At 43.1% G+C, this 139,528-nt stretch overlaps 12 protein-coding genes across 30 annotated transcripts in view; 7 read left to right on the top strand and 5 right to left on the bottom strand.

Moving 5' to 3' along the window:
- The window catches only part of LOC114447051 (poly(rC)-binding protein 3), a 10,632-nt gene extending 3,384 nt beyond the window's left edge, over positions 1–7,248 (top strand). For 2 of the 3 annotated variants that reach the window (XM_028423035.1, XM_028423034.1), the window contains 9 exons: positions 1–100; positions 224–355; positions 743–871; positions 2,440–2,520; positions 3,134–3,175; positions 3,625–3,700; positions 4,627–4,679; positions 5,549–5,718; positions 6,041–6,778. The exon at positions 1–100 is cut by the window's left edge and continues 17 nt beyond it. In XM_028423035.1, coding sequence (XP_028278836.1) covers positions 1–100; positions 224–355; positions 743–871; positions 2,440–2,520; positions 3,134–3,175; positions 3,625–3,700; positions 4,627–4,679; positions 5,549–5,718; positions 6,041–6,398 — 1,141 coding nt within the window. In that variant the 3' untranslated portion in view covers positions 6,399–6,778. Of the gene's footprint in view, positions 101–223; positions 356–742; positions 872–2,439; positions 2,521–3,133; positions 3,176–3,624; positions 3,701–4,626; positions 4,680–5,548; positions 5,719–6,040; positions 6,779–6,913 lie in introns of those variants that run through there. The other variant, XM_028423036.1, reaches the window with a different exon arrangement.
- An 11,505-nt stretch (positions 7,249–18,753) lies between these two features.
- Positions 18,754–35,206, top strand: vwc2 (von Willebrand factor C domain containing 2). Its single transcript, XM_028423794.1, has 3 exons — positions 18,754–19,404; positions 20,605–20,734; positions 35,055–35,206. The coding sequence occupies exons 1-3, from the start codon at positions 18,754–18,756 to the stop codon at positions 35,204–35,206; spliced, it is 933 nt and encodes a 310-aa protein (XP_028279595.1).
- Positions 35,207–48,500: 13,294 nt separating this feature from the next.
- On the top strand, positions 48,501–58,431 carry spmip7 (sperm microtubule inner protein 7). Its single transcript, XM_028424052.1, has 9 exons — positions 48,501–48,897; positions 49,970–50,055; positions 50,820–50,887; positions 51,320–51,458; positions 56,060–56,127; positions 56,211–56,252; positions 56,630–56,737; positions 56,822–56,905; positions 58,290–58,431. Exons 1-9 carry the CDS (start codon positions 48,501–48,503, stop codon positions 58,429–58,431), a joined length of 1,134 nt encoding a protein of 377 aa, XP_028279853.1.
- Positions 58,432–61,992: 3,561 nt separating this feature from the next.
- ikzf1 (IKAROS family zinc finger 1 (Ikaros)) lies at positions 61,993–76,050 on the top strand. Of its 6 annotated transcripts, none has more exons than XM_028423696.1 (8): positions 62,139–62,281; positions 66,353–66,406; positions 66,570–66,683; positions 71,113–71,385; positions 72,792–72,959; positions 73,751–73,876; positions 74,230–74,361; positions 74,712–76,050. In XM_028423696.1, exons 2-8 carry the CDS (start codon positions 66,367–66,369, stop codon positions 75,413–75,415), a joined length of 1,557 nt encoding a protein of 518 aa, XP_028279497.1. In that variant the 5' UTR covers positions 62,139–62,281; positions 66,353–66,366; the 3' UTR covers positions 75,416–76,050. The 6 variants fall into 6 exon arrangements, with proteins under 6 accessions (XP_028279501.1, XP_028279497.1, XP_028279496.1 ...); XM_028423695.1 differs by having other exon boundaries at positions 74,227–74,361; XM_028423697.1 differs by lacking the exon at positions 74,230–74,361.
- A 2,278-nt stretch (positions 76,051–78,328) lies between these two features.
- fignl1 (fidgetin-like 1) lies at positions 78,329–81,186 on the bottom strand. The gene is made up of 2 exons (XM_028423393.1): positions 80,999–81,186; positions 78,329–80,581 (listed from the first exon to the last, which is right to left on the bottom strand). Exon 2 carries the CDS (start codon positions 80,562–80,564, stop codon positions 78,669–78,671), a length of 1,896 nt encoding a protein of 631 aa, XP_028279194.1. The 5' UTR covers positions 80,565–80,581; positions 80,999–81,186; the 3' UTR covers positions 78,329–78,668.
- A 594-nt stretch (positions 81,187–81,780) lies between these two features.
- Positions 81,781–85,985, top strand: ttl (tubulin tyrosine ligase). Its single transcript, XM_028424228.1, has 7 exons — positions 81,781–82,522; positions 82,719–82,797; positions 82,925–83,157; positions 83,283–83,418; positions 83,514–83,783; positions 83,869–84,012; positions 84,127–85,985. Exons 1-7 carry the CDS (start codon positions 82,354–82,356, stop codon positions 84,323–84,325), a joined length of 1,230 nt encoding a protein of 409 aa, XP_028280029.1. The 5' UTR covers positions 81,781–82,353; the 3' UTR covers positions 84,326–85,985.
- Positions 85,986–87,179: 1,194 nt separating this feature from the next.
- On the top strand, positions 87,180–88,751 carry cox5b2 (cytochrome c oxidase subunit 5B2). Its single transcript, XM_028423339.1, has 5 exons — positions 87,180–87,312; positions 87,408–87,688; positions 88,211–88,281; positions 88,358–88,457; positions 88,544–88,751. Exons 2-5 carry the CDS (start codon positions 87,586–87,588, stop codon positions 88,654–88,656), a joined length of 387 nt encoding a protein of 128 aa, XP_028279140.1. The 5' UTR covers positions 87,180–87,312; positions 87,408–87,585; the 3' UTR covers positions 88,657–88,751.
- A 1,168-nt stretch (positions 88,752–89,919) lies between these two features.
- Positions 89,920–98,349, bottom strand: herc4 (HECT and RLD domain containing E3 ubiquitin protein ligase 4). Its single transcript, XM_028423437.1, has 24 exons — positions 98,142–98,349; positions 96,996–97,263; positions 96,079–96,238; positions 95,917–95,993; positions 95,600–95,821; positions 95,431–95,522; positions 95,066–95,196; positions 94,821–94,975; positions 94,600–94,670; positions 94,031–94,155; positions 93,854–93,913; positions 93,660–93,771; positions 93,203–93,392; positions 92,932–93,104; positions 92,726–92,845; positions 92,542–92,640; positions 92,296–92,463; positions 92,072–92,215; positions 91,817–91,983; positions 91,679–91,745; positions 91,511–91,593; positions 91,055–91,238; positions 90,863–90,965; positions 89,920–90,773 (listed from the first exon to the last, which is right to left on the bottom strand). Exons 2-24 carry the CDS (start codon positions 97,219–97,221, stop codon positions 90,565–90,567), a joined length of 3,138 nt encoding a protein of 1,045 aa, XP_028279238.1. The 5' UTR covers positions 97,222–97,263; positions 98,142–98,349; the 3' UTR covers positions 89,920–90,564.
- Positions 98,350–100,580: 2,231 nt separating this feature from the next.
- LOC114447004 (androgen-dependent TFPI-regulating protein) lies at positions 100,581–102,344 on the bottom strand. The gene is made up of 6 exons (XM_028422957.1): positions 102,135–102,344; positions 101,932–102,057; positions 101,756–101,857; positions 101,556–101,671; positions 100,804–100,955; positions 100,581–100,718 (listed from the first exon to the last, which is right to left on the bottom strand). Exons 1-6 carry the CDS (start codon positions 102,285–102,287, stop codon positions 100,699–100,701), a joined length of 669 nt encoding a protein of 222 aa, XP_028278758.1. The 5' UTR covers positions 102,288–102,344; the 3' UTR covers positions 100,581–100,698.
- Positions 102,345–103,573: 1,229 nt separating this feature from the next.
- fam83ha (family with sequence similarity 83 member Ha) lies at positions 103,574–110,210 on the bottom strand. Its single transcript, XM_028422956.1, has 6 exons — positions 109,828–110,210; positions 108,176–108,631; positions 107,931–108,095; positions 107,302–107,426; positions 103,707–107,217; positions 103,574–103,610 (listed from the first exon to the last, which is right to left on the bottom strand). The coding sequence occupies exons 2-6, from the start codon at positions 108,620–108,622 to the stop codon at positions 103,599–103,601; spliced, it is 4,260 nt and encodes a 1,419-aa protein (XP_028278757.1). The 5' UTR covers positions 108,623–108,631; positions 109,828–110,210; the 3' UTR covers positions 103,574–103,598.
- Positions 110,211–116,618: 6,408 nt separating this feature from the next.
- mlh1 (mutL homolog 1, colon cancer, nonpolyposis type 2 (E. coli)) lies at positions 116,619–121,853 on the top strand. 3 transcript variants are annotated; one of them, XM_028423922.1, is made up of 19 exons: positions 116,619–117,072; positions 117,236–117,326; positions 117,702–117,800; positions 117,880–117,953; positions 118,030–118,102; positions 118,177–118,268; positions 118,346–118,388; positions 118,457–118,545; positions 118,632–118,744; positions 118,836–118,929; positions 119,007–119,160; positions 119,237–119,577; positions 120,254–120,405; positions 120,700–120,808; positions 120,888–120,951; positions 121,026–121,190; positions 121,267–121,359; positions 121,431–121,541; positions 121,615–121,853. In XM_028423922.1, exons 1-19 carry the CDS (start codon positions 116,966–116,968, stop codon positions 121,768–121,770), a joined length of 2,220 nt encoding a protein of 739 aa, XP_028279723.1. In that variant the 5' UTR covers positions 116,619–116,965; the 3' UTR covers positions 121,771–121,853. The 3 variants fall into 3 exon arrangements, with proteins under 3 accessions (XP_028279723.1, XP_028279724.1, XP_028279725.1); XM_028423923.1 differs by having other exon boundaries at positions 116,624–117,072; positions 120,257–120,405; XM_028423924.1 differs by having other exon boundaries at positions 117,023–117,326.
- A 992-nt stretch (positions 121,854–122,845) lies between these two features.
- On the bottom strand, positions 122,846–138,817 carry lrrfip2 (leucine rich repeat (in FLII) interacting protein 2). 10 transcript variants are annotated; one of them, XM_028423022.1, is made up of 27 exons: positions 138,547–138,815; positions 137,199–137,363; positions 132,626–132,712; positions 132,163–132,222; positions 131,529–131,588; positions 131,347–131,385; positions 131,114–131,185; positions 130,630–130,677; positions 130,454–130,519; positions 130,123–130,227; positions 129,689–129,745; positions 129,268–129,321; positions 129,095–129,151; positions 128,557–128,628; positions 128,293–128,406; positions 127,897–127,938; positions 127,509–127,640; positions 127,066–127,137; positions 126,162–126,332; positions 125,984–126,076; positions 125,620–125,712; positions 124,997–125,098; positions 124,258–124,390; positions 123,930–124,100; positions 123,760–123,839; positions 123,563–123,667; positions 122,846–123,474 (listed from the first exon to the last, which is right to left on the bottom strand). In XM_028423022.1, the coding sequence occupies exons 2-27, from the start codon at positions 137,286–137,288 to the stop codon at positions 123,364–123,366; spliced, it is 2,286 nt and encodes a 761-aa protein (XP_028278823.1). In that variant the 5' UTR covers positions 137,289–137,363; positions 138,547–138,815; the 3' UTR covers positions 122,846–123,363. The 10 variants fall into 10 exon arrangements, with proteins under 10 accessions (XP_028278823.1, XP_028278825.1, XP_028278824.1 ...); XM_028423024.1 differs by having other exon boundaries at positions 130,135–130,227; positions 138,547–138,814; XM_028423023.1 differs by lacking the exon at positions 138,547–138,815 and adding an exon at positions 138,298–138,482.
- Between the last annotated feature and the right edge of the window lie 711 nt (positions 138,818–139,528).

Genomic DNA, 139,528 nt, shown 5'->3' with positions numbered 1-139,528 from the left:
TATATCAGAGGGATCGTCTCCTGAGAGAATAGTTACCATCACAGGACCCACAGAGGGCATCTTTAGAGCGTTCTCCATGATTGCACAGAAGTTTGAGGAGGTATACGTTTCCCCCACCTGTTGTTTTACGCACCTGGACTGTGCCTTCAGACTTGTTGAATGGATGTTTGGTACAGTCAACACTGAAAAATATGCCAACATATTTTTGAATCCTTCCCTTAAGGATATTACAGCAGCGATGACAAACAGCAACGTGACAAGCAAGCCACCTGTGACACTTCGCCTGGTCTTCCCAGGGAGCCAGTGTGGCTCGCTGATTGGCAAAGGAGGCTCAAAGATCAAAGAGATCAGAGAGGTAAGAGTCCTCTTTTTCAAGCAGGAAATTGTTGTTCTCCACCCAAACAGGGACACAAAAACCTCCTCGTTGGCACCCTGACACCCCCACTATCAGTTTTTCCTGCCTTAAAGTGTTTTTTTTTTGCTCATGAAAATCCTGCTGGTTATGTCTGTAAAGATCAGCAGAGGCTGCATACTCACTCTGAATGGACAATATTGGTGTGTGCCTCTTCAAATATTGGAGCACACATTGCTATTTGGCTTGCAGCTGCTCTCTGCATGTCAAAATGTGTTCAGTGTAATTTACGGGTGCTTGAAACAGCATTTCAATCTGGGTGATGGTGCACTCTTTTCTTCCAACAATAAATAGCTTTTTTGTTTTCTTGTGTTGCATGGTGATGTTAAGACCACGGGCGCTCAGGTTCAGGTGGCAGGAGACATGCTGCCGGACTCTACAGAGAGGGCTGTCACCATCTCCGGCACTCCACAGGCCATCACTCAGTGTGTAAGACACATCTGCTCTGTGATGCTGGAGGTAAGCTCTGTCAGACAGCAGATGATCTTCACGTTCAGCTGCTTTATTTAGGTGGCAAGTATGTCACATTTATTTAACGTGTGTTGGAAGGTACTGAGGAACATACACTCAGGGCCAAAGTTTGGTCGTTTTTCTTGTTTTGTCTGGCAACAAATATCTAAAATTGACGATTTAGCTTGCCAACAAGTTCGCATACAGTTGTACATGCAATAGCTACATTTGATGGCAGCGCACAACTGTACAGGATATGTAAATCAAGCAGCAACGTCTCAGCCTGAATATATATATGAAGGCAACAACATGCAGTTCCCAACATGGCCTCTAGGGGGCTGGCTCAATACCCCGTTCACACTGGGGAAATCAATCCGGCTAGAGTGGGATATATCCTAATAATTTTTTTCTGAGTGTGAACACCGCGAATCTGGCTATATCCAGCTTGATTTCAATCCACCTCTCGGATGTGGATCTAGCCAGATTGGCTCAAATGTGGCTCAGGTCTGAACGCAAATGCAGCTAGCGAATCCGGCTAGCGACGTGATACTTCTGGTTAGCGACGTGATACTGTCCGGGTCGCGTACAAAAGCCGTATGTAAACAACCGTCAAACTATGACAGCTTTGCCCCAAGTTTATTTTCCACAGGGCTACAAAGGAATAAACTGCTTTTTAAACCAAAATAAAACGAAAAAAAGAGCGACACAGGACAAAAAAAACGCCTGAATGGACTCTGTATATTACGAGGCGCCACCTAGTGGCTTAGAAGACCAAACAAGCCGCATTAAGCTGGATTGAGTGCGGACACGCGTGTGTGATAGCCAGATTTGAAAATAGGTCTGAAAGTATCCAGACTATCCAGATACAATCCTACTCTAGCAGGATTAACTTTCTCCAGTGTGAACAGCGCCTAAAGGTGATGTTCTTTGTGTTCTGTTGAGCCTCAGGTGGCCATTTGAGGAACTGCAGCGTGTTAGTACCTCCATGTGTTTTGCTTTATTGTTCTAGAAGCTGATATTAAAAGGTTGATTTCCACATTTTCAAAGTTTAGTTTAAGCTTGCTGTTAACTTTCTTTTTGTGCTGCTGTTTTCAAACATCTCTCTGTTGAATAAAACTTGTCTAAAGTGAGAAAGAACATGCTGTCAGAAAAAAAAAACGACAAAGTTCTGCGGCTGGCAGGGACATATAAAGTCACACATACACTGAAACGTTGAGCTATTATATTTGCTGCTCTGCACAAATGTAGTTCCTGCACATTTTTCACATAACACCAGCACAGACTGAATGTTTGCCTGCAGCAGAGCTTTGAGTCTGGATTTAGGTTAAACATCAAATTGACCTCTTTTGTGATCAAAAACTCCGACCGATTCCCTACTTTCAGCTCCGCTCGCTGCTGTATTACAGGTTTCTTTGGTCCAAGGTTTCGTGCAACTTTCATAAATAAATAGAGAACAAAAAAGATTCAGACATGGCTGGAATAAAAAAGATATAAAACGCACCAATGCCAGCTGGACTTCTTTTGTGAGCTTATAGCCATGTATAATTTTTTTCCACCCTTTTTTTTTGGTTTGCTAGTCTCCACCGAAAGGAGCAACCATTCCTTACCGTCCCAAGGTCATACCTGCAGGAGCCCAAGCAGTATTAGCACCACAGCAAGTGAGTAGTCATATGGGAGTTTTTTTTTTAAATATGATATTAGATGATTTGAAAGATAAAACAGTTGAATAATCCTTAATTTCCACCACTAGATGGACACATATGTGTAATTCTACAGCAATAAGCTCCTGAGTTTGTGATGCTGTAAGCAGGAAGATGAGATAATGGTCATATTTAGCAGGATTCAGATGAATGTGACTGTGTCACAGACATGAATAAGCAGCGTTTACATTCATAATTCCCCTGCAGTGTGAAACCTGAAAGATGTCGTGACTAAAGCTGCATGTTTTCAATGAGCTGGCTAGCTGCTGTCCTGAATTTGGCACAGTCTGCTCTGACCCATCAGACATCTGTTTAGGTTATTGGATTTCCAGCCATGGTCAAAGAGGGGTGGGAGAGAGAAAAAAAACAGCAGATGACATTTAGATGAAATTCCATCAGATCTATACCCATTAGAGCTATGGAAAAGAGGAAGGGAATGGATCTTTCACTGAACTGAGTTTTCTGTTTAGTCTGTGTCACAAATTCATTTTTCAACTGACATGTTGCAACATGTCTGCACCCTGACAGTTATATAACCACCATGTCTCACCCCCCCACCCTTCCCTTCCAGGCCTTTGCTATTCCAGGACAGTATGCATTTGCACATCAAGATGTAAGTATAATTATTAACTGACACCCGCCCTAATGTCCCACTCCTGCCCACTCCTTCCAAGCACACCAACACCAACAACACCCTCTTATATGTAACCCTACTGTCAAAGATGACACTTAACCCGGATCTGTTGACATCACTAACACTGTAACTCACATTAGCAGCATGCATTGATTGAAATGGAAATTGATCTTTTAAGAGTTCATGATCAGTTGTAGATTTGTAGCCAGAGATGTGTCTGTATTTTTGCTTTTTTTGTTTTGTTTTTTTAGATGACTCACTGCTATGAGAAGCAAGCATGCTTTAAAAAAAATCAGGAAATGAATTTCTTCACACTGACACCATCTGTGATGTTTGTGAACTTCAGATTGGCTCTGTATTGTAGTTGTCAGCGCCTCTGAAATAATCCAGTTTGATTGGTTAGCTCTAACTTCCTTCCTACCCTGCAGTTGACCAAGCTTCACCAGTTGGCTATGCAGCATATCCCCCTCCCTTCCCTTGGGCAGAGCAACCCTACCTTCCCTGGTACGTACCCACGGCTCCCCGGGGAAGTCCATCTATCCCTCTGTCTTCACTCCTCTTCGAATCACACCATCAAAACACCCCTGTCACTTCAGCGAGGATCAAGGATGTCTCCATTCTCTCAGAGTTTGCAGACTCTCTCAGGTTTTTTTTTTTTAGTAGACGGTGGCAGTACAACAAAAATGACCTGTTATGTTTCTCATTTGCATCTATTTGTACCTGAAAATAAGATGAAAAACAAAAAAAAAGGAAAGGGATACTTTAAGGTTAAGCCACCAAAAATATTTAAATATCAGAAACCCTTAAAGTTAGTCACTGAAATATTAATAATCCAGAGGAATATATGACAGGCAGAAGCAGACAGAAACAACATAATACGTGAAGAAACAGCAGCAGCTTCCTCTGAGAGGGAAATGTGAAAAATGACAGAAATATTTACTTTTAAGTAAATATTTATTCATTTCTCACTATTTCTCACATCCCCCCCCCCCTCACCTCAAATTTTCAGCTCCATTTGCCCAATTTCCCTCTCTGCAAAAAACAAATCCTGATCTCTCAATCCCATCCTCCACCTCTGCAACATTTCTCCTCCAAATCTAACATTGTCTTGGCCAGACCATCCCTGACCTCAACCAACCCCACGTACTCATATATTCTGCCACCACTAACACAACACACAACACATGATGATTACACAGTCAGGACTGGAGTGAGGATGAAACATGTTCTCTCAGCTCCTACAGCAATATCAAATATGTACATTTCTCTGTCTGTCTGTCTGCAAAGATTCTTTGCCATATGCTATTTTCATGTTCTTAATTTAGCAGAGTAACAGTAATAAACAGACAAAGTAGGCCAACTTGTCATGCCATGAAAGTAGAAGCCATTAGCGCCATACTGTTGTTAGCGTTCCTTGTCCTACTTTGCAGGGTTGGATGCATCTGCCCCCACAAGTTCACAAGAGCTGGCAATACCTAATGATGTAAGTGCCACATTGTTTGTCTTCTTCCAGCGCTAAAACCTGTACCACTGACTTCATTAAAATAAAACTTCCAGGAGGACAGCTATAATGAGGATTAAAACATATTCTTAGCTGCAATTTGTTGGATGGTTGCAGGAAACATCAGTGTTGTGCAGCGTTATTGAAATATATATACACACACACACACGCACACAAAAGAAGCACCAACATTAGCAGTGCTGCTTTTAGAGTATAGTGAATCATTTCAGAATTACATGGGAGGGAGATTTCCTGGAGGAAATGTGTCATATATTTCTAGAGAATTACACACAGCGCCACAGAATCACTGCCATGAATTTAGCCAGGAATAATATTTGGAAAATACTTATTCTGACTCATATGAATCCAACTAATGCTGCTCTCATCTCTGCAGGAAGGTACAGGCTAACAGCTTAGCTTAGCATAAGGAAAACAGTCCAAATCCAAAGCTTCTAAACTTTGGGGGTAGAGTTCTTTTACACAGGTGCAGAGTCTTCCTGGAGTCTGGCTGTTACCAGGCAACCAGCAGGCACTCCAGGAAGTCACTGTGCTAAATCATTAACAAGCCACATATAACATGTTAAGTAGCGAGCATTAGAGGCTCATGGTAGGTGGATTTTGTCAGAGTGAGCATGGTTACTAATGTCCCTCATTACCATTGCAATAACCTCATTTAACTACTTCACAAAATGTCAGCTCAGCATCATCTGTTTTATTTAATGAGTATATGGTTAAACAGGAATGTGTCTTTCCAACACAACACTGAGCTGCGGAAGTCTAATTCCTGAAAAGCACTGACATGTCGAGCTGTTTTGTTATTTACATGTTTTCATCCCCCCCTCCCCTTTTAGTTTATTGGCTGCATAATTGGAAGACAAGGCAGCAAGATCAATGAGATTCGCCAGGTCTCTGGAGCTCACATCAAAATTGCCAGCGCCACTGATGGCTCAGCCATGCGCCAAGTCACGATCACTGGCTCGCCGGCCAGCATCAGCGTGGCCCAGTACCTCATCAACGCCAGGTAAGACATTACGCAGGGCAGCCACGTCCGTCAGGGCTTCACATCGTACTCAGATGATAAGACAGCCAAACACCATGCTATTGTGTGAGGGCAGAGTTACTGTGTTCAGGGTGAGGCTGGATTTGTTCCACCTCACTGCTCCGTTCTCTTGACTGCATTCAAATCCTTAATGTCTGCTTTTTAACACATTCCTTCTTTGATTTTTATGTTTTCTCCTCTCTCACCTCCCTTCTCCTTTGTCTCACCCATCCCCCCCACCCCCAATCATTTTTCCATTGTCTTCTCTTTAACCCTTCACCATCTCAACCGTCACGACCTGCAGCTTAGAGATGGCTAAATACACCATGCAGGCCGCTTCCTCTGCGACCCCAGTTGACCTCAACATGAGCTTCTCTCAGTCTGCTCCCACTGCCTCCACTGCTGCTACCTCTATGGCCGTCCTGGCTGCCACCACCCCAGCCCCCACCATTAACGTCCACTCTCCTTCCACCTTACCAGCCATCCAAAACCCACACTACGCCGTCCCCGTTTCCAGCCTGCTTGGCATGAAAACTCTCCCTGTGCTGGCTGTCCACCCAGCAGCTGCATCCAGCCTAACGCAGGGTTTATCCCCTTACACCGCAAAAATGCCAACCTCCGGCGTCAAAAAATCTGAGCGGCAGAAGTTTGCTCCTTATTGACGGCTGTGTGTCAGTGTAGCTGACTGATAAGATGTTAAAAAGGACGGCAGATAATTAAATATTAAGCATATAGGCTCAGAAATAGCTTACACCAGAGTGTAAGTGTTGTTTTCAGGAAGGATATTAGACACAGAGCAGTGTCAAAACATGTCCTCATTAATTACAGGAGGCAGCAGAGATGCATATTAAGTCAGTATTATCTTATGGACAGGCATAATTAATAGTGGTAACTCAGGCTTGTATGAAGGAAAAGATATTTTTCAAACGGATTAACTTTCCAGAGCTTTATACGAAGATTCTGTTTGTTTTCAATGATGCGAATATTAATTTAGTTTTCTATCTGTGAAGCTAGTCTTTCTTAGGAAATCCTTGCTAGTGTAATAAGACGTGGTGCTCCACTGGCAGCAGGCTGTTAAGAAGTTTGTTCTGTACAACATAGAAGTGTGTTGAGTATTTTATTTTTTATTTTATTTTTTTGCTGTCATATTTCCTCTTTCCTCTTTCTTTCACTATAGGCTCTCATCAGTGCTAACAGGCTTGGGTGTTCTGTAGTAGCGTTGCACTGTTGCAGTTCTGATGGGATTATCTTAAAGCCACATTGGATTCTAGTGGATTTCTCTCTACACGGTAATCCTGTAGAGCGGGACTCTGGCCTAACTAACTCATTTACTGGCTCTGTATGTTACTTTCTTGTTTATTATTCTCCAACCTAAAAAAAAAAAAAAAGAAAAAAAAAACAAGTGAAATGCTTCAACTTTCAGCATCTGAAATGGGCGCTCATCAATTATTTTAAATAAATGTTTTATTCATGTGTTCCTGCTGGTGGGTTTAACCCCCCCCCTTCCCCCCAGTTCCCCTCCCAAACAATGCAGATGTGTAAAATGTGTTGATGAAATGGCTTTGAAATAAATGTGACTTTTTATGAATGAAAATTGGGTGTTTGCTTGTCATTTTGTTGTCACATTTCTAACTGACTCCCATTGACTTCCTTGTTTACTCCGGGCTTTAATTTTATACAGCGCCACATTGACATTCAGCTGAAATGATGGTCCGTAACTGGGAATATTGAGTCCATTTTACAAAAATAAATTATGGCGTAACCAAAACACATTCATGTTTTTTTTACTCCTGTAAACAAAAATATTGAATTTGTTACACATGCAGTGAATAAGGCATTAGGGAATATGGTGCAATGTTTGTCCAGTTTTCACATTTTATTGATTCAAGTGTCACAAACATGCATAAATGTGCATGAGAGCAGCAAACAGACACTTGAGTCCTCGTGTTTCTCTGCATCCACAGCCTGAAACATTAACAGCAGCAATGCTGAAATACAGCAAACAACAGAGATCATTAACACTGCGCTATAAGGACTGTGCAGCACACCGTTATGGATGCAGTTTGTATGTTGGGCAGAGGGCACCGAGCTGCTGCCTAAACAAACGTTTCAGAGAACCTGGATAAGCTCACAGTAAATATTCAACACACGCTGAGGCGAAATTCTCACAGGTCTCAAAAAAAGAACAACTTAACCTCCAGTTGTCCACTCAAGCATGCTGCTAATGGGCAGGTGGGGGTACGGTGCAGTCATGTTTCCTTCTCTGCCACCTTGTTTCTCTGTAAGTCTGACTTCACCCAGTTTTCAGTGTTAAAAAAACAACCAAGAGGTGGGCACTGATGTTCTGCCTGAGCTCCGGAGTATGAGCAGCCATGCAGGCCCCTTTTTTCCACAGCAGGGTTTAAAATGCTGAAGTGGAAATAATCAATAGTTAATGGGGGCAGAAATGTAATGACAGTGAAGTATGACATTTCAACCTCGGGGAAGGTGTGGCTGCAGAGAACAGTGCTGCACGTATATATGCTGATGTGTGCCAAGGGCAGTTATGAGTTCACAGCCTGCTTCTAATGCTATATTAATGATTTCCTTTTTTTTTATTCTTCAATCTGACACAGGCAGGAGTGCAGGGCCCCATATTTGGAGGCTGCTGTCGTAGCCTTTTAAAGGTAACTAAGTAAATAAATGATTTTTCTTTCAACCACTTAAAAGTTTGTGGTAAATTGGCAGGCAGAACTGTCACTCAGCCTCTGATGAAAAATCACTGCAATACCTTTGCAGACTTGCATGCCGGCGGTGCCTAATTGTGTTCTTTTAGCTCCTGTTATAGGTGTTTTATCATTCAGACTTATATTTATAACTTGAAATCTGCGATATTTCAGATGGATGTCTGCCAATTTCCTGCAGCATCACCTTTATCATTTATTATCTCTCATAATCTCAGTTTTACACCATTGGAGAAATTTTCATAATATTTTATTTGCTCACTGTAAATTCTTTTTTTTAGACTGATAGAACTGCAGGAATGATTCCAACACATCATCATGGAAAAACGCTCAGTCATACATCCACCAGATACGACACATGGCGGCTACATTTATGCGGAACATATGGACGTATTTAATGATATAACAGAACTTATGGAGGTATTGCCTGATATAAGAAATAATGTCACATTTAACAGCTGCAAAAGTCCAGGGAAAATAGTGGGGAGGCAGGTTAGGGATAGCCCAACCCAGTGCACTTTAACTGAGGAGTCTGAGGTTCAAGCCCCATGCCACCACTAACAGTTCTGTTTTCACCTGAGGTTAAGGTACCTTTTGAATTGCAGTTGGACTCAGCATAAAGTACTTGTTAAGGTTAGGCATTAAAACATGAGGTAATTCATTTACAAGGATAACACCTCTAGTGGACAGTGGAGGAACTGCATCTTTAGACACCTCATTTACTGTTAGATCTTACCTAATTGTTCACCATGCACACTTGTCTTCCAGCTTGTGGAACACTTTATTTTATACAAACAATCATCTGCTTGTTTTTTGCCCTCCACTTGTGCAAATGAAATTTTAGACAGAATGCTTATAGAGGATTTAGCTTTTACTGTATTATTACAAATTCCCAAGTGTAAGTTACTTTGTGCACATAAGTGTCTATGGGTACAGAGGTGTGTTTCTGTGAAACTTTATCTGAGTGAAGTCGGTGAATGTTCTCATCTGTGTTCTGTTGGCCGTCCTTCCGCTCACACCAGCTGTACATGGAGACATAATGTTATTTGTTCAGCTCAGAACAGCTCATTTAGATGAAAATTAGGTTGTAACTGATTGTTTACTTTATTGTGGTTGGAGTGATGTGTTGGTTGTGATTTAACAAGGTTTCTCTTATGAGTTATTGATCTGGGAAGTTTGTTAATATTTCCAGCAGGTGCAGTGCACTATGCAGGATGCAGGGAGAATAAAGGCTGCATGTTTGTTGTGCTGACTCAAAATTATGGGACGTTGTATCTATGTCTTATCTATCTATCTGAATGCAAATGTTTCGGAAAGATAGAATTAAATGTCTATCTATCTGAATCTATCAGAAAATTGTGAAAATTAGGCCGTACAATGGACATATAAAATTGTTTTTTATCATATAAGCTACTACATGTTAGCATGGCGATGTGCTATAGCTGTTAGCCGTGGCTAAGAATTGATCTACCTGGAAAGTAATTAGAAGGCTAAATACACAGACTGTAGTAATAAAGTTAAAACAGTGGAGTTATAAACACATGTACCCCTTTTAATGGAGATGCAAACAGTCTTTGTTCCAGGCTGTAAACATGTTTTTTTCTAAAAAACATTTTCATGCCGGTCTGTGGGGATGGTTCCACTTTTGGAGGCAGCCCCCAGAGGCCGGAGAGTGGGCTACCTCCAATTTGTTCTCAGAGTGTTGGCACATGTAGGGAAGCCTTCTTTATACCGCTGCATTTATAACACAAGCTGATTTTAGATGCAGTTTAAATTGAACTCAGTGTGTGTCTCTCTCTCTCTGTGTGTGTGTGTGTCTCTCTCTCTGTGTGTGTGTGTGTCTCTGTGTGTGTGTGTGTGTGTCTCTGTGTGTGTGTGTGTCTCGCTCTCTCTCTCTCTGTGTGTGTCTCTCTCTGTGTGTGTGTATCTCTCTCTCTCTGTGTGTGTGTCTCTCTCTCTGTGTGTGTGTGTCTCTCTCTCTGTGTGTGTGTGTCTCTCTCTCTGTGTGTGTGTGTGTCTCTCTCTCTGTGTGTGTGTGTCTCTCTCTCTGTGTGTGTGTGTGTCTCTCTCTCTCTCTGTGTGTGTTTGTGTCTCTCTCTCTCTGTGTGGGTGTGCCTCTCTCTGTGTGTGTGTCTCTCTCTCTCTGTGTGTGTGTGTCTCTCTCTCTCTGTGTGGGTGTGTGTCTCTCTCTGTGTGTGTGTCTCTCTCTCTCTGTGTGGGTGTGTGTCTCTCTGTGTGTGTGTGTGTGTCTCTCTCTCTCTGTGTGTGTCTCTCTCTGTGTGTGTGTCTCTCTCTCTCTGTGTGTGTGTGTCTCTCTCTGTGTGTGTGTGCAGAAGGATTTTACAGCTTGTTGGTAAATTTTGTGTGCTAATTGAATGAATAAAAGCAGATATTACAGGTGTGTGTCTGTGTGTGTATTGTGGGGCTCCTGTGGCCCTGCTGAGTCTTAATGCATATTACAGTAACAATTGTGGACATTTTTAATTCCCTCTGTGTAAAAAAGGTACTTTAGTATTTTCTCATTCGGCAGCAAATTACCCAGTGACCAACCGGAGCCACGGAAACGACTCTCTAATTCGAGATAATTAAGTAAAGTCGTTAATCACAGCAGCGTGTGAACCTCATGAACCGACCCGTGAAACATGCATTGAGCTCTCTAATTGACTGCCTGTTTGTCTCATTTAACTGCGCCATCTAGCGGCCGAAAGTCACCACGCGAGCGTCGCTGCCTCTTTTCTTCTTCTAGCGTTTATTTATTTATTTATTTTGTGTGTGTGTGTGTTTGTGTGTGTGTCAGCGTGAGAACTAAAGTGCCAGTGTGGAGCAGAGGAGAGAGAGAGAGAGAGAGAGACAGAGAGGGAGAGAGACGCGGGGACATCAGCGGCTCTTTCGATCGCCGGAGACGGAGCGCTTTCACTCACTGTGGCGATTAAAGTTGAGCGCGACACGCTGATGACCTGCGAGCATCCTCCGGGGGGAAACTGTGCATTTGGCGGTCTTAACGAGCGTCAGTTTCCATCTCTTCACCGCAGATCATTTGTTGCTGTCTCCGCTCCTCTGTCCAACAGTCCGAGGGCTGCGTTTTAACCCGGCGCACTGACGGATACGCACAAGACTCCGAGGATCACAGGTGAAATACATCTGCTGTGAGAGCTTTATCATCATTATTATCATCATTATTTATGCATGCTGATAGATGGATCTTTAACTTAGTTTTCCTGCATTGGGCTGTCCGGTGTTTTCAGTTTGTCAGTGTTACAGTAAAGTCTCCATGCCAACCTCAGACTGCATCTATTACCCCATGCAAATGAGCAAACTAATGTAGATTGTTGAGAGGCTGCTGCTGCTGCTGATGCTGCTGATGCTGCACCTGTAGAGGCTACATGGTTATTAGTGTAAGTGAACCTGTGCTGCTATTTTAATGCAAATAAGGACTGAGGATTTTCAGAGAGATTTCTGCACAAAGACTCTGTCTGCTGCTGCTGCTGCTCACACACTCACACACACTTCAGAATCCAGACAGCACAGCCTCTACAAAGCCAAGCAGGCAATACAAAACCCCCACAACACAATGCATGTGTCATTTAAAACAAACTGGGTGGTGTATGAGGATGAGGATGATGATGATGATGATGATGATGACAGGGAGTATTTCTGTGGCTGAGCGAAGATGCTTTTATTCATATCTTTATTTAAATGTCACTCCAGCTCTGGGTATGATGCAGAAGAATATAAAACAGGCTGGTTGTCCATCATTGTCACATCTTCATCACTATCATCTCTCTGTCTTGTTCTCCTCTTCAATGCACTTCCTGCCTCAGACCTTCCCTCACCTTGTTCCACTGCACATTATCTTAAGATTATATGACAGTTTTGCGAGGCTGTTTTTTTTTTCTTTTTTCTTTTCATGGCATGTTTAAGCAAAGTTTCCTCTGATTTGGGTCACTCCTTAGATTTACAGTCAGAGGATAAAATTCAATTAGACAGCCCTGCAGCCATTCTTTACTCACTGGCAGATGGCTTAACACTCTCCGATCCTGCCTTAGTGTCCTCTAATTGGATTTCATCATTTCACACTGTTTGTCTGTATATAAAAAAAACAAGTTTTTAAACATGACATCATTAATTCAATATTTCCTCAGCTCTGTCAGCTCCAAGCCCACTAGCCACCACTGTCTAAACATCTCACGTCTCGTCCCCCATGATCTGCTTTGCCATAAATTGAAGTAGACCTCAAAGTAAATTGTTGCGTTCTTCCGTGTGCTGTTGATGGCAGCATGCAGGGATGCTGGAGCATAATCTGTAATGTGTAATAAATGAAGTGCACACAGCGGTGAGGGCATATTTGTCTGTCTGACTTAATTTAAGCCCTAAGGAGATGGTTTTCCTCTCAATGACATCCACTTTGTTTTTTTTTAGAGGGACGTTCGCAGGAGTTTTATTTTCCAAGACAATGTGAATGTGATGCAGGCTCGTGTTCTGACAAACACATGAAGGATGCTCTGAGTCTCACACGTCTGCTGCATCATTATCGTTTTAAGTTTTTCAGTCGGATCAAATTTGCACAATTGGAGCCTAATTATTTCCCAAAATATGACTCCTTTTATAAGAGCAATTACAAATAAACAGACAGGGTGTGTAGAATTCCTGAAGATGAGAGCTCAGCCTGGGTACATATCAGCCTATTTATAGCATTATTGTGCGAGTGAAACAGCTACCAACCTCCCTGGAAGAGAAAGCTCTCTGAGTGACATCAAAGCAGCGAGGTCAGCAGCCATTACTTAACTTAACCAGCATGCTTTGTGTTACTGAAGCCGTGCCAGTTCCGTTTACATGAATAATGTTGCCACATGAGTCAAGGCAGAGTTAAAATTAAACTCAGACGTGAGGTTGTTGTGTCAAGATTGGTCATCCATATAGTCACTCTGCTGTGTAATGAAAGCGACAATAATCTATGAGTCATAAATCAATGCGATGGTGAGCATCATTGAAGGGTGAACTAACAGCCAGGTTGAAGCTCTGCGTGATTAATCGGTGCTGCTGCACCTCAGCGGTCAAACAGGCTACATGGGGTATGGGATGTAAACAGAACTTTGGCCTTTTGGCAAAAGGGATTTATAGTGACGTTAATGACTGAACTGCGCCTGCTGCCAGACACTGAGGTGAACAAAACAAACAAATAAACAACAACAACAACCGCAGCACAACACCTAAATGTCAGCGGAAACATCGTCCAAGCTAACAGCGTGGGGACCGGCAACATTTACATTTGCATAGTTAATGGTGGTGCAGAACAACAAAACGCAGCTTTACCACCGAGACGTTATTATCATTTCCTGCAGCTGCAATTCCAAGCAACATCTACTGTATGTGAGATAATTGATACAAAGGGTGTGCAGAGAATTTCTAATCTACAGCAGATTAGACCTGATAAAGCTGCTGTGCTCCTCTGAAATTGGAAATTCGGTCTACCTTTCAATACCTATAAATTTGACCTCATTTATCCCTAAAAAAAATCAAATTATTGAATGTTTTCCCACAAAATATGCTTAAAAAGTTGAGAATATAAGCAGGTGTTACACTTTGCTGTGGAAATAATCTGATGTTTACACAGTTAAAGTCCCCCTGAAAGTGTAAACTCATAATAATTCCTGTAGACTCTAGTTTCTTATAAACTCATTTAAAAAACAATATGTAGAGAAGCATTAGAGAGAAAACTCATCCCTTTGTTGCAAACTAAAGGTGACAAAATGCTGAAATGACAATAGGAAGGAAATAATACATATCATGCAGTATAAATAATTAATGTTACACAAGGTAAGCCACTGACAAACACTACATAAGGTTGTATGTTTAATGTTTGCTTATAATAGCCCACAGATATTATTGGATTGTTTGGATTGATGCATATTTTCATGATAGATATAAGAAAATGCACATTTCGAGTCCAAACATAGGACGAGTATCAGGTCTGTTTTGTGATTCTTGGAGATGTGTTTGATGGAAATCTGTTTCCCCTGCTGCTGAGTCTCCAGCAGAGGCCTTCCTGCTGCGTGACCCGTCAGGTCTGAGGTTTGAACTGACATCTTTCACGTCTCTGCTCTGAGTGCCTGCTGACCGAAAGCCGGCCGACTCAGAGGTGGAAGAATAACAAAATGGAAATAAATAAAATAAACTGAGTTCATTTACGCTGCAGCGCAGGTCAGCCATTAAACATTCATGATGTGATCAGAGGCGTTTTAGTAATATGTACCTTCTCAGAGCTTCTGTGCGCATTGTTATTTAGTTTAGTTTCATTAAAAATTAATTTCAAAACATCATTAAATTACAACTTGTGAATGGAGGCTTAGGGTTTCTCTCTTTCCAGTACGATGCTATCTGCATATCATAACTTGAACCGTGCAGTTGGAACCATGCACGTCCCATCAGCTGCCAAACCAAAGTGGAAAAAGGGAAACATTAAAAAAATATGTTGCTCTTCAAGGAAAAATATATATTTATAGTTTTTCCTGTGTTAATAAGTGTTTGTTTTGCTGTGATAATTATTCGGAGCTGACAAGTGTTAATTGTAGAGTTGTTTTTTCCACTTACAGTGCTGTGTTTTTATTTTTTTTTTCTCTGAAGTGGGTGTTGAAATGTGTCACAAGTGTGAATGAACTCACTGACGCTGGCTTATATAAACTATGCAGCTGATTGATGGCTTTAGCCTGTATGGAGCCTTTCAGGCCAGACTTTCTGACTGACTTCTGCATCACTTTTTGCTCCGCCTGTGCTGAGCATCAGTGTACCAAGTTTCCTTTTTTTATCTGAAAGAAGCTACAGAACCACAGTTGCAGTTAATCACACATTATGCGCCCATTACACTCAAATTAATACCCAGAATTTGCTTGTGTAACCGTCCATAACACCAGCTACTGCACCGCTCTGCAGGGACAGACACTGTACTCCATTGTTGTGTAACACCAAATGATTTATGTGCAACAAGAAAGTTTCATCATCACACGAGGAGGTTAAAGACAAATCTCAGAAACGTCTCTCAGTACAAAGGACATAAATTATATGTATTTAAAGCTGAGATGTTGTGACTTATGGCACACACAATGCTGTATGACAATCGACTGAATGATGGCTTTAGGATGTTCCCATCAGTCTAATTTGCAAAGAGTTTTTATAGTATAACAAAGGAAATGTTCAAAGAGGCGGGTCAATATTTTTCTTTTTGCCAACAAATGCTGTGAAGAGATCAAAAGCATCAACGTATAAGTCCGTCTCTGAGAACTGATCCCATTGATCCCAGATGAAGACTTACATCTTTTCATACAGCTCAGACTACTTTACTTTTTATAAAAGTGAGCTGTAAAAAATGTGCGGGAGGCTAAGACCACCACCGTGTTGGCAATGTCTTGAGTCTGCCTAAACCTAGTTAATCCAAATACAGGTACTGAATAACACAACCTTAATTTAACATATAAATATTCAGAGCCCATTGATAAAATGTCTTCACCTTACAGTTGACTTATCAAAAGAACCAGGCTGTAAACCTGTTTGTTTCTGCTCTACAGTTTACTAATTGACTCACTTTTAGAGCCAAGCCCCTAGAGGCTATGAGGGGAACTGCAGTTCTTTCACCTTATTCGGTGCTGCAGTGAGTCTTGCAGGGATTTTTTTGCAGAAGAAGAACAGACATACTCACTTAATGCTATGATTGGCTGGCTACAATCCAAGATGGTTAAGGAATTAGAGCAGCCATTTCCTGCATCTGTCACATGGTCTTTTTCATTGCCTAACCCCTTTAATTAATGAGACCAGCAGTGGATTCAGAGCCCATTGATTACAAGAGGAGAAGTAAGCAAGATGTTAATCTCTGAGTCAGTTCTTTCACCCCGTAATTACTTAGTAAGCAGGAGTTATGTACCATTTTATCTCATCAGTGTAAATATGTTATGCCTTAGCTTTTATTAAATGAAGTATCTTTGGAACACTCGGTTAGCTAGTAAAACTGAGCCAACACTCATGGTTATGGTGAGATGTTGATAAACAGGTTTAGGTTTGGTTGGTGTGAAACATGCACAAATAATGACTCCCACCCCCACTGACGCATAAAACATGAGCTATTTAGAGGTGGTTTCCAAGCCCTGAAAATATCAACCAGTTTTACGGTTTCCTGGTGATGACGGGATGATCATTCAGACATGACTTTAATTTTCCTCATGGCTTCAGTCAGATGTGTCACTCAGACGGCCAGACGAAGAGAGTCATAAGACCAGACATGGATGTGGCCACCATGGACTAGAGTCCGTGTTCCCTCCTGGATGCCAACAGTCTCTCTTTCTTTTAAAAGCCTCCATGGCCAAAAGTCTGACGACCTTCCGGGTTACAGTCTGTGACCGCAGTCTGATCAGACTCAGATTTTTTACTCAGTCTGGCCTGGAAAGTTTGTCAGAGAAGCAACCAGGCAGCTCATTCAGACATGACGCTCAGATCAGATTAATGAAAAGCGATGCAGAAGTTACACAGCCAGCAACTGAGAGAGAGGCGGCCTGTGAAACAGATGCTCACCACTCAGTGTAGCAAGTTGAATCACACACTGAACAAGCCTGGTTACATTTGGAATTAACCCAGAATAACAGGTTGTTGGGTTTTTTATGAGATTTGTTCACAGTGAGGGAAATTATAGATCTCCTGGCTTTGGCTTGTCAACCAGCTGACGGACCACCCAGAGTTCAGTCAGAGTCCACCAGCAGCATCAGCAACAGTATTATGGTGACAGTGAGTAACAGCTGTTAAAGTGGAGAGGTGAGCCTGAAAAAGCTCCAAATGAGGTCCTTTTACTAATGAGGCCTGGGCTCCCCTCTCTTTCTCTCTGTCTCAGCTGCAGCGGCATTATCGGTATGCACCTCGTTCTGCTTCCTCTCCGCTCCACGGTGGCTCCAAGGATTCTGCCTCAAACGTAGCAATTCTGCTAAAACGCTACATAAATACCACTGGTGTTCCAACAGACAATTTCAGAATCTATTTTCCTCAGAATGGAACAGAACTCATGAATGTCTCCATGATACTGACTCACAGAGACACTTTGGTGTCCTCACAGTCAAATTAATGCAAAACATAATCTCTGTTTACTCCACGTATTAGCATGTACCTAAGCTTACTGTTTACTTAATGCTTACTTGCTCTTTACCTGCAGATTAAGGCCCCTAATCACTCAGCGGGAAATTAGCTGCGCTCATCGACATTGACAAATGAATCAATACAGTGAACTATTCCTAAACAAGCACAGACAGGACTTTACAGTTAATTGTCAGGCCAATCGATACAGAGTAATCTTTTTTTTCCCCCAAATAAGCCGTGAATGTCAACACGGCTGCAGCCCGTTAAACAGAGCTTAGTGATGACAGCGAGCATGCGGTGCAAGGAAAATGAATGGAAGTAGGCCATCGAACGCAGCAAAGCATCATAGCAGGCATTTGAATTTCAAGACGGTGCAGTAAATCAAGTTAAGCAGGAAACAAAAACACAAACATTGACTACAGCTTTTTAAAAATGTGCAGCCTCTGCAGTCAATCCCTGGATTCTGCTCGACTCGAGCTGTCGTATGTCGACTCCTCGCAATGCTGAAAACTGTGAAAGTGATGCACTTTTACTTTTAAATTAAAATGGAATCATGAGATATTCAGCGGGCGTCTTTTTGAGGAAGTTTTAATGCACAAAAACTGGAGCAGATTTATTTTTTGAAATTGACACGGCTACTTCTGTCTACTGTGGTAAATTCATCTTCCCAGACTGGCATTATGTCTATTTTCAGATCAATTTCTCCTTTTGTGCAGGTGTGATTTATTAAAAAAAAAAAAAGCAGTCATTGATCCGGATTCGTTGCTTCAGCAGTGTTAGATTTAGGTTCTACTTTGGCCATTTTCTTTTTACTCCATCCCTGCTGAGACCAATTGGTGCAGGAAAGCGTTACAGTATGAAGCAGTATCAATATCCTCACACACCACTGTGACTGCTCCCTGTCCTGATGATCCAGTTCACCGATCCCACAGGCTGGCATCACACTCAGTGGGTTGTTTGCTTGACATGATGAAGCAGCAGCACTCTGAAGTCACCTGAAATTTCTTGCACTGTTCTAGAGGCTAACTGAGACAAATCCCACACCTGGGATAACAAGTGACAAAATACCGAGCACATAACCCCAGTTTAATTTTCTCTTTCCAGATGGACTGGCTCACACCTGAGATGTGAAGTGTGTTATGTGAGCCAAGGTGTTTTCCCACCTCACTGGTGGTGGGGAGAGATGCTGCACTCCGTTGCCATGACAGCAGAAGTTCTCTTTGTTCTTGGGTTCCTGATGAGTGGCGCTCAGTGTAATCCTATAGCGACCTTACCAGTGAGCCGAGAACGACTCGAAAGGGTGTTGACCCAAGCCAGGGAGGACAAACACCAGGACAAGCAGACCGCACAGGAGCCAGCGGGATATGGCGCTCAGCAGCGGCCAGAGGAAATCAATGTTCTGGGCCCCAACAGGACTGCTGTGAACCGTGCCAGGCCAAACCTCACTTCTCAGACACGAGGGTCTAAAGGTGGGAAGTCCCAGGAGCTGTGGAGTGAACAGGACACACTGAACCAAATAGACGAGGGCCCCACCAGTGATGTCACACTCTCCCTGGATGCCATCGACGAGTACGCCTACCCAGACTACAGGGGGAAAGGCTGCATGGATGAGAGCGGCTTTGTGTTCGCCATCGGCGAGCAGTTCACTCCAGGTCCTTCAACGTGCCCTTGCCTCTGCACAGACGAGGGCCCTCTGTGCAGCAAGCCAGAATGTCCCAAGGTTCACCCTCGCTGCATTAAAGTGGACACTAGCCAGTGCTGTCCGCAGTGCAAAGAGAAAAAGAACTACTGCGAGTTTCGGGGCAAGATCTACGCCTCGCTCGAAGAGTTTAAGGTGAGCCCATTTACCGTGTTCACTCATTTTTGACATGCATAAACTTGAAAGGAGTGCTGACAGAACACTCTGCACCATCAATAGAGTTTATCACAGAAACTAGTTACCTTGCCTTGCAGCATGCAAGCGAGCACGCAGGCAGATTTATAATGGCAAAGGTCAGCACTTGTCTTTTTTTGAGAGTATTACCTGAGGCTGAATTTACCAACGCAGCTCCAGCAAAGTGTTTCCATATTCAGTCACAGTTGTAGTAATGTTACAACTCTGCAGAGCTGCATGTGGGTGTTTGAGAGAGAAGAAACAAAGACAGTGAGATTTCTAATGTTTCATCTTCTTATACCTCTTTGAAAAAGACGTGCACCGCAGGCTCGGCATTACGAGGTGATGCATTTACCCGCCTCTAATGGTAATCTTTGTGTTGGCAAGTGTCTCACCAGGCGGTTAAGGTTAATAAGGGATTTCTTTCTTTAACTCGCAGTATTACGGACAGCTCATTGTCAAGTCCCTGCTAAGGGAAATGTGCAGAAAGCTCCAGCATACGTCAGCCTTTTGTGCTATATGCGCTTTGAAACTAAGCAACAGGCAGGTTTTCATGCTTGATTGCTACATTCTGGGGCATTGTGCTAAGTGCTACCTTACTCCATTTTTCACAGTGGAGTACCATGCGGAGGCGCAGACCTCTGCAATCTACAGCAACGCTTGCAGAATTAACCTTTGCTCTCTTGTTAAGACTAAAGGTGTACGACTTTATATAGGTGCTAATCAGTCCAATCCTTTGTCCCACTTTTTTTTCTGTTTGAAGATGCAGGAATGCATGCATAGTGATTTCTAACTCTGTGCATGCACCACGGAAATCGGAAGCATCTTTCTTTTGTTTCCCATTGCTATTGATTCTGCATAGTGTGGGTCAGTTCTCTGCACAGCTCTCTCTAAAATGAGGCATTCATTGGCAATGAATTTGAGAAAGATGGGACTGCCCTACAAATGTAGCTTTGCAACAATGAATGCACACAGTCTTAAACAAGTCAGACGGGCAGGGGTGTCTCATGTCCATTTGGTCGAGAGATAAAAACACAGAGCAGTGGCAGAAGAAGACAAAGAGCCAGAGGGAAAGATGGGAAGAAATTAATTAAGAGGACCTTTGTTGTGTGTATCTGTGTGTGTATGGGTGTTAATTGCTTTTTCTTCTCTGCTATGCAGGTGTCTCCGTGTGAGAAGTGCCGGTGTGAGCCGAGTGGTGAGGTGTTGTGTTCTGTGGCAGCCTGCCCACAGACGGAGTGTGTGGACCCGGAGTATGAGCCGGATCAGTGCTGCCCCATCTGCAAGGGCGGTGAGTGGGGAAGGGGGGGGGTTTGTCTTTCTCCACAGAACAAGCAGTGTAGTTGGAGGCTGCTGGGTGTAGCTAACACAAGCCAGTTTGCTCCAGGGCACATCAACAGGAGTTACAGTATGAGGGCAAGGTAGTGCAACATCTATTTCGCTGACACAAAGCACGCAGCGTGCTGCACTGCAGTGTGTGCAGTATCCTGCCACATCAGATTAGATCTATTTAAGCAAAGTCACGCCAAAAATATGGTTAATGAGTTCTGAGCCGTGGCCTGTTTTTGTGTAAATCATTTGCTCCTGTCTTAATTTCATATAATGACTCAGTTCATTTGATGGAAGCTGTAGCGTATGTTCCCAATCCGCCTGGTACGGAGATGAGAGGTACGACTGTATTTTGTGCTGCCGGGGGGTTTTTTTGAGTTTGTGATCCCGTTGTGTTTGAGAGCTTGGGCCTGTCTGAGAAGAAGGAATTCTACTGCTCAGAGTCAATTATCTGAAGTTGTTTTGGATGATTCCAGACAGCATGTCCTAGATTATGTCCCCTTGTTTTCTTGGTGTGACTCTAATGCAACATGGCAATGTCAGCAACATTGCTTCCTTCAGCAAAAAGAATGATGACTTGCGATATGTATCTCTGACTTGGAATCTTAAAGTGGCACAGGCTGGCTGCTATAAAAATGAGAGCAAACAATCTACATGAAGAAAAAAAAAAAAAAACATCCCGCTCTTCGTCCGCAGTCAGCACTGCTAATTTTTTTTCTTTTAGTAAAAGTGCAAGCGAGATATTTTTCATGCTGCTTGTTGAAACTTCTGCACGTTAAATAATGAACACAAGAGTCTGAAGACAAAAACAATATATCATCACTGCATTAAATAAACAACATGTATTTGATTCATCCTTCACTCCGTTGACTGTAATTACTCCCAGCATATCACATTAGGATCATTCATTTTAAACTTAATGATTGATATTAGCATGAATGCTTGTGACTAGTTATCAATCAAAGATTTGTCAAATTAAAAGTCTCACAACCTCCAGAGATAATGATTCAAATCAAAATTAGCAGTCATGAGGCGTTACTCACTTTATTAATATTTGCCTGCTTTAATCTCAGGGAATACATGTTGGTCCTTTGTTCCCTTTTTTTTTTTTTGCTGTATACCAACTTTTTATATATGCACATATTGATCATGCTGAGAGTGCTTTGTACAGAGTTTGGGCAGTGCTCCATATTTTCCCCTGTGAAATGCATTGTGGATTTGCTGGGTTGTATTTGTGGCCACATCAGTCTAGAAGACAGATGTAGATGTAGTACAGTATGTGCAGAGATGTGGTCGACTGAAGAGCGTACATCTGTATTCAAAAAGTCCCACCAAATCCATGGGTTCATTCACCCGATACGGATTTTTCAGTTTTAGAATGGCATCAGTCCCTATTACCATAAGATTACCACACATTACCATTCAACAAACAGAGCGCACTGCGTCAGAGACGACAAGTACCCTGACCATAGCTCCAAATGACTGGATTATTGTAATCTTTTTGTTTTTTTCTTTGTGTGGTTAAAATGACTCTAACAGGCCCTAAATTGATCAAAATGTTCTTTTACTGATTCATTTTTAAAATGTCCCCAATCATTTCCACCAGAACTACTTATCTGTAGTACAAAAACCACTGACCATGTCTGCAGACAAAGGAGAGGCAGGATGAAAGGAATCACTTATTTGCTGTTTCTTGCACAGCCACATGAGGGCCGGCTCCAAAAGTGAGTCAATCACTGGATGTTAAAACGTCCAGGGATGTAATTATGAGCACACTTTGCTTTGAGTGACAGGTGGCTGCCAACACCGCTGCCTGAATGCTGCCTGCATCCTCAGCTCTGCTTTGTTTGTTTAAAGAGTTCGCTAGTGGACTGTGTGCCTGACGTGATGGTCAGAGCTTCTCACATAGACCCAAAACAACTCCACAAAATTTTAAATGTTAATATAATAAAAAAATTAACAAGAAAATTTCACCCCCATACAGATGTTATAAAAAGTGAACTTACCAATAGAGGTCAGGCTGTGTTTATTTCTGCATGGAGAATGCAATGGGGATTAACTCAGTTTTGTCAAGAAGCCCCCAGAGGCCATGGAGGGAACTGCAGTTTTTGACACTCTCTCAGCCATTTGTCTAAATCAGGGGTTACCAACTGGCAGACCGCGGTCCGGGTCCAGACCCAGAAGCCGTCCCATACGGCCCCGAACTTACAGTCAAAACAGCCGGTTATTCTTTAAAACCTGACGGGGCGGTTCTATTTTAACTGCCGCAGCTTTCATTGACTTTACAGTAGTGGCTTAGCGCATGAGGAAACGCACAGACCAATTGCATACGAGCTTAACCATCCTACGTGATAACCCTCAGCCAATCAAATCTGGGCATTTCAGGTGGTAAAATTTGCGACTACAATACAAGTTGCAGACATGTTACACACGTGAAAAGAAAAGAGGAAAGAAAAGAAAGACAACGATACACCGGGGTTAAAGTGGACCAGAACAGTCCAGCACGGCATTCCGGCAGCTTCTATAAATAGATAAGCATTCGGAAAACAATTGAATAGTCTTATAGTAATGTTGTAATTTTTCGGAGATGCAGGGTGCAGTCCGGTTGTTTCCGTCAGATATTCAATACATCAACCAATTAAATCCCCTCTCCCTCTCACACACTCACCACTTTGTTCTGCTGTACCTGTGCATGCAAAGAAAGTTGTTTGTCACAGTTTGTGTGACCTGGAACGGTTCATCAGTGCATTCAGAATTTAGTACAGGGCTCAATAACCAGCATTGAATGGAGGAGGATGAGGAGGAGATTACAGATTGTTTTCAAGCATACTGATTGGAAATGAGATTTGAACATTTTAGCTGGCATAAGTTATGTTATCTAGAGGTGGATATGTAGCAAAGTATTGTTCAAGTTAAGTAAATTAACAAAAGCTTTGTCTGAAGTGATAGTATTTCCAGCATTGCGATGAACATACATGGAAATAAACATTATGGTGAACATCATATATGTAAAAAACATACACCCCCTCCTCTCCCCTTATTTTAAAATGCAACCTGACTTTTATGTAATTAATGAAAGAACATTCTACAGCTCTATATTATGTGACAAAAATATTGTCAAAGTTTTCGAATTGTACATCTAAGCATATATATATTATATATTCGGACCTTTGCTTCGAGAATTTTTCTCTAACTGGGCCTCTTCAACTTGAAGTTGAATACCCCTGGTCTAAAATACTAGAAAACGGCTGCATTAAGTTGAAAACGATGCATCGTAATGTATAAAAAAATAGATGCTTGTTTTCTAAAATGCTTTTGCAGCCCGCAGATGATTCAGTTATTGGTCTACCGTGACTATTCGAGTCAACTGTCAGTCATTGTCTACACAAATGACAAGTGCGCTCTCACAGATGACTTCCACTTTGCATATCAGTGGAAATCAGTTGCATTTTTGGTGCTCCTCTGTGTAACTCCATCTATTCTGGGCCTGCCAAATATATGGATGTGAAGCATCAAATTACCAGCATGGCCCCCTTTAACCTGATCATATTATTCCCTTTCACACACACACACACACACCTGTATGACACTTGGCTAAAATTAGAAGCCTGTTCCTACATCGTCATGCAGCCTCTGTCAGTGTGGTCTCACACTCCGTTAGCGTAATCTACAGAAGCACAGTGGTATTTTATGAAGATGCAGAAATAGCCTTTGGCAGCATTTACGCCTCATTTGTTCAGCAGTCAGTGTTTTTAAAGCTGCAGCAGGTGAGATTTAAAAAAAAAAAAAATTTCTAGGATTGTGCAAATCATTTCCACTTTTGTTCTCATGTCTCTGGCTCCGGCTGGTGTTTTTCACAAATCCAGAGAGCTGTGAACATCAGAGCTCAAAGTGTTAATTAAGCAGATCTGCGTAGCTGTGTGTTCAACAACCTCTGTGATGCCTTGAACACGGCTGACCGTGTAAACACAAGGTGTAAACACTCCACGCCATCGCCCAACCAACATCTTTGGTGGGAGTCTGACTCTGCACGCTGCCGGTCACCTTCCACCTCCCGAGGGGAGGGGGGGGGGTGTCTCAATCAAAGAGCATGTTTACTTGGAGACTTGCCTCCCACATGATTGCATTTGCAGTTCATTTCACAGAGTAAAGTGAACTTAACAAACATGATAAAAAATTAACCACATAATTATATGCAATTATATAAGCACTGGAGCTGCTTTAATTGGATAGAAACGGAAGTAAATAGATAACGATTAATAATATTGGTGCAACTTAAATAAGGCATAATTGTTTTATGATATGCTAATAATGCGAATGATCTAATGATCAAGTCAAAGCAAAGTCAAATGATGAAACACTTTATTGTTAGTTGAGTAATATTCATTTATATGTTGATTATGTGCCAGCAAATGTTCCACAAGTGTTCCTGCTAGAAGAAACACCACAGACCTAAACAATGCACTGACAAAGTGTCAGTTATTTCTAAATGATTACCAGGTAGTTTGCTAACATCACATAAAACGTGGCCATGTGTGACCCCTGTTCCGAAGAAAAACAAACGTCACATTTACCTGCAGACGTCCTGCAATATTTAGATATTCTCGTCTGGGTCAAGCAACAAAACTTCAGCCATCTACACTAACATCATGTCTCTAATCTGCACTGCAGTAAGCTCAGCAAAGTTTCTCCATTTTTCAGCTCCAGCTCCATGATGATCAGTTCAGTTTTTGCCATTGTGGAATAGAGGAAGTAAACAAACTTGCAGTGTTGTTCTGTGCAATCTGCAGCTAGAGGAGGAAATTCTTCTGAACCTCAAGTCTGATGTCACTTTAAGTACATCTTGAGGAATGGTGCTGGCGTGTATTATATAGAGTCGAATAATTTTAAATTTTATTCAGGCTGCCGTCTTTTCATCACCTAATTGTTATGAAAACGAGATGGACTGCAGGTTATTTTACTTTTATTTGTAAATGTGATTGTTTACCATTCTTGAGTTTTAGCCTTTTTCAGAAAAGTAGATCTTGAAAAGTGGCATCTCGGACAATCAGTTGTATTAAATCAGTTTGATTTCATAAATAGTTACTGTGATCAATGCATTACTGTGCCATTATTACCAGTAAATAAGACATCGCTCTAATCTTCCTTCAGCTCCTATCAACGTCACAACATCGGATTTCACTTTGTCTTTTATTCATGATGCTTCTTCGCCAGGTTTACCGGGCAATCACTGATTGTCAGCTCTCATATTGCTGCTGTTGATCATGTAGCGCTCGGTGTGATGAGTGGTAGGCTGCGTGATGAAATACCGACGGTGTAAAATAAGGTTATTGGAGGTCGTCAGAGGGTTCCTCCCCTGATTCTGTTGTTTGTCTTGTCTACAGATGTTGTTTGAAGTGCAGGCAGATGTTAAGACCTCCCAGTATCTTCCGATGCACCCGAATTGTCACATCAAAGCTCAGCTCATTAATGGGAAAGAACTAAACGCTCTTCCAGATGTGAAAGGAAACAGTGTGACAGAAAAAGAGGGGAGAACGTGGAACAAACGAGGTGAAAATTTAAAACATCAGATTCTCATTCAACAAGTCGCCCCTCTGCTGCTCCCCCTCCTCTACGGGCAAACAGCCTTTTTCCCCTTTTTCTTATTATTGATATAATCCCAATGAAGTACTTCAATGTTTGATACGTTCATCAATTATGCACGGGCATTATCATGGCCTTTTCAGGCATGCAGAATCAGTGCTTATGGCAGAGCACCCTGCCTCAGATGTGTTATTCAGCTTGTATGCAAGGAGACACTTGGGGAAGAGCCAGGGGAGGAAGATGAAAGTAAGAGGTATCGCTAACATCCACCCCAGACAGTTGTTCATGAATATCAAAGAACAGCTGTGAATGGAGGCAGGTTCTCATCATTTTTTACTCATTATCTTAAAGCACTGGAACACATTGCAATTAAATGGTTTCATACACTCTAAAGTTTGTGACTATCATTCGCTGGCTGCCACAAAGTTTAATTAAACAATATTGATTCATGCAAAGAACACCTACAAGTCAAAGAGGGAGAACGTGTCCTCAATGGAGGAGTCATTTTTTTTCCACAGCTGCCAATATTTTTGAAGTGTTGTTTTCCTTTTCTTTGACATGGAGGTAAAGGCACGGGGGCGTTTGTTGTAAATTGTAAGCAACATTTTCTCTCGCTGCATCTGCTTTTGAAGAATGCTTCGGAAAAAAGGAAAGAAAAAAAAAAATCAATGCAGGAGAAGTCTTTCTCATCGGCACCTTGGCCACGGCTCCCTCCCTCTTGTCCTTTGCTCTTGCAGGGTATCGCCTTGGCAACGCATGAGGAAACAAGTGGTGCTCTTCAAGACTCAGACATTAGGGTCAACACTAATCTGGGGGGGATGTGATAAACAGTCTGAACTGGAGCCAAAATCACTTCAAATAGAGCAACATGAGACGTGGAAGACCGGTTGCCAAGAGGGATGGACTCATTTAAATTAAAAGAGGCATGATTCATACAGGGCCTTTTAAGATGTGGCAGGTTGTGTTTTTAAAGGAACACATCAATAAGGGAAATTGTTTGTATGGATGAAATGTCCATTTAGAGCAGCCTTCATCTCATTCTGACAGATCAGGAATATGGAGGAGGGCAAGTCCAAGGCAATAAATGCACAAATAATGCTCATTTATTACCGCTAAGCCTCTCACCCCTTAGTTACTGTTGCTAAGCCTACCAAGCACTTCGCACACTATGACATAATGTAGCTTCTAGTGAAAATTGTGGCAATCTAATCTAATCTAATTTCCATAACTTATGAAACTACTGATTTCACATAACAGTAAACAAATGTTGTTCGTTTTCCTCAGAGTTTTAAACAGTGTTATGGCAGACCAGGTAATAAGGGTTCGACTGAACACTCTCAAGAGAATGTGTGTGACCACAGAAATGAGACTAAATATCAGTGTGTTGTATCACATCTCTACAACAAACACAGCAGCATTTGTTGTAACATTCCCACCTAACTAAAATTATGTGTCTAAGCACCATTTCTACTGCAGTAGTCCTGTGTGTGTTTTTTCTTTTTTGGGATTTCAGGCAAACGTATCCTTGCCGAACACAAATCTGGCTTTAGTTGCTCAAGTGTCTACTCCCCCAAACCAAATGAAGAGCAGGACAGAGCTGCTAACGTCATTCTAATTTCACAAGTTGGCTCCCACGCTGCGGCTGTTCCAGATCACTCTACAACCTATAACCCTGCATAATGATAAAACTAATGACACCCCCCCCCCCTCCCCACGCCATGGCATCAGATTTATACTGATTTATACTAATGAAGCCTGCACTTTAAGTGACAGGTGGCTGCCGACTCCGATTACTGCTTGGCGACCCTCAGCTCCACCTCTTTGCCTGTATTTGGATTAACTAGAGGTTAGAAGGACGGATAGTTGGAGCATCTTCATTAACCTCTGGGTGATGTCAAGGAAGTTTTATTCCAGCCCCTTCACACCAGGGAAGCGTGACCACTTCGAGTAACAGGTGTGTGCCTTATCACACCATGAGCTGCAGTCTGCAACATGGCCGCCACAGAGCCTCCAATGGAGACTCAAAGAGAGAAACCAGTGAGCGAAGTCACAGAAGCTTCGCCCATAGTTTTTTACTGTCAATAAGCTGTATTAGTCCTAAGACTATATGACATCCGGCAATATGATTAAATGATCTGTTAATGTAAACGTATCATAATGTCATACGTCCATATTTTCCGTAATTAATCGGATGGCTGTATTATCGACCAGGCGTTTGTCTTTTCTGAGGTTTATTGACGGAGAAATTTTAGCTTCTTAAAACTTTAGTTCAATAGACAATGCACGTAATGAGAAACACTTAGTGGTATGTTATAGTTTACACAATGACAATAGCTTATGTAGTAATTGGAAATAATAACTTGTTTTTTAGCTAAACTGAAAGATAAAGTAAGGCACTAATTATGTAATGATAAACTGAAAAAGAGCTACTTTGAGTAATTTTTCTCTTTTCTGTCTCCACATCACTACATTTTATTATTTACAGGCCATTTTCCATTACAGGACTTCACAATAGAAAGAGGTCACGGTAATGAAGGTAATAGTTAGTCACATTATGTGCTAACAATTATAGCACTGCGGGGTCTCAGCTCAGGTCTAGCTGTTATTTTCTAAATGTTCTCCTGAATAAAAAGTCAACATTAATGTGACTTCAAAAACATTTTTCAGAGCAAAACAAGAATGCAACAAAAGTCAGAAAAAGAGGTTTGATGTCAGAACTTTAAAGGTGAGCGCCGGTTTATTTGAGCCCGTTTTACATTTTTTTCCCTTTACTCTAACTTCTTTTGTTCATCGTGTGAGTCAGGGCACGTAAAAAATGCTTTACAAGTCTGGTTAAAGGTAAACATTAGTCACCTGGAAGGGTCATTTTGCTAACTGCATTTGCCAGCTGACATAATCACTGACATATTCATTAGCACAAAGCCATTTGTTTACCTGTGTGAGGCTGACATTCACTGTGGCTGCGCTGAGGAATCCCAGCTGAAAGCTAGGGCGTATCACCCAGGGGAGCATTATGAGGATAGTTTGATGCTTCAGCAGGGCCAGATTAAATGGAAGAGAGAGAGCGAGAGAGACGACGTCCTGAAAATTAACACAGGAAGCTGGTTCTCTAACTTCACTCGGCTGAGGTGGGAACGTTTTGCTCCAAAGAGAAGGAGCCATTCATGCCAGACTTGTCTGGCACTTGTCATGGAGCTATGAATATTTCAGAGTTAGGGTGCTGAAGAGAAGATGCAATCAAAAGATATAATGTTGGTTTTAGTTTTGATTTGAATGTATGTTGACTTTCTGCACACAGTGGTGTTGATTCGACCAACTTTTACGCAGAACAGTGAGGCAACAGGCTGTGTGGATGGGAGTCCGGAGAATGTCCTCATTTGTTTCCCTTTTTAGTTTGGTTGGATTTACTACTTGGTTAGGTTTAGGAAAAAGATTATGATTAATGTTAAAATACTAATTTACCCATCTCTGTTTAGCATAAATCATAATGCACATTTCATCCTTCTATCTGTTACTTCTGTGCCAATAACAACAGAGTGATATCTGTTCAGTGGGCTGACAACAGAATGCTCTGTAAATCAGCTATAAAATTGCAAAAATGTTTGTGATCCATATCTGTGTTAAATACATTCACTCTTTAAATGATTCATGAAGCTGCATAGACTTGGCACCAGTACATGCTGTTTAGAGGCTCTTTTGTGTGACTCCCTGAAGATTAATAGGACCACAGACTGGATATAAATATGGATAAACTGTCTGTGACATCGCCCATAGGTATCTGAAGAGCTGTTTTGAGTCTGTGTGGGAGTCTTGGACGGTCATCATGTTGGCAGAGTCATAGTCCGCCTTAACTCCAAGTTAATTAACATACAGGCAGAGCAGAAAGCTCCCCATCTGAGGCGGCACTCACCTGTTACTCAGAGCGATCATTCCAATTAAAATGTTTCTTTATTATATAATTAAAAAATATAAATACATACATACATACTTTTGTCATAAAAAGTTAACTTCAAAGCTGTAAACAGGTTTATTTCTGCTGTAAAGTTTTAACATGAGGATTGTTATAAGGATTGACAAATTTTTTTTATGTTTGCCCCCTAGAGGCTACAGGGAGAACTGCAGTAGCTTACTTTCTCAGCCTCTTAGGCTACGTTCAGACTGCAGGCTAAAGTGACCTTTTTTTGCACGAATGTGACCTGTATCTGATATTGTCATGACAGTCATACGTATCTGATTTTTTGCAATGCGACCTCAGTCTGAACGGCTATGCGGCATATATCCGACCTTTGCGTCAGTGAAAGGCGACAGACGTCACAATTCTGTGACACAGGATCGGGCAGACAAGCGGTGTTGTTAGCAACAAGCGCCTGTTGCCAGGAAGTAGAGCTAAACTCCAACGCGCTTGCTTACAGATGAGGGAGATGTCGACTCTCTTACCGTGAAAGTGACACAGAAAGGCGCTCGCAGGCGTAATCAAAGGTTCTCGTCATTCTGAAATTATGACTGTTGAATGTTATGAATGAACTCAGTGTCGCTAAAAGTAGTCACGTCACTATCCCACCACTCCGCACCCACACGCATCTCTGTACAGAAGTTAGCTGTAGCCGCAGCTACTGCTCTCTTCCTTCTCAGCGTTCTTCTTAATATTACTTGGTTGTAATTATGTCGGCTACGATCAAACATTAACAAACAACGCCACACAAGCACACATTGTGTGACAGTGTGTCCTCTTCTGCGCAGTCTGTTCACACAGGAGACTGGTAGCCAACCAAAAAATCAGATTTCACCAAAAAACCCGAATTGAGCATTAAGACCTGCAGTCTGAACGTAGCCTTAGTTGCCACTTGAGCATGAACATAGTTCAGAGCCAAATTTTATATATTTATATATATATAAATAATATGAATGAAGGTCTTCTAGTAAATGCTGTCACCTGAGCCCTGTTGTGAAGAATTGTGAATCTCTGTGAAGGACATTTGTTGTTATGATGGTTGCGCTACTTTATGTGCAGCTGGCCTGTTGAGCCACAAAGATTATCAGTGGGCACAGTCACTGGAGACAACATATGCAACAAACATTCACCTGAGGTGGCACTTCCATAAAAACCTGTCTGCATGTGTAATGCGAGGCTGTTTATATTTAAAAGTCGCAGCTCGTCTCGCGGCGCATCTCTGAGAGAAATTATTCACATTTATTGTTAAATCATCGTCTCTCCCCATAAAATCCCCCCCCCCCCCTCTTCCCGTCTTCACAGAGCAAGGTCATTTTTATTCTGCATTTATAATGCAAATGTACTCAAGAAATGCATTAAGATGAGTGATTCCTGCTATTCTTCTCCTTCCATTACCTTAACAATAATGCACCTCTGTAACATTTTTTACATTTCAGAATTAAGGGGTGTAATGATCCATTATCCTGCGCTGTTAGAGAGCCAAAAGCCACAGGTGCTAATGGCCATCTCTTTCACACGCTTCCCATGCCAACTTCTAACACACCGTAGTGACAGTTTGGGCCCAACTGTTCATGCACATGCACAGTCCATTTGTCTTGTTGAAAAGCTCCTCTGAAGCCTGATGTGCCTGTAAAATCTGTCTCCTGCTGCACCGAGGCAGAAAGAGACAGGGAGTGATGGAGAGATGGTGATATATTATATTAATGAAGCAATGACAAAAAGGTGGGTGTGATATGAATGGCAGCAATGAGTAAAGCACAGTGGCGCCAAATTCATGCATTAATTAACACAAACCAGTGTCATGCAACTGTGAATGACTGAATGACAGGCTGCGGCTGTAATCCCAGCTCCAGAAGGAAGGGATTAATGCTGCAAAGCGCAAGATTATTTTCCGCATTTTTTTTTCTCTTGCTAGCATATCCTAGACATATGCATGTTCTATTCGAGACGGTGTGTTCTAAATGCTGCTAATGATGATGAATCAGGGGCGACAGCAGCCCGGGCCACAGGATGAGTTGTTATTCAGATAGGGTGTGTGTGCGTGTTCATCTGAAGACTTATAAATGTGTTAGGATTGACATTTTGACAGGCCTCTGCAAACTGTTCTCATTGATTGATGTGCCAGCACGCTCCTTCTGGGCGCTGCCGTGCAACAAAATGCGGTGCCTGCAAGTCAAAGACTTCCCATTTATCAGCATCTTAATTATACAACAGAGTGGCTCAAGACCTTGTTAGTCTAAGGGAAATAGCCATTGTTATGCTACACCTGATGTTGTGGAAGCAATTCCCGCAGTGTTTATATTTTGCCGTGCGGCCAGAGAGATAATGGATGATTTATGAGCACTTTTTTTTTTTCTTCTTCCAGCCACTGGTGGAGGACAGAGGCACTGTCTTTAGACAAAAGCCTTCCCATTACACTTAGTACCAGAAGAGAGGCTGACCGTGATACAAAGAGGACATTTGTGTTTTGGCATTGTGTGCTTGGCGAGTAGATTTCTTTGTGCACACAGTGGTGGCTGATAGAAGGAGCACCAAAACAAGCCGGTAGTTCATTTTATTTTTTCACGTCTCTTAGCCACTCAGGTTTTCACGTACTACACCTAACATCAAAATTTCCATTAGTGAGAGCCAATTTACTGCAAAATAGTAAAAAAAAAGAAAAAGTCCCTTAGGGTGCACTTCAAAACTGTATTAAAGCACGGTGTAACAGTGGCTAATTTGTTTTTTATGCACAGTTCACACTCCAAACCTTGCAGTTATATAAAGAGAGAGGCTGCCTTCAGCAAGACGTATGCTTTACTTGTGGTGTAGCCAATCAAGGAGAGGGGAGCAAATATAACCGAACACTTCTCACAGACAGAGTTAAAAGTCTGAGTGTGACAGTGCAAGAGATAATCAGGTCCTTAAGAATTCAATGCAATCATCGTAATCCCTGGATGCATCTTTGATTTTCAGCATCAAAATGCTCCTCTGCATACACCACAAGTGGTCACTCAGCAGTAGTCTGAAAGGCCCGGTAATGACGGCCAATGGAAAATCTATTTTGGGCAGATACAAAGCCAGCTGATGATTCATGGCAGTGAGGCGTGAGAAAGTGTGAGAAATTCCACCTTTAAAAGGGACCTTAGGGACAACTCAAATTCATTATGTGATCTGCATTCCAAATAATTCAGAAATGGCCGCTGTGTTCACAAATCCTGCTGCTTGTGTATCCATTTTTTTGTGCCTCTTATATTCCCATAACCAGAACACTATTTTGGGAAACAATCAATGAAAGCCCAGATGTGAGAGCCCATTTTCCACTGAGGGAAATGAAATGAAGGGCAGCGCGTCGAGTCTCATGTGCTCGCTCCCCTCTTTGACTGACTGCATTCAAGTTCATGAGGATGTCATGAAACTATATTAAAAGGAACGACATAAGACGGCTAACAGAGCTGAACCCCATGTGGAGATATGGTCATTGCAGCAGACATGGCATCTAAAAGCGGCATTAAAACAATAATTTAAGTCCTGTCCTACTTTCGAACTTGCATGCATCCCACTGGCCTTTGTTTCACAATGTATTTTTTACATAAAGTGTTTCCTGTCAGACTTTTTTTTTTTGGGAGCTTAAAGATGAGGCGATTCTGCTCATTCTGCATTCTCTTGTATGTCCAAATCTTTGTGGGCACCTCATAATAATGACCTACTTCTATACTAAAACGGAAGTATTATTACTAAATTAAAACGAAGACAGAGCAGGAACACCACTCGTCCGTTCACAGAGCCTCGTGTAGTGTCCTTTGTTCTGTTCTAATTGCAACAGCCAAGGTCAGATGCCCACAGTTGTCGAGCATGCACATTTGGAATACTTAACATGCAGAAACGGTGCTAACCAGCACGTACGCTAATTAGTAGATTGTTAGGCTAACTAGCTAACAGTGAGAAGCGAGTGCGTTAATCATCACCACATGAGCTGCATCCTCAACTGTTTCACTGTCATTTCTAGTGATGTCACGTATACACAACTCTTTCTGCAGACATTAGCTGATATTAGCCATCATAAACAGCTGGTCACACCTGGCTAGGCAGCAGTAAACCCCCCACCCACCCCACCCCTCGGTGTGTTTGCTGTGCATGTTTATATGAAATTGAAAAAAGAAAATAAGCAGCTGTGGTTCACAGGGCTCAAGAAACACAATGTTTACAATAATAGCCTAACATTATTTGAGGTTAGCACACTGAAAATCTATTTTACCAGAAGAGCAAGATTTACATGTTGTTGTTGTTGTTGTTGTTCTGCATCCAGACTGGCATACAGATGTTTGAATTTTAGGAATTTCATCCGCCAGGCAGCACAGGATTGTGACTGTGTGTTCAGATTTAAATCCACATTAATGCACACACTGAACAGTGAGCTTAGTCCACCTCAATATCATACTTATTTCTCTTATTTGTTTTTTTCTCTTAAGGAGTTTTGCAGTTTATTGTTGTGATATAACATGAACCGACTGGTTGTAAACTTTCTTTTTGTTTAGTAACACCAGCAGAGCGGAGTTCCCACAGCAGATTAAATCACAGGGGCCAAAGCGTTAGCGCTGTGACCTCAATAATGTGACACGGTGCCACCAACACAACAGAAGTGTATTAAAAATACATAAGATCAATTTGAAACTCCATTTTGCACCCTATTACTGTGTAAGGCCTGTTTTCCGTCTGGTGCTAGTTGATCTGTTTTTTCTTTTTTTTTTCCTCGTACCACCTGCAGGGCCAAATTGCTACGCGGACACAGCGGTGATACCGGCCGGCCGAGAGGTGAAGATTGATGAGTGTACAATCTGCTACTGCACATACGAGGAGGGCACGTGGCAGATTGAGCGGCAGGCCACCTGCAGTAAGAACGAGTGCCAGCAGAGCTAGAGACTGGCACAGAGAGAGGGGCGCCACATTGGCACGCAACACCAGCGCCAATCAGCATGTACACTCAGTTCACCCGGTCTGCTCCCGGACATCAGGGTCGAACAGCAGCCCGCAAGCATTTCAACATTTATACTGTAGTCACTCCTGTATAAGAGAAAAAAAGGCTTTTATGAGAGTTTATAATCCACACACAGAATATCTATTTATCTATGTATTAAATTATTTATGAATATATACAAAATATAAGGGTCATTAATGCTGAACTAGTGAAAAGTATTTTTTATAGCCTCTGTATTTTAATAAGCAATGTACTGGACCAGAGGTCAATAAAACTACAGAATGTATAGAACACACAGCTGTCTTTGGAGGTGACAAACCTCAACGACTCGACATGTGGTGTCATCCAACAAACCCCGACACCCGTCCCTCTACCACCAAAGTGCAGACTCTGAGTGATTCAAGTTTAAGACGTGATGATCTGCTCTGTAGGACGATCAAGCGCAAAGTTAGAAAGAACGACGAGACAACGGAACGGACGGAAATTAAAGAGGACTCGACTGTTTCCTGATTACTTTTATCTTTTTTGGATGTTCAAATGTGCTTTGATTTGAAAGTGCTTTTTTGTATTTCTCTTGTGTGTTCATGTTTCAAATAAATGCCAATCTGTGCTCTGTAATCGCTCAGATGTTACCTTCTTTAGCCCCTGGTTATGATGTTTCATATTTAAACGAATGAAACAGAGCGAATCTTCAGTTGAAATGATCGGCTCAGATTCTTTGGAACAAAAATGACAGATTTTTTTACAGGTAAACCTCGAATGTGACAAACCTGAACAAATTCTCTTTAGATGTGCAACATGTTTCTGTTGTCAGGGTGACGCGTGTTAAAATATTCAACAAGTTGTCAGGAGATATTAGAGATATTTCATTTCCAGCTGCTATAAGCATCACACAGTAAACAAGAGAGGCTGATAGTGGGAGTAGGTCGCCCATGGGTTCTCAACTTCATTAATAAAGGCCAGACTGGACAATAAATGTCATTGATTCCAATTTGCCCCCAAAATTTGGAAACTGAAAGGTCATCTGGCTTGCGGCACATTATTCCTTGTCTACATTTTCAGTCTGAGGCTGAAGAGTAATGAATGCGCTGCCATGGGGCCCATCGACCAGCAGATCAAAATGATGATTAATAATTTAAGTGCAGGTTATGAGCTCTGAGCACCAGGCTCTGATAGCTGGATGCAGATGTGTTTCTGCTTTTTCCTGCTATGGTTTGCATGAACATCGCTGCCTGTGTCACCCTCCGCGACGTGCCGGCCACGCCGCACAACTCTTTGATCAAGAGGTTGCCAGACAACCATGTTGCGTCTCCAGCAGAGAGACGTGCCTGTCAGACAGCCGGCAGGATCGAGGTAAATAAGCCTAACTGCATGTACATGCTACGTGATAGGCTCCTCTTTCGGCAGCAGGGGGGGGGGGGGGGGGCCCGTGGCACAGATCTATTAAGGTTCCTGGCCGCTTCCTATGACTGTACGGGTCCTCTCAGAGCAGAGTCATTCATTCAAGGGAAGCAGGACTTGTGCTTGTGCATACAAGTGGTAAATGATTGTGGGATTTTTCTCTCCTATCCACTAATCCTCGAGCACACACACTTCCATTTAGAGGAATTGCTGCCATGTCATCTCTATATTCTTTCATTTTACAAGATAATACTCCCTTGTGTCTAATTTCCCAAGCAGCTTACCTGCTGTGTATCTGTCGGTGGAGTAATGACTCCGACCGGGGGCGGAGTGTTATCCGTCACCCTGACTGCTCTGCCCAGGTCATTAACATTCACAATTGGCAATAGATCTATTCATATTCCTGCAGTTATTTGAGATCAGATCTGTGTATGAGTGGAAGGAATAAAGCTCTGATTAAGACTGGATATAAAGACTGCTCATGAGAGACAAGGCTGGGTCTTTTACTTTGAAATAAAATTCCCAGAGACGTACGCATCTAAACTCCTTCAAAGAGAGGCTATTAATTGGACACATCTGTTGGAGAAGCCCATAAGAGATTAGCCTCCCTGATGCTCTAACTCTGTAATTAGACTTCAGCCCTGCTCTGGACAATGTGCACCGCTGCACTGGGATGAAATGTGTTCATATTACAGTAGGTGATGAAATACATTATTCATTTATAGCAATCGGCCAGCTCTGTCATTATGTTTTGAGAAGACCCAAAGACAGGAGACCTAAAATCTTCATCAGCGTGCAGTTTCACAACGAGACTGGTGGAGCATGAAAATAAGCCATAAAGGGAAATGTCCTCCAGAGTTAGTGGCTCTTCATTAGAGGCTGTGAGTGTTAATATACTTTAAATGTATATTAACACCGAGGAGGCAAGCTGTAACTATACGTCTCCAGACATTTAGGCCCATAGAGACAAATAATAATATAACGCAGCATGCATCTTCTCTACTATGCAGCCAAAAGAAACAGAACAAACTGATCCACACCCAGCAGGGGGAAGAAAACCAAGCGGCATCCTCCTGGGCTGAGCAGTGAAGCCAATATGTTGTGAAGGACCAGTGCCAGCTCAGTTTGTTTGCCAGCTCTCCGTTTCCCAGTATTTTCATTAACCAGGAGTTTAGGTGGACTCGGATGCTGCCAACATGGCTCCCACATGGCTTCTCAGAAACCTACTGAAGACGTCATAGAATCCATTTACATCCGCATAAACTATCATTTTCAAAAAACACACTTACAGTGTCATGCATCGTTTTTGCACCATCTCTTGCGCAAACACACAACAAACAATATAAGCTCATCAGTGCTGCTAAATTTTAGCTCCATGTTCCGCTACTACAAAAACTTAACAGATTAATATTTTCCACATAAATCTCTTAAAAATCTTCAGCCCTGCTCAAAACTACCAAACATCAAATCCTTTTCAGGAATTTAACCCTTTAAATTCCAGTTAGATTACTTGATGTCACAGTTGTTTTTTATGAAAAAAAAACAAAACATAAAATGAGTTCTTTTCCATAAAACAAATGTTGGGTGGCTTTTTTGTATAGCATTAGATTTAAATGGTAATTCTCACTCATTAACTAAAATTATTGATGTATTAAAAGAAATTAAAATTTGTCAAGAGAGAGTCTTTGTCTACCAACACAGACAAAATGGTGGCCAGGTAAAGAGGAAACAATTGCCCAAATGGACACAAATATCCCTATTGTGGATGACATGTTAACCATCGGGACCTCCTGCCAGCTGGACACCTGCACCACAAAAACCTCAGACACATCCTGGACGGTCAGCTGGGAGAAATGCCACAACTGAACTATCCTGCAGCTGCTATTTGCCTCTGGCATTTGTTTTTTTTCTGTTGTTATATCCTAATAAATGAATTCAGCTTCCTCTGTTTCTAAACAACAAGTCAAACATCACACCGAGCTGATTAAAAAAAGTGGAGCACACTCCTGGAAAGATTTCAGAGATCGTATTTAACATCGGCCTGGACGGGAATCAAATTACAGGAGAAGCAGCAAGTTCACCAGAAAATTGTAGGTTGTCACCGTAGTCATTACTGAGGAGGGGATAAATAACCCACAATAACACATTTAAGCTAAAAACCTGATTCAAATCAATGATTAACAGGTGCGGAGCTGTAATTGTTGTTAATTCCTCTCAAAATGATTGTTGTGCACTGTGTAAGAGTTTACCTATGTATCAGCATGACATTTAGAGTCATATATATACACTCAACAAAAATATAAACGCAACACTTTTGTTTTTGCTCCCATGTTTCATGAGATGGACTTGAAGATCTAAACTTCATTCCAGATACACAATATTACCATTCCTCTCAAACATTGTTCACAAATCTGTCTAAATGTGTGATAGTGAGCACTTCTGCTTTGCTGAGATAATCCATCCCACCTCACAGGTGTGCCACATCAAGATGCTGATCTGACATCATGATTAGTGCACAGGTGTACCTTAAACTGCCCACAATAAAAGGCCACCCTGAAATGTGCATTTTGTTTCTGCTTTATTGGCGGTCTGGGGACTCAGAACCAGTCAGTATCTGGTGTGACCACCATTTGCCTCATGCAGTGCAACACATCTTCTTCGCATAGAGTTTATCAGATTGTCTATTGTGGCCTGTGGAATGTTGGTCCACTCCTCTTTAATGGCTGTGCGAAGTTGCTGGATATTAGTGGGAACTGGTGCACGCTGTCGTATACGCCGGTCAAGCACATCCCAAACATGTTCAATGGGTGACATGTCCGGTGAGTATGCTGGCCATGCAAGAACTGGGACATTTTCAGCTTCCAAGAATTGTGTACAGATCCTTGCAACATGGGGCCGTGCATTATCTTGCTGAAACATGAGGTGATGTTCATGGATGTATGGCACAACAATGGGCCTCAGGATCTCATCACGGTATCTCTGTGCATTCAAAATGCCATCAATAAAATGCACCTGTGTTCTTCGTCCATAACAGATGCCTGCCCATACCATGACCCCACCACCACCATGGGCCACTCGATCCACAACATTGACATCAGCAAAGCGCTCACCCACACGACGCCACACACGCTGTCTGCCATCTGCCCTGAACAATGTAAACCGAGATTCATCCGTGAAGAGAACACCTCTCCAACGTGCTAGACGCCATCGAATGTGAGCATTTGCCCACTCAAGTCTGTTACGGCGACGATCTGGAGTCAGGTTAAGACCCCGATGAGGACGACGAGCATGCAGTTGAGCTTCCCTGAGACGGTTTCTGACAGTTTGTGCAGAAATTGTTTGGTTATGCAAACCAATTGTTTCAGCAGCTGTCTGAGTGGCTGGTCTCAGACGATCTCGGAGGTGAACCTGCTGGATGCGGAGGTCCTGGGCTGGTGTGGTTACTCGTGGTCTGCGGTTGTGAGGCCGGTTGGATGTACTGCCATATTCTCTGAAACGCCTTTGGAGACGGCTTATGGTGGAGAAATGAACATTCAATGCACGAGCAACAGATCTGGTTGACATTCCTGCTGTCAGCATGCCAATTGCACGCTCCCTCAATGCTTGTGGCATCTGTGGCATTTTGCTGTGAGACAAAACTGCACATTTCAGGGTGGCCTTTTATTGTGGGCAGTTTGAGGTACACCTGTGCACTAATCATGATGTCAGATCAGCATCTTGATGTGGCACACCTGTGAGGTGGGATGGATTATCTCAGCAAAGCAGAAGTGCTCACTATCACACATTTAGACAGATTTGTGAACAATGTTTGAGAGGAATGGTAATATTGTGTATCTGGAATGAAGTTTAGATCTTCAAGTCCATCTCATGAAACATGGGAGCAAAAACAAAAGTGTTGCGTTTATATTTTTGTTGAGTGTATTTTGTTTTGTTTGTTTATTTGTAGTTTGTGTGTGTGTTATGATTGCTCAGATGCAGCAGGTGGGGAAGGTGACACGAACTTGACAACAAATGACAGAATTACTGCAACAGTCAAATGTCACTTGTTGTGCTGAATAATTCATCTCTACAAAGTCCAAGCTGCTGAACAACGTGAAATAATGTGTGGCTAATATTTGTGATGTGTCTAAAATGTTTACAAGAAATAAATGTTTTAATTTGTACCTTTAGTTTGTATCACTGTAGAAATGGCTTTGTTTGCAGACACTCGACCATTTAAAGGTTAAAGACTGAGAGAAGGAGCGGAAAGCCAAATAAATAAGATAATAGCTGACATTTTTCCATGACTGATGCATTTTATGAATATGTTTCTGCCACAGTCAATCTCTTTTGAATATCTTTGAAGTGTTTCTCAACCAATCATTTATTGAAAACCATGTAATTAGTTTACTTATGGGAGATAGTGAGATGAATATTTCCACATTCTCAGAAAGCTGGCTGATTCAGTCCTCTAAAAGCACCGACTGAAATGTATGAAGCTCTCAGTATCAACTCATGACAGGCTTATATTGTTTTAATTTGTTAAATTAAAAATGAGCTACAGCTAAACTGAAGTTAGCATGCTAACCATTAACTGTATAACAGATAGACATCGCAGTTCTGCCTCTGTTTATTGTACAGATGTGAGGCCAACATATCTCTCTTATGGTCGCTGCCATGAAAAAGACCTCATCTTTGAGCCAGTTTAGACGTACACAGAGGACCGGCGTGATAAAAACTAGCTAACAAGCCATAAACCATGTCTGGGGAAAAATGTATTTGAAGAGAACTTTTACTTTTTATTTTTACCATATGTGTTTTTAATGCCAAATCGAATTGCGATTGAAAATGAAATTGACCTACCAGCAAAAACAAAACAGCTCACGGTGTCGGGGGCATTTGAATCTTAGAATACTGGTCTGCCATGTTGCATAAATCCCCACTGTCCCCGAACTGCCTCCTAACCATTGACAGTAAAAACTATGGACAGAGCTTCCGTGACGTCACCTTGTTTCTGAAGAGCCGTTTTGAGGCTCGGTGGGAGGCTCTGGGACGTGCTGACCGCCGCCATGTTGGCAGCGTCACGTCCGCCAAAACTCCAAGTATGGACAAAGAGGGGGGGGGCACAATTGACACTAGAAGAGAACCAGAATGGTTTTTGTACCAGGCTGTAAACATGTTCATTTCTGCTGTGAAGTCGGCCATTTTAACATGGGAGTCTATGGGAAATGACTCGCTTTTGGAGCCAGCCCCCAGTGGTTGCAGCATGAATTACAAGTTTTGACACTTCCCCATGGGCTTCACGTTTGAGCCCTGAAGGCTGCAGCTTGCTCCTAACACAGACCTTTGCAGTTTTGTCAGGCCCATGATGATTATGTTGGCCCATATGTTCTGTTAGCAACAGGTAGTAATGGACTGTGAACTCATGTAATACCACTTTGTATCACTAGGTGGGCTAGTGAGCTTTAAGCTAAGTAAGTAAGTAGCCTTAATATTTCTTAAATATAAACTGAACCAACAATGCCTTATAGAGAGAGCAGCAGCACACATTTTCTATCCGATTTTTAATCCATTTCATCTTTAAAGCAGAGATGCTGCTGGTTTGAAGCTTTAGAACAAACCACTTTAGTGCCGAATTCAATTTAAAGTTTTGAAAGTGCAGGTTTACTTTTATGATTTCTCTTACATGAGCATAAGCCGTGGTCCAATCTGTCTGCGATCTCATCAAATGCAGGGAAAGCTTTTGTGAGACAACAATTTGACAGAGGAGAAAATCTCAGAATGCAGGTCACCAGAAAGCAGCTCACGCAGCTCCTTATATGTCATGATCACCTTCACGGACCTTATTAGAAGTGAGTCATTGTGAAGGGGGTTACGTATTTATCCTGAAACAGGAAGAGCCAGATGACAGCTGAAGGTCATGAATATTTAATGTCACATTTGCGGCATTTATTTCAATTTCACAGGGAGCACTGAGCTTTTAACCAGAATCACTTTAAATAAAAGAAGGCTTGTTATCTGTAAGTGCATTTCGGCTTTCTGCTTAATACAGGACTGTTATCAACGGGGTGCTTCATTAGTAGATTTCTGATTTGTCTTCTCAGAGTCCGGCCCTTTGAATCTCTGCTCTGAGAACACTGACCACATTTCAGCCCTCGTGTTTCTCTGATGGCGAGTTTATTCCTCCGTATTCCACCGTTCTGAACATTAATATCACCAGACAGCTGCTAAACGCTGGTTAAAAATGCTTTGAGGATTCTATTTGCACCTTCTGAAATGATTTCTAAGCACATCACCTCAAATCCAATAAATCCAGCTTTGAATCTCTTGACACTTCTTGCGAGTCATCCTCAGAGCCACATGTAACATTCCCATGTGATTACAACGCCCCTTGATCAATCTGAGTGAATCACTTCATGATTGAGCGCTCGAGTCTCCAGAGTGTAGGGCCTGAAATTGTCCTTTATAGATTTGGTATTATATCTCCAGCTCCCCCTCTCCTGCCATTAGCTGGATATTCACATTTTCAATTTCACCTCCCCTGCCTTGTCTTGCCTCCAGATGAGGCTGACACTCACCATCGCAGTGCTTGAATTGTCTTGCCATTCAGCCGGGCCACACATCTCACACAGACAGATATGTTTCGATTAAGTACGGCCAGGTCTTATAAGGACATTACACAGGAAATAAACACTTCACTTGGCTTTCGGAGTTAGAAAGTAATGTAAACATGGGAGTTATAGAGAAAGTCCTATTTTCTTTAAACGACACCGCTTGGACAGGCGACTGCAAGTGCAATCTTGTCCTATCCATCACGGGCCAGTAGGTGAGTGATAAGGCTTTAGAGCATCTTGGAGGACAGCGTTTCAGCATTTCATCCACAACAGACAGCCTACTCCCAATGTGACCTGCTTGCTGAACACTTCTCAAGAGGGGTTGGGGGAGAGGGAGGGAGGGAGGGGGTCCAATTCAGCCAGGCGCTGCTGCTGTTGAGCAACACACATCTGCATAAGCCGCTGTCAGACTGGAGATAGTATGGTGGAATGTTTAGTTATCGTAGAGGAAGCAGCTTTTGTCTCGGCTCTGCGGAATACTAAGTGTTTGTATTTGCAGCACAACATTCATCCTGGGGTGTTCTTTTTTATTATTTTCTTTGGCCCCTTGTATGGTAATTCATCATCCAGGTCTTGATGCATACTGTGCGTGTGCCCAGTGAATGTATTAGCCACTGGCTCACATGCCGCTATACGTCCCCTTGGGATATTTTGGATATGAAAGCTGTAAGGATGTCAAACCTCCATGCAAAATGTCTTTCTTTTTTTTTTTTTTTGTCTAAAGAATACACAAAAAAAGCCCCACCTAGCAGGGAGGAAGTGGGCATTTTGGTTCCAACTGTTGGCTACAACTCTGTGACTTCTTTACCAGAAGCAGGTAATTTCAGCCTGGGCAGAGGGAATGGAAACAGCCTCGGTGGGCACTGTGCTGTGGGTTTAATAATGGAAACTGAGGTCTCGAGGGACAAGTCCATCTTTTGGAGTAACAGAGGAAGTCCATTACCTGTGGTGCGCCTTTGCCTAATGCAGTGTCTTACTCGTAATTGAAAATCAAAGATGTGTTGTTCAGATCAAAAGCAGAAAGGTAGAGTGGTCCGTGTTTCCTTCAGACACCTCCAGCTGCAAGACAAAATATCCCTAAAGGCTACAAATTATACATAACAGCCTTTTTTTGTCCGAGTCCAATCAGGTGAATTAAAGCACCTCTTCATTAATGCTAGATCTCATTTCATTTTAAAGTGGAGAACACATTATTTCATATGCAGTTAAATTATCCGTGTTTAAAGCTTGTAAATCCATTCCAACACCAGCGAATTAAGCAAACACCTCCATCATTATGTGGCAGATCAAACTCTTACAGGGAAAATACATCTACAGAAGTTTAAAACACATTTTTATTTTTTTAAATAATATTACTACTCTGTGTGTTTCATTTGCGCCGCTTCTTGAAGATCAAGTACTGTCTGTTTATGTCTGTGGATGCTCTCATTCATCCAGGTCATAGACATGTTCAAGAGTTTAAATAGAGGCAACTGGACTCAAGGATTCTTTTTTTGATGATGTTTCACCACTCACCACAAGTGGCTTCTTCAGTTCTGCTGAAAAAAGTCCAGTCAGCCTTGATTTAAACTCTTGAACAAACTCTGTTTACTCTCTTATTTGTTTTGTTTTTGTTTAAACCAAGACAGACTTGTCTTCATCCTGGTACAAAAACGACATGACCTGCCCTTTCAGATGATCCCCTCTGCTGGGCTATGTGTCAATATGTCAGTTAAAAAGTGCATTTAAAAAAAAAAGAACATTATGTATCCAATATTCATTGACCAGACTTCACTGAAATAACATTTACTCTATCTCTAAATGGCAGTAAGCCCATAATTTTCCAAACTACTGAGTCGTTTAGTGTCCCACCAAAACCCTTCCACACAATCTCTTCTAATAAACTATGAAAATAAGTCTCTGCTGCCAGCTTGCTATGAAGGGAAACGTCCACAAACACGATGTTGGTTTTCTTTCTTAATATGGAGGGTAAAAACATATATCCATTATCATATCAAATGATCACATGCCTGCGTCGCCCAGACTGTCCTGAAAAGACTGAGGTACAGCATGTTAAGCTAGCACTTATAATGACCAGTACCAGAGGCTGAAAGTGAAAACAGCCTGTAGCGTTTTAAGGTTTAAAAGTTCATTTAAAATTAAACCCGAGTCTAATTATTTACTTGATGATTATCTCTGCTGTTCATTCATCTTTGACTCATTATGTCTCCCTTTCAAACTGAACAGTCCTCCATTGCCAGAGGCACATGGGTGTCCTTCCTTCTAAACTAATTTATTACTGTAATGATGTGACTAGGTCACCTATTCAAGGGACTCAATGGGTCAGCTTTATTCGCCCACCAGTTTTTTTTTTCCCCCCCTGTGCTGCCTTCTTTCAGATGAGAGCAGGTACCGCTATCCCAACTTACTCATGATTTACAGCTGCTTGTATATCTGCTGCGGTTAACATATTCATCACTGAAAGTGACATTGCATTATGCTGACTCTCCCCTGGGCAATGTTAACATTAAACATCATGCTCATGCAGCATCATGATAGCCTGCAGAGTGCTTTGCGGGGTAAGAGGGTGTGTGAAAACTTCCACATTAAAAGCATTATAAGGAGCAGATTTTTCACTCCCACCTCCCCTCATGAAAAATGTACAGTGACATATTCATTACTTCATTGAGCTAACCGAGTGTGACAAGCAGAGAGCTGCAGCTACTAAGGGCAGAGAAGCAGCGCTACAATAAAGCCGTCGGCCACTCTGTGAGGACATGGCTACCCCCGCCGCTCATGGGAGCTTCATCGTTGTACTGTGTTTGGATTTTTCCAAATGGGTGAGGGTGCCGCACATGGCATGAGACACAGTTCACTTCAGCCAGTCTGCCCTCTAATCTAATGCACGCATGGTCAACGGGCAGTAATCAATTCACTGCCTTTACAGTGTGATGAATATCACCCAGAAGCTATTACTTAGGGCCCTCGTGCTATAAATATGGTCATGCATTTTCATCAGTTTACAAGACATATGCACATAATCCCGGTGGTGGATGCTTTAAGCATCACACGTCAACGAAGCTCTTTGCATGAGCTCCTTCATGCATACAGGGGAGATGGAAGCGTGATCCTACAGGTAGCCTCATGCATCAAAGCTTTATATTATGAACAACTGCACACATTAATATCTGCCAGTCGATTGTTCCCATTTATCCGTTCAATTTCTTGCAGCGGTGAAGGATGCTGTCTGTCTCTAAAATATAGTGCTTTCTTCTCCAACCTCTGTGCTGGATATCACCTCCCAGCCCTGCCTGTCTGATCCAGAGGTGTCAGACCGGCTCACCCTCAGTCCCTGCTGTCTGATTAACAAAAATAATGTCATGCCTAGAGCGGCATCAGCCCATATTGTCTTCAGACAGCGAACACTACAATTGTGACTTTGCTTTGATGACCCTGTGCAACAGCAGCAGCAGCGATATCTCTTAATCTAGAGCAACAGTTTTTTTTCCCCCTCAGATGAATGCAGCCTGCACAAATTAGTGGCTGCTGAACTATACAGTGGCATTGGGAACGACACCATGGGCTAGATGTGAGATTTAAATAATTTCTGAGACTGTGGAGGAGTCTAGAGAATGGCAGACAAGCTGACTAATAACACAGGATTCAGTAACAAGGGCTGCTCAGACGGTAATGACTCCTCACTCCAGAAATATCTGAATTCTAGTGAAAAACACGGCCGTCTCCGGCTGAGGTTGGTATTTAAAATCCTGCAACAACAGGAAAAACCCTGAAATAATTAAGATGCAAAACATCGAGGAAAATACTACCGAATATATAAATATGGGAATAATTAATGGACTCCAAATGCAATAAATCACCTCTGGACCGATGTAACCTATTTATTATAAGAGTATAAAAAATATAATCTCATGAGATTTAGGATGGAAGCCACAAATTATGGGTTTTTATCTGTCAAGTGGTTACTAAAGATGCTCACATTAGATCCCACAAGTGTCATTTGTGCGCCCCTTTTGTGGAGGAACATTGAGTGGGAGTTGGGCATATTCACCACTCAGTTATCAGAATAACTCTAATTAGGCTATTTTTAACACATCCTTTTCAACAGCTCTGGGGTGTTTACATTTGCTAATGACAGCCTGAGTAAAAAATCATCTATCAGCAAGCATCACCATCATCACCACTGACACATTAACATGAATCCTCTCACAAGGAAAAAAAAATGCAGAGGTGCTTTCGCCGTTTACATAAAGTATGTATATGTCCCTATATTTACATTTTCACATTACAAGCAGACTAATTAATGAAGCATAGTATTTCTGTTTTTTTTTTTTACGGCTCCTTCAAGCCTGCACAGTCACCAGATTACACCCTCTGTAAACACTTTTCTCCTCCATGTGATTTACATAATTTTCATTTAGTTTACTGTCAGCATTAAAAAACACAGCTTACATCTGGAGTTTCTCTGTCAGCTAACACCACTGCATGCTGAGAAAACACCTTGCTCTGCCTAGAAAAACCGTAATATTTTACTTTATCCGGGGATTGTGTGCAGTGCTGGGTTCTCGGTCACCTTGTTGATATTTTTAACCGCGCCATGCATCATCGTAATATTACAACAGAGACTATGATATTTGTGGACTGCCGTTTTAATTATAGGACAAAAAATATAACACACCCTGGTCTGTTTCGAGTGTCATCAAATGACAGTACAGGCTCTGTTGCTCCATCTAGTGGCCATTTGAAGGAAAAGCAGACAACATTTCTAAAAACCCATCAAGAGAACTAATGTAGCAGTCTCAGAGGAGAGTCTAAGCCCTGAGGCGGCCAAGTCTTCTCTTTGCTATCCGCCAAAAAAACACATTTTATGTGATGCTATTTTCCCTGGGACAATAGCCGCCTGACGACTGGCACATTTATCTTTGGTCACTGTGATGAATTGGCAGAGGTAGGTTGCCAAAATATTACAGCACAGGGAAATCATTATTAGTCATAAATGCTCCCCTGAGGTGAATCAGTGTGTCATCTGGCCATAGATACCAGCGGATGTTTTTAGGTCTCCATCATTATAACAAATGACACAGAATGACTTGTGTTCATTGAAGCTACACCTCCACAGCCAGCAGGCAGTGTGGCCTCTCTGCATGTCAGTAATTTGATCTAAGTAGCAAACAAAGACAGTCTCTGGGCAACGTGGGCTCACTTCATACTCACAACCATTCTTGGAGTGTCTCCACAGCCAATAATGACAGCAGCTTTGGATCCTTTCAAACCGTTCTCTAAGGATCTAGACGTCATCAGACGGCTGAACTTCAGTCTGCAGCGGGACGGCTGCAAAGACGGACGTACAGGCTCTTCTACGCTTCAGCATGTGTCTCTGGCTCCTTTACGAGACGACATCCCCCTGTTGGACCCGTGCAGCGGTCAGCTGAGTGCAGGAGCCGAGGTGGACCTGGGAATCAAAGGTCGACAAAGATTCATAAACTTCCAGCATGTGGCTTCTGCTCTGTGGGTGCCTCCAGGGTTCAGAGAGAGGCCTCAAACAGCCCCCAACCCCAGTGGTATCTGTGTGGATCTGAGACAGGACAAGGCCTGGAACTCCAGAGGGATCTCAGATGCAGCCCTAAGAGCCAGACTCTGTGGTAAAATGACACTAATATTTACACTGACTAACTTAGCCACAGAGCAGCAATGTTTTATCAAAGTTCAAATCTAAAGTTTCTTGAACATCTTTGTCTCTTTTGAGCTTTGATATTTTGTCTCATGTTTGGACAACTAAAAGTTTAAATATGTGCCATTTGAAATCTTAATTAAGATCAAATGATTCAACAACTATTCATAAAAGTATGAGAAAAATCAATCACTTTGTCCACAAAGGGAAAACACATGTGTGTAAAACCCAGAAGACGGGATAAAAACACAGAGTGCACCATGAATACGAAACAGAAAAGGGTGGGCAGGAAGGAATACAAATTAACAGTTTAAAGAGTAACTTATCTCTGTTATAAAAAGAAGCGCTGCACTGCGCTCTCCGGTTTCAAGTTTGTTTCATCAGTCAATTCCTGTAACACCTGATATTACAGCCTTCAGACATGACAGCTGCAGTATTACTTCCTACTGCACTGCCCTCTACTGGTCACTTGGTAAAAGGTTCACTGAGTCTATGGTGTTTTTCAGATATTAGACACAGAAAGTACACGTTTGTTGCTGTATGTATTTTTTTGGAGTTGTAAGATCAGCTTGCTAGCATACCTGTAAGCTTATCACCTACAGCCCAGTACTACGGAACCACGGAAGAGACAGAAAAGAGAATACTCTGCAAGATCCTGAGAAGTTAGCTAATCAGCTTCAGGTAGCTCTTGGAAGAGAAGCTAATTTCAATAACAGCATCAATTTCACCCTTTAATAAAATTATCACAGACACAAAACAAACCTCAGGCAGGCAGTGAAATGAGTGAAGAGCAGGGGTCCTAGCTAGTTAGTATCTGTGTCTGTAGGCAAAATATTGTATAATTAAAATTAAGCTGTCATTTGTAGTCTGCCGAGTGCTCGGTGCCTCGTGGGTAACAGCAGGATTTATACAGCATCTGCAGAAAGAGGCGGTCAGAGGGGCCAGTTGCTGATTTCTGCCCCGGGGTCCCCTTGGGAAACAGTGTGACCTTCAGTTACAGGTCATAGTGTCCCATGATTGACATTTTTGTTCGTCATTCCAAGGTTCAGCAAATCTACACTCACTACAGACTTCAGCTAAACAAGTGACAACAGACACCAGCCTCCCTGACAAACACGCCGGACCTCAGGTGAGTGAGGACTAAATCCGTTTTCCCCGACTGTGGTGTCTTCAGTTTTCTTGTTTTGTCCGACTGAGAAATTGAACATTTCATTCATCTTCCCTTCATTTCTTCTCTTTAACTCACTGAGCACATAAACACTCATTGATTTATTCCCTCAATCTGCTACGGTGCAAACATTTCAGTTAAGTTATTGCTGCCGGCATGGGTTTTCTAGACAGCGATGCTATCATTACATTTCATCACGTCACTGGTGAATTAAACACTCCTCTATTGTAACACTAGCACATATGAAATGTGAAATAATAACCCATAAACACATACCTGCCTCTGGGTCTCATCAGGCGGATACATCTGCCCAGACTAATGCTCACTTAATCTTTTTTTTATTATTATTTTGTTTCTGCTGCTTGAAGTAATCACAATTAAAAACGACTGTTATATATCTGCTTTATGGTTCATTTACTCATGTTTTACAATGCCTTTATGTTGTAAGAGCTCAACAAGTATTTGATGGATTGCCAAGAAATGTGATCCAGATCCTAACCTCCTGTATTTACACCTGCCAACCAGATTTTTAGCACTGACAGCTTTACAGAGCTTCTAGCAGTTGTGACTTATAACCAAGATTTAGAGACATTACAGGCCTTTAAGGTGCCGTCATTTGTGAGAGTATAAAGCTGGACTTTGAAGCATTATTACAAATTAATGATCCGTTTGTTCGAATAAGATAAAAATGTTTTATTTGCTGCTTCTGACTTTGATTCTTTTAGGATCAGACATCGCGGACAGACAGCTCACAGGCAGTTCGACGCTTCATATACACTTCTGCCACGCAGAGGTTAGAACACAGTCACATGAAGTTGTTCTCTTTCAATAATAATAAAGCTAAACAAGGCTCACCTCCCACATACCCCATTATGTGAAGTCCACACACTGTGGCACTTTGCTTTGAGGGTTATTGGAAGTGAATAGGTTTGATTTTTTTTTTTTTGCTCTAGTGATGTCATCTGGGAACAGTGTGTTCTCTTGTTGTGTTAATTGCTGCTCAATGAATTCATGCAGATGAACTGTAGCCTTGCTTAGAGCCTCGGGGAAGAATCAGTTCTGGAGTTAATAAGCTGTCTGATATACTTTGTGCAATGAAGAGGGCTGTTTAAGAATTCAAATTAAAGCAAATAACTTTTGGGAATAAAGTTAATCAATTGCTCTCAGGGCGTTTGGTACACAGTGTGTAATGGCCACACTCCTCGCTGTCTTTTTTTTTTTTTAGGAGTTATGAGGAAGTTGGTTGGGATATAAAGTTGCCCCGGCGCTTGAAGGCACCAGAAACGACCCTGGAGACGTTAGCCGATCCAGTGAGCGAGCGGCCCTCGTCCAGGCGCTACCACAGCCGGCCTCAGCTGTGGCAGGTGAGCCATGGAGAACAAACAGTGATGAACACTGCCAAGGCTGGAGCGTAATGTTTTCTTTTGTGCTGCTGGGGTTTAAACCCAATCCCACTGACTCTGAATTTTTAATAGGCTGACTTCTGCATAAATACACACAGCTGAAGGAGTCTGTTTCTGGATGTCTGTGTAATTACCCACTGGTAAAAATAAAAGTCCAAATCATAGAGCAATAGAGAGGTTTTTTTTTCCCACCTGTCCATTAGAATGGTCGCAGCTCTCTCCTCTCTAATCTGCAGTGCAAAAGTAAACAATGCAAATGAGGGGAATCCTCCAGTTTTAACAGCAACAGAAAGTAAAGTTTCTTTAACCGAACTCAGTGACAGCAACGTTGAATTACTCCCTGAATTACTCACTGCTCCACCGAGCAGTTGATCTTTATTAATGGATATATGTACAGGTAAAAATAATCAAAGAAAACATCTTAAAATTTAAATTAAGTTAAATTACATTCTCAGTACAAACATCTTTCAAATGTACCCAAAACCAGTCATGGTATTATTTTTTAATATTTCATATATATTATATAAAATAGCATTTATATATTTCTATTTCATTTATATGCAATTTCCCCATTGTGGGACTAATTAAGGTTTCTTAATCTTAATCTTAATCTTAATCTTAATCTTAATCTTTATCTAAACTGATACACCTCACTGACAGCAAACAAACAAACAAAGTTTAATGTTATGGATGGACTTATGTTAGCAGACAGTAGCTAACAAGTTAGCTAACTAACGAGCCCGTGCACAGACATCATGACTGAACCACACAATTAAAAACACCGCGCTCAGCGTGACACATACATCTTCATCCACATCCAGAGTCTGACCTCAGTCCAGCAGCACCAGGCCTGCAGCACTGAGCTGTCGGTCCACTTTGCGCTTTGTTTACAGATCTTGTATGAACGGTAAGAGCTCTCACTTCTTCGATCATTCGCGCTACTACATACACTCAACAAAAATATAAACGCAACACTTTTGTTTTTGCTGCCATGTTTCATGAGATGGACTTGAAGATCTAAACTTCATACACAATATTACCATTCCTCTCAAACATTGTTCACAAATCTGTCTAAATGTGTGATAGTGAGCACTTCTGCTTTGCTGAGATAATCCATCCCACCTCACAGGTGTGCCACATCAAGATGCTGATCTGACATCATGATTAGTGCACAGGTGTACCTCAAACTGCCCACAATAAAAGGCCACCCTGAAATGTGCAGTTTTGTCTCACAGCAAAATGCCACAGATGCCACAAGCATTGAGGGAGCGTGCAATTGGCATGCTGACAGCAGGAATGTCAACCAGATCTGTTGCTCGTGCATTGAATGTTCATTTCTCCACCATAAGCCGTCTCCAAAGGCATTTCAGAGAATATGGCAGTACATCCAACCTGCCTCACAACCGCAGACCACGAGTAACCACACCAGCCCAGGACCTCCACATCCAGCAGGTTCACCTCCGAGATCGTCTGAGACCAGCCACTCAGACAGCTGCTGAAACAATTGGTTTGCATAACCAAACAATTTCTGCACAAACTGTCAGAAACCGTCTCAGGGAAGCTCAACTGCATGCTCGTCGTCCTCATCGGGGTCTGACTCCAGATCGTCGCCGTAACAGACTTGAGTGGGCAAATGCTCACATTCGATGGCGTCTAGCACGTTGGAGAGGTGTTCTCTTCACGGATGAATCTCGGTTTACATTGTTCAGGGCAGATGGCAGACAGCGTGTGTGGCGTCGTGTGGGTGAGCGCTTTGCTGATGTCAATGTTGTGGATCGAGTGGCCCATGGTGGTGGTGGGGTCATGGTATGGGCAGGCATCTGTTATGGACGAAGAACACAGGTGCATTTTATTGATGGCATTTTGAATGCACAGAGATACCGTGATGAGATCCTGAGGCCCATTGTTGTGCCATACATCCATGAACATCACCTCATGTTTCAGCAAGATAATGCACGGCCCCATGTTGCAAGGATCTGTACACAATTCTTGGAAGCTGAAAATGTCCCAGTTCTTGCATGGCCAGCATACTCACCGGACATGTCACCCATTGAACATGTTTGGGATGTGCTTGACCGGCGTATACGACAGCGTGCACCAGTTCCCACTAATATCCAGCAACTTCGCACAGCCATTGAAGAGGAGTGGACCAACATTCCACAGGCCACAATAGACAATCTGATAAACTCTATGCGAAGAAGATGTGTTGCACTGCATGAGGCAAATGGTGGTCACACCAGATACTGACTGGTTCTGAGTCCCCAGACCGCCAATAAAGCAGAAACAAAATGCACATTTCAGGGTGGCCTTTTATTGTGGGCAGTTTGAGGTACACCTGTGCACTAATCATGATGTCAGATCAGCATCTTGATGTGGCACACCTGTGAGGTGGGATGGATTATCTCAGCAAAGCAGAAGTGCTCACTATCACACATTTAGACAGATTTGTGAACAATGTTTGAGAGGAATGGTAATATTGTGTATCTGGAATGAAGTTTAGATCTTCAAGTCCATCTCATGAAACATGGGAGCAAAAACAAAAGTGTTGCGTTTATATTTTTGTTGAGTGTACATACGCAAACACCTGATGATGACGATCAGGAGAGAGTGGGAGATCTGTGTTAATAAAGATCTTTGGAGCACCGTGACATGAAAACATTTTTTGAACGGCCCATGACAACTTCTCAGCAAGTGAAGTGTGGGAGAATGCAGCTGCAGGGGGCGCTAATTTACCAATTCCCCCAAAAAATATGATGATATGATCAATAATAACCGCTCGTGCCGCCCCCAAAGTGCCCCGTTCTCGTTATTTTATACAAGTTTAAACACATTACAGTACATTTTAATGGCGCTAGCGACTTTAAAAGAAGAGAAGTAAGAGAAAATGTCTTACCAGTACAGACGCTTCCGGGGTTTTGCCGTGCATTTGCGTCAACTCACGTCCGTCACTAATTAGTGTCCCCACCACAACAGGTGAACTATAAATATGCTTCCTTAACGAAGGTGATTCAAATAAAATAAACACTGTTCTTAGGTTTTGAGAATGTTCACAACGTAAAATAAAAACACTGATAAATTATGAAAACATCTACACCTACACACAGTCAGCTTTAACCTCATGGGATGTAAAACTACGCATCCAGTTAAAGGAAACCATATTAACCACAGCATGGTTTGGCAAAAATGGAAATGACTCTAATGTTTTCCTTCACAGGATTACTGATAAACAGCTTGGTGACAAAGTACCACAACAATCACAGGAAGCGCAATACAGTAAAAAAAAACAACAACCATGTGCCACAGGCCTCCTCTTCCTGATAAGAGACAGGAAGTGACAACTCTGGACTAGAGGCGGCTAATAATGAGTTTTATGTGGTCATGATGCTTTTTATCTTTTTACCACTAAAATCAAATCACTCATTTTTGAGTTAAAGTAGATTTTTTTTTTGTCAAATTTGAAGACGTTCCTTGAGGCCTCAGAAGGATGCAGTGCATCTGAACGTGGAAATGGCTGCCACTGACGATACAGAGGAGTCTCTTCCACCCACCAGCATTCTTTACAATTCTGCCCATTGGACCTAGATTATTGGATCCCTGTTGTCGTCTTCCTTCCACTGTAGCCACAGGGCCATGGTTGGTGTTGTTTTCATTGAAGCCACCGCTGATAAATACACAGTAACAGTACAAACAGCTGCAGAGCCCAGCCAGTTCTACACAAACCCACACTGGGCTGATCCGCCTCCCAGCCCCAGCACAGACCACCTCTCTCTCTCTCTCTCTCTCTCTCTCTCCCTTTTTGTGATGTTGTGTCTGTGAGTGTTTGTGTTTTCCTACATTGATCCCCCTCCGCCCTCCTGCCTGGAAACGTCCTGCTGGCAAACCCTTGTATCTTATTCCTCTGTGCTATAGACTTCTTTCATTGATGTCAGACTAACACACCAGTGTTTGCACTGTTGCACGGGGCTCCTTCAGTGCAGACAACACAGGCATGGTATCCTGCTGCTGTGCATTAAATCCGCTGCTTTTCAGAAGATTAGTTACAATGAGAAAAAGCACTCGCAGACTTATCCTTTAATGTCTTCAGATCAGTGGAGTAAATTGATTTTTGGCAAGTGTTGATAATAAAACGCTGCACGCTGCATTTTACAATGACTCTGCTGTTACACACCTACCCGTGTTGAGTGTGTTTATGTCATGATATGTGGATGCATGTATCTTGTGAGAATCCAGCTGTGTCACATGGTCAATAGTCTGTGATCTTTACATATAAATTAACAACCTATATCTCAGCAAATGCTGGTTAAGACTACACATAAAAAGAAAATCTCATTCATATCATTTTCAGGCAAAAGCAATTAATAACAAGGGATCAATGGACAGCCACATGCTTAATTATCACTAATCATATCAATGAGCCAGGTAGCATTGTTAATTGTTAAAGCAGAGCAGCACATTTCTGTCATTTTGTGTAAGTGCTCGCTCTGCCAGAAGGGGGAGACAAAGGATCTGTACTGTACCTTTAACACAGGTTCTTGATTCAATTTGGCTTTTTTCCCCCCAAGTCTGTAGGAGCTGAGTGGAACAGACGGCAACTTCGATCAAGGAATGACGCCAAGAAACCTGTGACATTGTGAGTATTCAACACCAAAAACTCAGCTGTCGTTTTAAAGCTAACATCCAGTTTGAAAACTGTGCTTCCTTGTTGTTTTGTAGCTGCAGCGGATACCCGAGGTCAGGTCAGATCCCGTTATACACGTGAGTGCTTTCTTTCCATCACATGTTTGATCATTCTGCAGCATGATAATTATCTTACACGTAAAGTTATAAGAGTCATGGAGGTCTGTTTTCAAACATGAAAATTATCCACATAATTTCTACTTAAAGTTATGGTAGAGGAGGAGCTTAGAACTTTATTAAAGGGTTAATTTTACATTGTTGGGCAGATTTGCAGCTGGTTGCTGCCTCTGGCCTGTCTACAGCTGTCTTTTTGACTTCGGATCTGAAGATTTTTAGAGAAAAAACTAAGTACAAGTTCAGGGCCAAGCCTAAAATTTGCTGCTACGCCTTCACACCTGTCCTTCCTCTGCTTCCTCAGTGAGGCCTGACCTGTGTGGGCTCTCATGTGTTTGCAGTGGTACGATCGGCTCTGAGAACATGGATCGTATTGACAATAAGGATGAAGAATTTCACCCACTGACCCTGAAGAGAAGCATCGTCCCTGCCTACACTCCCACGGCACAGTGAGACTTACTGTAGTTTAACACGTCCTGTTGCACAGTCTGATATTAAACATGTACATTTCTCTCTCTTTTTTTTTTAACCAGCCGGACCACCATCCCCGGATACACAGGCAAGGCTGCCTTTACGAACTCGGTCTTAGCAGCCTCCTGTCCTGAAGGCTCCTCTGGGTGAGTGTATATGAACTCAAATATGTGATCAGCTCTTATTTAAATGAGCTTACTGTACATATATACACATCAGTTTTACAGAAAGTATCAGCCCCACTGAAAAGACACTGATCTCCTAAAAATATGAAGTGATTTTTATAAAATAAAACACTAAACACTAAACATCCATAAACCCAGATTTATATATGTATATATAAATAAAATTCAGCTAAATTTTATATTAATTCCTATATGAAGTAACTATGAATAAATATTCCTTATTCTAATCATGAACAAAGTAACTTGATTTGTTTATTATATATTGATTTAATTCAAGCTTTAATCATCATTCAATAAATCATTAATGTTTTTTAAATAATCAGCTTTCCTTCTCTCATCACTACTCTTATATTATCATTGCACATTATTTACTTTAAGACTTCTCACAAATGTCCACTGGAGGGCGCTCTAATGCACTCCACCACCACCACCACCACCAGACCTCACCATACAGATGTGCTGATATTTGTATCTTAGTGTGATAATAACATGACAGTGAGCTGCAAGTAGTTTAAAATGACAGATATAAATGATCATCGTTTGTGTTAACTGATCTTTTAAACTATAAATCTAAAGAATATCTGTCAGGTCTCTGACGTCTGTATGATGTTGATACAAATGTAGAGGTGTACATATGAAGACAAATACGTGTGATATCTTCTAAGAAGGCAAAGGTTTATAGTAATAAAATATTGTTGTGCTGCTGCAGCATGTATTTGACTGGCATTGCTCAAGCTTCAACATTTTTAGGCGCTGGTATATGTTATGTTTTGCATGAGTGGGCCGCTGAGACACGAGCTAATGGTGCTGCAGTAATTCAAAATGTTATAAAGAAGATTTAAAAAAAAAAACAGAGACTGACAGACGGGTAAAATGATATGATTTCTGATTTGTATCTTTAACATTTTCAGAAAGTATTTTTAACAGTAAGCCCACTTTAGCGCTTTGGGAGTGCTGGCAGTCTGTTAAAGAAGTGTAAACCTGTTTCCTAGTTGGGCCCCAGTTTAGCGAACTTTACCGGCTTTTGGAGCAGGCATCTCCAGATGGCTGAATCCAGAGCAGCTCGTGGTAACGGTGGTTTTTCACAACCCAGATCCATTTTCCTGGAGCCCGACACCCCCTGAGATCTGTTTCCTCTGCTGATTAGGCTGGCCTCCCATCTTTTTGTCCCCCAAAACAAGACAAGTGTTTGGATTGATTAACTGTCTGCTGCAACGGTCAGACGTCCCCCAGAGTTTGCTCATTACACAAGTGTCTATGAAGTGTCAGTCAGGAGTTAATGTCTCACTTTGGTTATTGAATTAGGAATTTAACAACTCGTAAAAATATATTTATATTTTCACAGGGAATCGGGGAGACGTGTTTTTGTCCACGTGGCACCTCTGTCCCAAATGGTGACCACGACGACCCCCTGCAACCCTTTCCTCAGACCTGCACTTCCTTTCTCTCACGCAACCACACAGGGAGACGTTGGACAACGCAGATGAGAAAGTTTAGAAGGTGTCAGCTCCCTACTTATGCCATTCAATCTGTTTATATGAATACATCTATAATGATGTGATGTCAGTGACTGATTCAGAGTGAGTTGGAGAATAATGAGATGCCCCATTATCATAATTTCCCTGATTTAGATGAGTGGTTTTCTAACTCTGGGTAGTGAGCTTTTGCATTGTCCTCTTAAACATTTGCTCTCTCGCTGAGTTGCTCAGTGTGTGTGTGTGTGTGTGTGTGTGAAGGGCAAAGAAAGAGGTGAAAGGAGAAAACACTGAGAATAATAAGGATTTTTCTCTGCACTAATGTTACTTTTCGTGGCAGGTAGAACAGAATCATTTAGTATTCATGGTAAAAAAAAACATAGGATGTGCAAATGAATGAGTTTACAGTCAGTGTACACACATCAGTTAGAGCTGTTGGTTTACTGTAGATGTGACTATGATGCAAATCAACATTATTATGAAGTGGCTGCCGGCTATAGCTCTATATGTTTGTGGTTTGTGCAGCTTCACGCTTTGACAGGAAACAGGGATGAGCTGGTTTTCCTGTTTCTCTTCATCTATACTTTGTTTACATTTACATTCACAAGGATTTGTTCTGGTCTGGAACCTACAGACATATACACCACTGAAAAATGTGTTTTTATCCTGATATAAAAATGAACTGGATGAATCCTACATTTCCCATAATGCAGCGTCTTTCCTTAGACAACATACCATGGAAAGTTTTCTACCCAAAGCATTGTCAAGTATTTTAACAGCCTGCTCAGAGTCTCTGTGCCGCCAGCCGCTCTGCTCTGAGCGCTGCTCGCTGCTGCTTTTGTGTGTAGGAATGGTTAAAAAACAAATTATCAAAAAAAGCAAAAAAAAAGAGTTTTTCTTCTGTCATCAGAACACCATCAGCTCACAAACAGCTGTCCTCACAGTGAGGCCATGAGACGTAAACAAGCCCCCAACTCTGATCATATCCAGGTGACCCCTCCAAACACAGACTGATGGGTGAAATTAGCATTTGAATTTCAAGCACTCGGCAGTGACCGTGTCTTCAAATGTTGTAACTACATTTTCAGTAAAATCAATAAAATTCAAAATTCAATAAAAGTGTCATCCATTAATGGATGACACTTTTATTGAATTTTGAATTTTATTGATTTTACTGAAAATGTGCTGTCATCTGAACCAGAGTCTTCTCACTCCTTGTACCAGCTCTGGTCCCTTTTTTTTGTTTTTGTCTTTTACGCTACCGGGCGTAGAGATGAGATATTTTCCACTTCCTGCGTTTTTTTTTCTCTAATTAAGCTATGAAATCATCATTAGTTCGCTGTTTCTTACACTCCTCTCCATACGAATCCGCTAAGATCGCTAGTAGCATGATGCTCTGACAGCACCACTAATAACCTGTATTGGTTATCAGGTAACTTGATTGATTGATGCAGACTTCCTGTGGATTCATTCCTGCTGACAGCTAAAGATAACAAAGTGAAATCTATCGACAAACATCTGTTTGTGTGCATGATAACTCAGATATTCACCTTGTTAAGAGGACAGAACAAAAGAACTGATATAGTTTCTGTGTTTGCAGTTAAGCCTTCTCGTAGCAATCATAACTCTATTTGCTAAAAAAGCAACCCCCCCCCCTTCACCTCCTCCTCCTCCTCGAATTTTCCAGCCTGTGGTCTGAATCTCATCATTGGCTTCTTTTCAAAACAGGCTCACAAACATCATGATTGATTCAGCCACTATCCTCCAGGATCTCTCAATGCCTGCCTGGGCTGCAGATTAATTTCCTTTTCCTCATCTTAATTTTTACTCATCGCCTCTCCATAAAAAGGCTAAATGTCAAGCATGCCTGACTCCTTCTAGTGACACGTCTATTCCAGCAGATAATTACCATAAGGAAATTGATGCTTTAGTGTGCAGAGGGGGGAATTTAATTTACTCTGACATCCTCAAAGCATAATGCATTCCTAAAGAAAGGAGAGTTTTTCAGTTTGCAATTGACTTTTTAGATAAATTGGACTATTTAATGTGATTATCAGTCTTGAACGTCTTTGACTTATTAAGGTGTTGAAACCAATTAAGGGTTACATGCTGCTCGCGCTTCCAGACGTGAAACGGTGAATACTGCTTAAAGATCCATGAAATAAGAACCATCCGAAAGCCTCATTGTTCGCCACTCAACCGGCTACACTACCTGATGATGTTTTGAGACATGTGAGGTAATGATATTAATTACAGCAACATGGTTTTCTTGAGATTGTAGATGAAACCTGAGGGAGCAGGGGGTCCGTGTAGTCCATACATGTGAGCTCATTTTAAAGGCTGCAGAATTAAAACAGTATTATTTTATATGTTTGGATGACGAGTGGCAGGACAGGCATGGGTCAGACTTCTGAATCATTGTCCTTGCAGCAGTTTGGCCTGTGAAGTAAAGCTGCTGTGTTTCTAAGAGAAGATCACATTCATGATTGGAACTAGCCTTGCGTTTGCTGAGTCACATTTCAGTCCCCCCCCAGGAGTCGCCTTTGTCATACCTGTGTGTGTTTGTGTGTGTGTGTCTGTGCACTGCAGACCATCAGGCTTTGAGGAAGTCAGCGAACGTTGCTGCAATCCATATTATAGCCGTGAAGACACAACAGGCCGCAGCGCTCCTGCCCAGAGTTCCTCCTTTTGCAACCAACTGCCTGAATGTTGTGCTTCTTAGGAGATAAGGGCAGCCTCCCACGAAAGGTGACTCAGCAATCCATCCAGCACATGCAGCCTCTCCTGAGATAAGAGCACAGCCGGAGAGGCCTGTAGACGGCGGGATACCGGGAACAACAGCGAGAGAGAAGAGAGGAGCATAACATCAGCCATGATATATACACACACAAGAAACTACCATACACCTTAAGAGTGCAAGTAATTACAGAGATCCATTCCAGCAGATATTCATATGAGAGAATAATGACATATGTGAAAATGAGTTTTTTTGAGACGTGTAACTCATTATTTATTTAGAATGTTCATCAATATTCATCAACAAATTATATATTTCTTGATAAATTCAGAGTGTATGGGGATGCAGAGTGCTCAGAGAGCACAAAAATGACAAAAAAACTGGAAGGTAAAGGCGTCATTTGTGCATCGATATGCAGTTTGTCCTGACTTTGGATGTTTTTTTAATACAGAAATTTAACTTAACAGTAAATATTCTGATGTAAAAGTTACACTATCCACACCGTCCCCTAAAACCAGTCATTTTAATGCATCTATACATGAGGGTCTTTCATGGAACCGGACCGCTGTGGATGCATCTTAAAACAGAAAGTGTCTCAGGTTTAGACATAATCACACTGTGGAGGCTTCAACACTGAAGAGCAAAGTTAAAAGAAAGAAAGAAAAAACTCATTATAAGGGAAAAGGAAACACTTGTTTGTTAATTTCATGGACTACTTCAGCGTGCCAGAACAGGTGACCCCCCCCCCCCCCTTCACCATCAGCCTCCTCGGTGTGAATGAAATAAATAAACAATGAATGGTCCACTCTCCTCGCTCGCCTCATCCCATCTCATGCATGGCTGCCAGTAATGGTCTACTGGGTGTCAGCTTTTATTGGCACGGCACAAAGCAAGTGCCAAGGGTTCGGTGGCTCGACTCCCCGCTGCAGACTGTGGATAAAAGCGAGCAAAATGCCTCAGCCGAGCTCAGAGACATAGTCATGTTGGGCTGGAACGAGGAAGTGCAGTGGAGAGGGGAGGGACTCAGGGCGCAGCTCCATGGGGCCGCCGCGGCGCTGCGACCTTCTGCACATGGAGCCGGGGAGAGTTGGAAGAACTTCATACTTCAAACTCAAGGAATAGCAGGTAAAGTGACTTCCAACGCGCTTTTTCAGCTTGCCACTTATCTCACAGGCGAGGTCAGGACCTCTGGAGTCAGCTCGTCTTTGCGCTCAGGATGATTTTTTTAGGAAACATTTGCACCTGACTGGAAAAAAGACTCTCCTCATAGTTTGGGTGCAGGTGCGCGCCCCGCAACATCAGATCCCGTTTGGTGCGCGTACATTTCAGCCGGTACAAGATTTAATTACAAAGTGTGTTTAAATAAACAAAGACTCTTTTTACCGCGTTATATTTGGTTAGCGGTAATTTAAGGGAAGTAGGAGAATTGTTCCCCATTTCCCATGCGCCTTTTTGGGAAGACATGGATAAATTATTTAAAAATTAATAACATTTATTTACAAATACAAATCTTATTTTTAATATTTCTCACTAATTACGCATGTGTGTGTGTGATTTTAACCCGTTTCACCGTTTTACACTCCGGTTGTGGCACCTGTTGCAACAAATGTGCGCACTCGGTGAGCTTCAGGTGGTCCAGCGGTGTGTGAAGATATGATCAAAATATTTAAAAGATGCTTTTACGAATTAAAAATGAAAATAAAGAACTTTAGATTAAGGCGGAAATTTGCCGGAGGACTAAAAACGAAACGAGGTGTGGAAACAGTTTAGCGCCTCTTAAACAGGAAATCAGAACGCACCGACCCAACGGTGAATATAATCCACATAAACTGATAACAGATAAATATTGATCATTTACTCTACCGTTATAAGGTTTGAAACCGAACCTCAGCCTGAGTGAGGTGGTACAGGTCTGTTGTGAAGAGAGAGAGAGAGAGAGAGACAGAGAGGGACAGGGGGGAAAGACACATGAAGGCAGGACTGATGAAAGTTTCTAACAGAGCTGTCACTGAGCTGGAAATGTGTTCATCATCAACGCCCAGAGCAGAGAGAGAGCACCGCAAACTGTTTTTAACACACTAAGAAAAAACAATAATCTGAAGTTTACGCCTGGATTGATCAAATTAGGATTAACAGGATGTTTAAAGTAGATGTTTGTGCTGTCATTCATTTAAACTGCAGCATCTTCATCTTCTTCTTTTAAAAAAGTGAGAATATGGAAAGTCAAATTATTTTTTTAAACAATATATATATATATATATATATATATATATATATATATATATATATATATATATATATATTTTACTGTTAATTCAATTATAAACAGATTCTACTTCTATTTCTTCTTCTACAAAAAAATCCATAGATCTGCAAAACATTCCAAAATAAATCATATATTAAAGAGTAAATGCAGCTGCACAGATAGAGGACTTCATTCATTCTAAGAGAAAGTACTGAAAGCTGCAGATCTGTCTGCAGATTCATCATCTTTCTTGTCAGTAGAAACAGCAGCAGGAGGAGGAGGAGGAAGATGAGGAAGAGGAGGAGGAGGGATGGTGGTGTGTGGGGGGGGGGGAGACAGAGGAAGACAGACAGTTATTAAAATGATTGTACTGTCTGAATAGCAGAGTAGTGAAGTGTGTCAGATGCAAATGAAGGAAACTTCTCTTCAGCGCACCTTTACCCCCCCCCCCCCCCACACACACACACACACACACACACACACCTCAAACACATCTGCTAACACTATCTACCCACTTCCACCCATATAGTTCATGAATTACTGATGAGAATCTGCCATGAGGTGACCATGCTTGTAGGATTATCTCTGTTTTTTTAAGAAGCTCACAGCTTTATTATTATTATTATCATTATTATTATTATGGGGTGAGAGTTATTAATTCTGATATTTTCATTAATCGTCAGAAAGTTTTGAGTGTGTGTGTGTTCACAAAGTCATTATTTTATCTCTATTTTTAAAATGTTTAATGCAGGATAAATATTTGACTTTTTGTGCAGTGGTTCTATTAAAGTGTGGAAGTTATTAAAAGTATTTATATTTATCTTCTTCCACTTCTTCCTTGAGTATTTCCAGTCAGTTTTTAAACTACGTTTATCAGCCGGTGCTCTCGTACACACACACACACACACACACATGCAGAGTTTCTCCTGAGTATCCAAACTTCGCTGGTGTGGTCCTCAGTATCTGTTAACGGTTTCGTTGTTTCTCATCTCCACCCTGCTCCCTGGTGTAAGCTTTTGCACCTCACTATGAGCAGACGCCTTAAACCCCCCCCAGCTCAACACACACACACACATACCGCCACCACACACACACACAAACACACACACACACACTGAATTCTGTCAGCCCACAAGCCTCTTCCTGCCTCTCCTCACTTGACGTACTCCGACCAAAACTGTTCCACTGCACCCCCCCCCCCCCCCCCCCCCTGTGTGTCAGAAGTCTTCTGCTTCTATGGCTTCCATTTCTGTGGCTGTAAAATTCCACCTGCCCCCAGTTTGAATACTCATACACACTCCAACGCACACACACACACACACACACACACACTGTCAGCTTGATTGGATTCATAAGAAGTTCTTAAATTGTTTTGTATGTCTTTAAAGTTGAAGCTTGGCTAAAAAAAAAGTGTGATCACGTAACGCTGAAGGAACCGTATTTAAAGTTGAGGTTCAGGAAAAGTATTTAAAACAAGGCAGAAATGAAAACAGCATGTAAATAGTAACACTTTGAGTTACTTCCTGAATACTCTACGTGCACCTTTCTTTCCACATGCCTACGCAACTAGGTTGTGGGAACTCTCTTCTTTATTTCTGTCAAAGCCCCCCCTCCCCCCCCCCCCCCTCCAACCACCACCACCACCACCACCGCCAACACCAGTGCCACCAACACATCCGTGTTTCCCCTCGCGCCATCTGCCCAGAAAAAAGGGCACATGAGAATACACCTCCCTCTGCCCCCAACCTCCAAACTCCAGATGCTGAAGAACCTCCTCACAGAGCCGCAGCTCGGCGGAGTAACACGCAACCCTCCCGTGCTGTGCTGAGCAAATCATCTGCACCAGTGACCTTTGCCCCCCCGCTCTCCTTCCTCCTTCCTCCTCCTCTCACACTTGCATCCTTGGCGTCTGTAGGCCGCTGAGCTCCTGACTTGACGCTGTGTGTTGCGACACAGCGGCCCTGCCGCTTCCCACTATTTGTTCCAAATGTGTGGAGCCATCTGTCAGTAAAACAGGAAGGCCTAGGTTCCCCTTCTCCCTGGGGCTTGTTTCGCTATTTTCGGGAGCTTCACTTCTCCCTGTGTGGCTGCTTGGACTGGGCAGCGGCCCCACCGAGGGCTTCTTGAAGTGGCGGAGCTGGGGCTGAGGCTGTCGGGCCCATCTGCTGCAGGCTTGAGGGCCATCCATTATTAATGGGGCCACGAGCGCTGGTGACTCCTCAGATATTCAGCCCTGGCCGGAGGATTCGCTTCTGGACTCCACTGCTAAAAAAAAAAAAAAAGAAAGTAATAAATAAAGAAGTTCTCTGTCCTTCGGCCTGCTTTCTGCCTCTCTTCTTTTTCTGCACCTTCCTGTTGCTTTGCTCCTCTGACTCTTTGCCCTCTCGTCTCTCTCTCTGCCTCTCTCCATATCTGGCTGCCTCTCTCTGGGCTCTTCTTTCACTCCCTCTCTTTGTTTCTGATTGTGGCTTGCATGTGTCTGCGCTCAGGCCGCGGGCTCAGCGATGCATGCTCAGTAAATTAGAGAGAACACGAGCACCGATCAGCTGGGCACGGCGAACGCCCGCATCCTCGCTGACCTGGGGCCAGTTAATTTTCTGCTTAATTTTGCGGCAGTCAGTTTGCATTTTTGGATGATTACGTGGCAGGAAATTAACAATAAATAACAAATGTGCTCTGAAAGCCCATTCCCTGCAACCTCGACGCCATCAGCCGGAGCCGAGCCGCTCTCCAGGCTCAGCCTCTCTGTCAGACCTGTAATGAAAACGTCTGTAATTCTTTGTAATGTGATGTGGGGGACAGTGCTGTGTCTGCGGCTGTGACAGGAGTGATCTCAGCGAGGTGACGGAGTCACACCGAGAGCTACACCCTTTACTCCACTTCAGCTTTTTTTTATAATGTTGTTTCCTGAGCCTGCACTTGATTAAACTTCTGCACCTCTCTCCCATTAGAGTACTTGCACCGCATGGAGACAGAGGAGGCCCAGGAAATGGCCCAGATGCCAGGTAAGAGCGTACCACAGAGTACACACAATAGGCCCACAAACAGCTTCTCTTTACACCACCAGGAGGTAATTTTACTTCTCCTGAATGAGCCGTGGCCAGGGGTTGCGTAGTGAGTGATGGGTGTTTGTCTGGTGTGTGTGTGTGTGTGTGTGTGTCTCCCCAGGCAGGGACAGCCCCCCTGTCCACGAAGCGTCTGAGGAGGCCGAGGAGCCCATGGCCGTCCCGGAGGACCTGTCAGCCAGCTCCACCCACCAGCAGAACAACAGAGGGGACAAAGGTACGAAGCTGAGCGCACCCACATCAGTCCACTTCAAATCCAAAGCAGATTAACACAAGTATCAATACATGAAGTGAAGCAGCGATCAGAGAGAGAGAGAGCCCAAAGCACTGCGCTGCTGCTCCCAACAGATCTAAGACTAAACGGAAGCATCAGAAGCACAACATATATATTAAAGAAGAGCATAAAGATGTGTTAACATCATGTACACCCAGTGGGAGATACTTCCAGATCCCTGCTAAAAAAATCAATCAAATAATTTAAGGCTGCAAAGAGACACATTCAGGTCATGGCATGTCTTTAAAAGGCTGAATCTTAAGGAATAGCTAATGTGGCCTTGATTTGTCAGCAGCAAGCCAGGGAATATCACCATGAACATAAGGATGGGTTACTCACAGCAGCCGCGAATGTGAATATATAAAAATATAAATCCTCAAATGAGGAGAAAATGTGCATTAAATCAGTTATATGAGGAATCAGACCCTGAATTTATAGCTTAAATAAGATAAATGAGTTAATTTGTGAACTTTTTACAAATTGTGATTAATTCCTTTTTTTGTTGTGACCAAAAAAATGAAATAAAAATAAGCACAATGGTGCTCACATGTGACGGCCTCTTTTCAGCGTCGTTCCACAGCACAGATAAGCGGTCAGAAGTAAGATGTCAGAGGAAGCTGAAATAGGATGTGTAAGAGTTTCCTAAGAAGAACTTCATCAGACAGTTTCAGCGCTCCTGGAGATAAAGAGTTCAGGAACAGGGCCAAGCTCACAGCTCGTCACTGCACCGCATGGGTCGCACACCTGCACACACACACACACACACACACACACACACACACGCTGAGTTTAGTGTTCATTATGAAGGTACAGCTGGTGACATAGATGTTTGTGAGCTTCTGTTCATTCCCTTTGCATGTGTGTGTGTGTGTTTGTATAGCGGCAGAGAGAAAGAAGGGAAGTGCAAGTATCTGGTACATCTATGCATGGCTGCTTCTGTGATAAAAGCCAGAAAGAGTTATAATTATCACCAGGATCATGTGCTGCTCAGTTCTCTATGGTGCAGAGAAACACAGGGGGACTATATGTGGGACCTCAAAGTATCGAAAGCTCTCAAACCTCAAACCCCAGGTTGTTTCCTGTTGCAAAGACGCCATCACAGCTCAGGACTGTCAGTCTCTCTCTCTCTGTGTGTGTGGAGGCTGCAGCTCATGTTGTCGGGACCTGACTTGGATTTGTTGTGTGTGGTTTCAACGTTTGGTTCCAAGTCACAAGATGACCTGTTCAACATCCCAGGGAAATGATTTCTCTTTCACTTTCAGTGATTCAGACTGAGCAGTCGCTCTTTCATGAGACATGAGACATGAGACCGAGACGGACACCGAGCTGTTTAGTTCCCGAAAACATGGAGGCGAGTTTAAAAAAAGAGAGAGAGAGAGAGAGTGAGGGGAAAGCGAGGCTGTTTTTGGCGTTCCTGCAAGTTGTGTTAAGTGTGTCGCTGCTGTGTTTTTAACACATGCGGTTCTAGTACTTTGCACACACACACACACACACACTGTTATTTTCAGGCAGTGAGAACAGCACGTTAGTAACAGGAACCTCCAGCAGGCTCCATGCATTTCCACGCAACACAACGGACACATAAATCAAGTTTTTTAATCCACGCCAGCGCAGCTCGTTCCTTCTGCAGCTTTCTCTGCCTGTGTCGTCCCCTTTGTTTGTTAGAAGCACTTCACTGAGACTTGTTTTGTTTGTCTAGCAGGTGATCTGACACCTGCTTCCCAAAACGGGCAGATCAGTCTGTGTGATCATGACAAACATGGTATAAAGTAAAAGCCTTGTTCCTACTCCCGAAATAGTCACAACTTCCCCATATCCATGAGAAGTGGGTGGCAGCCCAGCGTTCATGGTTCCCTTCTGTCGGCCCCAGCTGATAACATGAAACCTGAAAGCTGCTCCTCTGAACGGCAGCTTTTCTGTTTTTTACTGTTTTATTTCCACCATTCAGTTTCCTCTTAAAGCTGAGTAATACCTGGATCAGTCCGGCCTCATGATGAGCAGACATCTAGTTTTTATCTCATGTTATCCTCAATTATCAAATAAAATCGTGGCAGTTTTTGCGGCCATGAATTTAATCAGGAGGTGCCACCACGTGCATGCAGCTTTGCTTTCGAGTTCTGTGATATGCAAATGGAACAAACTTCCTGACTTGCCTCAAAAAAAAAAAACACCCTCAAACACTGATACTTGCATCATCCTTTACGTTCCTGAGCCTGAAAGAAAAACCCACTTGTGGTTCAAGTGAGAACTCTGTACAACACGCATGTATTGTAACCTCAGCAACATCGACGAACACGTCAGTAGAAACCGTAAAACCGAAGAAAAATGTCTTCTGAGGTCAATTATGAAGGAAATAACACAAATCAACCAAGGCTAACAAAAAAAAATACCAGTAAGTCTAGCCAAAGTCACAGGTAAGCGCTGTACTAGCTCGCTGAAAGTAACTGTAATAATTAGCTAACAAATAACAGGTGAATGTCAAAAAGCTAGCGACAAGTAGCAGTTGGCTAAAAGAATGCTAGGTGTGTGGTTGAAGTAGATAATGTTAGTTAAACTAACAGATAAATGTTACTTGTTCAAAGTAACAGATAACAGTTCGCTAAAACATCAGCCAAATTAACGTTTAAAATGAAAAAGTTAACAGTTAGCAATGACAAAAGCTAACAGATCCAAACAGCTACAAGTAAAGGATAACAGTTGGCTAAAAGATGAATAGAAGTTTGAAGACGATAATGTTAAAAACTAAAGCTAAAACTAACAGACAAATGTTAGCATCGCTAGTTACAGCTAAAAACAAACAATGAACGGTGGAAACAGCTAGCATAAATGTGCTAAAATTAGGAGATAAGTAAGTTGCTTTAAGTAACAAATAGTCTTCTTAAAATAAAATGCTGTTGAAAACCCTTTATCTAAGTGTACTGCTGTACTTTTGGGCATTTAATAATTCGTGTAGCGTGTTTGGACACTTATTCTGTGACAGAGCTCCTCATCAGTTTGTTTTTTACACCTCTGACAGCGACAGACGGCGAGCACGGCCCATTCGTTCTGTCTTATCTCCTCTGCTCAGCAAGAACACACCAGTTTGTCCAAAAAAAAAGAAGAGAGATGATCAGATGAAGTCACAGTTATCAGAAAAACGATCATGATCCTGCACAGTTCTCATATTTCGACCTCCTGCCGTCTATAGGAAGCAGACATTAAGCTGAGCTGAGCTCCCTCAGAGAGACGTAGCAAAAACAAAACTCCTGTTTAAAAAAACAAAAAAAAACCTGTTTCAGTTGCAGGCTGTTTTACAATTCCCTTCCCATGCTTCCCTTTCTGTCACTTCTCCATAATTCTTGGTATTTCAGTTAGACAGGCAGACCTCTTTCTGAAGCTTCCCCTTTTCCATAGATTCCTATATTTCATGATTTCCACCTCTTCCTCTTCGCTTGTACAAACAGAGGTAGAGAGCATGAGGAAATCAGGCTGCCACTCTGACATGCAAACCACAGGACGTGCACGATCTGTCACTTCTCTTAAATATGTCTCATGTGGGACAAAAAGACGGGAGCTGCACGGGACATGTCACTCTCTGATCACTGACGCCAAACAGAGATTCATACTGTGCAGCATTTGTTTTAAAGATGGAAGCGTCCAAAGCAAGATAGTGGAAAAAAAAGGCCTTATGCAAGTATACGTGTGTGTGTGTGTGTGTGTGTGTGTGTGTGTGTGTTCATCTCACTCTGCTGCTCTGATAGAGACCACACTCGTCCCTAGTTTCACACTGCTTCCTGTGTCTCTGCTTCCTGTTTATCTCGCTGTCATTCGTTTCACTGAAGTGTGATGGTGTGAGATGATCGCCATGTTTCTTCATCTTTCCACTGAAAGATCCTCAAACAGGTCGTTCGCTTCCTTCTGAAGCACCACTCTGAGTGCGAGTGTGGGATGTTGCTTTTTTTTGGTGCCTGAAATAGGAGGAGGGGAATTTTTGTTGATGTTTTGATGCAGCATCCCGTTACTCATGAAAATGTCATGAAATGTGCACTAAACAGTGTTTGTCTCTGCAAAGCCATTGTTGCCCGAGTTAAAGTGCAGTTTAGGTGTTATTACAGGGGATGAATACAACCATAAAATACTGATAAGGTGTCCCCCCTTAATCAATATTCACAGAGATCAATCAGAAATGTTTATTGTGTGATTTAAAGGTAATAATACAAAACATGAAAACATGTGCAGCTTAAATTAAACAAACTTAAAGTTAAGATGAAGATGATTCAATAATAATTGATCGGATCAGGCTATGTTAGGATCACACCATCTTTAACATCATGACAGATCCATGCTCTAAACCGTCGCCCCCCCCCCCCTCCCTCCTTGCCCTCTTTTCCAGCCTGTAACATTAAAGTTGAGGCTCGCAGTGATGAGGAGAATGGGCTTCCCTGTGACATGAATGGCGTGGAGGAGGAGGAGGAGTGCGCGGAAGACTTGCGCGTGATCGATGCCTCGGGGGCCAAGGTGAACGGCTCACAGCCGAGCCCCGAAGCCAAGGCCTTCTCCTCGGCCGGCGGTATCCGGCTGCCCAACGGGAAGCTCAAGTGCGATATCTGTGGGATAGTTTGCATTGGCCCCAATGTGTTGATGGTGCACAAGCGAAGCCACACCGGTAAGCTCCTGCCCTTTTCCACTGCACCCATGTTCACTGTGAGTGTCTGCTCCTCCTCTTGTTTATAGTAGTAGTAGATCTGCATCCACACGAAGACACACACACTGCAGCCCCTCATTACATTCACTTGTAGCTGTTAAGTTCATGGCACACCTGCGTTTGGCTGTTCCCTCCTTTCGTGCGTGAAATAGACTTTAAGCGTACTATTAGCATTCATTACTGTTCATCTGAAGGTGTCTGGATCACCACGACAAGCAACAGTAACTGATCAATTTATTGTGCGATAAAGTCACAGAGACAAACTTGGTCCAAGAAAAAAAAAAACAGAGAGAGAGAGAGAGAGAGAGAGAGGATATCTGCTGCCATGGAGTGGAATCTCCACCAAGTGACAATTATCTGGCTATTAAAAGTTTCTCAGAATTCAAAATTGATATTCTATTGTAATGGAGCCAAAGCAGTGGTGTGAAAAAGGCACTTAACTGTCAAGCTTTAGAAACTAATGAAACTCAAAATGGAAGAAAGGAACACTAGACTAATGTAAATGCAAAAGACAGTACAATAAAAGATATAATGAAGTGCCTCCTATTTAAATAGAAAATACTCTGTGCTGAGTCTGTGCTCCTGAAATGCATTTTTAATGAATCTCCTTTTTATATATTTTTGCTGCTTCACTGGTGACTCTTATTTTATGGAGGGGAGGGGGGCCTTTGAAAAAAAAAAAAAAAGAAGAAGCCGTATTAAAACGTTCTCACAGAATGCCACAACACTCGGAGAGAGGCTGGATATTGGTTTATTCCAGAGGCGCTGATCAGGAAGACTGGCTCTCAACACAAAGTGTTTCCTTCGCTTTATTCAAATGAGGCTGAATTTGCATTGTGATGTGCCGCTCTTATTTTAGAGACGAAGAAGAGGAAAAAATGAGATTTTCAGATCAAATTGACCCAGGCAATGGTGCATTACGGAGCTGGCAGGCTGAGTCTGAAAGGCTCTTGTTCGATCAGAGCGCCAGAAGTCGGTGGGGCAAGAGAGGGGGGGGGGGGGCATGGAGAGAGAGAGAGATGGAGTGTCGCTCTGCTGTGAAACCCTCCCACGGGGGTGCTGGATCACTCTCTGGCCCCCTGAGACGCTCCATCATGCAGCTTGTTCTGGCGCTCGGCGCAGGCTTGTAGTGCAGTGACCCTGCGTTTCCCACAGCAGCAGCAGCAGCAGCAGCAGCAGCTCCACACAGACAGCAGGAAGGCTTCAAATGTTGTCAGAGAGTCAGTTTAAAAAGTGCTGAGATGAACACTTCAACCAATAAAACTGGGTGGCAGTGAAACATAGGAATGATCTGTGTGTGTGTGTTTTTTGTGTGCATCTTGTGCAGTAATGTGCGTCTCCTCTGTGTCTCCCCTCTGTGACCTCAGGTGAACGTCCGTTCCAGTGCAGCCAGTGTGGCGCCTCCTTCACCCAGAAAGGCAACCTGCTGCGTCACATCAAGCTCCACTCAGGGGAGAAACCCTTCAAGTGTCACCTGTGCAGCTACGCCTGCCGCAGGAGGGACGCCCTCACCGGCCATCTACGCACCCACTCAGGTGTGTGTGTGTGTGTGTGTGTGTGTATGCAAAGGTCAGGTGCAGCAAAAAGACACGTCTGCAGTCAGGGTAATTCTAGGAACGCCGGCTCGAAGCCTTTGCAGAAAAAGCATGACAACTTCTGCAGCGGCAGGAGCTCGGAGCTGTGTAAGGGGAAGTTGACAGGGTGTAGATATGGTGTCACTTTTTTTTTTTTTTTTGCAAATGCTTTGCAGAAGTATCAGTTAATGAAATTTGGGTGTAAACAATCTGCATGCTCTGGGTAGGTTTAGCAGCACATATCTCTATGAAACTTGGATTAAGTTGCACACAAATGAAAGCATCATCTGAGTTTAAATAATCTGATTAAATTAAAAGCATTATTAATACAATATATAATCTCACTGTAATCATATATAATCTCAAGTCCATTGTACTTTAAATAGGCCTACAGCATAAAATGTAGGTTTAAATCTTAGTTGGTGCCAGATTAAGGAAATTACACGCTTTGAAAAAAAAAAAAAAACCCTGTAAAGTTACTCCCTAAATTCCCCCCAAAATTCAGAAGATGTGGTCTCATCACTATCGACAGCCATGTTCAGGCCTCACACTGGAACTCCCGAAACATCTGCTGCTGATGACACAGTGTGGGCAGGTCCTTCCCCTGGGTTTTCTATTCTGGGATTACCACTCGTATCAAATCCTGTTCTTTACACTTCAATAAAAAAAAAAGAAAAAAAGAAGCTATCACTTTTATTTTAAAAGGAAATGCCTCACGTCGTCATGATATTTTCTTTTTCTCTTTCATGCAGTTGGAAAACCCCACAAGTGTGCCTACTGTGGGCGGAGCTACAAGCAGCGCAGCTCTCTGGAGGAGCACAAGGAGCGGTGTCACAACTACCTCCAGTGCATGGGGCTGCAGAACAGCATGTACACGGGTCGGTGCCTTACGAGACGCACACTTAACTCTCACCCATATATCCAATGTCCTACTTTACCCCGAGCGCGGGACTGCAGTGTACGATGCTGACAGTTACACAGGTTAAATGACAACTGCTGAGCTAATTATGTTTGTTTTTTTTTTTAAATATAAATTGAGATACTTCCAGGGTTCTGTAAACGTCCATATCTATGATCATCTGTGAGCTGTATTTATAGACCAAGTGCTTCACACGTGTCAGAATAGTCCGCTCTGTGCTCTCTGAGAAAAACACCATCAGACATCACTTTAAACAGGACAAAGTCAAACTACTCTGACTGAAATCTGCTTCTCTGTCTTGCTTTCCAGTAGTAAAGGAAGAAAGCAACCAGAATGAGCAGAGGGAAGACTTAAGCCAGACCGGATCTGACAGAGCCTTGGTGCTAGACAGACTAGCTAATAATGTAGCTAAGCGTAAAAGCACTATGCCACAGAAGTTTGTGGGTAAGGGCTGAAATCTGCTTCCTTTGTGTAAATACAATGTTGATGAATGACGTGCACAAAGCTGCATAGGTGAAGCTGAAATGTGTTTTTTTTTTTTTTTGTGTCTTTGCATTTTGTGTGCCAGCCTGGCTCTGCACGATGCATGCAACAAAGCCTGATCAGGGCCTGCTTGTGTCATTACAGGAAAGGACTGCTTTAGTTTTTTTCTGTATTCTTCTTTCACATTTAAGTGACGATAAGGCAGGGAAGACCATGAGACCACTCTGTTAGTGAGGAGCAGTTTCAGTATCAGGATGACGGGCTGAAAGTGTAAAGTATGGCCGTCACAGTTCCCTTCTGTCTCTCTTCAGGGGACAAACGTCTCTCGGACCTCTCCTACGACGGAGGAGCAGGCGAGCTGATTCAGCCGCACGTCATGGACCAGGCCATCAACAGCGCCATCAACTACCTGGGGGCCGAGTCGCTACGTCCTCTGGTGCAGACGTCCCCGGCCTCGTCATCCGATGTGGGCATCGCCTCCATGTACCCCCTCCACAAGCCGGGGACAGAGGGCCACGCGGGGACGGGCTTGTCGGCCAAAGACAGTGCAGCTGAGAACCTGCTGCTGCTCTCCAACTCCAAGTCTGCCTCCAGCGAGAAGGACGGCTCGCCCAGCCACAGCGGCCAGGACTCCACAGACACCGAAAGCAACAACGAGGACCGCTCAGGCGGAGCGGCACCGGGCCTCATCTACCTGACCAACCACATCACGTCAGGCGTGAGGAACGGCGTGCTGCCCCTGGTGAAGGAGGAGCAGCAGAGGCAGTACGACGCCATCCGGGTCAGCATGGAGATGGCCTCCGAGGGCTTCAAGGTGGTGACGGCGGACGGGGAGCAGGTGAGGGCGTACCGCTGCGAACACTGCCGCGTCCTCTTCCTGGACCACGTCATGTACACCATTCACATGGGCTGCCACGGCTTCAGAGACCCCTTCGAGTGCAACCTCTGCGGTCACCGCAGTCAAGATCGATACGAGTTCTCCTCACACATAACTCGAGGGGAGCACCGCTACTGAGCCTCTTCGACCAGAACACACACACACACACACACACACTCATAGACAGGCGCCTGCAATAAATGCATAGAATAACATGATGTAAAATACACTGTTGATGTCTCTGTGTTGTGTTTTTTTAAAGGAATGCATGTTTAAATGTATCAAAACATGTATTTTAATTTCTGATACTGCATCCTGGAGAAACAGTAGCTCATTACAAAAGTTTTGTAAAGATAAAATTTACAAAATTTGCCATAAATATAAAATGTACATATGTGTTTTTTTTAAAGTCGATTCTTTTTTTTTTTTTAGATTTAAAATAAAATAAGATATTGGCCTTGTAACACTGGTATTAAATACAGTCATCAGTGTAGATAAAGCCCACACGTCCTCTCACCTGTTCTTGTGTTTGTAATAACCTACATATTATTTATACAACATTTACACAGCTGTCTGTTTTTGTATTTATTACAGTGATTGATGTTTGTCTTATAGAGTAGTAAAAAGCTGCATCTTTTTTTCTGTCCAACTGTACTAAATGTACTAAAATGTGTTATGAGGTGATCCATGACTGCTGCTGGAAGCTACTGGACGTTGTGTTTTATACATGAATATAGCCTGAAATGTTTGACATGAAAATGACCTCGTTTGAAGGGAGCTTTATGCCTGCAAAATATCAATAAAAGATATTTTATATATGCACACGGAGTGTTTGTTGTGTGTTTTTTTTTCTGTAGAAGTAAAGCAGAAAGAAGGGAGCTTGTCTAATGAGTAGAGGTGTATAATATGGAAATTTAAAGTTTCTATCATTTGTTGAAACTTTTTTTTTATCCTCTACACACATACAACTTTCTGCAGTAATTAAGTTTTATGTCATTCAAGATGCCGCTCGGTCAGTGAAAAGAATGGGTGATTGGCATTTGTGCAAAAAAAAAAAAAACAGCCCACGCTGTAAGAAAATGAACAGTGAGAGGAGAGTAAATAAACACTTCTCCACTGCACATAGAAAGAAAGTCAATTTAAATTAAACTGAATGTTTAATAATGTATTTTTTTTTAGCTAATAAATCACTAAGAGGCCAACACATACAAAAGCATGCCCACACTGCCTCTCGCCTCCTTGTCCAGGACCTGAAGATGGTCCTCTGGGGGCAGCAGCAGCAGAGAGCTGGGACAGAGAGAGGATCAGCCACTGGAGCAGAAGGCAGGGGCCGAGGCTCTGAGGGCCAGGCCTGTCTGGAGAGGCTCGTTCGGGGCCGGCAGAGGAGCTGTGCGGAGACAGCCTTGTCCAGATGGCTGCTGCTGTGTGATTTAGCAGAAACGGGAAGCAGCTGTGGCCAGCACTGAGCCACCCCCCCATACCCCTCCACAACCACCCACCCCCCCCCACACGCTTGACTGGGACCCAACAAGGGGAGGGAGGGCATTTGCATGAGAGGGATAATCTGGCCAACCAAATCTGGCCCTGCCAGAATCCCAAATCTCACTTCCCCTTTCGGCCTTGCTGACTGAAATACTCCTCCAAGAAGAAACTCCAGCTGTGAGGGTAACAGGATCTAATAATACTTCACTCATTACAGGGTGACAACAACGGAAAATTCACGGCAGACTAATTTGGTCACTAGAAGTGTTGCGCATCATGTTGGCGTCCTGACGGGATCAGAGAACGTTTAGTTAATTCAAATCGCCTCTCCTGGATTCTCTTCACATTTCTTCCATTCAGAAATTATGATTTATGAAATCAAATGTCTGGCTTGTGACACATTACAAAAATATATTTGAAAAAAGGTTTTCACACATAAAATATTAAACTAAAAAAGAGAGAGACATTGACTTCACTGTTGTAGCTGTGTGACGGTTTGACTAGTTTTGATGTTAGGTCATTTTTTGGCAAAAGAAGGAATTACTTCTGATACACCTGTGTCACAGCTGGTCTGATGACACCTGTGTTTACAAGTGTTACACTGAAATATTTGCTGCATTTTTATCTGTCCTTGGAACTACAAATGGTTTTATGGAAAACTTCAATGGCTTAAATACATATTTAAAACTACCTAAATTATATTTTTACTCGGAGAAGGAAATAAGCTGTGCAAAGTAAATATAAATATTTAAAAACTGCCAACTTTTTTTCAATAAGTCTAACATGTAACGTGCGTATTTGTGTCTACACCGCCCCAGATGTGGCCACTGCTGCACAGCCACAGTCAAATTGAGCTACAAGCTTACACCATATGGCACACTTTTCAGCCCATACTCAATAGACTCTATAGATCCCAACAGCACCAGAGGAATTCTATGCATCTGTCCTGGTCCAGCTGTGAGGAGATCACCACACACACACACACACACACCCCTCGTTCTTAGGGGAGTTGTGTGACGACTTCCACTGCTGGCTAATTCAACAAAGTTTCAACACAGTAGCCAACCACACATGTCTGAAATATTTATCAGGGACTTGACAAAAAGATGAAAAATAAATGAAAGTCTTTTTTTTTCATGGTCTTCCAGATTTTCAAAGAGTTGATCATTAATTTTACATGAGAATTTCATTTCATGTGTACACAATCTATAATGGTGTCTTTCAGCAGTGAGTGAGGCATTCAGCTTGAAAACTACCATGTTAAAAATACTCTGCTGACCGCTTGAAGTTTGAAACCCATGGATCAGGATCAGCGCTAAAATAAAGGCTCACATGCTGTTTGTCTAATAAAATGGATGTACTGCAGTAACACAGATTTTCCTGTTGAGTCCAGTGGTGTCTTAATGACTAACAGGAAGGGAGGAAAGCAGAGTTTTTTTGTGTTTAAACTTGAGACCCAGGGTACTCTGTTGCCCAACTTCCGCGGATATGATTAGCACATCCAGCCTCAGGAGCATTTTAGGACAATGAGATTTAAGGTTATATTGCCGAGTTTCATTTTATTGGGCATTTGTCAAATGTCAATATAAATACACTGAACAGAATAAAAAAGAGTCTCTGAATGAATTATGCCAACAATTCCTCCTTGAACACATTTTTTTTTCCACCAATGTTCAACATTCTGAACATAAGGAGAGACGTCAATGAACCACAGTACAACAAAAACAAAGATTAACATACCCAAATAGAAACCTGCTTATAAGGAGACAATCGAACACACATTTCTGTGCCTACAGAACCATTCTTGTGTTTTTATGGATTAGTGTGAAGTATTTCCCTCCTTCTCTGTGGCCTTAGTGTGAAGAAGAACTTGAACATTTGTAGAGATATTCAGGCTGTGAAACCAGGCTTAACGTCCACACCCAAACGTCTTATTCCACTGCTCATACAGCTCCAAGTCCTTAGCTGAGACGCTGGGTCGTACAGTTTTCAGGGCCTCCTGAAAGTCATGGTAGAGGATTGGCCGCACCTGATCTGCGGTGATGGTGGCGATGTCGCTGAGCTGGATGCTGCGTATAGGCCCCAGCGCTGCCTCTCGACACAGCTGAGTCATGTCAGCCCCGGAGAAGCCCTCTGTGGCAGACACCACACTCTCCAGCTCATGCTCTCTCAGCTGGTTCTTCTCCCGAGCCATGAGGTTCGTCACTATCTGCTGTCGGGCTGCAGCTTCAGGCAGGGGGATGTATAAGCGCTTTGCCAGGCGTCGTCGAGCAGCCTCGTCAATCTCCTGAGGCCGGTTGGTGGCACCCACTACCAGGATGCGGTCCTCAGCTGCCGTGGCTGCCCCGTCCAACTGAACCAGGAACTCAGTCTTTATCCTGCGGGAGGAGTCGTGTTCGCCGTCTGTCCGCTGGGACAGCAGTGAGTCAATCTCATCAATGAAAATGACCGCAGGCTGGTGACAGCGGGCGATGGCAAACAGGGCTCGCACCATTTTCTCCCCTTCACCCACCCACTTGGATGTGAGTGATGAAGCGCTGATGCTAAAGAAAGTGGCTCCTGATTGACAGGCTATACATTTTCCTATCAGAGTCTTTCCAGTCCCAGGTGGCCCAAACAGCAGGATGCCTTTGGGTGGACCACGAAGGCCGGTAAAGATGTCAGGCCGCAGCATGGGCCAAACCACAATCTCCTTTATGGTGGTCTTGGCAAACTCCAGGCCTGCAATGTCGTCCCAGGCAACAGGAGGCCCATGGTCCATGATCTCACTCATGATCAGCTCGACGATTTTTGGCTCAAAGTTTTTCAGACGCTCGTCTAAGATTTGAGGCTCCTGATTGGAATTACGGCTCGCCGTGCTTTCTTCCTCTTCCTGTCGAGGCATGGGTGACACAAATTTGGAGAATGCACCTCGAGGCCTGTTAGCACCTAGAGATTTCTTCACAGCTGGGTTGGGTGTCGGACCTCTCTGGGGCTGATGGGAATGTTTTTTCTGTTGGTCCACAACAAACTGCTCACGCGCAGATTTAAAGCTGTATCCAGCTCTGGTTTCAGTGCTACTCTGAACTCCATGCTGCCCCCTGCCTCCATCCCCACCTTCTGGGTTGTAGAAATTCTTCCGCTTTGACTGGTTAGAGGTGGGAAAAAAGGAGTTCTGTGTGGTGCTGGGGTTTACCTGAGGAAGAGCTGGGGGAGGATGACTGAAAATTGGCTGAGGTCGGGCTGGAGGTTGGGAGATCCCATCTGAGCCTTTTGGCCTCTCAGTTGACATATTAGCAGCATAACAGCGAGCGTTGCTAACCTCTGATTTAGGCTGTGGTGGTGCTGCAGTTTTAAACAATGCAGAGTCTGACCTGATAGTAGTAAAGGGAGCAGCGAGGGAGCCTCCACTGTCTTGTCCCACAGGTATGTTAACATCTGCTGGTGCCACTCGAAGGCCGTCTCCACCTGTTTTTGCCTGAATCATCTTCTTCACGCTGGGCAACTCCAGCACACTCTCCATGGTGAGGGACGACTCCCATTTGTCGCTGTAGTTCTTCTGACTGCGGGCCAGATGGAGCGCGCTCTCTGCATAGTTGTTTAGCCCTGTGCAGGGGTCATCGGAGTCCAGCACTGCGGCGTAGCGCTCGGAGTAGGTCCTGAGCAGGCTGGCCATGCCGGCATGAGAGAGCTGGGAACTTGCCCATGCATACTGAATGGAGAGGATGTGGGCCCGGTAGGCATCGGCCGTCTGTTCAGGTGTACAGCTGCCAGATGAAATGTCAAAGGACCTCCTCTGCCATTCGTCCAGGTGTGCGCCACTCATGCCTGGCCTGTTCCAGCCTGGTGAAGGAGAGGGGACAAAAGTTATTAAAAATACATGAAGCCAAGGCACAAATCAGTCCTGACCAATACACACTGAAACATTACAACTCATTACATCATGGCAGAGTATAGTATATAAATCAGTGTTGCGGTCGAGACTATTTAACACACAGCTTTGCCTCAGCTGAGATAATCTCTGACTATTTACAAACTTTATCCGTACAAGACAATACACAGCTACGACGAGATGAGCAGTTATCGCCACGAGTGTGTGAAACAACGCTAACAGACACACATCTACTGGCTATGTAGCTGCACTAGTAAAGCTACTGCGGTAACTTCAGGCTTTCAGTCATTCAGCCTCCATGCCCGCAGTTCTGTCTGAAAACACCCAAAATAACAACCAGAACACCGCGAATGAGTGAGGTCACTTACTATTAGCGATATCTTCTTATCCGGATGAGAACACGGCACACAAGAGGCGTTAGTACTTCATTTAGAGCTGCTGTTTACATCAAGGCTTGTTCCCGCCACCTATTTCTTCTTCTTCTTCTTCTTCCTCATCATCAACAACCCCACTTCCGGTGTAGTTCCAATTCGGTCTCAGTAAATCCGCGTTTTCAGGATGGATTTCCCCAAATATGTGAAACCGTATTAACATAACAAGTTTAATAGTTTGATAGATATGGGCAATAAACAGACAATTCCTAGAAAAATATTGGAACGACCCCCAAAAAGCAGGGTGTGCTCCATTTAAACTGTCTCGATACATTAAGATGTTGATATACCGCTCTATTAAATTAAATATAAAATATTTTTTGTTTAATGTTAATTGTTTGCAATCGAAAGTACACGTGAAATGCCTCGGGTTAAAAACTTATTTCCTCCTCTCTCTTGTCTGCACACTTGTGGCAGTCTAGTCTACGACGCCATCTTGTGGCAACAACAACGCCAGGCCAAAGTAATTAAATGGGCTCTTGTTGCGTTGCATTCTGGGAAATGAAGTATCCGCCCTGACGGCACGTTCTCAAACACTGAAATCGAACTAACTAATGTTTTAAACATGTAATGTTATAAATACATTTATCTTAACGGCTGATATGTTGATACGTTAATAGAATGTAAGAAACTGTTAAATACAAACTAGCTGTGGTATCGACGTGGATCTGAACTACACTAACCACAATCGTGCAGCTTTGTGTTTACGCCGTCGACAGCGGATGACAGCGGCTGCCGAGCTTCAGAGAATAAAGCACACGCCGCCGGTGGAAGAATAAACTGTTTATGATGTTGTGGAGGCAGCTGTGTGGTTAGTTAATGATTTATATTGTTTATTACAACAGTACTACAGGACGGACAGCGGAGAAGTTTCCTGGATAGCTTTAGCCTAACGTTAGCAAAAACCGGAGACGGGATAATGTAAATGCATCCAGACGGGACCAGCCCCAGGACGCAGTAAGCAGCAGCAGCAGCAGTCAGTCACACCCTTGTCTGGGACCACTGAAGGAACCCTGTACCCTGGGAAACATGAAATCGCGGACCGTCACATGCTATGCTGTTCTAACCTTTGTCTCAGAGTGCTAAATTGGAGCTTTTGTGCACCAGTTGAAGTTAACTCTGAAGAGTGGACTGGATATGACTGACTCATCATCATGGCACGAACAGAGGAGATAACCCCGAATAGCCTGTCTGCTGCAGTTCCACCCAGACAGCCGCACGACTAGCAAGGTTATTTTACGGTCTGAATAATCTTTATTAATACACGTCCCTTCAGCAGCATCCGTGGCACTATGAATGCCCCAATGTACACGTTTGTTTCCCGGGACGACAACAGTACTGTTTATGCAGAAGTGTCCAAAATCCTCCTCTCAACGGGACAATGGAAGAGACTGAAGAGAGACAATCCCAGATTCAACTTAATGCTGGGTGAACGGAACAGATTACCATTTGGACGTTTAGGTAAATTACGTTTTTGTGTGTGTCTCATTTCCTGAGAACGATTTTGTTCTATATTTGGTGTCCACCCACTCAGGATGAGGCAGCAGCTGTGACTGCAGGGCTGCATCCTGTGGAAACTGACTGTGTGTCTCACATGTAGCTGTACTCAGTATTCACAAATCTGGATTTTAAAAATGCCCTCACTGTGACTTTTCAGGCCACGAACCAGGACTGGTGCAGCTGGTGAATTACTACAGAGGAGCAGACAAGCTTTGCAGAAAGGCCTCCTTGGTGAAGTGTGTGTCTGTTTATCCAATTGAATAAAATAAATCACCATCACTCATGCTATACTAATGCACTGGTTTGCAAGTAAATTATTCTGTGAAGATGACATTAACCGACCATTTCCTTCTCTAACATCAGGCTGATAAAGACCAGCCCAGAGCTGTCTGACTCCAGTAACTGGTTTCCGGAGTCCTACATCATCTATCCTACTAACCTCAACACCCCCGTCGCTCCAGCTACAAATGGCATTAGCCATTTGAAGAGCAATCCTAAAACAGATGAGCGGGAAGTTTTCTTGGCCTCTTATCATGCTAAAAAAGAGAGTGGGGAGGGTACCGTGTGGATAGCTAAGTCCTCTGCTGGAGCTAAAGGTAAAGTCAATAATTCAGAATGTATTTGTTCAAATTTAAGATGCTTGTTTGCCCTAGGCCACATTGATGATTATTACTTATGGATGTACTAATCTGCAGCTTGAAATACTGTTTTATTGCAACAGGTGCTGGTATCTTGATATCCCATGATGCTAATCAGCTGCTGGAGTATATTGATAATCAGGGACAGGTTCATGTTATTCAGAAGTACCTGGAGAAGCCGCTGCTTTTGGAGCCAGGACATCGCAAGTTTGACATAAGGCAGGTCTTTTTGTATATGCCCGACACTCACACACACACACACACACACACACACACACACAACTATGTGACTCTTTACTTTATGCCTCTGCCAGGAGCTGGGTGCTAGTGGACCATCATTACAACATCTACTTATACCGGGAGGGCGTGCTGAGGACTTCCTCTGAGCCCTACAACAGCTCCGACCTCCAGGACATGACCAGCCACCTGACCAACCACTGCATCCAGAAGGAGCACTCCCAGAACTACGGCCGTTATGAGGAGGGGAATGAGATGTTTTTTGATGAGTTCAGGCTGTACCTGCTGAACACTCACAATGTCACCCTAGAGACCACCATATTACCTCAGATCAAGCAGGTCATAAAGTAGGTACCCTTATGTTGTTTGGGGATCACAGCTCCCTTTGTACATAGCATGAGATTGTGTCAGTGTTTCCCTTTGGTTTCACAGGAGTTGCTTGTCGTGTATTGAGCCTGCAATCAGCACCAAGCACCTGTCCTACCAGAGCTTTCAGCTCTTTGGATTTGACTTCATGGTGGATGAGAGCTTCAAAGTGTGGCTCATTGAGATCAATGGAGCTCCAGCCTGTGCACAGTCAGTACAACAGCTGTTGAGCTTTAACATGTGTTCCTCCCGTCTGCACTTGTTTCTTCTTTTTTTGTCTGTTACAGCTGGATTATTTCTGTTTTCCATCCTCTCCTTTTCCAGGAAACTCTACCCAGAATTATGTCAAGGGATTGTGGATGTGGCCATTTCCAGTGTCTTCACCCTCAACAGCGGCAGTGACTCCTCTTCTGCATCCTCTTCACCTTACTCCTCCTCCCCTTCTTCAGTGTTCACCACCAACTCTTGCTCCTCTCCCAAACTGAGGGGACCTCTTCACGTGGGTCCTTTCACTCGACTGTAAGCACACGCACAAATACCATCCATCCCGTCTCCTGTTTGCCAGAAGCTTCTTCCATGCTCTGTCCTCACTCCTAAAATGCACCTGAGAAGTAGCACATGCCAGCAAGCTGAACTCCTCACTGACCATTTCTTTTCAGTTTCTGTCCCGTGCAGATTAGTGGAGGTGTGTGAAGGATGCAGAGATGCTCCAACTGAGACTGTAGTGCCTTACATTTCCAACCATGCTCCCTTAAAGAGACTGCCAGTTAGCTTGCTGTTACAGTGACTTGTACTTGTTCTATAAGCCTTTGCACTGTTGCCCAATAAAACCTGTGTGGTCAAGATGAGTCCACAAGAAATAGCAGATTAATATTTACTTATTCAGTAAATTTTCATGCTATTTTCTCATCAGACAGTTTTTTTGTAGCACATTTTTGTAGCTAACCTGCTGCAGCCCATCGGTTTGAATGAGAAGCAGTGACCCACAAAAAACAGATCGACTAAACACTAAACCCCACGTGTCTGATGAGCCTAGGTCCCATTCATGGACACTACATGTTAGAGGAAAAGGGAAAAGAGAACTTCCAAAAGTATTAGTCATTATTATTTAGCTATGAACAAGGTCTTTCAAATCATTTGTTGCCAGTTGAAGAAAGCATGTTTGTGTAAAAGCATGTAGCATACAAGCCCCTAAAGAGCTGCCCCTAATGTCTGCGGTTTATTTCTGAAGTAGGAAAAACTAGACCGTCGTTGTAAAGTTGATGTTGAAGTGTTGAAATGAACGTAGATTAGACTGTACAGTGTGTCTTATTTAAGGTATTGTTTTGTTTTATATCCTTTTATGTTACTGGCTGTCTTTGTGAGTAGAAGTTAGAATGTCCAAGACGTTTGTTCTCTTTGATTAGCTTGACCTTTGATGACAACTGCTGTGTTTCCAGTCTCCAGGGGCTCATTGAAACTTCAAAATACGTCCGTCAAAGTGTTATAATTACCCACATTTTCCTTGTTTTTTTAACCTCTGTTCAAAGGTGCGCGGCTTTGCTTGCTATGAGTTATGGGACACCCTCAATGAAAAAAAAATATTCTTTTTTAAATCACTGTGCTGTTTGTGTTTACACAATGACTGACGAATGAAGGACGCAGGATATTTACACTGATGATGCACGGATGACTGAGAAGTGACTGTATGATGCTGCAGGTCGAATACTGTTTGGGAGATATCAAAGCAAACTGTCAGTATTTAAATTTAAACTCGTTGAGAATTCTCCATCAAAGGGAAGGGTGCCTTAGAGGGAATTTGCGTGTGAAAAGAAAAAGAAAGAATGAACCTTCTTCCTTTAAATGCACCTTCATTTCCTGTTTTATTTCAATGATGTCATCTCCTGTTATTTGGGGTTTCTTTGCACATGTGACTCATTTTATCCTGTTTTTTATAAATACACATTTCTATGTCCTCATCTTTACCAAAGATAAACTTCCTGCTGTATTTTCAGTGTGAGATTGTGTTTTGTAGGTGGTGAGAGAATCTGGACATTATGACATAATTGACCAACATGAGCTAAAAGCGAGTCAGAGGGATGTGTGCTGTGTTTTTTGTTAGGAGATGTTTGTGTTCAGAGTCCTGCATGAACATTTGTCTTTATGAGGAAACAAGTGTATTACAATAAAACCTACTACCATCATCAAAGCTTCTGTTATTTATACACAACATCGCTGCATAAAACGGAAAGCTGTTTAGCTTCTGCACATAAATCTCTGTGAGCTTGTAGAAAACTCGGCCACTGACTGCTGTATTTAACTTTTACACATTATAACCGTCACTACATAATTGTTCTGACACTTTGTAACTGAACATAATATTGCATAACAGTAAATTTGAAGTATTTAAACAACACAGAGAAATAAGCAAATATAACAGCCAAATAAATTTAATTAAATAATAAATAATAAAAATAAATAACAAAATTTGAATTAAATTAAATATAAAAATCAAATTCATGATATATGAAGGAGTTATAATTAAAGACTATTCTTGGTTTGCCTGAGTGCATTTGTGGGAAGATGGTTTTTATTCCTGGACATAAAAAATAAATATATGTCGCTTCTCCGATGACGTCACGTTTGTCGACACCAAAACTCCCACAGATGAAGGAGCTCCTCGCCGGGTGCGGTGGCGCGCGCCTGTAATCCAAGCTACCGGGAGGCTGAGGCTGGCGGATCGCTTGAGCTCAGGAGCTCTGAGCTGCAGCGGACTATGCCGATCGGGTGTCCGCACTAAGTTCGGTATCGATATGGTGCTCCTGGGGGAGCTCGGGACCACCAGGTCGCCTAAGGAGGGGTGCACCGGCCCAGGTCGGAAACGGAGCAGGTCAAAGCCCCCGTGCCGCTCAGTAGTGGGATCGCGCCTGTGAATAGACGCTGTAGTGCAGCCTGAGTAATACAGCGGGACCCAGTCTTTTTTTTTAACACTCTGACACCGCTCAACACACCGAACACAGCACAACAAGCTAACACGACTCTTTTTTTGTGTTACAGCAGCTTCACCTCTGCTGCTCTGTCTGCTTTTTCCATTCAAAAACACGGAGGGTTGTTGGTGCTACAGCGCCTCCCCCTGGACAAAAGCGAGCATTAAAACCGGCACACAGCTCAAACCAAACAGCCGGCACCGTGACTCAGACAGTGTTTAACACATTTTTAGGCTCTTTAAAAATAATCTAGAACAGATTTGATTTGTCGCAGTGTAACAGTTTTAGATCTGGACCTGTTTTTATTAAGAAAACCTTTTATTTGTCCCCCAATAATAATAATAATAACAAGTTGTTGGCGCTACAGCGCCTCCCCCTGGACAACAGGAGCCATAATCAGGAAATTCTGTTTACTGGAACAGATGTTTCTAAACACATGTCATCATAACTACTGTCAATCACGTAGCATGTTAGCTTACAGCTAGCAGTAGTAGTGCCAGTGCAGACGCTCTCGCTCAAAGACGGAGGTGTCGTTCAACCTGTTGTGAGTTGATGAACCAACCAACTTATTTTAGAAATAAAAAAGTTTAAGTAGAGGTGTGAGTGATTAAAATGTAGATTGTTTTGGATTTTTTACAGTATTTTACACCTGTTTCTCGCCCCTCCCTCTCTTCACACTGACTGGCCAGCGCCAGCTGCGTCTCTTCTCTCATTGGTCCGTTCACCTGTCACTCACAAAGCTGCCGTCGGAGTCATTTCAGTCCAGCTGATCGCTCGTGCTCAGGTCGTTTTCGGGGACACCGACAGAGACAGCGGAATGGCGGGACGTCTTCTTCTCCTCAGAGCGACAACAGCAGCCCTGCAGCTGCGGAGCAACGTGGCGGCCAGGCCGCTGCTGCGCGCCGTGTCCACGGCCAAAGGTAGGAGGCTGTTTATGGCGGAGGAACTTTACACCGTCGGAGGCGCGCAGACTGCGGTACAAGCAGCGCAGCCGTCATGTGTCAGAAGACGGAGAGAATGTGAAGGAACGGGGCTGGCTGTCAGGACTTATTTACGCTTCAGCTTTTGTGTGTGTTGCTCCTTTTCGTTGCCTAATCACAGCACTACCACACAAACAGCAACATCCGCTGGATCCCACTGCTGCTTTATGTTCAAATTTCTGTTCTCATGTCTTTATAGCCACTTCATGTGCTTTGACATTCACTCTCTAACACCTAAATGTGTGTGGATTGAGAAATGAAGGTCAAGTGGAGCACAGGCCTTTGTTAGACCCACCTCCTTTGGCAGACTGTGCTGGATTAATGCCAGTATCCTGATAAGGGATGGGGGGGGGGGAGTGTGTTGGTGTGGGTGTGCTCCAGTGCTGACCTGCAGTTTCACTCATCAGACTGTAACATACACACAACAACACTGAGGAGGTGACTTTGTGTTATTTTCTTCAGGAATACCCACAGATGAGGAGCAGGCCACAGGACTGGAGCGACGCGCCATGCAGGCCCTCAAACAGGGGAAGGTGTGTTACCGTGCACAAGAGTATCCTGCACACACACACACTTCACAAGCCTGGACTCATGAGTTTCCCCTTACAGGATCCTTACAGCATCCTGAAGCCCAAACAGTACGCTGGCACCAAGGAGGACCCTCACATCGTGCCGTCCATTGGGAACAAAAGAATCGTTGGCTGTATTTGTAAGTGACACTCACACACACACACACACATTATTCTTTGTTATGAGTGTGCACATCACAAACCAGGTGAGTTTAACTGTGTGCAGGTGAGGAGGACAACACTGCCATTGTGTGGTTCTGGCTTCATGAAGGAGAGTCTCAGCGCTGTCCCTCCTGTGGTTCCCACTATAAGCTGGTTCACCACGAGTTGCCTCACTGATACCAAACAGAACTTTCTGCCCTCTGTGTGGCCATAAAGTGCAAAGTGTACATATATTTTAACATGTACAGTTTATCATTAAACAGTTAACCTGAGCTGAATTGTGTTGATAGAGCTCTGTTGTTGGGGATGGAACACACAATCAATACAAAAAGAAAATGTCAGCAGGATGCTGAGAAAATACTCATGTTAAAGGTAGGGTAGGAGATTTTGAAAACTCAGTGAGAGTCAGCCAGATTTGGAAACTAAACACACGCCCCTTTCTCTCGGAGCTCCCCCCAAAGCCACGCCTCCCAATCACATGGACGCGCATCACCTGAAGACGAGCTGCGGTCTGTGACTTTGGCCATCATGCACGTACCTCTCTGGTGCACAGAGCAGGAAGAGAGTGACAACCAGCCAATACTCCGCGCAGGGTCCACCCGGAGGATTGGCTGATGTTTTTAGTGTTTTATAGCTTCCACGATGATTCTTATTCATTGTTTTAAAGCGAAACTGCCGAACTAATCCGTTGCTATCGGATTGTAAAGAGAAGTTACACTAAATTAACAAAAAGTGCCTTTAAGTACAATCTACTAATGATTGTTAAGGACTATTTTATGGATACATGTCATCAGGCAGTTGATCCATGTACCTGTGGTTTGGAGAGTAGGGGGTTAAAGGTAGGAGATTTCATTCTGATGCACTTTTTGTTAAATTAGTGTAACTTTTCTTTGTCTTCAGGTAATGCACGTCCATGTGATTGGGAGGCGTGGCTTCAGGGTGAGCTCTGAGAGAAAGGGGCGTGTGTTTACTTTCAAAATCTGGCTGACTCTCACTGAGTTTTCAAAATCTCCTACCCTACTTTTAACATGCGGAGAGAAAAGGACATTTGTAGTAACTTCCAAGTCCTCTTCAGTATGAACTAAGATCATATTAATGTTTTTTTTCCAGACTACAGTGCTGATTCTGCTGATGGCTGGGCTATATTATTTAACAAAATCAACTTTAAATCAGTCGCTGTAGGCCTCACACTGTTTATCTTGTTCCTTTCACACGCACAGGTTTCTTGTGCCCAGTCCGACACAAGAATAAATTGGTCAACTTGCACGTGAACATGCACCTTTTCCCCAAAAATCAATCAGATAATAAGAATGTAGCAGCATTCATTTTGATCATAGACATATAGCTAATGCTGATTTTGGAGAAGTTTGACTAAACACAGGTGCTGTCACCTGAGGCAGGAATCATCAAGAAGATTATAAAACGACTCGAACAACAGAGTGGCACCTAACCTCCAAAGTTTCATATTTATTTTGGCTGTACTTGGATTTTATTTGTGGATCATTTCAAGGCTTACAGCTGATCCACTCAGCTTCTAACGCAAGCGCTGATTCACACCGTCCTCAATCAAATGTCACAACAGAACTTATAACGGAAAGTTAGTTTACATCCTCTAGGTTCAAACATTTAATGCTCATTAGCTCCTGTAAAACACAGCAACCGCTACCAGAGTGCAGCTTAAATGTCACTTTTTTTTGGCTGTTTAAACGTCTCCCAGCTGTGGGTTAATATTATACCTCACTTTAAAATTCAGATGTTCACAAAGGTAGCGCTGCCATGTTTGATCCTATTTTACGGGAGATTGTGTGAGTGTACTGTGTACCAGTAGTTTGCTTCACCATACTTATCCAAACAGGAAATAAAAGCTTATCTTCAAGAGCAATATCAAATGTGATTCGACTTGTAGTAGGGCTTATTTATACTGTGATGGCAAGAACAAAGCTGAAAAATTAAAGTCAATGTTGATGTGAAACTCTTAAGCCATCCACCTCCATCTCTGTCATACAGCCTCTTTTTTTTCCAACTGCAAAGCAAGACCTTTGGAACTGTGGTCATCATAACAGTCAGCAGCATGTCTGTGCACCATCAGGCCAGATTAAAGCCTTGATTGTGATCAATAGCCTGTAAAAGCTTCTCACGGACTGTTTCCAGGCTCGTGTACTTGGGCAGGTCCAGCAGGTTGAAACAGGTGTGGGCGACAGGTAAGTAATGCTCCCCTCCACCGGTGGGCTGGATCACCAGTTTAAGGCTTTTCATGCCCAAGATTGGTATGCGGTCACTTCCTGTGAGGAACACTGCAGACAAGAGGCAGTTCAACACAAAACATGGAGTTTAATATCTCTGAAATTAAAAAAATATTCCGTTTTGTTTTGGCAAAACTTACAGAGAAACTGCTTTTTCTTCTCTAGTGGAAGTTCATGGAACACCTCCCAGAACAGCTTGATGGTGGGATGGTCAGCCCAGTATTCCCCTTTGTACTCAGTACTCTGAAAAGCATAAAGAAAAAAAAATATTTCTCCAAATTGTCTTTATATATATATATTGGAGTTGGTGAGATGACAAGTTTTAAATGGACCTTTTCGAGCTCCGTCCAGTCGTAGTTGGTGTTTCCGATGACCATGGCTTGCAGCTCGTTAGGCTGGAAGAGCTCCAAAACTTTCCCACCGCACACTTTGTGGAAGCCTGCGTAGAAGCACTCGAACAGCGGAGCGACTGACGTATTGAAAACGTAGTCTACGTAGGCATTGACAAAATCCTGCCTGTAAAGACATAATATAATTCATTAATTATTTATATAAAAGTTCATTTTGGAAAACAGTCAAAGGACAGGCAGAGTGTGGGGTTTAGCGGCATCTAATGGAGGGGTTCCAGAATACAACTAGTATCACTCCATCATGTTCAGCTGCAGTGTAAAGGAACAGTTCAACATTTTGGAATTTTTATTAGGTAAACTTTAAGATAAGGATTTGCAGCTATCCTCCCATCACATTTATAGACAGCCATGTACAGGGTGACTGAGGAAGATTTTTACCTGTTGGACTTATTGACGTTAATGTCTTCACCATTGGGTACTAGTTCCAAGACCTCGGTGGTACCATAGTTCTCTTCTGTGATCTAAAAACAATAGACGTGATATGTACGACAGGCAGATGGAACAGCTAATTTATACATAACTGTAGATGTTTATGGAGAATCTTACTGTGAAATTCAAGCAGAAGGTTTCCTCCAGGTCGTCCTCTGTGTAGTCCAGCAACTGCTGCAGACTCCTAGTTTTAAAACACACACATTTTACCATCATTTGTGGTTAAAATATATGTTTACCGTTTCTTGATCTAACCTTCCCACATCTGGCATCAGCTCTTTCAGGTCATCCAGTGTGGGCTTCTTCTTCAGGAGCTTCTTGTACAGGGCCACTGGGAAGTTGAGCTCCACTATAGTAAGATTGTAGATTGCCAGACCACAGATGAGCCCGATGAGGTTAAACAGGTCAATGTCCTCAAACGTCTGCAAGGGGACAGTCAAGTGCATTCACACAGCGTCAGGCATTAGCATGCTGGTGATGATTTGTCAGCAGCCTCAGTCTGAGGAGTACCTTGTTTGAAAACCAGATGAGCCGTGACTCCTCATAGTAACGAAACATCCCGTATTTGGGATCCAGCAGTTCTTTCATGATGAGGAGGAAGAACTCCTTCCTCACACCTCCTGCATCGACTGCCTCTTCCCCTACAAAGATCACCTGCCACACAAATGTCACATTGTGTATATATAAAAATGGGGCTCTAACACCAGAGAGGGCACATATTACTGATTTAATACCTTCAGTGGCTTTTTGTAGTCAACGTTCTTGGACTTCCTGAGGACCTCCATGGTGTCGCCAACAATATTTTCCCTCCGAACGATGAGGATGAGGCACGGGTTGACAGATTCCACTGCTGGCAGGAACATGGAATTGAAGTTTTGCATCTGTGCCTGGTCCACTGCCATCTGTCGATATAACATGTATGATTATTGACTGCAGCGTTATGTATGGAAGCAATAAGCAGAGACAGAAACATTCACTACCTGCATCTGTATGACGGCGTCAGTCTGGAGCAGTGTGGTCTTCGCTTGGGCGTCAAATACAAATGGATACTGACACAGAGTCACCAAGCCGTCACGACCCTGAGGGTGGGAAAAAATAAACACAAGTCATACTGAAGTCGTAACACAGACAAATATGATCATTGGACACAAACATCACACTGACCATTGGGAACATGTGCCTCTGAATCCATGTGACGTAGTCATTTCTGATGTCAACTAGGTCATCCAACTCGTGAATGTAAAATTTATCATACTGAATGATGTGTCCGGATTTCTCGTTCACCTGAAGAAGCGAAGGAATTGATGATGTCACCGACGGTGTAGTAAGAGTTTGACACTAATCAGTGAGTTTTCTTCCTTGTTTCTTACCTTGTGCAGCATCTCAAGGAGTCGTAGAGATGTGTCCAGAAAACATGAGAAAATCCTCTGCTCTGCTGAAGGAATACCTATTTTGTGCATCTGAAGCAGATACACCACCACTTCCTTGTACAACTCAACCAACCGCTGGAAGACTGGCGGCTCAAACATGGACCACCAGTTTCCTGATGCAAACACAACAACACACACACACGAGGCGGAGATCAGTGTCAGATTAAAGGAAGACCAATACCGCAAAAAAAAAGCATTTAAACAATCCTACCTAGCACCTTCAGTGCAGCTTCTTTCAGGCTGATGAGGCATTTGGCAAAGGGGATGACGATGGTCACGTAGTTGTTTCGGTCGGAGAAGAGAGGGCATTCTGGAAGAGTGAGGTATAATCTGAGGGCTTCGATGTCTGGAGGAGAGTTGCTCAGCCTGGGAATTAGATTCTTCTCCAGACTGGCAGCAATCTGAGGCAGACAGAGGAAATCAAGGGCATGTGTTGCAATTAATGGTGTAATTATCAGTTTGAAATTTTAATCAGGTTCTCTAGGGACTCCCCATTATATCCCAGCAGTTGTTTGTGTCCAACTGCGCTTTCCTGTCACCTGTTAAATCAGCTGTTCTTTAAGCATGCATAAAGGTGTAAGGTGTAAATTACTGGGTCATTCACATTCAGGTAGAGCTGCACAATGCAGGTATACGACACACTGACAGGTTTTTGCGTAGCTACCGACCTGCTGAGCGACCTCAGGATGGTCTTGCTGGATGACTCTGTGGAGCAGCACGCGAGCCATGTTCATGTCCAACCCTGAACACTTTCCACTGGTGCTGTAGTGATCTGGATGACTTAATGTGAGCAGAAAGTTAAATCCAGCACAGCGGCTGACATACACAACATGACAGGTGATTAACAGAACCAGATGATTACCTCATGGACAGGAAGGATCCGTTGAGGCAGCTTGCTGAGGAGAACACAAGGTCAATCTCACTGGAGGGACAAGACAAAGCAAGGGGTTAGTGAGACATATTTTCACAACCAGTGGTCCATAAATGACTCATAGAATTACATGAAAATGCATATTGTCTTCGGAGGAGCGGACTTTACTTTGAGATTTCAGGTGGGAGTCTTCCGGGTGCGTGGTGCAGCCATTTCTGTATGACCTCTTCGTTCAGGCAGCATATCTTTCTTTGTGAGTCCTGTATCCTCACGTCATCTACGTTCTGGAGGTTCTACAACCACAGAAAGGTGTATGAACAACTAAAACACAGTGAAAGGGGAGCCAGAGCTTAGAAGTTTTTAATGTTCACAATTAGTATTCACATCCGGACATATTACAGAGGAAACTACTGGATGCAAAAATCACACTGCTTCAGTGTACAACAAACAGTTTGTATAGACAAGGTTTATCAACAGTGATCAATCAATACATGTCAAGCCACTGTAACAGGCTACTGATTGTTTATACTTTTTTCCTTCTTATAACAAGCTGCAAACCTGCTTCCAAGATACGATGTGTTGTATAATTAAGACAAATACACACAGTATTAAACTTTACCAAATATGTATTTGTCACAGAATGAGCTGAGCCAACCAAGCAGAGTGTACGTGTCATGTCAGAATGCAGCAGTGTGCCTGAAAGAGCCAAATATTTAAATTTGTTTGTGCAGACTTACGTTGCCAGTGCAATAGTGAGCGAAGCTTTGATCCCCTCCGGCATAAATCCGCTTGACATAACATTCCTGTTCTGTGTGTGTGAGGTAACGGAAACAGGAAAAAATATTTACTATGCTATGTGATTACGTTCAGCCGAGATATGCCACATATCAACAACTAACCCTGAGGCTCTTTGTTCCAGTTAAGAGCTTAACGTGTCACTTGTAGAAATGAGACTCACCTGTATCTGCTGGAACGCTGGCAGCCACCCAGGGCCCTTTGACGGGGGCGGGGCTTTTTCTGTTGCAGGTGGAGCGTGTCCCCAGCTGCCCGTTGCCTCCGAGCCCGAACGAGTCCATCTTTCCAGAGGAGGGTGTAAACGCTAATGTGTGCTGCCTTTTGTAACACACAGAGAAATGTTAAAATTCTTTTCTTTTACCCGTTTACAGAATATTAAAAGTAGCCTATGCACACTGTGCATTTTACCTTCCACATGCAATCTGTGTGACTACACTCCCCATGAGCTCAAACACTTTCCTCGGGTTGATTTCGTGGTTTGTGGAGTTGTGTCCCAGCTGTCCGTATCCTCCTGCTCCGAATGTAAACACACCTCCTTCCTGTAAAAATCCAGCAGCGCCAGTTATTCTGACGAGAATACAGTAAGGCCAAGATGTCAGCAAACACACTGAATGTGGGAAGGAAGTGGACAGACAAGTAATACTACAATCAATTCAATTCAATTCAATTCAATCTACACTTTCATCTAGAAGACGAAAAAACATTAAATCTACCATCAATAATCCCACTTATTACAGAGTAAGCACAGGTTTAAAGTAAGGTATGTGACTTAACTTGGTCAGTGCGGCTGTGTGATCTTCTCCACAGGAGATGTAAATGACTTTTTGTGATCTGAGGGACTTTAGGAGTGTTGGGAAACACCGATCTGAAAAAGACAAACTAAACATGAGTCTAAGGTTTGACACGTATTACAGGCAGTGTCAGTGTTTGCTGGCCGCTCACCATTGCAGTCATTAAGACCCAGCTGACCGAACTTGTTGCACCCCCAACCAAACACCGCTCCTGAGACTGTGAGGGCAAAGCTGTGAGCTCCGCCTGCTGATATCTGAGCAAAGGGAATGCCCTGAAGAGACTGAATGAGCTGGGGTATGGAAATGCTCGGTCCACTCAATCCTAGCCCGAGTTGACCGTATCGATTCTGACCCCAGGAGAAGATCTGGCCCCCTGCGTGAAGACACAGATACAGCTGAAATGCATAAGGTTGAGGGGAAGACATATGAATTGATCATTATTACTGTGTGGGTACTAAGCATCCTCACCTCTTGAAAGTGCATGAGAGTGCCAATACCCACAGGCTACCTGAGCTATTTGTACATCTGACAGACTCTTGATGTTTCTGTTAACAGGGAGACAAACATGAGCTTTATATCGCAACACAAGGACAGATGTGGTGTCACGCAGAAGGTTTAAAATAAAGTTACCTAGGCACTCGAACACATTCTTCAAAATTATTTAATCCCAGCTGTCCGTCTGAACCCAGACCCCATGAGAAAGCCTGCCCTTTGTCGTTCAGAGCGAGCGTATGGGACTCGCCACATGACAACGCCACTATGATCTGTGCATCCAAGGCCACGACTTGTTCTGATGGATGACAAATGTTGACATAATGAGCGATTTTACCAAGAGTTACTATATATTAGAGCCCGACTGATCTTCCATGTCTGGCCCTTAACACTGATGTATGATCTGTGTAGATTGGCTGTTATTTCTTTTCTTTTTACAATACTATATACTCACAGCTGAGCACAATGAGTCAAATAATGTCTTCACAGTAGAGGTCGACAGATATGCTGCTTGCTTAAGGCTGCGATATTTATGTCAAATGCTGATGCTGATCTTTATAAATCAGGTCTGTGGCCAAGATACAATGAAGATTTTTGTTTGGGGTAGCCTCTTTTCTCTCCATCTGATAATATATAACAATTAAATAATAACCAATGGCACACGTTACATAATGTCTAAAGGTTTAGTCTTCACCATCGTAATTATTTGTTAAAAAAGAGGCTAGAGCATAATTTGATGTTGCCAGCAGATGTCCCTGCCTGTTAGCTGATGTGTGGCAGCACCTGATGGCCAAAAATCGGCCAGATTAATTGATCAGGTTCTAATTTACTCATATGCATTGCCGAATATACAAACATTTGACATTTTTCCTTCTTTCACATAGATCTGGCCCTGACCTTAGCCATCTGCATTTTGTGCTGTGTGTATACATATTCAGTATACTGGCTGGTACAATACATGTTTTTTCCAACATAATATTATACCTCTCCCAGATATCTTTAATCAATCAGGCTCCAAAACATCATTAAAAAAACAGTATAAATATATAACCCACCTGGTTTCTTTCTGGACTTCTCATGTCCCAGCTGACCCAGGTCATTGCAGCCACAGGTGTACACTGTCCCATCATCCAGCAGGAAAGCTGTGTGTCTGCGGCCACACCCAACATCACACACTTGCTTCCCATGAAAGAATTCACATTTTCGGGGTTCAACCACAATCTCCTCATCAATCCCCCCTAAGCCTAACTGTCCGTAGGAAGCATTACCCCAACACAGCATGGTAGTTTCTCCTCTTTAGAGACGCCAACAGGATCAACGTCTCTGTTAAAAAACACAAACAAACACACACACACACTTCATTCAGGGACACATAGTTTTAGTTGTAAGGTGCACTTGAGCTGCTATCACCTAGCAAGGAATCCTGAACAAAACGTTGTGGCTAATTATCCGTATCAATATTCACTAAAAGGCGTGTGGTTAGGCTAAGCCGTGCCTCACGGCTGATATCACACCAGGACTCTGAGCTAACCTGGTGACATGTAAACAGATTAGCAAGTAGGCTACAGTTAAAATAACGGTAATGGGTGAATGGCGTCAGGTTAGCTAGAATAACCGAACAACACGTTCACTTCCGGTTTGGGCGTGTGGATTTTCAAAATAAAACACACGATTAAATCTGATTGAATCCACGCATCGCTAACGTTTGCATTTAACCACACACACACACACACACACACGGGGAGATACAATATAGTGCTGCAGTCATAAAAAACGCAGCTGCCATGTTTATTCTATAAATACATCTTGTTTGCATTCAACAAACTGATTAGAGGCAGCTACAGCACGTCTCTACTGACGCTTCTTCACAATATGAGGCAGGCGAATCAAACACGACTGATGCAACTTCACCAACTCCAACTAATATGATTTAGAATTGATGTACTACAACGAAAAAAATGACAATAAACAACGTGGGAGGGCAGTTTTATTTAGAAGACTTCGACACGTGGTGTCAAGTGTTGTTGTAGATTTGCTTTTTCAAGCCGTTAGCAAGCTAGCAACTCAGATCAGAGTTGAGAGTTACTTATGATGAGCGCAGGTCTGTTATTTCACGCGTATTTTACTGGTGTTGTTAGTTTAATAACTTTAAAGGCAAGTGTAAGACATCTGTAACCGAAAAGCCAAGCAGCAAATCTTACCAAATACCCGCCAGACCAGGCAGCGTTACTGTCCTCCAGTGTTCCGCTTGCTAGCCGGCCCGACCGTTAGAAGCGCACATTCCAGCACATGTTCCGTATTTAATGTCAAAAGACAAATGTGCGGTAGTTATCAAAACAACCCGACTCAGCCCCCTTTACTCCAGGCCGCTGTCAACAACTGCTGTACGGTGTTGTGGCACAAAACACATCAAACGGCCGTTACTACACCACGAGCTTCCGTTTGTATTTTCAAAATAAAGGCAGTTTTTCCTACTAGCAGCAGATCCAGACTTCTAGCATGTTCTAGGAGAAGTGAGGGCAATTTAGTCGGTCTTTTATCAAAAAGGACTACATGAAAATTCTGAAACAAAACGTCAGATAATCTGAATAAATTACGTGTACTGCAACTGGAGCGTAAGCATGGCGAGCTTTAATTTGAAGTTTCGATCATTTAACCGGAAGTCTTTCCTTATTTAAACGCACTTTACTTCATGGCGGTGAAGAAATGTCGCGAAGCATCCAAAACGTTCTAGATGGAGATACGCACGCGCATGCGCACACCCACACGCCGGTACACGCTGCATTTTTTTTTTTGCTACAGACACACACTTTACATGAATTTAACACAAAATCTGTGTTTAAAAAAAAGATGAACGTGAGAAAAGTGCAAAATCTCTGCGCATCATCAAACAGTAAACAAATAAATAAACAAAATACAACTTTTCAACATAAACTGTGTTACAGACATCCTAAGATAAGTATGAGTTAGTCAAATAATTAAAAATATATTGTGCATATCTGCAGCATATTTGATGGAACTTAGATTCAGATTTGTTCATCTTGTGCAAATATGCATCCGCTGGAATCATCTGGAACTTACCAGGTAGACCTCATTTGCCTTTTTCCAAACCTATTTAACCAGGATCAATGGCAAATGATTGAAACATTTGGCTCCCTCTGGTGGAAAGGAGGCACACAGCATGTCAAGACAAGACATTAGTGGAGTTAACATAAATATAAAGACTGTTTATTTACTGACTTAAATACAGGTTGACATGACATATGTGTCATATATTCTTTATCTTTGCACACACAAGTGACCACACTGAAACTGAGTTTATTTTAAATATTAATAAGAAAAATGGGCAGACATATCATGGTTCTGATTCGACATAACAACACAGTTTTCATCCTGACACAGCCCAAAGCAGAGGCCTTACTCACACATAGTTTGTATTAACCCTTAGCTACATGTAAACAAATCTATACTTCCACAGCAGAAACTGACTTTTGTACGTCACAATTTCACAATAATTCAGCTTCTCACACTCTCATGGCAACACAAACCCACACCTCACAGACCATGTTGTAAGTCTTTGTCTTTCTTGTTGTTGTTTGCAGGTGACAGCTGAAGGGTGACTCGCTGACAGAACCATTTTACGCAGACATTTATGCAACAGCACATTTGTCTGGTGATTAGCATCTTTGAGTCTTTGTCTTGAAAATGCAGTTGTTCCTGCACTGCTGGTTCTTTGTGGGAGTTTTCCTCCTGCGATTTGCGCACTCTGGTGCGATGTCTCACAGCAGGAGGAACTTATTTAGTTCACGTTAAGTCACAAGTCAGAGCACAGGTAGGACACAGCCGAGAGAAGCACACATGCTGCAGCTTCTGGGAGTAAGTAAAGGCCTGTTTGTGATGTCACAGAGTTTGTTGTTTTGTTGTTGTTTGTTGTTTTGTGAAGCTAGAGGAAGCACCAATGTCAAGTTTTCTCTAATGAGCACCTGTGGTGTTTTTATGTGTGTGTTAAGATCGTTGTTGGCCTCCTCTTCATCATCATGTGCTTTTCAAAGGGACTCAAAGAGGTGAGCAACTATTTACAGGTTTATTCTTGTGCTCAGTGGAGACAGACAGAAATAAAAGCTGCACTGTAGCTGTTAGAGGAAGTCTGCATGTGTGAGGAAGAAGGAAAACAAAATGTTTGTCTTCTGCAGGGAAAGAAACCTCAAAAGTCCCTACCTGAATCCTCTGCCAACAACTGGATGGTGAGTTCCTGTCCAAAGTGAAGCGCTGTGTATTTATAATAAGTGAGATGAAATATCTGATTTGTCCAACAGAAGGATCTGTCGGAAGAAGACGTCCATTTGTTGGCAAAGATCCTTTCTGCTGGGTTGGTGGATGCAGATCCAAACTACCTGCAGCATCTTAAAGGCTACAGAGACCTGCAAGGAAGCTGAGCGCCCCAACTGAAGTGACTTTTAGGACATAAAAACCGGCAGCTGCTCCTGCAGATCTCTGTGGATTTGTGATGTTATACTATGGACCCGATGTTCCTCAATCTGTGGGAAAATAAGCACTTTGGCACCTAAACTGAATGTGATAATGATGATTATCTGCTTTGTGGTTGGCTGAAACCGTGGATGTTTACCTGTGCTGCCGACAGTTAAACTTACTTTATTGTCTTGCTTTGAATTTAAGAAATCTGCAACGTTAAATATTTGGCTTTTTAGTATATTAAATCAGATGTTGAAGCAAGTTCCAGCGTCGAAAGCCTCTGAGTCACTGAGCTTTGTCTTTATCTAGAGCACAGGGAACAAGAAAGAAAGTTAAACAAAGACTCACATCAACACGTGACGCTTTGAGCTTCTTCCTAATGTCTCTTACTCCAAATGTGGCTGTTGAGCTTGTCCCCGAGCAGGTACAGCAGGGTCACCACCGTCATGTTAAAAAAGAAGAAGCCCCCCAACCCGGCGGCGCTGAAGAGCCCGAGCAGGGGATACACCCAGATCCCCACTGACACGTACACCCATATGATCCTGCAGAACATGTTTGGAGAGGAACAAAAACAAAAACCTGCTTTGTATCTGTCAGATTATCGTGTTTCTCGGCGTCAGGCACACATTCTACCCTCTGACACAGATATGGAAAAAATGCTGTAAACAACATGCTTGTGGTTTGTTCTTGAGCGGCAGCAGAACACATATATGAGCCATGAGGTGCTGGTTGTGTTGTGCGCCCTGCTGCACCGGACGAGTCCAGACCTGTGACAGCAGCTGCACAGCTGCACTCTCAACCACAGAAAAGCCCGTTCACACCCTCACAAAAGAGGCTTTACACTCATTTTAATGCTTATAATTAGATATTTAAGTACATTCAATGCACATATTGTAGTTTAAGTTGGTCTTAACCCAATCATACCAATCATGTGGTAAGAGTTTGTGTAGTTTTCTCGTCATGGTCTAAAACCTTCATACACATTAGAAATAATCATGAACATACTACAGAGAAATGAATGTAGCTCCATCATTATTGGTTTCTATGGGAAACGGCTGGACTGATTAAACTCCAGTAAAGGGTTAAAGCAGAATTTGTGTGTTATTAAATTCCTATTAAAGCTCTGCTGAGTCAGCACTTACCAAGATAAATAAGCCAATCCCACGACTCCCAGGGCGGCCAGCGCATGTCTGTTCTGAGGGTAGGTGTGCGGCTGCAGCAGCACCTCTCCGAGTAAAACAGGAAGTACAAGTGTGTGCTGGGAAAAGACAATTTAATTAAAGGTTATAAACACAGTGCTAAAAAATAAAAAAAAAATAAAAAGGATGTCATGGTTACACACCATAGCATGGTTCATCCAGGGAGGGAAGAAGGTGTCAATGTCAGCCGGGTAGACCAACTCTCTGTCGTATGCAAAGATGGACCAGAAGAGCAGGACCACAAACTGCAGCAGACATTAAGAGTTAAAGCACAGCATGACGTGTGGTGTTAGAAATGTGAGGTGGATTTTTCTCTCACCATGCCCACGGGAAAGGCGAAGACAGAGAAGAGCAGGTCTTTGCATCGGCTCAGAGAACTTGCCGCCTTTTTCCCGGGCTGCAGATCGCTCACAGCTGCCAGTCCAAAAAAAGTCATCTGCAATAACTGACATAAAACAACCACTGTTATAAGTCACACAGGTCAGCTCAGCTCAGTTCAGTAAATAAAAGTAATCTGCTCACCAAATTCAAAAAAGTGAGGTACTTCCACGGCCCCCCGTAAACAAAGATCCCTGGTGGGAGCTCCTCTCCGTCCTTAGCATAGATGCTCTGCACAACAAAGCCATACCAGCTGAAGGCAGCGATGTGAAACGCTCTCCTCAGAGCCGGAGTCATTCTCAAAGTTTACACTAAAATAAATGAACAAAGCAAACAGATGGTGTAAGTGTACCCTTCCCTTCAGATGGAGGAGTCCTTAATGATTAGTGGTAATTCAGCCCCCGGCTTATCATCTGCACGGAGACAAGAGGCCCTCTGTTTCTGATGGAGACCCTCTGTTTCATAACGGACTCACTGCAGCATGTGACACGCTGAGAAAGAGAGCTTAATCTGTTCCATAGTGTTTTGTAACAGAAGCAGCAGCACGTCAGTTCAAATGAGGTAAATCAGAGTTACATGTGGACACAATGACTTCACAATCACCATCAATCAAGAGCACGGTCAGCGCCTCCACTGAGTGTTTCCCGTCAGAAACAAACACATGACAGCTCAGATTTTGACCTCTCATGAGCAAAAAGTCTTCAAAGGTGGTGTTTTTTTTTAGCCCTGAAGGTGGCGCTAGGCTAGAGGATTTGAAAGCACCATGATGTAATGGAGACACATGCTCTTAGACAATCAGTGATGTAAAACCATAGATTATATACAGAGGAAGTAAAAACAGACCCTGAGAACTGGATTTAAAGGTAAGTTTGTGGTTTTGTCCGTTGTCTTTCACCAGTACATTATAACATCAGTATGGATGAACACAAACACAATATTTAAGTTTTTTTTTATTTACAAAATGCGACAGTGTGGAACTCTGCATACAGTTATAGGTGGGACATATTCTATTTAAGAATAAGAAGGTAAAGGTAATTCAAAAGGGTGATTCTGGCACTAATATTAATAAAGATAGACCCATATTTTCAGGTAGTTTTGGCTTTAAATGCATTTTAAAAACTTCATTATGCCTCTGAATGTTTTGCTTGATCTGTATGAAGGCACCCAGATGCATCCTGGGAAACTGTGCATGTGGTGAAAGACAAACAGTGAAGGCAGACCTGAACATATTCTCAGTATGTTTAAGCTGCTGTTTGTTCATGAGTTCCATGTTCAAGATAAGAAATAAGTCTATTTACAGCAGCATGGATCCACATTTCACCGGCGGAAGTATCAACATCTTGTGTTCATCATTCACTACTGTACAGTTTTACGGCTCTGACTACTTCATTGCACTTTACCCGTGCAGTCAGTGAAAACACGTCTGATCACACAGTGTCTTTGCAGGATGAAGATGAAGCCCTCCGTTGAACAGGACACGTGCAGGCTTTGCGGATCTGTGTCGTTTCAGTTTAACCCTTTAAAGTTCAGTGCCAGTGACGCTCCTCTGTGCCCTTTTTTATATTCATTTCAAATTTTCTTTCTACAGAATCTTTCTTCAGATTCCTTTCAAGGCGCCATCTGTCAGAGGAATAGAGATACACATCGGTTTAGTGAGGAGCAGATAAAGGCGTGTTTAATGTGCCAACAGGAGCAGGACCGGTGTTATATTCATACCTCAAACCGACTGTAGACCTTCCTGTCCTTCCTCATGCTCTGAATCCTCTCCAGCAGCTTCTCGCGCTCCTCGGACGACTTGTGCTGTCCTCTGCTGAACGTCCTCATCCCTCTTTCTTTCTCTCTTTGGGCTGTCTTGTCAGCTTCGTCCTCCTTCTCGTCGTCAGTGACCGGAGACTCTTTGGCGGCTTCGCTCCTGTTTTGGCTGTTGGCCGAGATCTGCTCCAGGAGCAGCTTTGTGTCATCTCGGAGGTTGCTGCTCGACAGCACGTTGGCCGTGGACGAGTGGTAACGGGACTGGCTGGACTTGGGCTGCTTGGATGTGACCTCCGTGGGGTCGGAGACGTTATTTTGTTTTACTGAGTCATCGGGTTTTTCACTGCTGGCAGATTCCTGGGTACCACTTGTGTCCTCAGGTATTTTCTCTGAGGCGTGGATTTCAGGAGCTCCTGATTCTGGTGTTTTACTCGGCGGATCAGTCTCTGCTGGGGCCTCTGAGGGAGGCTCAGCTGGGCTGGATGGGTGAGGTGGAGCTTCGTTTGTATCAAACATGTTGGTTTCTGCTTTTTTACCCTCGGGGGATAAAACTGATCCAGCCGTGTCAGTGAGAGGAGAACAGGATAGTGTTTCAGCAGGCGAGGGCACATCAGATCCAGTCAAGACTAGGCCGGCGGGAGGGGCTGCATGTGTTGGGGTTTCTGACTGAGAAGTTGAGTCTATATTTACATAGGAGCTTGTTTCTGATGGTGGATGCTCAGGTAGGGTAATAGTCTCTGTCACAGAACCTTCCAGAGCTGATATAACTGGCTCAGGTACAGAAGGACTCTCAGCTGTGACGTCGTATGACAATCCAAGACCCTCAGAACTCTCTGCACCAGCCTCGGGAAATGAATACATTTCTGATTCAGAAGATCCGGAAATACCTTTTCCTGCTACACAAACATCTGTTTCTGATTCTTCAGCGTCAGTCTGTGCTGTGGACTGTAATGGGAGCACGTTTGTCTCTGAACCAGCAGCACATACGTCAGGAGAAATATCAGATTCCACCTGTACAACGGCTGAGGGGATCGCCGATGACGTCAGCTGGGAAACAGAATCTAGGTGAGCCTGAGTGCTTGGATTCTGAGATTTGTCTGAAGTTTCCTCAGCTGATTTTGGAGGTTCTTGTGCAGAAGAAGTGACAGATTCCTGCACTTCACTTTTATCAGCTGGGATGGTGTCACCTGGGATGGTATCAGAAGAAGAAGAAGCAGGAGTGAGATCAGAGGTTTGTGGTAATGGCTCGACGACGTGGTCAGAGCTGGTTTCTGCCTCAGGAGGACTTGAATTTGAGGATATCTCCAGTGAACTGGAAGCGATAGCGTTAGGTTCCTCTGAGGTAGAGTTAAGGTGTGAACTTTCATCGGTTCTTTGAGCAGGTTGACAAACACCGTCAGGCAGACGTGGATCTCCTGCACGCTGAGGAGCTTCAGCAGAAACAGGATGAGTTTCAGCAGAAGCGTTGTTTTGTTCTTTCTCACAGCTTTGGGGGGTTCTGGAATCTTCTTTACTGCCGTCAGACGTCTCCCCAGCGCTCTCTGCAGCAGCAGTTCTTTCTAATAAGCCATCAGTCGTGTGTTCTTTTGCCACATCGTCCTCCTTTTTACCAGCGGTGCTGGTTTGAAGAACTGCTGGTGGTTTCACTGGACTCTTCCCTTTGCTCTTTTCAGCTTCTGCAGCTTTGCGTTTTGCCGCCATCTCTTTGAAAAACATCAGCCTCTGATCAGGATCGCTCATATCCACAAAGGATAAAGTGCTGAGCAGAGGTTTATCTGGCTGCACCTGCTGATCAGTTCTGGGTAGCTCAGCTTCAGCGGGTTTGGGCGGAGGAACTGATGGTGTAAGATTAGCTTGATCTGCGTGTTGCAGCTGAATTTCTGGAATATTCTCCGACTTTTCCTCCTTTGTGGAGTCTTTTTCGTCTCCTTTGCTGCTTCCATCGTCTGGTTTGGATGTTTCTGCAGCTGAGTTATCAAAAGTGTTTGACTTTATGTAGCGACTCCATTCAAAAGGTTCTCTTGTAGCAGACCGCCGCTGTCCCAAAACATGAGAGACAAATGGGAGCTTTGTCTGTTCTGCTTCAGTTTCCTCCTCCTGCTCGGAGGTTTTGGGATCTTGCTGATCCATAGAGCTGAATATTAAGGATGATCTTAGCCTGGAGCTCCGTGGTTTCGCAGCGTTGTATTTCCTGCGGAAAGAGTCCTCTCTTCGGAGGCCGATGGTTTTTGGCTCCTTCTGCTCTGCCTCCTCCATCTTGTCCCCTTCCGTTGTAGATGATGATGACGGTGTAGGTGAAGGTGACGGTGTAGTTTTGGTTTCTGTCGCCGGCACAGCAGGCTCATCAGGCAGCTTCTTCGGCTGCTCTAGGACGGCTGTTTTGACGTAACTTGGCATCTGACTTACTCTGGGCACTGCAGGAACCTTGAACTCTCTGACATTAGGGATTTTAGTAGATGGTAATTCAATGGCTGGTGTGGGGTGAGTGGGCTCCTCCAAAGGTTCGTGGGCCTGAGGTGGACCTTCATCTGTGGGGTTATCATACGCACTAAGGAATGAGCTAATCCTCCAGTTTCTCAGCCCTCGTTTCACCATCGGATCTTTGCGTTCGATGTAAGGCTCCTGGAAAAATGGTTTCTGGTCAGTTGTGTTTGAGGGTGTGGGAGACGTTTGACAGGCGTACGTCTGACCTAGACTCAGCCTTCTCGGGTGAGATGAACCAAACGGTAAATCCGCTGCAGGCAGTAAGTTCTCTGAACTCTGGTCAAAGTCTCGATTTCTGGTGGATGATAAATAGTTCAGAACAGGGTCAAAGTTTTCACCCGGGTGCATCTCTGGTGGTACACCGGGTTCAGAGTACTGATCAGTTGAAAGATAGTCCTGGTTCCAGAACTTGTCATAGGAAGTGTACTCTGCTTCAGGTCCTGGGTAAGGTGGCTGCCCCCTGTGAAAATGCCTTCCCTGGGTCTCAGAGTCTGGAACCTGTGGCTGTAGGAACGGGAAAGAGTATCTACCTTGAATGCCTTCGGCGTAACTGTGGCGTTTAAAGGCGGGATTGTCCATCATGGCAATCCTGGAGGGGCCCTGATCGAAAGGCGGATCCACGCGTGCCTGCTGTGAGGGAAACCTGCTGTACAAATCTGCAGGGCCGCGCAGGGACTCCTGCCTTTTAAGGTGCGCCATCCTCCAATCTGCATCCATTCGCTCATCTTGGGGAGGTCTCCCCCATTCATCTGGATTACCAGTGTCCAGTGAGAGGAACTTCCTAGGCTCTCTGTACAGTAAACGTCTTTCGCTCGGGTACTGCCTCTTTTGTAAAATGCTTAAGTCTTCCACTGGGGCGAGCACATTTTCAATCAGCAGCGGTTGGGATTGAGCGTACAGAATCCGAAACTCCTCATCAAAGGTGGACACAAGCTGTCCGAGGAACAGGTGTGCCATGCAGCGGTGCAGCTTCTCAAAGGACCACATGAAGCTGGACAAAGACACAACAACGAAGGGGGCATTAGAACAAGCACTGCATTCACATGAGTGTGTGGAGTGACTTAAAGAGCCTCACCTGTAGTTTCCGCTCAGCACAGCCCTGCAGTCGGTCAACAGGAAGCGATCCATCATCTGACCTTTGAAGGATTTCCCTGAGCGGCACTGATACGTGATGCCGGACACAGTCCTCACACGCAGAAACTGCAAGACACACAAGACACACAAGAAGATAGTAAATAAATGCTAGTAACATCAATCCAAGCTAGGTGGCAGCATTGGATTATCACTTTAAATGTCCACATTTAGATTCCCTTTAACATGCAGTTTATTTTTTGTCTATAGGAGCACATTTGAGGCACAAATGTTCGAGCTTTTATCACAAAATATTTCAGTTTGCTCAATAATTTCTGATAATAATAATTCTTTCCATCCAGGCAATGTGACGTTTGGAAAGAAGAGGCCGGTGTGCTTCCTTTTTTTGTAGAAATGTGTCACATTTAGCAGCAGCTGCAGTGACGCTTGTGTCTGTGAGCTCTTCTTTGTGGACAAAAACTACAAAGCTGATACACTTTTCAACAAAATATCACAAAAAGGCAAAAAGCAAGTCTAATTTCTAGCTTCCCTAGCTGATTTATTTAAAATCTGGTTGCAACATCTTTCAATACGGGTCACAGATGCACACTGTGATAAAAGGGCAGTACTCACTGGGATGTTCTGCAGTACTACCCTGCAGTTGGACACCATGTTGACAAAGTGATGTGCGTTCTGCTCGTCCAGAATGATGTAGACGGCCACATTCCTTGTGGCGGCATTGAGAATATCCGCAAACATGTCAACATCAGTGAACATGTCCATCACTATGCCGATGACCTGAGAGGGTGAGAACCAAAGGGTGAGAAGTGATGTGAGAATAAAAACGTTTTTTCTGAGTGACCGAGTGAGAGGTCAACCTGCTGAGCGTTCTTGATGAGACGTCTGGCCTGCTCCTTGATGCTCGGCATGTCTGGCTCGGGGGGGTTGACCAGAGTGGTGACCTCGGTGGGACAAATGAAGGGATGCATCTGAGGCCATCCGAGGTCCAAACCCGGCGCGTCCAAGTCCGAATGAACGGGCCAGTAAGTGTCTGAGGAGCCATCTCCCCCGGTCTCCAGGAAGTGCTGCTCGGGGTGGCTGCTGCTCTGCTGAGGGACCTGAACAGAGTCCTGGATGTACTGAATCTCAGGCGTGGACAGAAAGTCCACCACGTCGGCTTTTTGGAGGAACTGATAGTATCCTTCCAAATCCTCCTCGACCAGTGTGTCAATAGCCAGGCGGTACTCTTCCCGATAGTGAGGAGGGAGGTAGTTGGGGTCCAGAGGACTGTCCCCGGCGGAGGAACACTGAGAGCGACGCGCCATGCTGTCGTCCTGGGAAGACACAAGGACACAAACAAGACGTAACATAAACCTCAAAACCATCCTTTCAGCGTTTATTTATTCTAGTTCTTGCACTTTGAGTTAGTTGCTTGTAAATCACTTTGTATTGCATCATATTGTTTGTAATATACCATATAACAAGGCTTAACTGGCTGATTGATCATGTATCCACCTAACAATCCAGATTCTGCACGTGTTTAAAAGCACTAAGGTCACTTTATAACCCTACAGCTGAACTCATTGAATAATTCATTAGTACATAAAGATTTTATACAAACATATGCAGATGTTTACATGCATTAGTCCTCCTGCAGAGTTCTGTGTTGTTGTTGTTTTAACATACATTTGTCAAGCAGCTTGTACTCCAAATGTCCAACATAACCTGTACAGGCTTACGTTTTAACAGGAGTGGAGTGGAGTGACCTCACACCACAACCCACCGACAGAAGGACACTAATACAGATAATAATAATAATAATAATAATAATAATAATAATAAAGAAATATTAAATAAAGAGCTCCGTGTCAGTGTTTATTTGTGTTTATTCATTTACAGAATGTGTAATAATGTGTAGAATTGTGTAATAATATTTATTAAAGAGCTCTGGGTGTTGTACTTATGGTTGATTTGTCCTCATTAAATCACTTCAGTTTTTATTATTACAACTATTGTTTATATTTTCTACTTGAATAAATATTGATTCATATAAACTTGAAAGTCTGAGCTAATAAAAGTTATCCAATGAATGGAGGTTGGTTTCACTCACTAAAAAAATCACTTGATAAAAACAGCGTGATTGATCTGCTGTGTGTGTGTGTGTGTGTGTGTGATCGATAGGCTCTTTATCACAGTTATAATACTACAGCAGTGGAAAAACACAGACAGTGAATGGGGGGAGATGGAATCTAACCGCAGGATGGATGGTTCATGGGTGGGGCTCCTCCCTCTGACCAAACACCACAGGCTCCATTTGCAAGTTCATGTGAAGGAACATAATTAAGAAACTAAAACAACACGATTAAACCACTTTAAAGTGGCTTTAAAACACCGCATGGCTGCTAAGTCCCAACGTTTCACTCCATAACCTGCGGTTTATCTAAAGTTGTTGTTGTTCCGACGCCTGTCAGCGCAGGTCTGACACATGTTGAACCAGAACACACACACACACAGACAGCAGCGGACTCACCGCACTCTGGTGTCCAGCCCTCAGTCCTCTCCTCGGTGGAACTTTCAGGCCGTCATGTCGCTTTTCCTCTCCGTGTTTTCTTCTCCTCTCAGCGGCCCGACGCTCTGCGCTCCTCTGCTGCCTCCGTCACCCGCTCAACCAGTTTCCTGTCATGCTCCGGGCATGTTGGAGAGCGGTGTCTGAAGCGGAGCTCCAGCAGCACACAGGCAGAAAAACTGTCGACAAACTTCAGGCCCCGCCTCAGCTCACTTCTGCTCTGCACTGCCACACTGTGTGTGTGTGTGTGTGTGTGTGTGTGTGTGTCAGCTGAACTCTGCACATCTGTTATCTGACTTACTACAGCTGCTATCACCTGAGACTGAACAGCTTAGTGGGTCATTAAAACTCCATCACACACACTGACGTGTGTTTTCTCCACAAATCTTTAATAAGAATGTTCTTAGAAGCCATTGACGAGACAACAGGAACACATACAGAGGCTATATAAAGACACCACAACACGATGACAACTTAAGACAAAAATATTGCAGCTAAAAGATGGAATTTATCCTCCGTACCAGTAGGTGGCAGTAGTCTGTATTCCTCATTTAAAAAAAATCACAATAAAGTCTTCTGTTATCATTTTCCAATCTTCCTCCTTGAATAAAGATGAATGAACTGCTCATGACATCACCCATATGTTATGTATTCTATAGGAGGTTCTAAGGCCCCAAATCAGCAGCTGCATCCTTTAATAGTCTAGATGGAAATAGGGGTCCACGCGCATGAGGCTTTTTTTATGCCACCTGATTTTTTTTCATCCTTAAAGTGTCTTTTTTCAGAATCTGCCGGGTACCAAGCTGAAATAATGACCCCAGATTTTTAACACTTTACTGCATCTGACCCAAGCCCAAAAAAATCAGGAGGAGCCACCATCACATACGATGATGATGATGATGATCAATATGATCTTAAAATAGACACAAAGAAATAACAAGTGGTGGGAAAAAAGCAACAGAAGCACTTGAGAAAATAGATAGTTGGTCCTCCACACATCTTTTACACATTTTCTGCTGTTTTTGTCCAGAGTCAAGATATAGTTAAATGTAATAAATAATGATTCCATTGAATTCCTTGGGTCAACATTGTATGGGAAAATGTGTTCATTTGTCACTGTGAGTTGTTTACATCACGTTATACCACTTTCTATATCATTTTTACATTTTCCTGGTTTGGGTTTGGTGCAGTAAAGGGTTAAAAATAAAGCATTTGAGACATTATTTCAGCTTTGTACCCAATATGATCTTAAAATAGACACTTGAATGATAAAGAAATAACCGGTGGTTGGAAAAAAAGCAACCAATGCACTTGAGAAAATAGAAAGATGGTCGGTCCTCCATGCATCTTTTACACATTTTTTTACTGTTTTTGTCCAGAAACAGATTCAACATATAGTTAAATGTAATAAATAACTTTTCCATTGAATTCCTTTGGTCAGCGTTGTACGGGAAAGTGTGTTCATTTGACTCTGTATGTTGTTTGCATCAAAGGTTACGCCACTTTCTGTATCATTTTCCGATTTTTTGGGGCTTGGGTCAGATGCAGTAAAGGGTTAAAAATGAAGTCATTGGGACATTATTTCAGCTTGGTACCCGGCAGATTCTGAAAATAGACACTTTGAGGATGAAAACAAATCAGGTGGCATAAAAAAAGCCGGGGGGTGCGTGTGGACCCCTATTTCCATCTAGACTAGGCCACATATTGAAGGCTCCTTCAGATGTGTCCTTCTTCCCTCACTCTAATGAAGGATGCATCCTTTGCGGCCCAAACATATCCCTGAATTAACTCCTTGTGCTCTTTACTTTACATCAGACTCCACAAACAGCCAAACAGTAAAGTATGAATGTAAATATTGACTGCCGGTTGCTAGGCAACGGGAGCAGCTCATTGTGACAAACAGGAAGTCTTCAGTCCACAGACTCAACCTTCCCCATTTAAAAAAAAAACAACACCACTTTGTGCGACCTCTGCGGTCTACGCCTGCGAGGCCTGAGCCTCTAAAGGACGCCGTCTCTGAACACGTGGGACACGTCTTCAGAGCAGGTGGCTCAGGAACCTCCAGAGTCCGACTGTAGAGAGAAATATAAACTGTGACTCCAGCACTACGCTGCCGTCTTTGGTCTGCACTGAACGTGTGTGTTCTTACTCTGTCTTTATCTGTCTGTACTAGAACCTTGTTAGTCAGACATAAAAGGGTGGAGACCAAATCTATACGCATTATGAGAAATCAACCATAATCATCATTAACTTGGTGGATAATTAACTGTTATATGAGTAGTTATTATAGGATTTACTGTGGCGTTAGTGCAAAGGTTAAAAAGAAGCAGAGGAATGAGATCAGACAACCAGCAGTGTAAACAGTAGCTGGCACCTTATGTAAGCAAAAGTAAACAACCTCAAACTTCCCAACAGACAATAGGAGCGCTGGGTGAGGAAGATTAGCGTCCTTTAGTGAAGGTGCAGTGGAGTAACACAGAGGAGGACGACACCATTTCATGCTTCATTAACAGTCTATCCTGAACCATTTATGTGATTAAATGACTTCACCGCGCTGCCTTATGAGGAAACAGGGTGAAGGCCACGAGGGATTCCAAGACAAAAAGCGAATGTTTAGTTAAACCCTGAAAGGAGAGAGAGAGAACGTCCAAATACAGTCATTTTCTGTGGAGGGGTTGCTTCACGCTCCCTCACAGACCTAAAATAGCAGAGTCAGGATGAAGTGTGATGTCACTGAACTAAAGGAAGTGAAGCAATGTGAAGCTGCTCGAGTGAAGACTTGAAGACAATCCCTCATTGTTTCCCCTCAGGCACCACCCAAAGCACACAGAGGAGCCGATCACACTTCATCTTCACTCGCTTTACACATGGACTGCTCCTTTTTCAACACACATTTGTTGCCATGCCCTCTGGCTCTGTCACAGTTCTGACTGTGAATCATAAATCAAGTTTCATAATCAAGCTTGTGATTTTCTTCTTATAAAGTTGACAGTTTTTCTAATTTCTTTCTTTTCCTGCAAGTTTTTTTTATAAATTGGCATTTTCATCTCATAAAGTTGTAGTTTTTTTTCTTAAAAAGTCAAAAAAGTTGTGTATCTTGTAAATTTTGTGTGGAAATTTGTGAATTTCGTGAAGTTTTTTCTTGGATTTTTTTTAAAACTTGTGATTTATTTCTAGTAAATTCTTGTAAATTCATGAATTTTGATCATAAGTTGCTACACTGCATACCATTGCATCGTGCTCACTGGTTTGCAGTCGTGTCTTCTGGGCTGCGGACTGACAGCTTTGATTATGAAACATGAACAGAGCTTCATGAAACAGCAGCAGGAATGTGTGAACCCCACACACACAATGTGCAGCTGCTGTGACTCATGAGATATGCACAGTGTCGGCCAACTGAACAATTGTTGTTTCAAGGAAACAAAGACGCAGTATTGGTTGTGTTAAACACAGAATATTAGATGTGTCCACACACAGAGGCTGCACACAGTGCAGACTGTATGAACACACAGTGCAGACCCAGCCTCTGAACTGTGTGTGTTCTACGGGACGCTAAATGAGAATCGACTCATTCAGAAGGACGACTCTCTGTGACTTCAAAGACGACCACAAATTGTTCTACACGTAAAACTTGAAGCAAAACTTCACCTGAAGGGTGGAGCAGCTCCTTTGTTATGTGGTTTGTTTTAGACATGCATGGCCTCAGGTAGAGCATTCGTAACTCAGAGTTTTTCCTCCTGTATCACCCCAATGTTGAAATGTGGAGAAGATTTTAAAACCGCAACAACCTGCCACTCAAAGCTCTCCCCTGTAGACACTAAATCAGGTCTTACCGGGCTGTAAACGTGCTTATCTCTGCTCTATAGATGCACATTTTAGCATAAAGGAGCCTCAAGTGGCCACTGTTGGAACTGCAGTTTAAGTTTGAGTTTATTTATTGGAACAATGTTCAATAACATTAAGCTCAAAAGAACAGAGAGGCTTGCATGTTGGCGACAATACTAGTAAATTGATGTTCAAGGACCTCCTGCTGCGTGGCTGCAGAGCTTTTCCCAGTTTTAGAACATCACCATCATTTTTTGTTCGTTACTAACACGTCCCAGAACTGTTGTGTTGATAAGGAGAAGGTAGGAAGAGGAAGAGAGAAGGAAGTAGGAACACAAAGAGAGAGAGGGAAGCTGCAGAATCCATCTCAGCAGAGGAAGAGGAAGTCTCAGCATTTCCAGAGGAGATGAGGTCATACTGATGACTAGGACTATCTGATTTGATTACGGATCGAAGTGTGAGAGACCACCTGTATCATCAGAGGAAAGTCCAGCTCCTTTCCCCTGGACCCCACGTCACAACACTCACACCGGCTCAGACCGTCAGCACATCACTGGTGGAGAAGAGACATAAGCACACAGGTGAGACATAGACACCACTACAGACTCCTATCAGTGCACTACAGCAGCAGCAGCAGGTGTGCATCTGATTTGACCATGAATGAGGTTTCTATTTTCAGTGTGTGTGTGTGTGCTTGTGGCACAGGAGTGACAGCTATTTGGAACATTTGCAATCAATCAGCAGCTCTGTGCTTCAGAAAAGGAAACAGAAAGATGTGATAAGGTGAAACAAAGGCTTCAGACACCTGAGACATCCAGAACCAGTTCTGACCCCACCCAGACTCTTGTTGGTTGAAGCATTCCAGAGGACAGTGTTCAGCGCTGCATCCTTTACAGACACAGGCTGGACGGAAAGTCCACGATGACCATCGGCCTGCTTTACATTTTTGCAAAGCTGCCGTGCTTAAATTGACTTATTTTACTGTATGTGCTTGAGTTATTTTCAGGTCCATTGTACTGTTTCCTGTGTCACATCCTGCAGCTGGAATGTCCTGCATTGAGTCATGGACACACGTCCTCCATTCTTGGATAGATCATGCATGACCTGCGTTGCCAGAGTGAGGTATAGCAAACATCTGGAATCAATAAAAGCACAGTTAATATAGAGAAATGTGCAGTGATGTCATAGTGATGTCACTTTTTCTGGGTGAGCCTGCAGACCTCTGAATGATTTAATCACTGAATAAAACAAACGCAGGTTTTGGTGTTTCCAGTGTCTGTTTCCTTAAGTCTGCTTCTGTGTTTAGCTGCTTCATGGCGCTGACGTCGTGCTGGCAAGGGGTCAAAGAAGCAGCACAACAAGCTGCTGAGCTGTGCCAAGTTAGCTCTCAGGGTTTATACCTTTGGTGTAAGTTACACTGAGTGAAGATGTTGTCCCAGACCGTGGTGGGATTAACAGCACGGAGGAGGATAACAGGTCTAGTATTATGTAACTGCAGGAAAGAGTGAGCTCAGCCTCACCTAAACATCAACAAACGCTCTGTAAAGGTCAGATAAAACTTTGATTTGACATTCGTTTAATCTACGTTCTTATTTATTTATTCATTTTTAATGTAGGGTAGAAACCTCAGCTCAGTTTTGATTTGCATAGTCCTTTGTCAGCACTCTTAAAGCTGAAACTAGTTTCAGGTTCGACTGCGTTCAGTGGCTCTGCCTCACTGTGATATCCAAGCGGCGCCGCCCCCTGGATGCCCTCAGAGGATTTCAGCCTGTTGAGGTCATCCTTCCTGAGGCCAAAACACTGAAACCTCCCCAGCAACATGATTTTGGCCCCTATTGTAATAACAGATTGTAAATGATCCAATAGACAGACAGAAAATCTCTCAGAGAATATTTGGATTTTTGCAGATTAAGGCCGTCCTGCTAAAACGTGCCACGCCAAAAAACAAAGTCATATGCGGTGCTGTGAGGAATGCAGACACAGCCACAGCCAACTATGTGCATGGTTGAAGATTCCAGTGAAGCCTTTGAATGGGAATGTGCAGGAAAAACACGTGTACACACTGCAGCAATGTCTCAGCAGTATTAAAATGGTTTAACATGTTAAAACATGCAAAATAATAAAATGTATTCTGAGTATGCATCAACACAGATTCTCCCATCTTGAGTGAGATTGAGTCATATTTGGATTCACAGAGTCAATTTGTGCATTATGAAAGCTACACAACAATCAAAGTAAAGATGTGGCTGCTGTTCTGAAAGCAATTCCGACCTTTGACCTCTCTGCAGACCTTGGTGAAGATATCTTCCCCCTGGCGACAGTTACCTTTACCTCACTTCTTTACAGCCTTCAGGCTACTGACGTAATTTATTACCTCGGAGCCTTATTGGACGTTGTAAAATGTGTAAAATGGTACATTCCTGAGATATCTCTGGCATTGTGTGTCAATATGAAGAGATCATACAAAAAGCTGCAGGCCAAATTCACCTAAAACTGATGATAGATATTTCATATAATTTATTGTAATTAATTAGACCATTAAAGGTTTTTTCTCATTTTGATTTTTCCTATAAAATCCTAAATTATTTTATTTATAGTATTAAAAATAAAAATAAAAATAAAAATTAAATAAAATATTGTTTTAAATATTTTAATTTGAATATTGTTTTTTTAATAGTACAATATAACCTAGAACAAATGTGTGTCATGATTTAATGTGGATAACTAGGATAACTACTTGTTTTGCCCTCTCGGTCGTTTTGTGGCGCTGTGCTTCATGTTTTTACAAGAATTTCACCAACGAAGAAGACGAATGACATCCGGTTCACTACGCACTACCGTTGACGCAGACCCCGCCCCCTTCTCCTCTCCCCGCGCTGCCATCAAAGATCGTGTATTGGGCAGAGGATGCATCACTTCGTTGAAACAACACGGCGGATCATACAGGAAGCGTCATTATTGTATCATAAGACAAGCATGATATATTTTTAACATTATTACACATAACTGTTTAATTGTGATAGTACTGTATGAAAATAAAACATTAGCAGCTAGTTTATAACGTTAATGTTTTAGAGTGCAGTTTTGACATTTAAGGATGGAGTGAGACGTCACTATTTGTTTTCCTCCTCTCTGATTACATGCGTGCTGCTGCTGTGCACAAGAGGCGATGGTTCAGTTAAGCCTAAAAATATACATTATAATCCTCATTTGTGTATATTCACAGCCACCGGCTACAGTTTAGGGATCTTTACAGGAAGTGCGCAGCACTGTAAACATGGCGGGGGTTATCCGGAGGCTAGACGAGACTGTTGTCAACAGGATTGCTGCAGGAGAAGTTATCCAGCGTCCTGGCAACGCGGTCAAAGAAATGATTGAAAACTGGTAAAAGATTTAGCTGCATGATAAAGTCCTAATATGGAAGCTAATATTAAGGGTTCTCAGTGGTGGGACGAATACATGTGCTGCTGTATTGTAGCAGCCATCATTGTTTACATCTCGTCTTGCCCCCCGTCCACCTGACTAGTAGCTGCACTTTGTGTTACAGTCTGGATGCCAAGTCCACCAGCATCCAGGTGACGGTGAAAGACGGAGGACTGAAGATGCTTCAGATTCAGGATAACGGCACAGGCATCAGGGTGGGTGGCAGGGGCGTCCACACAGGGGGGCGCGGTGGGAGACAACAGTCAAAGTTCAGAGGTTCTCCTCATACAGATGATGCTTTTTGGATGCTGATTGATCTGTAAATCTCAAAAAATCTACAAATTGTTATGGTAAATTGAGAATTACAGTGTAAGGAAATATTTTTATATATATATATATATATAAATAGTCTCTTCTTCAGCCCCTGACAGTAGGGGCCCCTGGTCTAGAACAGCAAAGATCTGGATCATGAACCATGTGTCCCAGTCCGGACTGTTGAAATTCAAATTATTGGTTTAAAGTTCAGCACTGAGTCCAGGTCTCAGACTGCCCTGATGTAAAGATTTGTTTTGGTCTTATTGTTGTTTCAGAAGGAGGATATGGAAATCGTGTGTGAAAGGTTTACTACCAGCAAACTGCAGACGTTTGAGGACCTCACGTCTATTGCTACCTATGGCTTCAGAGGAGAGGTGAGCAGAGTTCCGAGCAGCCGTATGTTGACGGACATGTTGTTGGACTGCGTGTTGCATTTGTTTTTCTTGTCTGCAGGCTCTTGCTAGTATAAGCCACATTGCCCATGTGACCATCACCACTAAGACAGCCGATGCCAAGTGTGCTTACAGGTACCTGTACACAACAGTAGATCTACAGAAGCCTCGTTGTCAGAGCTGTCTGATGTTTTGTCGTGTCGTTGTTCAGGGCCAGCTACAGTGATGGCAAACTTAAAGCTCCTCCCAAACCGTGCGCTGGCAACCAGGGGACACAGATTCTTGTGAGTGCCTGGAACATATTCAGTATTAAACACTGAAGGTTATGGGGCGCTAAAGGAGTTCTGATTGGCTGCAGGTGGAGGATCTTTTCTACAACGTGGCCACCAGGAGGAAAGCTTTAAAGAGCCCCGGTGATGAGTACTCGAGGATTGTAGAAGTGGTCAGCAGGTCTGAGACTGCGTCCCATGTGACTCCTACATACATTATTTTAGCAAATGTGTCAATATTTTCATGTGTCTTTGAAGGTATGCGATACACAACTCAGGAAAGAGCTTCTCTGTTAAAAAGGTGAGATGTTTTTTTTGACACAAATCCAGTTTCTGTCTGTTTTTATTGACCCGTCTGTCTTATTCCAGCAAGGGGAGACAGTGGCAGATGTGAGGACACTGCCGAACGCCTCTGTGGTGGATAATATCAGAGGAGTGTTTGGCAACGCAGTCAGCAGGTATTTCTGAATCCTCTTGAGTTCTGCTCAGTTCTGCTGTCATGTGACCCGTCTGATGCATGACTTGCTCTGTGGTGTGTTCCCAGAGAGCTGATCGAAGTCGGCTGCGAAGATCAGAAGCTCCATTTCAAGATGAAAGGCTACATCTCGAACGCAAACTACTCCGTGAAGAAATGCATCCTGATCCTGTTCATTAACCGTGAGTATCACAGGAATGCTTACAGGACACATGCTAAAGAGGATTTAACCCTGTTTAAGTGATGTGTTAAATGGAGGTTGTTATGTCTCAGATCGTCTGGTGGAGTCGAGCGCTCTGAAGAAAGCGATTGAGACTGTTTATGCTGCGTACCTGCCCAAGAACACACATCCGTTTCTGTACCTCAGGTAACGCCCGTCCTGACCTCCAGGCCGCCCACCTGACCCTTCTGTTATGCTAACAGCTGCTTTCTGATGGTCCACAGCTTGGAAATCGCTCCACAGAATGTCGACGTGAACGTTCACCCCACAAAACACGAGGTGCATTTCCTGCATGAGGACAGCGTCATCGAGAGTGTACAGAAACACATCGAGAGCAAACTTCTAGGCTCCAACTCCTCACGTACATATTTCACTCAGGTATGATGTGACTGCAGGAGATCTCTGTGTTTTGTCGTCCCAGCATCGGTCAGTATTTCTGTGTGTCTTTGTTTAGACGTTGTTGCCAGGGCTGCCGGTCTCAAGTGGCTCTGAGGTGAAGGCCTCCAGCACCACATCCACAGAGTCCACTGAACGAGTGTACGCACATCAGATGGTGAGGACTGACTGTCGGGCGCAGAAGCTGGACGCCTTCCTCCAACCAAAAGAGAAACCTCCTCCTGAGCCTGAGCCGGCCAGGCCCAGCTGCAGCTGGGAGAACAAATCTATCGAACCCGATAGTGTAGAGATGGACGACGCAGATGACGCAGACATGCTGGAGGCCCTGGCTGAGCAGGAGGCCGAGCCGCAGATAGGCGAGGAGGAAAGCAGCAGCGCCGGCGATCTGGATGTTCAAAGGTGACTGATTTACTTTCAGTGGATGAGTCAGTAGCTGACACAGATGTGGCAAGTCAGATCAGGACTGGGCGTGAGGTATGATTGATCACACGGAGTGAACATTGACCCGCAGCAGATGAGTTGTGCAAGAGGAAGAATGTAAACATGCATGATCTGGCATGGATGACGTATTTCTTTGGACCAGGCACGTAGATAAACCACGGTCTGTTGAACTGCTACTGAAATTTAGGTTATTTATGTTATGCTAGTTTAGTGTGACTGTATGTCGTAATGACAGGTTTTTAAAGGTTGCTCCACTTTTCTTCTACAGGAGTTTTTTTGTCTCATTTACTCCGTGGTTCAGGCTCGTTCTGCTCTGCTTAAAGATAAAATCCAGACTATTACAGTAAACTAGGCTAAGCTAAAGCTATGCTGAGCATCCTATGAACATCATCCTCAACCTGCATGAAATTATGGCAGCATAATTTCAGTGTTTTTCACTGTGTTACAGCAGAATAATAAAACAAATGCATGATCCAGCAACACATAAGGATACAAACCAGCTTCATTCACTAATAGCTCCCCTCTGCCCCCAAGTGGGCAAAGTCATAATCTATGCAGTCCTAACTTTCATTCTATCAAGACAAGATTACCTGCTGCACATTAAGTGTAAACGTTTATGCGTGTTACTGTGAAGCAGGAAGCGACCGAGGAAAGAGAAGGAGGCGCAGCAGCAGGAGGAAGATAAAGACGAGGACCTGGCGGCTGTGGCCACGCCCAAGAGACGAGCGATCAAACTGAACAGCATCAAAGAGCTGAGAGCTGAGATCACTGAGAACACACACAAAGGTACAAAACACACTGTTTATGAGACTTTCACATGAGAACAGACGTGCTCTCTGTCTAAGTTTGACTCCAGGGCACTGCTTGTTTCCATGACGAGCGCTTGTTGTTGTCACGTCATGCTCTCATAATGGAAAGAAAAAAGGATCATGCAGCAGCGATGGCAGATTTCTATTTATATGACTCAAATATAGAACCACGGGGATCATGGAGGCCCTTTAAAGATACACACACAGTGGTGTAGGATTATTTTCTTCTGTCTGGTATGGTAGTCTGGTATGGACGCATTTGTCTCTCCAGGTCTACAAGAAATGCTGCAGAACCACTCCTTTGTGGGCTGTGTGAATCCACAGTGGACTCTGATCCAGCATCACACCAAACTGTACCTGCTCAACACCAGCAAGCTCAGGTCAGAGCCACAGGAAACACACACCAGACAATTTAACCTGCTGCTCCAGGACTCATTTTGCTCTTCATCTCTCTTACAGCCAGGAGCTTTTCTATCAAATACTCATCTATGACTTTGGGAATTTTGGTGTGCTCAGACTGTCCGTGAGTATAGTTCACATTGTGAGTGATTATAATAAATACTGTGCAGGTTTTAATGGCTGTCTGTGTGCATACAGACACCAGCTCCACTTTACGAGCTGGCCATGTTGGCCCTGGACTCTGAGGAGAGCGGCTGGACCGAAGAGGACGGCCCTAAAGAAGGCCTGGCTCAGTACATAGTGGACTTCCTGAAGAACAAAGCAGAGATGCTGGAGGATTATTTCTCCATGGAGATCGATCAGGTCAGCAGGGGCACAGCTAGGACCTTCCTTTTCCACTTTTACATAGAATATGTCACAAAAACTGTGTCTGTGACAGGAGGGGAATTTAACAGGGCTGCCACTTCTCCTGGATAAATACACGCCTGTCATGGAGGGTCTCCCCATGTTCATCCTGCGCCTGGCCACTGAGGTGAGGTCCTCGATTTGTCTTTATTAATTCAGAAAGCTCAATCTGAAGGCTTCTATGATGATGTTGTGCAGGTAAACTGGGAAAATGAAAAGGAGTGCTTCAGAGACTTCAGCAAGGAGTACAGCATGTTCTGCTCCATCAGGAAGCAGTACATCCTGGAGGCGGAGCCAGGAGAGGAGCAGGTGAGGAGACTTTTCTTCTTCTTCTTCCAGTGTTATCAACAAAGACCTGAAGTAACAGACGTGCTGGTTTTAGGATGCCGAGGCGAACTCCTGGCGTTGGAAAGTGGAGCACGTCATTTTCAAAGCTTTCCGAAACCTCTTCAGTCCTCCGAAGAGCTTCGGTGAGGACGGAACGGTGCTGCAGATCGCCAACTTACCAGATCTGTACAAAGTGTTTGAGAGGTGCTGAATCCGATGATCACAACAACCATTAATGCTGCTCTTTTTTGTATGATGTAACCTTTGAGTTGTCAATAAATATTTAGTATGAAACAACACATCTCATTAATGAAAGACACGACTGTGTAGAGTACTCGCGCTCTGAATGGTCTATTTAAATGTGGAGTCTCCACATGGATTTCTAAAAGTAAGACCTCAGGATGTGCAGCCAGGAAAAATAGAATTGGGTCACGAGTCCCATAACGATCTCCAAAAGTTGCCAGCATGAGCTTGACTTTTATTACTCCTACATTTCCCCTGTCAGGCTGAGCAATGTGCGGAGGGATCAGCACTCTGTGTGAAGGACATTAACAGCTTTGCTAACGCTTCCAAATATCCACAAGCTCTTAACACCTGTGTGAGCCTGGAAAATATAACAAATGACTAAATAACCAAAACTCTACCAACGGCCATAGAAACCAAAGAGTGGAGACAGAAAACTAAACTAACATGATCCATTTACCCCTGTTCAGTTGTAAAAGAATCCTGCAGATGGCAGCATTTAGTACAGTATCAGTGATTTTGTCTGACCTTTTTGCACGTGCTGTCTTCACCAGTTTGTGATGCGTTCAAAAGCTTGTGGCTGTGTGGGACATCCTGATCGTTTTCATGCAGATACAGCAGCATTATTCTGACTCCACCTGGTCCCTGAATTCCAGCAATTTGCTCTTAACTAAAAGATGAGAACGACAGCATTATTTTCTAAGGCTCTTTTCTCCCCCCTCCCTAATCTTCTATTTTTTAATGCCCCTCTAACGACACATCAGCTAAATAAACTGCTAAAAAAAAAGAAAACAGATTCAAACTGTTTACACAGTTCTGTAAATTACACATTTATTTTTCAAGAAATCTTTTAAATATTTGAAAAATTTCATTGAAACTGCAGCAGACACAGTTGGTTCTATATATTTTCAAACGGTGACTGCGCCTTTTTTGTTTTAAATACATCATATTGTACCTGTCAAAACAATTATTGTCTCATTGAGCGGTGCAGACTCCCAGTCTCTGTTAGTGTGAAAAGGCACTTCACTGTGTGGAGGTGAAGCTGGGAAGGTGCGGGGCCGGAGCAGCCATGAGGGTTTAATAAAAGCGTCATTATACTCATTCATGCAACTTATCAAAAAAAAAAAGAAAAGAAAAAGGAAAAAACAAAACAAAAATGAGAAGTACAGCCAAGCACCCAACCAGAGGAAACTGAAATCTCGTGGATAACATGATGTAGAACAAAGCTCTGAGAAGTTACGTAGTGACTACAGAAATGTCCTCAGATGCATCTCCCAGCAACATTTGTAGTTTTACTTGTTAGGTTTCTGAGTCGTTATTCCTCCCAATAATACACCAGCGGCAAAACCAACGCCTCCAGTAAAAAAAAAAAGAAAAGAAAAAAAAAGACGACACAGTTCAGCTTTCGACTGTGCTACGCATCTGAAGTGTTTTCATCTTTTTGGTTAGCTACAAATCTCAAAGTGTTACAGCTGAAAATGGAAATGTGCTCCAGACGTAATATGGCAGTCAGAGGTCTGAGGTGCGAGTTTAAGGGCTTCTGTGGTGATGCTGCCTTGCCTCACTGCTGCGACAGGAGGGCGTTCCTGTTGGCCTTCATCTTTTCGAGGCGTTTTACTAGGTGGTTGTTGGTCATCTCCATCTCTTCTATCTTATCTAGAGCTGTGCGCAGCTGTGGAAAGGGACGGGGGCAGAAGGGAGACGTTATACGATCAGCCCGCTGGTGTTCAAAGTTAGAGGATGCAGGTTTGTCTCTTTACCTCTCGTTGAAGTTTCCGTTTCTCTGCTTTGAGTTCGTCTTCTACTTTCTCTGAGTTATCTGCTGCCGTCTTGTACCTGGACACCTGCCCTTCAAGTCTGTTAATCTGGAAAACACACACGAAGAGTACGGTTTGTTGGCTTAGAGTCCCTGAAACCTTTTCATATCGTATAAGCAAGACATTTCTCTTTAACTTACATTTTGTTCCATCGTACCCATTTCCTGTTCTGCCTTAGAAAGCTTGAATTTATATTCACTAATCTGTCTGTTGGCGTCTCCTACAGACAAAAACAACAACAGTGAGTAGAGACGTACAAAAATATTTATAGGATCCTTTAATGTGTCAATAAGTCAGGAAGTCAACTTACTCTGCATCTCTATAAAGTGCAGGTCTGTACCGTTCTCCATCTTCTCGCCGTCTGTGTAAGCGCTGTCCACCTTTGAGTGTTTCTGTCTCTCCTCCTCCAGCTGATTCTTCAGCTTCCTGATCTGAGCCAACAGTTCATCTTTCTCCTCTGCCAACTTCCGTAGCCTGACATCTAAAAAGCAGAAAGAAAACACGTTACTGAAGGAGACCTTTTCCCGCTATATTCATATCATGTGTATTATGATGCATTACTGCCAACATAAACAAAAACATGCCTCATTAGATCACACTATGTGAAAGTTCTGCAGGACACGCATGGCGTTACTCACCCAGTGGGCCCTCCCCTGCAGACTCCAGCACCTGAGCGGCCTCCTGGGAGACCAAAGTGATCCCTGAGGGCTGAGGCTCATGGTTGACATCTCCGTTCGGTGTGCCGTCTGGGATGATGACCAGCCCATGTTTCTATTTGGTTAAAAACAAAGATTACCGAGTGCCACATCTACTCTGGTTATGCAATAATCTATGATAACATTCCCTCAGTGTCCTTACAGAGCTGTGATACCGGGACCAGAAAAATGAAGAAGTAAAAGACAATGACCAACAGAAGTGAGCAGTCTGTGGTTTGTGGATTTTGAAATGAGGCCTAAAGGTTTGTGTGGGACCAACATAACTCAAAACCCTGAAACAATGTACTGAAGAAAGATTAAAATGACAGCTTTAAACCATTCTCTGTTAAATATTATAATAATATTTTTAGTTTTGTCTTCAGAAAACACAGCGTTGTGACATTGATTTATTAATGGTGTCCCAGAAACAATCGGCTCTTCGTCATTTCGTCAGTGTTTTATTGCATGAATGCACAATCAAAGGCGCTGTTTTCCACTGTTTATCATGGTGAGCTGTTACCATGGGGATATCTATGTACTACAGGGCCTTCCCTCTAAAAACAATCGAGCAGTAACTGATATGTTGTACTGTAGTCATAGTTAAGCAAAGAGGACAGGTACTTTAAGTAGTGACTAAAGTTAGCTAGCAAATCTTTCCCCTTCTGGGACTCAGTGGACCTACCTCTCCTGATTTGGACTTCCCCTTGATGTCAGCGAGCTCATCTCTGAGCTCATCTCTCTCATTCCTAATGCAATCAAAGTATTCTTTCTGCCTCTCTAGGGCCTGGCCACACACGGATGACAGGAGACAAGAAAGAGAGGAGAAGAGGCAGAGAAGTTGGAAAGACTCTGGACAGACATGCAACACCACATGCAACACTGCAAGATGTGCAGAAACAGGCATGCACTGTAGGCTAACAGGAGGGATGTAGAAACAGATGGGAGTAAAAGGGAAAAGTTAGGAGGAGAAGTAGAACGAAGGGGGGTCATCTCCTAAATGTTTTTTTTTTGTTATAGGTACTGACTTCATCATCTAACAAATACCACAGGTGGGACGTGCATGTCATGCTACAATGTAAGGACCATGTTTTTTCCACACTGCAGGCTCTTACAGTGTCAGTGCATTTTGTTATCTGAATCATTTTGACATGCAAAAATCCAAACTGTGTCCAGTAACTGTTTGAACTAATGCCTACGGGTCTCCATCATGCAGAGACAGCATGAGAGGCAAACAGAGGTGGAGAAATACGACCAGCTTTTGCCACTCATCTTCTGCTGTCAGAGCACCCATGTGGGACCTCCTACCCCAATCTTTTTGTCCTTCCAGTTTATCGTTTCCTGTAGGTCAAACACCTCTCTGGTGAGGGCATCTAACTTAGTCTGCATTCGCTGGCTCTCCTGGAGACGTGGGTATTGAACAGTAAACAAAAGAGGAAAAAATTGAATGGAACAAAGAAAAGATGTGAAGATGCACATAAATACACACAGAGATAGAAACAGTATGAACAAAGAGGCTAATCTGAGGCAGACAAAGGAATGAATGACAGTGTTTAAACCAGAAGGGACAGAATAGTGGACTCGGGACCTAGAGGCAGACCAGAGCCAATCAATCCTTATCAATGCTCTCCTACAGCCTGTGGCAGAGGGCTCCAACACAGGTCAACCATACCTCTATAAGCTCATCTCTCTGGCGGATTCCCTCTTTCAGTTCTTCTTGTTTATGCTGCAGGACTGTACATGTGTGTTTTTGTCTTTCTAGCTCCTGAAATCAACAACAAAACATTCACATCAATGTCAAAACACATCCACATAAATATGTCTACATGAAACTAATGGACTGATTTAACCTTTGACTTCTCCTCCAGCTCCCTCCTCATCTCCGCTGTTTGCTCCTCCATCTCCTCTATGACGTCTTTGAGTGTGTCCACTTGATAGATGAGGTTGGCTTTGTCGTTGTCCAGCTGTGCGTTCGATACCATGGCTTTCTTATACTTCTCCTCCACCTCTGCAAGCGACTCCTGGTGAGGTTGGGCTCAAGTTAGCATACTAGCAGTTAACAGGTTTTAGGCACAGCTCACATACATGCATAAGGTGTCTTTAATGAAAAATAAACACACAAACATATCACACACATCTTAATGAGATGTTTCTTTTATAGTATTTTGTTTTAGTTTAACTGGTCACTTGGTGTGTTGTGCAAGTGGTGTGATGTGTTTAATCACTTTCAGGAGTGAAACAAGGCAAGGGGATCTGAAAGAGAGAACTACAAGTCTACTAGGAAACAAGAATGTCAGTGAAAGTGCATCCTCTGTGTTCAACTCTACCAAGAACAAGACAGCAGTCAGGTCTGTTAGTACACTACCCGTACCAATAAAACACACAGTGTCCTAAGAGAATAGGAAGTGAATGTAGCGCCATCCAACACTGTGCCAATAAAAGCCTGAGTGGAAAAACTGAAAAAAGGTTTGACCATTATCTGTCAGCAGGTGGAGCTTGTTACTAACTCAAAACTCTGTAACCAAGCAGCACTGTGGGAGTGCCTTCATTTCAGATCAAAACAGGAAGTGAGGGAAGACCATGCAGAAGAAAACAGATCATTATGCAAGTCAGACTGGGAGCACGCAAAGACATGGCTGTGGTGTTATAGGGGCACACAAGGGTAACAGTGAGGGGTGTGAGTGGGGAGGTTAGTGATGCCATACTGCTCCCAGAGGACAAGAGAAGGCATGCTGTGAGCCCAAGCCCCTCTACCTTCAGCTCTTTAAGCCCTTGCATGTACCGCCCTTCTACATCCTGAATCTGGTCCTTTAGTTCATAGATATCCTGTAGAGCAGATGGAAGGAATGGTTGGGTTTAAACCGGGGCATCAGAGAGGGTCAGGAGTGGTATAAAGGAGAGATGACAAAGCACCCGTGCTGCCATCTTAGAGACAGTCCAGCTGACATACACCCAGACATGAAGGAACAGCTTCATCCAGTCTTCCCGTGCATACATACAGAGAATAGTAAAAGCAGACACTAAGGACAGCAGGGAGGACACAACAGAGGCACTGCTGTGGGAGGATCATATGGAACTGTTTACATTATTATAATATTAACATCATAGCTCTAAGATGCACTTGTGGAACTATAGTAAAACACTGCATTGCTACTTGTATACTGAAAGGTGACTATGTGTGGATGAGAGCGTCTTACCCTAAGCTCACTGAGGCTGGTGTCGGGGTCATAGACGCTACCGGTGTCTGTGCTGCCTCGTCGTGATGAGGTACCGCCCAGTGATGCCAGGGTGGCTGCTGAGAGGCCTGGGGTGGCACAGCGGGAAGATGGCTGAGGACACAAAGGGGCCAAAGAAAACAGCAGTAAGAAAGACAGCGCGGCACAATGCAGCACAACACCCGACATGTTATTTAACACCATCATCTGATACTGTGCGGCTCTGAACTGATCAGTCCCTAATTCAAGTCCTCTTGAGGGAGGCAGGGGGACTGTCGTGTGCTAGACTGCGTTTTGTAAACTCGACAAACAAGCTTGCCATCTCAACAGGTTGTGTTTATAAAAGAAAGATCAAGAAAATAGCACCTACCCGACTGTAATCTGAATACTGCTTGTCACATTTTTCATCCAGCTGTAAGAAAAGTAAAGAACATATTATACAGTGAAGTACACACTGCTGTATTAACACACGCCTGGAGTGCATCCCTCACCTGTAAATCAGAGAGTTAGTTCACAAGTTAATATGAATCAAGGATAAGTGCTGCATGTTCACAAACCAGAGAATAAAGCAGTGACTAAATTACACCACGCTCCATGCTGCTACACCCTGCAGCACTGTAGTCTTAACAACTTCACATCAGTCAACTATAATAAAGAAAACAGGCTGTGAGATGAGTTTTAAAACCCTGAATGTTATTTTCAATCATGCTTTTGTTGTTTCAAAAGTGTCACGCTTCAGTTTTTAAGCACACGGTTGTTCACTTACAGCGTCCAAATCTGGAATGCTCAAATCATCAAGGTCAGACACAATACTGCCCCTTCGGTTGGAGCGGCTGAAATAATCAGCAGCGGACTCACTAATGTCTGAGAAGTCAGACGACTGTTTACAACACGGACACACACACAGACGGGATGAAGAGGACAGAGGAAAAAGAATAAGAGAGGCCACCACAAATAAAAGACACACTAGCTCATTAATTCAGTGACGGCTTCCGTTTAGAATCTGTGCAGCACAGTTACTGCAGCTCACCACACTGTCCCTCCGGCCTCTGTTGAAGCGTTCCTGGGACACACTGCTGACAGTGTCGTCATCTGAGGAAGACTGAGAGAAAGGAATATGCGCACATGATGAGGAGCCAAAGTAAAGAAGGATGGCTGCATGCCCAAAGCATTCTCAAACACGCACACGTCTTGTTCAAACAGCAACCTGTAGACGTCCAAGTCTTCGTGTCAAACTGGTTATAAGGTTACACTTTAAGTAATGCTATAAATAATGCTCTTTCATGCAATTAGCTGATGCATTTTACCAAAAGCATCAGCTGGAGCCAAGTCAGGATCTTGTTACAACATCTTAACATGTACTTAACTGCAGAAGAAATCCTCAACTCACAAACTATCCACACAATGTTTATCAACAACGCCATTTCCTGAAACAAGCTGCAGTCAAATTGGTATGAAGGATCAACATTGTTCCTAACAGAAGGTGTAACTTGGCGAGCAGGACTTTGTTAGCTGTGTTTGTGTGTGGTCATGCAGGCAGGATGGGCAGTGGTTTTTAAGGTGCTCACCGCAGGGCTGCTGCGAGTGGAGCTGGCTCCAGAGGAGTACCAGCTGTATTCAGAGGGCTGTGGGGAGGAGGAGGAGGAAGACAACATGATGACGGACATCAGGCCACAGACATAACAGTAAGCTGTTGTGGGTGCAAAAATAACGCTGTTTGTCAAACAATCGGACGACTTACAGCTCTTGAACTGGAGCCTGAGCCGTAAAGGCCAGTGTCGTCGCAAATAGAGGCCTGGGGGCACACGTGGGAGACAATGCAGGACTCAGCAAAATCATGAGAGGGAACAAAAATCTTTGACGCGATAGCTAAATCGGTTCAGCAGAATGACTTTCTGTAGGCCATGCAATAAATATAAACACTCTATTTTCCATCAACAAGTAGGTCATTTGTTTCTGTGCTGTACAACCCAAGGCCTGGCATCACACAAACTCCTGTCTTATCTAACTGAAGTACAGGCCTCAGAGAGTCCAGGAGCTAAATATAAGCAGTCCCAGCCATGCCGGGCATCCTATCACATGTATGCGACTGCAGAAGCGGGGGAATGTCTTTGTCTGAAGGTAACCAAGAGGCATGCGGACATCAGTGGACAGAAACTGACCATGCTGTAGCTGCGAGACAACCCAGTGCCAGTGGTGGAGGACAGGGAAGCAGTGGCCTGTGGGAAAGGATGTGAGCAGGGGAAGTGTCATTTTTAAAGGACAGAGGGACAACTGAAAGCAGGAACGTGAGGTGGCAAGACACTGAAGAGCCGCAGCAAGTGAAAACAGGATGTGTTTTGCCGACTCTGAATTTACATCATTCAAATGATTACAGAGAACTCTCGTTGGATATAGATGTGGATCTAAATGTCAAACAACATCTCTGCTTTGATGACTACATAGCATACAAACGTTATCTCTTTATTGCAGTAATGTAACAGCTTTATATTAAGCATAAATGTATCCAATAAGCTAAAGCATGCAGATATGAATTTACAGCTTTAGCAAATAGTTTTACTGCATGTTCTTCGACTAAAAGCTAAACAGCACTGACAGCAGGACCAACCCGTGGCTGGTAGGTGGAAGAGGAGGAGGAGGACAGCGTTGGTTTGGTCTTCGTTAGGCTGGTGTAGTTCCTTTGATCATGGTACAGTCCAGTCTGGAAGGGCAGTAACATAATATGACCTCAAACAAGCACTGACATCACAAATTTTATCCTGATGTGTCAAATGAATATCATAACTTCACACTGCTTGACTGGACGCCACGCCTCACAAACGAAATGACTATTCAGCATTCACAAGGGAAAACTATCATGACTCTACACTGCTGCCTCCATGCTTGAGGACTTAGTGGAGACAATGTCACTGAGAGAACACACTGACCAGCAGGTCCTTCTTCGAGCTGGATGAAGACTTTTTATGACCACGCAGGTCATTGTACACAGAGCTCTGTTCAGCCCAGAAAAAAAATGAAACGACAATGAGACAAAAAAAAAACAACAACTTCAAGAGAAAAACAGAAACAGTAAATAATTGATAATCAACACATGGTTACATACAGTGGAGCGGGAACTCTTGAGGGTGGAGCTAGTGGAGAGGCCGTCAGACTGAAGGCAGATGAGGAGTCACATAAAGTATGATCAGACGATCAAAGCTCAGAGAAGCTGCTGGGTTAACACACAGCACACACGCTGCCATGCTCACACTGGTGTTTGATGGTATATTTTTAGTAACTCTAAGTGATGAATGACTACATATTGTCAATGCACACACATGTCCTGTACAATAATAACTTTTGCTTTGTTGGTAATTTAGTTAATTGTGAGTACAAACACTCATTTATATCCAACATGGAAAATAAAGAAATACAGATGTTTCCCCTCCATGTGTGATATGCATAACTGTAACTAAACAACACAACGGCAGCCAAGAAACTGGAGGCAGCATCCAAGATGAGTATATCAGAACTTTGCATTAATACAATATGAGTTAGTTCTACTGAGAATCCAGTCAGTCTCTCACACCTATGCACACACAACGCACCAAGCCGTCTTTTCTACGAGAACTGGATCGACTCTTGTTAGACCCCAAGTCACGTATTGATGAGGAGGTTGACTTCAAATGGAGAACAAAAAAACAACAAGGAAAAGTAAAGCAATGCTCAACACCACCAAGTATAAAAGTTCCATATATAACAAAGTGCTTTCCCACATCAGTGTGTGCCCATATGAGAGCACAGTTTTAATAAACCTGGCAGGGATGTATTATGTACGCACCCTGTAGCTGTGGACTGACATGACGTCATCATCCAGCCCCTTTTAATGTGGAAACATGGAGTCACAGCAGAAAAGCAGACAGAGAGAAACATGGATGATGAAAGATTAACAGCCGGATTAAAGAGGAAAGAAGAAAGGAAATACAGGGAGACAAAGAGGAAGTGTGTGGGGGAGATACAGACCCGGTGATGACGGCTGCTGGCTCTACTACTACTAGAGGCCCTGGCTTTTTCTGTTTCAGCCTGGAGTCAGGAAGGATAGTTGGTAAGAATTTATAGAGTGAACGTAGAGAGGTCAACAGTTGCTATGCAAAGCCCAAACCATGCAAAAACAACATCTGCATGTTTATCCCCAAATGGATGTCCTAAACAAATGTTATCCTCTTTAAGCACTGCAGCAAAATTAATGATACACAAGAGCGGCAAATGTATTGGACATTTATGTCTGATCTAGTGGCACAAAAAAAGATTCTCTCACTTGCATGAATATACCAACACATCCATGCACGAATGACTCATTAGCATTTAAAATTATATTTCCTCTCTAAAGGCTGGAGGGTCGCCGAGCACCACCAACCGCCCCCTAACATGCATGCTCACCCACACCTAAATAAAGTCAAAGGCCAAAGCCTGCTTTCCAAACACACAGTCACAGATTGCGTGTCTCCAAGGCAAATACACTGTTAGGGCATTTTTCCACTGTGAGGTACAGGGTAGTCGGTGCGTCTAAAATGGTCAGGTTTGACAGGGGCTCAATCCCACACAACAGGCTGTGTTAATGGAAAAGCAAGCAACAACACTCTCTTCGCTCGCCTACCATCCACTGGTGGATCTGACCCCATTTTCTGTTGCTACTGCTGGATGAGTGGTAAGAAAGCTATACAGAGGGAGAAATGCCAGGAAAAACATACAATCATACCCAAAACTGCTGAAATGTAAAAAGAACTTGGTGACAGTTATTTCAGGAATAGAACTTTTGGTTTCATCTGTGGACATGCAGCACTTTCATTTTTTTTTCTGTGGATATATTTTTGTGAATCAGCCGTCGGATTAATCTAAAATTTTCATTGATGGCATAAAACCAAACCGCTCGTCTGCAACAGGGACTACGGATGCAGATGAGCAGACACTGCTGCAAACACTGAGGCAGTTATTAAATAAAGACAAATGAAGAAGAAAACCATGTTTGATGTGCAGTTGATTTGTATTGATTGCAGCTATTAGACAAACTAGTTTGATTGATTGAATAATAGCTGCACCGTGTCTTCGAGTTATTATACCTCTTTCTGCTGCCGTTCGAGTTCCCTCATTCGAATGTCTCTGGCCTCTGCTCGAGCCGCCCTCTTCGCTGCCAGCCTCGCCTCTGCCTGTGAGACACAACATGAACACACCTGTCAGCCATGTCAGCTATGTCTCTGAGGACACACCCAGTGAAAAATAAACAAGAAAGGGAAATAGAAATAATCAAACACAAGAGGTAAATCTGGGAATTCAACACATCTGTTTCCTGTAAAAGAAACAAAATACACTGGAAAATCTACATTATTCACCCTTTAAGGCTCGTAAGTAACACAAACTGGAAGTGTAAAAAAAAATACCTTTTGTGCCGATTTATAGGGTTTTTATCTGTTAAGTAAACCTTTTGAAAGTTTATGAAATAAAAAAATGAAATGACAAATAGGTGGGTTAACATCGAGTGTTGGTGTCTACATTATAAGAAGTAGAGTTCAAAGCAAATCAGCTTGGCAGTCAGCATGTTAACCCTCTAAAAATACAGAAATATTTTATGTTTCTGTCTCCTCTGTCCATATTTTGTGCATAATGGGAAACTGAAAAGACACTGTCAGTCAAAATAGCTGTCATGTGATGTCAGTCTTCTTCTAGTCTTTCTCTGGGAGACTAATGTTTACATTAGAACCTGTTAGGCAAACGTGTTCACAGCTCCACTTTAGCACATCAACCGTTTTTGGCTTTTTGTCTCTCTAATTTCTCTCTCTCTCTCTCTCTCTAATAATTTCAAAATTTCCATCTGACTTTTTTGATTTTAAGATGCACATCAAAACAGTGTCATGGAGACCCAGCAAGAAAGTAACACTACATGAAAATGTGCCCCCTAAAAGCCCCCTGATATTCAGACCAACAGGTTATAAACCCTACAACACTGATCAAGACCTGGTCGGGCTGTATTATACATTTCCAACAAACCACATACTTTGTGGTGGACCCTAGTTGACCAGCTTCATCTGTTAGCCACAGCTCTCTGGTCCTCTGAGTGCTTGGGATGCCTCCTCACCGACAACATGTGCTAACCATCAGCTTCAGGAGGTCTAATTTAAAGCCCTCATGGGGGAGATGCCAATGGTGCATAAACAAAGCTTGGTTGTGCTTAGCCTGATTTCACAATGTCTAACTAGCTAGCCCTGAGGCACAAACAAGTCAAGTAAAACTTAACTAAATCCAATAACCTCTCCCACAAAGGGAAAAGATGGAGGAGTCACACAATTAGCCCCAGCTGAGTCAGATTATGAGCAGGAGCTAATTTTATAGAATACTTTAAGCAGAAGGGACTAATTTAAGTAACTCCTCTACAGGTGACTGTGTAGCCTGTGGGTCCATCTTTGTTATCTATGACATACCATACATGCTCTGAAACTAAACGTCCTATCGACAAAGAATGGCACACTTGCTCGCTGAGCCCAGCCCTTTATCTTTAACTATGAGAGTCCATAAATACTGAGGTTAGTGTGTACAGTATCTCTCCGCAGACAAACACTGTCAGCATTCCAGCAATTTCTTATCTGCACTGCCAGAATAGAAGGCCTGTGGGTATGGGCTATTCCTGTTTCAATAACAGCCTGGAGTGGACAAACACAGCATGACTGTTTTGTTGTAGAATGACAGGTCAGCTCATCTTAAATCTAGATAAATGTTTACAATTACAGATGATCTCCTGAGGAACTTAGTACTGTGGCAGATCCATCCATAATGTATTGAACTAGTCTTGGGTAAAAGGATGTGATTAACAATTTAACAATTTAAGAATGTCACTCAAAATTATGTCATATATGTGATTGTCATTCAGTGATGGAAAAAAATCAAACTCACACTTAGTTAAACAATAATTAGTCAGAAACACTGCTGTACAATTTCAGCAGAATCATATTTAACCAGCTAATTAGTTATTGACTGGAAACAGGACCAATACATTTGAACAGAACCCATTTTGATAAAGGATATTTCGATAAAGAGGTGTGCACACGCAGAAATTTCCTATCGTTTTTAACAAAACCGAAACCAATTTGTTTATCAAAGCGACATTAAAACCTAACCACGTCTATGTGGGTTGCTATCTACAAGATAAAAAAGGACATAAAGTTGCAAGTGCGTGAGGATAAGAGACCAAAGGAGAGAGAGCAAGAGAGACGGCTGGCCGCATGCTCTGCACCTGTTGAGCTGTCTGACAGTATGACCTGCTCTTCACAGCAGCACAGCTGAGCTCTCTGTCTCTGTCCTATCTATAGACCAGCCCATCCGGGCCCAGCTCTCAAACGGCCACATCATGGGCCTGAGAAGGTAACCTGAGCAGCAGAGGTTCCCCATTAAACACACCTCCTACACTCCAGGCAATAGGAGTCCAGCAATCCACCACATGATCACCTGAGCTAACGAAATACTAGCTAATGGTGAGGTACGTAGTTCCAGAGAAATGTTTTCATGATTTTTTTGTTTCATTGTTGATAATTCACCATATATATGTGAAATTCAATAGTACAAACGTGTGATGAAGTGACAGTGGGGTTTCTCCTGTGTGATTACTATGACTAAGGTCACTGCACACATCTCAGTAATGAATAACTTAATGAAATCTATGAGAACTAAACATACAGCCTGTGTATTTGAATGTCTCCACATTTAGTGTCATTGAACTTGTCAATGTCTCTCAGCCCCATTAACACACAGACTAATGGAAAGTTAAATTATAATATAATAAACAATAATTTGGCTTTTGGCAGCTGCAGTACAACAGATACCAGTCATTTTTAAAAGCAGGTCCTAAAATACTGAACAGAATCCACCTGGAAGTGCTTTTTAACAACAATCTATTGACAGACACTAATTCTCTTGTTCCACTGTAAGTGAAAGTGCCATTCCATTACCACTGATTAAATCATATGGACTATGATCAGGCACCTCCACAGAAAGACACACCTTCTGTACACCAAGGAACGGCAATCACTGCCTTGTTCAAGTACCATTAGCCCCCTTAGATCCTAATCTGAGAGACAACAGGTATGAGATGATCAGCTAATTCTAACACTTGGCCACTGTCACATTTGTAAGCAAGCTGCTGGCATTCAAAGGAGTGACTGCCCAGTAATGTAAGAGGCCTCAGAACCAGGCTGGTGACGGTGCAGGCTCAAATTCAGAGTCATTCTCAGCAGCAGCCCGTGCCAAGCACAGCCATGCTTGACGCTCCCTAAACCATGAGGCAGAAGCACCAGTGTTGTTTTGAACATTTGTTTAGGAGTCTGTTGATGTGCAACAAGTTAGACACTGACCCCATGAACTCCCTGAACGGTTGATCTAATCTCTGGTTTGCTCCACAAAGAGATTCAGATTTAGGACCTGACTGGGAGGGTCAGATGACTCATGTTTCTATGATCAGCCTGCATGACTATAAAGAGAGCAAATGGAGTCTTGTGCTTAGTGCTCAAGAATGAAGCAGTGCACAGCTTTCAAACGGCACAGGCTCTATTCTTAAAAGGGCCAAGAGAAACATTTATGAAAAGTTAAATTAATCTAACGTTAGCTTTCGGATTTTAAAGACAAGAAACCATTTAACTTGATTAAAAGTCTGCATTGTGCCCATTTTATGTGTGCCGACCTGACATAAAAACCTATGAAAAGTGATCTTTGCACTTCATTTTTTAACCCCCCCCCAGTCTGGGAAAAAAAGCGAAGGAATGGGAAGCCTGCTGTGGAACAAAATGGAATAATCCCTGGGCATGTCGTTACAGGCCAGGCAGCTTCTCTCCTCTGCCCGTGTATTTCCCTTCCCAAACAAAAACACTACAAGTTTAGTCACCCTCTCTCTCTCTTTGCTTCAAACCAGCTGTCTCCACTCAGAAGAGCTGAAACATAAATTAACTAGCAAAACCTGGAGCATATAAATATATGCTTCAAGGGGCCTATTTGTTGCCTGCTGCCTGTGGTTAACTGAAAAACTGAGTTTTGTGAGGAAGCCTAAAGACTGGCACATCGTAGACAAACTGTGCTTAAAAGTAATAAAAAAAACAGTCAAATTTACGGTTTCTGTAATTTAAGCTTCAAAAGACAACATGGAAAATGTATTAATAATATTTATTTATGTATATGTTTTTGTATGTACCCCACTTTATTCTATTTGTCAAATTGATGACTACTAGCTGAATTTTAATAGATTGAGCACAGCTAATGTGTTCAAATACTGCCTTTTTATTCTAATATTTGGGAACCTGACGGGCAGGAAGATGGCTTGGTTTAATTATGTACAGTTACAGATATAGCTGAAATAAGCTGGCATTCACACATCCATATATTAAGTTTAAAAGGGCCTCTCAACCCTAGTGCAGTGTAGCTCAGTCATAGGAGTGCTGCTAATGGTATCAATAATCTACTTATATTGCTTGTATTTTAAAAATGTAATAGTGCTGCTGCCCATATTACAGCATGTGAAACAGAAAAATCAATCTGCGACCTATACTTTAAGTAGAGACCATTATCAGGATAGATCCTATTTGCAGTGATTCAGCAATGCATATAAGAAGCAGTTTGTGCTTTAAAATGGGTGCATGTGATTAAGTATGACCTTACCTCCCGAGCGATGCTACTTAAAGCTTCATCCTCGGCCGAAAACCGATCTTTCAGAGGAGCACGCTTTCTACCAGAGCCTTGTGTCCCCATGTTGCAACAGCAACTGAATATCCACCGAAGCTGTGTAAGGCCAAAGAATGGTCAGGCAGGACTGTATGCAGATACCTATGGAGGGAAAGTAAACAAAAGAAAACATATTTCAACAGGTCTGTGAACAAGGAGTCGTGGAGTATAATGCTTTATGGCATCACACACACGACAGTTCCAGCTATATTTCAATGCATATACACTCTAATCGCTCCAATGGGCCAGTCACTCCCTATCTCTTCCATTCCTGCAAAAACAGACCCTCACTCATGTATGGCACCTACAAGGGCTTTGGATAAACAGTTGTGGCTGACATGAACCAGCTTTAATCTGACATGCAGGACCACTGCAGCCCTATTACTCAGAGCTTAAACATTTACATTCCTTTAAATGGCAGCTAATTAAGATGACAGAGTAAATAATAACACTGAGAAATTGATCTGAATCAAGCTTGATAGTAGTAAAAGGCCTTCATCGACATGAAGATCTGTGTTGATGATCATCCAGGCTATAAAAGAAGTTGACTACTAGACAAAAGCCCGCTGTGGCTCGCTGGTACAAACACGGGAGAAAACGCCTAGTTTAGGACCCGGCTTGACTCACAAGACTCAAGCCAGACACGAGCACTTCTTTGTAGGCGTTTAATGAGCCGGTACCGTGGATCCAAAATTCAAAATTGCAAGTCAACATGTGCATCTGTTCATCCGAAAGAATCACTGATTAATAACAGGCTGTTGAGTTGTTCTAACGGTCGTCAATCAGCTGAGGTTAAGTGACTGAAATAGTAACGCTTACTTAGTTTTCCACCAACTAACAAAGCCACCGGTTCAGTCTGAATGTTACGTCCAGCAAAGAAAATGAGACAGTAGCAATCCTGGATAGATTAAAAATACAATGAAACCTATGTTAACGTTAGCTAGCTATAAAAACGTTAACATCAACTACGGTTAGCTAGCTAACTAGGAGCGCTAACTAGCATTTCGTCCTCCTGGACTTGTCATTGAAAAGTTACCTTATTGGATTCTTATTGCGCTTTCACTGAAGCTAACGCTACACCTAACCTAAGAACTATCCAAATGTGTCCTTCCGGCGGCAATGACCCCGGCAACGAAGGGGAACCAAGCCTAAGTGTGCAGTTTAGCTGGGTAGTTAGCTCGGATAGCCAGCGGCTAACCTCGACTCTCCAGAGAGGGACAGACAGGGCAAACTGGCACTGATCCTCCCGTCATATTCCCTCCCCACCCCGAACATATAACGTTACCTTCACGACACCTTTAAATAACCCGCGATGCTGCCAATGTGTTCTCCCTTTTCTTCTGGCGGTTTAGGGGAAAGCCATTTCGCCTCTCTTCAGATATTGGTAGTGTTTTTGTCCACGGTGACAGCTGTCATCAGTCCGCCTTTCCACCGCTCTCCGCTGCCCTCCTTACCCAGTTTCCACACACACTGCTGAGCTCCAAAGGTCCCGGATGTTAGGAAAAATTAGGGTGTGATGCTGCATTCAAGGACCGTCAGACACATCACAACCTTTTTAGTAACTGATCTCTGTGTTCTATTATGTATAGATATTTTAAAACGGAGGAGAAAAAACACGACGTGCTGTTGACGTTTTAATCACATGACTGTGTTGTACGTCCTTTAGCCTAACGTTAGCTTTGAAGTTACACTTATATTCCAAAAACAAAAAAAGTTAAGAATTAATTTGGGACGACTTTCATGCTGATCAATGACTGTGTATTAGAAACTTGGAGCGTATTCATTACAACTTTTCAAAAAAAATAAAAATAAAACAATCTTTTTGTCATGAGATAGGTTAGCCTATAAAAATACTTTACTACTCATGTACAGCAGTAGTAGTGCGCCATCTGCTGGTGGCTGTATGAACAAGGACTAGTTAACATTCACAGATTTAAAATTCTGCATTATGTCTAAAAGAGCAAGGATGCAGACCCTGAACTGGGACACAGCTCACTGTGATAAACCTGTCTGTGACTTGCGTGTCCAGAAGCTGAGAGAAGAGCAGCTTATAGTGTTTTATTTAAAAAAAAAAACAAAAAAAAAAAAACAAAGAGAGGATTGTAGGCAAAAGGGCAAGCAGACAGTGGGAGGTCATGCAATGCATGCAATGCAATGTAAAGCCATTGTGCTATTAAACACATGTAGTTTTTCTGCACAAAATGTTGCATTTGGATACTGTTACACCCTCAAAAAGGGGTTGTACAACCATAAGTAATAATGTAACA

The sequence above is a fragment of the Parambassis ranga genome, chromosome 15 (assembly GCF_900634625.1).
Source record: "Parambassis ranga chromosome 15, fParRan2.1, whole genome shotgun sequence".
Classification (NCBI taxonomy): Eukaryota; Metazoa; Chordata; class Actinopteri; family Ambassidae; genus Parambassis; species Parambassis ranga.
Note: the sequence above shows the minus strand (reverse complement) of the source record. Positions and strands in the feature narration are given on the sequence as shown.

Excerpts from the sequence above, each read along its gene's own strand:
- ttl (XM_028424228.1), top strand. The coding sequence starts at position 82,354 with ATGAATGCCCCAATGTACACGTTTGTTTCCCGGGACGACAACAGTACT. Across the intron at positions 82,523-82,718 it reads ATTACCATTTGGACGTTTAG|GCCACGAACCAGGACTGGTG; the intron begins GTAAATTACGTT and ends GTGACTTTTCAG. Across the intron at positions 82,798-82,924 it reads AGAAAGGCCTCCTTGGTGAA|GCTGATAAAGACCAGCCCAG; the intron begins GTGTGTGTCTGT and ends CTCTAACATCAG.
- fignl1 (XM_028423393.1), bottom strand. The coding sequence starts at position 80,564 with ATGAGTGGCGCACACCTGGACGAATGGCAGAGGAGGTCCTTTGACATT.
- ikzf1 (XM_028423695.1), top strand. The coding sequence starts at position 66,367 with ATGGAGACAGAGGAGGCCCAGGAAATGGCCCAGATGCCAG. Across the intron at positions 66,407-66,569 it reads GGAAATGGCCCAGATGCCAG|GCAGGGACAGCCCCCCTGTC; the intron begins GTAAGAGCGTAC and ends GTGTCTCCCCAG. Across the intron at positions 66,684-71,112 it reads GAACAACAGAGGGGACAAAG|CCTGTAACATTAAAGTTGAG; the intron begins GTACGAAGCTGA and ends CCTCTTTTCCAG.
- lrrfip2 (XM_028423022.1), bottom strand. The coding sequence starts at position 137,288 with ATGGGGACACAAGGCTCTGGTAGAAAGCGTGCTCCTCTGAAAGATCGG. Across the intron at positions 127,641-127,896 it reads AGTATTCAGATTACAGTCGG|CCATCTTCCCGCTGTGCCAC; the intron begins GTAGGTGCTATT and ends TTGTGTCCTCAG. Across the intron at positions 123,840-123,929 it reads GCACTTTATAGAGATGCAGA|GAGACGCCAACAGACAGATT; the intron begins GTAAGTTGACTT and ends TTTTGTCTGTAG.
- LOC114447004 (XM_028422957.1), bottom strand. The coding sequence starts at position 102,287 with ATGACTCCGGCTCTGAGGAGAGCGTTTCACATCGCTGCCTTCAGCTGG. Across the intron at positions 102,058-102,134 it reads ACCTCACTTTTTTGAATTTG|TTATTGCAGATGACTTTTTT; the intron begins GTGAGCAGATTA and ends GTTTTATGTCAG. Across the intron at positions 101,858-101,931 it reads TCGCCTTTCCCGTGGGCATG|TTTGTGGTCCTGCTCTTCTG; the intron begins GTGAGAGAAAAA and ends TGTCTGCTGCAG.
- herc4 (XM_028423437.1), bottom strand. The coding sequence starts at position 97,221 with ATGCTGTGTTGGGGTAATGCTTCCTACGGACAGTTAGGCTTAGGGGGG. Across the intron at positions 91,746-91,816 it reads CTGATGCCAGATGTGGGAAG|GAGTCTGCAGCAGTTGCTGG; the intron begins GTTAGATCAAGA and ends TTTTAAAACTAG. Across the intron at positions 90,966-91,054 it reads ACTGGACGGAGCTCGAAAAG|AGTACTGAGTACAAAGGGGA; the intron begins GTCCATTTAAAA and ends TATGCTTTTCAG.
- fam83ha (XM_028422956.1), bottom strand. The coding sequence starts at position 108,622 with ATGGCGCGTCGCTCTCAGTGTTCCTCCGCCGGGGACAGTCCTCTGGAC. Across the intron at positions 108,096-108,175 it reads TCATCAAGAACGCTCAGCAG|GTCATCGGCATAGTGATGGA; the intron begins GTTGACCTCTCA and ends TCACCCTCTCAG. Across the intron at positions 107,218-107,301 it reads GTGCTGAGCGGAAACTACAG|CTTCATGTGGTCCTTTGAGA; the intron begins GTGAGGCTCTTT and ends GTCTTTGTCCAG.
- vwc2 (XM_028423794.1), top strand. The coding sequence starts at position 18,754 with ATGCTGCACTCCGTTGCCATGACAGCAGAAGTTCTCTTTGTTCTTGGG. Across the intron at positions 19,405-20,604 it reads CCTCGCTCGAAGAGTTTAAG|GTGTCTCCGTGTGAGAAGTG; the intron begins GTGAGCCCATTT and ends TCTGCTATGCAG. Across the intron at positions 20,735-35,054 it reads CTGCCCCATCTGCAAGGGCG|GGCCAAATTGCTACGCGGAC; the intron begins GTGAGTGGGGAA and ends TACCACCTGCAG.
- mlh1 (XM_028423922.1), top strand. The coding sequence starts at position 116,966 with ATGGCGGGGGTTATCCGGAGGCTAGACGAGACTGTTGTCAACAGGATT. Across the intron at positions 120,952-121,025 it reads TTGGTGTGCTCAGACTGTCC|ACACCAGCTCCACTTTACGA; the intron begins GTGAGTATAGTT and ends GTGTGCATACAG. Across the intron at positions 121,360-121,430 it reads TCCTGCGCCTGGCCACTGAG|GTAAACTGGGAAAATGAAAA; the intron begins GTGAGGTCCTCG and ends GATGTTGTGCAG.
- cox5b2 (XM_028423339.1), top strand. The coding sequence starts at position 87,586 with ATGGCGGGACGTCTTCTTCTCCTCAGAGCGACAACAGCAGCCCTGCAG. Across the intron at positions 87,689-88,210 it reads CGCCGTGTCCACGGCCAAAG|GAATACCCACAGATGAGGAG; the intron begins GTAGGAGGCTGT and ends TATTTTCTTCAG. Across the intron at positions 88,458-88,543 it reads AAGAATCGTTGGCTGTATTT|GTGAGGAGGACAACACTGCC; the intron begins GTAAGTGACACT and ends AACTGTGTGCAG.
- spmip7 (XM_028424052.1), top strand. The coding sequence starts at position 48,501 with ATGACAGCAGCTTTGGATCCTTTCAAACCGTTCTCTAAGGATCTAGAC. Across the intron at positions 48,898-49,969 it reads CCTAAGAGCCAGACTCTGTG|GTTCAGCAAATCTACACTCA; the intron begins GTAAAATGACAC and ends CGTCATTCCAAG. Across the intron at positions 56,128-56,210 it reads GCCAAGAAACCTGTGACATT|CTGCAGCGGATACCCGAGGT; the intron begins GTGAGTATTCAA and ends GTTGTTTTGTAG.